At 54.8% G+C, this 135,101-nt stretch overlaps 10 protein-coding genes across 35 annotated transcripts; 6 read left to right on the top strand and 4 right to left on the bottom strand.

Moving 5' to 3' along the window:
• Positions 1-30,774: 30,774 nt before the first annotated feature.
• CSF3R (colony stimulating factor 3 receptor) lies at positions 30,775-37,133 on the top strand. Of its 3 annotated transcripts, none has more exons than XM_085081146.1 (16): positions 30,775-30,920; positions 31,735-31,827; positions 32,121-32,420; positions 32,506-32,629; positions 32,717-32,886; positions 33,598-33,752; positions 33,924-34,083; positions 34,194-34,276; positions 34,374-34,587; positions 34,764-34,952; positions 35,167-35,268; positions 35,539-35,685; positions 35,879-36,019; positions 36,133-36,223; positions 36,366-36,447; positions 36,572-37,133. In XM_085081146.1, exons 2-16 carry the CDS (start codon positions 31,761-31,763, stop codon positions 36,956-36,958), a joined length of 2,412 nt encoding a protein of 803 aa, XP_084937272.1. In that variant the 5' UTR covers positions 30,775-30,920; positions 31,735-31,760; the 3' UTR covers positions 36,959-37,133. The 3 variants fall into 3 exon arrangements, with proteins under 3 accessions (XP_084937272.1, XP_084937274.1, XP_084937273.1); XM_085081148.1 differs by having other exon boundaries at positions 30,775-30,932; XM_085081147.1 differs by having other exon boundaries at positions 30,776-30,920; positions 31,643-31,827.
• A 409-nt stretch (positions 37,134-37,542) lies between these two features.
• Positions 37,543-44,005, top strand: MRPS15 (mitochondrial ribosomal protein S15). The gene is made up of 8 exons (XM_085081027.1): positions 37,543-37,688; positions 38,549-38,611; positions 39,218-39,293; positions 39,966-40,014; positions 40,560-40,644; positions 41,661-41,719; positions 42,911-43,102; positions 43,822-44,005. The coding sequence occupies exons 1-8, from the start codon at positions 37,613-37,615 to the stop codon at positions 43,960-43,962; spliced, it is 741 nt and encodes a 246-aa protein (XP_084937153.1). The 5' UTR covers positions 37,543-37,612; the 3' UTR covers positions 43,963-44,005.
• A 723-nt stretch (positions 44,006-44,728) lies between these two features.
• Positions 44,729-55,077, top strand: OSCP1 (organic solute carrier partner 1). 4 transcript variants are annotated; one of them, XM_085081023.1, is made up of 12 exons: positions 44,729-44,795; positions 44,833-44,965; positions 46,399-46,428; positions 49,821-49,975; positions 51,041-51,208; positions 51,589-51,669; positions 52,207-52,310; positions 52,677-52,805; positions 53,272-53,341; positions 53,804-53,943; positions 54,521-54,584; positions 54,868-55,077. In XM_085081023.1, the coding sequence occupies exons 2-12, from the start codon at positions 44,854-44,856 to the stop codon at positions 54,982-54,984; spliced, it is 1,170 nt and encodes a 389-aa protein (XP_084937149.1). In that variant the 5' UTR covers positions 44,729-44,795; positions 44,833-44,853; the 3' UTR covers positions 54,985-55,077. The 4 variants fall into 4 exon arrangements, with proteins under 4 accessions (XP_084937149.1, XP_084937151.1, XP_084937150.1 ...); XM_085081025.1 differs by lacking the exon at positions 46,399-46,428 and having other exon boundaries at positions 54,868-55,073; XM_085081024.1 differs by lacking the exon at positions 44,729-44,795.
• LSM10 (LSM10, U7 small nuclear RNA associated) lies at positions 55,054-56,681 on the top strand. 8 transcript variants are annotated; one of them, XM_085081035.1, is made up of 2 exons: positions 55,054-55,183; positions 56,097-56,681. In XM_085081035.1, the coding sequence occupies exon 2, from the start codon at positions 56,102-56,104 to the stop codon at positions 56,471-56,473; it is 372 nt and encodes a 123-aa protein (XP_084937161.1). In that variant the 5' UTR covers positions 55,054-55,183; positions 56,097-56,101; the 3' UTR covers positions 56,474-56,681. The 8 variants fall into 8 exon arrangements, with proteins under 8 accessions (XP_084937161.1, XP_084937160.1, XP_084937159.1 ...); XM_085081034.1 differs by lacking the exon at positions 55,054-55,183 and adding an exon at positions 55,374-55,695 and having other exon boundaries at positions 55,788-56,681; XM_085081033.1 differs by lacking the exon at positions 55,054-55,183 and adding an exon at positions 55,374-55,741 and having other exon boundaries at positions 55,930-56,681.
• A 997-nt stretch (positions 56,682-57,678) lies between these two features.
• STK40 (serine/threonine kinase 40) lies at positions 57,679-78,982 on the top strand. Of its 3 annotated transcripts, none has more exons than XM_085080960.1 (12): positions 57,679-57,818; positions 63,508-63,620; positions 65,573-65,692; positions 66,674-66,759; positions 67,217-67,360; positions 68,535-68,762; positions 69,577-69,629; positions 72,473-72,588; positions 75,173-75,317; positions 75,631-75,750; positions 75,991-76,075; positions 76,759-78,982. In XM_085080960.1, exons 3-12 carry the CDS (start codon positions 65,581-65,583, stop codon positions 76,975-76,977), a joined length of 1,308 nt encoding a protein of 435 aa, XP_084937086.1. In that variant the 5' UTR covers positions 57,679-57,818; positions 63,508-63,620; positions 65,573-65,580; the 3' UTR covers positions 76,978-78,982. The 3 variants fall into 3 exon arrangements, with proteins under 3 accessions (XP_084937086.1, XP_084937088.1, XP_084937087.1); XM_085080962.1 differs by having other exon boundaries at positions 63,508-63,632; XM_085080961.1 differs by lacking the exon at positions 57,679-57,818 and adding an exon at positions 60,777-60,797.
• A 651-nt stretch (positions 78,983-79,633) lies between these two features.
• On the top strand, positions 79,634-82,138 carry EVA1B (eva-1 homolog B). The gene is made up of 3 exons (XM_085080963.1): positions 79,634-79,812; positions 81,114-81,230; positions 81,304-82,138. Exons 2-3 carry the CDS (start codon positions 81,164-81,166, stop codon positions 81,729-81,731), a joined length of 495 nt encoding a protein of 164 aa, XP_084937089.1. The 5' UTR covers positions 79,634-79,812; positions 81,114-81,163; the 3' UTR covers positions 81,732-82,138.
• Positions 82,139-82,749: 611 nt separating this feature from the next.
• LOC146427834 (SH3 domain-containing kinase-binding protein 1-like) lies at positions 82,750-84,922 on the bottom strand. The gene is made up of 5 exons (XM_085080964.1): positions 84,858-84,922; positions 83,817-83,922; positions 83,625-83,686; positions 83,215-83,542; positions 82,750-83,121 (listed from the first exon to the last, which is right to left on the bottom strand). Exons 2-5 carry the CDS (start codon positions 83,906-83,908, stop codon positions 82,947-82,949), a joined length of 657 nt encoding a protein of 218 aa, XP_084937090.1. The 5' UTR covers positions 83,909-83,922; positions 84,858-84,922; the 3' UTR covers positions 82,750-82,946.
• Positions 84,923-85,836: 914 nt separating this feature from the next.
• Positions 85,837-112,252, bottom strand: THRAP3 (thyroid hormone receptor associated protein 3). Of its 8 annotated transcripts, none has more exons than XM_085080958.1 (13): positions 112,122-112,252; positions 106,933-106,991; positions 102,869-102,951; positions 99,160-99,320; positions 95,407-96,312; positions 93,282-94,022; positions 92,545-92,717; positions 91,990-92,101; positions 91,645-91,729; positions 89,130-89,314; positions 88,336-88,528; positions 87,588-87,737; positions 85,837-86,952 (listed from the first exon to the last, which is right to left on the bottom strand). In XM_085080958.1, the coding sequence occupies exons 4-13, from the start codon at positions 99,294-99,296 to the stop codon at positions 86,920-86,922; spliced, it is 2,715 nt and encodes a 904-aa protein (XP_084937084.1). In that variant the 5' UTR covers positions 99,297-99,320; positions 102,869-102,951; positions 106,933-106,991; positions 112,122-112,252; the 3' UTR covers positions 85,837-86,919. The 8 variants fall into 8 exon arrangements, with proteins under 8 accessions (XP_084937084.1, XP_084937083.1, XP_084937079.1 ...); XM_085080957.1 differs by having other exon boundaries at positions 85,837-87,320; positions 87,588-87,734; positions 112,122-112,251; XM_085080953.1 differs by having other exon boundaries at positions 85,837-87,320; positions 102,838-102,951; positions 112,122-112,250.
• Positions 112,253-112,840: 588 nt separating this feature from the next.
• On the bottom strand, positions 112,841-130,369 carry MAP7D1 (MAP7 domain containing 1). Of its 5 annotated transcripts, none has more exons than XM_085080946.1 (18): positions 130,159-130,369; positions 120,921-121,583; positions 120,753-120,821; positions 120,013-120,176; positions 119,561-119,675; positions 117,674-117,784; positions 116,135-116,257; positions 115,862-116,004; positions 115,612-115,741; positions 115,163-115,516; positions 114,922-115,087; positions 114,697-114,856; positions 114,230-114,334; positions 114,054-114,107; positions 113,895-113,952; positions 113,693-113,810; positions 113,430-113,620; positions 112,841-113,356 (listed from the first exon to the last, which is right to left on the bottom strand). In XM_085080946.1, exons 1-18 carry the CDS (start codon positions 130,352-130,354, stop codon positions 113,346-113,348), a joined length of 2,931 nt encoding a protein of 976 aa, XP_084937072.1. In that variant the 5' UTR covers positions 130,355-130,369; the 3' UTR covers positions 112,841-113,345. The 5 variants fall into 5 exon arrangements, with proteins under 5 accessions (XP_084937072.1, XP_084937076.1, XP_084937075.1 ...); XM_085080950.1 differs by lacking the exon at positions 130,159-130,369 and adding an exon at positions 127,929-128,015; XM_085080949.1 differs by lacking the exon at positions 130,159-130,369 and adding an exon at positions 127,782-127,839.
• A 376-nt stretch (positions 130,370-130,745) lies between these two features.
• Positions 130,746-134,719, bottom strand: LOC146427831 (uncharacterized). The gene is made up of 14 exons (XM_085080971.1): positions 134,411-134,719; positions 134,182-134,342; positions 133,918-134,077; positions 133,605-133,775; positions 133,435-133,526; positions 133,186-133,343; positions 132,998-133,101; positions 132,680-132,904; positions 132,487-132,572; positions 132,163-132,299; positions 131,920-132,009; positions 131,598-131,806; positions 131,258-131,464; positions 130,746-131,143 (listed from the first exon to the last, which is right to left on the bottom strand). The coding sequence occupies exons 1-14, from the start codon at positions 134,627-134,629 to the stop codon at positions 130,856-130,858; spliced, it is 2,307 nt and encodes a 768-aa protein (XP_084937097.1). The 5' UTR covers positions 134,630-134,719; the 3' UTR covers positions 130,746-130,855.
• Positions 134,720-135,101: the final 382 nt, after the last annotated feature.

Raw genomic sequence — 135,101 nt, 5'->3', positions numbered from 1 at the left:
GCAGCCTGTTTCTGACTGAGGCTCTTTTCTCCCTCCCTCCCACTCACTACTTATTGTATGGGAAGGAGAAGCCCTCAAGATATGCTGGACAGACTCTTGGAAATAACCTTTTTCATCTCAAAGATCCTGCTGAATTTTAGATTAAAAAGGAAGCTTTTCTTTCAATAATGTATTTCCCCCTTGGCTCTCTGGCTATCAAGTAACTTTCCCTGAACAGAAAGCTCAAAAGATGAAGCTTCCCCAAATTCAGATTCATGAACTGAATCTCTTACCTCCCAGAAGCCTGGCTGGAGAGAGGAAAGGCAATCAGGGCATGAATTTCATATTAAGAAGAATAAATAAAGCAGAACCTCTTTTATTTCATTCCTTCTGCCTGTGCAGGTGAGCAGGGGTTATTAACCTCTGCTTAAATCAGCACATCTGGAAGGAGAGGGTCACCCAGCCCTGGCTCTCCACAGACCCTGAGCAGCTACAGGCACCAACAAAGGGAGAGCTGAGCTCCTGGAATGGAGGTATTGGGCCTTGGAGGAAGCTTAAACACAGCACTGCAGTGTGGAGCCACAAAATAATCTGTGCATTCCTTCCCTGCAGCTCTGACCTCTCCAGATCTTTAACTCTCTGCAGAGCATCAACTGGAGCAATGGCCTGGCAGGGGAGCCTGTGCCAATCCCACCGTTGTGATGTGACACCTCTGCTGTCACCAGGCATGGAGGGGACACAACACTGACAACACACAGAGGATGGAGCACAGGCTCATCCTCAGAGCCCCTCGGCATCTCAGGAAATATGAAACTAGGAAAAAAAATGAAAGTACAGTTTTCCAAACGCTGCTCTTCACAGTCACAGTTTTAGTGAAGGAATGGCAGGTTTTTGGGGCATTGACCCACCTTGTGTGAGCTGAGCTGAGACCCCAGGAAAGGCAGGAGTGAGATGGTGCTTTGGGTCACTTTGACAATGGCAAAAATCCCACCCAAAGGCACTCAGCCCCGTGCTGAGCACTGCAGTTTGTGCAACATCTGCCAGGCTGAGCACTGCAGGAGCACATCCATCCCAACCTCCTGTGCAGCTGCTGGATCCTGCAGCCACATCCCAAACTCTGTGTGCAAACAGTAACTGTGGGTTTGGGCTGAGCTCTGCCTGGGGCTGCACTGAGGGCACAGAATGGCCAAACTCATCCCTCCATGATGTGCTTCACCAGGATTGACTCATTGCTGTAGATTTTGATGCTCCTGGAAACCCCATCCAGGCTGACTCCTCAGCAAGCCTTGTCAGGGTTAATGATGCCAATACATGGCTGAACCGATTCCTGCTGCAATTCCCCCCAGACCAATTGTTTCCCTGCCACTGGAGCTGTATAATGATCACCTGGGAAGCCCAGGCCACCCCACAACCTCTCATTTCCCTGTTGGCAGCACACAGGTAGCAGTGGCAGCATCAGGCAGGCAAAGTATTCCCTCCTTTTGGGCTGAGAAATAATGGGAAACTCCTCGGGAGGTGATCTGACCTGCAATAAGGAGCACAGCAGCAGGTACACCTGGGGAGAATATTGATGGCTGGATCTCATTTCAGGGGCTGCATTCCCACACGTGGGCACAGATAACACAGAGCTGGGATCGATAGATGGATGGGGTTGGTTTTCAGGACACCAGCAGAGGATTCATTCCACGGCTGCAGACCCTGTTACCATGCAAACATGCTGATTGCTTTGTTTGTACAAGCAGCACAAAAAAAAAAAAAAAAAAACAGGTACCAATCTCTGATCTCTGCGAGAGGGACAGGACCCAAGGGAGTGGCTGTGTCAGGGGAGGGTTTAGGTTGGATATTAGGAAAAGGGTCTTTCCCCAGAGGGTGGCTGGGCACTGAACAGGCTCCAGAGCTCCCAGGAGTGTTTTGTGCTCTCAGGCACAGGCTGGGATTGTTGGGGTGTCCTGTGCAGGGCCAGGGCTTGGACTAGATGATCCTTGTGGGTCTCTTCCCCCTCAAGACATGCCATGATTTTATGATATTCTATGCAATTAAATAAAGGATTTTAATTCCTTTTGCTTTTCATCCTGCCTAACCCTAAACCCTTCATTTGCCGAGGGCAGGCAGTCCAGACAACAACCATGATTCATTCCTGGCACAGCCTATTTTTGACACAACAGCAGCAGCCAACAATTTGCAACTCCATAAACTGGATGCACAATTCTAATTTATGTGTGAGCTAATGGATCGTTGCTCCTGTAATAAACTGCTCAGAGTGGGCTGGATTTATCAGCAAGCGGGTTGCCCTTTACACATTTTTATTTAATTTTGTTTTATATCGTGAGGTGCCAAGTCAACAAATGATTAAATATGAGCAAATATTTTTCCACTGGAGTTTTATCAAGTTACCTAATCCAGTTAAGAGATGGAATGTAATTGTTTCTGGAGGCAAAGCTTGTTTTCCACCAGGGTTCTCAATTAAAATAAATAAATAAAAAAATAAAGGGGTTTTCCCTTCTGAGTAGAACAGGAGGTTACAGAGCGTGTTGTGCCTGGAAAATAAATAGGAAACTTGTTGAGATAATGGAGGCTTTGGATGGGATTTTGCACAGCTCTGTTCTCACAGTCTGTGTCCTCAGGAGGTATTTCCTTCCCTTACCCATTCTGGGAAGCTGCCCCTGCCTGTTCCTGCTCTGCAGCCTTCCCCTGTGGGGCACAAATCAGAGTTTCTGGTTCCCAAAGATTCCCTGGTCCCTCTCTGCCCCTTTTTCCTTTCCAAGAAGCACGGGGGAATCAAAAGAACCGTCCCTTCCCTCTCCTCCCAGGTGCCACTCTTGGGGCCATAACGAGGGAAGTGTCACTTAACGAGGCCATCGCCTGCCCAGCTGCTCTTCCTGCCCGGCAGAAGGGCAGCAATTACAGGAGAACATCGCAGAAAGCTGGGGGAAGGGGCAGGGGACCTGCAGAGCAGGGACACGGAGCATTAGGAAGTCTGCTGGCAGCACCAGGCAGTTCATTAAACGCTCCCGGGAGCCGCAGCCGCTCGCTCTTTACGGCGGCGGGGGCAGAGGGTAAAGTGCTTCGCTTGGCAGATCCGTGTGATTTAGGGCTTCAGGTTCCTCAGGTCGAACCGCAAACCGTATTTGAGTTACCGTCAGTCACTATAAATATCGGAGACGCGCGAAGGCTTGGGGAAACCTCGCTGTGAGAGCTTTGCACCCTCCGTGCGGCATTTCCGAGCATCCCCTCACCCAGGGCTGCCTCCGGGCAGGATTTTGGGTGAGAAAACCTCCCTGCGGAAGGTGACAGTGACCCAAACCTCAGGGCAGAGGAGCTGGAGGCTCCCAGGAGGAGCATCCCTTCTCAGCTGCTCCAGCCTAGGAGGGAAGCTCCGCTCCTAGAGGTGCAGCTCCAGCGAGGGAAGTGTTTGCGCTCGGGATTACCTGTGTCACATTTTCTGTTGTTCTGGGGCTGAATTATCGCAGCCGAGCAGCCTCTGGCTCGCCGATGCTGCCACCTATAGCGGCTGTGCGGCAGCGAGCAGCTCCCGGCGCTGGCCCGGAGCAGCAGGCAGGGCACAGAGGAACCTCAGAAGTGCATTTCCAGGGAGGAAATCCAGGAGGAAGGAGGCTTTGCTGCTCTCCTCCTGAGCGCAGAGCTCGCCCTTGCCCAGCCTGCTCCGTGCCAACCCCTGCAGCATCCACAGTGTGGGAAACCTCGGAAGTCAGAACTGCAGAGAGGGTAAAGGACAGAACAGGAAAACTCATCCAAGGAAGGGGAGGACAGCTCTGCAGGCAGCAGATTAGAAGGGAAGCACCAGGAAGGGGAGCAGGTGGGGGTGAGGAGTGCTGAGATACAAAAGGGCAGCAGCAGCTGCTTCCCTGAGCCTTGGATTGGCTCAGCGGTGGAGAGAAGTGCAGGTAGGGCTGTCTGGGCTGCTGTCTGGGCTGCTGTCTGGGCTGCTGCTCCTTCCTCAGTGCCAGCCTGGGCTCTGGGCAGGCTGGGGACATGCTGGTGCACACTCCAGGCCGGCTGAGGGAAGGTGCAGGGCACGGGCAGCTGCCTCTGTCTGTGTCTGTGCCGCCAAGGAGAAAGGCAGAGAAAAATCTCTGAAAATCTGGCTGGCAGGCAGAGACCCTGGGAGTCCTTTTGTCCTTCAGCAGCAAATCTGAGCAGCTCCAGCTCTGCCACCCTGGCAGGGCCAGGCCAGGACTGTCGTGGGTGCAGACAAAGCACAAATGAAATCAGAGAATCACAGAACCACAGAGTGTTTTGAGTTGGAAGGGATCTTAAAGCCCATCCAGTTCCACCCCATGCCATGGGCAGGGACACCTCTCACTATCCCAGGTTGCTCCGAGCCCATCCAAGCTGGCCTTGGACATTTCCAGGGATGGAGCAGCCACAGCTTCTCCGGGCAACCTGTGCCAGAGCCTCACCACCCTCACAGGGAAGAATTGCGTAAATTGCTGTAAATATTCAGGAAATGCTAATTCAGCCATGCCCACACCAGCCTCCTCTGCTGCTGCTCTGCCTTTGAAGCCAAACTCTGGGTGTTTTCAGGTACATTTCTGGTTGTACCTCTGCAACCAGACACGGTGTGTTCCTCTCGGATTTCCAGCACATGCAGAGCAGCCCATAAATATTGCATCCTTTTTTGTTTTAATTCGAAGCTGTCTTGCACACTGAGCTGTCTAATCCACGGAACATCTGCTCGGAGCAGGCAGCAATCTCTTAAATGCCACTGTGCACTTAAGAAGTTCTTGGCGGCTCTGCAGGAGCCCCTGGAAGAATTTAACTGATATAAGGCACCTCCCACAGCTCGAGCTAATGATCACAATACAAACGACATTTGCATGCTATGATATTCCTTTTGTGTGGAAGGCGACCTGCACACCCAGCATCCATTCATCGCTGGCAGATTGTTTGTTCTCCTCCTGAACATTCTGTCCCAACGCAGGTGATGCTGTCCTGTCTCCCCGGGTCTCCTGCTGCCCCTCAGGGTTCTCTCCTGGGTGTTGTGGTGCTTGGGGAAGACTGGGGGGGTTTGGGGACACCTGGAAAGGGGATGCTGCTCAATCACAACCCCCAGGGTAGGGAGGGGGTGCTCTCTGCTGCCTGGTTTTGTGCTGTGCTGTGGCACCAACCAAGAGCTGTTTCCCATTGTGGGATGCCTTTGGGATGCCCAGGATCTATCCTGAGCCTAAAGGCAGCTGCTAATCAGCTCTGGCAGGGCTGAGACGTCAGCACCAAAATCTGGGGGAAGGGAAAAGCGCCAGCACTGCTCCAGAGCTTCCTGCTGTGACCCTCGGTTCACATCACATCAAATCCCTTCAGTTTGTGTCTTTCCGCCTAATATTTTTCCACTCTTAATTTACTTTATTTTAATTGATTGGGCTCTCCTGTGGTGTAGCAGCTTATTGGGAAGAAAGGCAGTTAGAGAGACAAAAAGAGAAACCAGCCCTAATATTTACTCCCTTGCCTTGGGGATTTGCACAGCTCCCCTGCCCCAGCCCTTAATGACACAAACCAATAATGGCTCAGCTACCGCAGCCCAAGGGACTCAAAATCAATGGCGTGATGTTGAAATTACAGAAGATTTGTTGGAAAATGTTGTTTCCTATTGTTTGCTCACTGCAAATCCCAACGGTCCCACCAGAGCCAGTTCATGCACTGAAAGCTCCCAGCTGGCAGCAGTTTGACAGTGGCATCAGCGCTGTAAAATGCACTTTTAGGTCAGTGTCTGCCAGCAGCATGAGCCATGGTGTGGTTCAGAAAGGCAGGAATTGGAGCTCCTGCTTAGAACCAGGCTTGGGGGGAAAGTTTCCTTTTTCTGAGTGGCTGCATTGTATTCCCTCTTCATGTCCTGCTGCTGCCTGGCCCGAGCTGCTGCCCCCCACTCCTGAGCCCCACAAGCCACAGCCAACTCCAGGAAGGACTCTGTGGAGCTCACGTGCCTGGAGGAGCTGTGGCAGAGCATCTCTTGCCTCCCCATGGGTGTGAGGAAGGACTCTCTGAGAAATCTGAGCAGAGCAGGCAGGAGAATGATGGATCTGAGTCACCCAGCACCCCTTTGATGTGTTCATGCAAATCCTCATCTGATTTTACAGGAGGGGCGTGAAGACTAAAAGAAGTAACACTGCTTTAATTTTGCAATCTCTCTGACCTCGGGGCTGTGGCAAGAGCAGGATCTTCCTTTGCCTTTTGTTTACTCAAAGAAATGAAAGAAAATACAACAGGAGCAGCTTAGAAACAGCAACGGGTTAAGTTGCTCTGAGTCAGAACAGACCTTCAGAAGAGAAATACCTGAAATCCCTCTCCCCTGCCTGCCATCCCGGGGCTCGACAAAGCAGCCAACAAGACAGATTTTAATGGGACTTACAGCCAGGAAGACAAAAAGAGGGGAAAATGGAGAAACTGAATTAAAAATGCTTCCAGAGCTGAGATGCCAGAAAAGATAAATAGGGATCATCATTCCTCCACTCGGGGAGGTGCTGCCACAGCGCTGCTCACCTGGGCACGGCAGAGGTAAAATTAATGCCACCACAGGCACGTTAATGCCACTCACCCCTGGCCCATTTGTCTCCTGGGGCTGCCAGGCTCCAGGTCATCCCCAACACCTTTCCTGTGCTACAGGCAGCTGAGCCAGGCAGGGGTTTGGCTTTTCCCCCCTCAGTCTGGTGCTGAATGCACAGGGTGAATGCTGGGAGGGGAATGGTGAGGTCTGACACCCCCAGCTGCCCCCAGATGTAGGGCTGCAGCTGTCCTGGTGCCCAAGGGCAGCACAGGAGGGGAGAGAGCAGAGGAGTTGCAGCAGTGGGATGCACATCCACCCAGGCAGTGGAGATGGGGACCTGGGGGACATGTCCACCAGGCAGTGGAGGTGACACCCTGCACCCTGTGGCATTTTCTGACGTGTCTGGTCCCACAGCTGGCACTGGAGCAGGAGCTGAGCTCCCCTGCAAGCCCCAGGCTGTGTCTTGGCTACCAACCCCTGTCTCTCCTTCCAATGCCAGAGCTTGGGGCTGTCCCCACTGCCAGAGCTCACCAAAGGGGCTCTCTTCTGTCCCCTTGTCCTTCTGCAGAGTCCTCCAGGTGACATTTCGGGAGAACTGGAAGCTGTGAAATTTAAGCATCAGGAGCTCAATCCATTAGCGTCCTGACAAGCCTTTCAGAGATTTACAATGGGTTTTACCACCTGCTGAAGGTGCAGCAATGAATTTCCATCTCTAACTCATTCTTGGGCCAAGATTTACAGCTGCCATCAGCCCCGTGCTGTCACTCAGTCCCCTCTGACCAGGTGGGGAAAGGTCACTTTTTAGAGATACAAATGATGAGGTTGCGACAAAGACACCTGCTCCTGCCCCAGCCAGGCTCCACCTGCACTGAGCCTGTCCCCAAAGCAGTGACTGTCACCTGCTTCAGCAGGGGGAGAATTAACTTCCCTGTGACCCCGAGAGAACCTCAGGAACTCAGGGGATTCACTTCACTGCTCATCTCTTCCAGGGACTTCCTAAATCCATGGAATTTTGAAGCCAAGAGGAAAGAGGGTGTGAAGGAGACAGGGCTCTTCTTGCTCCCAATATTTACTGCAAACGAAACCTCCTGCAATTTGGGATACAAAATCCCTGCCAGCTTCCCACACTCCACAATATTTTCCCAAATATTGCCATCCCAGCATGGCAGCCCTTGCCTTTGGAAGCTCTTCTGTGCCTGAGGGCTCTCCCTGCTCGCACATTTCCCTGCTGTTTAGTGTAAATCCCATCTCTTAATTTCGTTCCCTTCCTCCTTCAGATAAATCTCTCCCCATCCTTGTGCCCAGGATCTGCCAGGAGGGATTTTATCCTCGCTTTACACGCTGCTCTTTTTTTTGGGTGCTCGAACGGAACATGCTTACTGAAAAATAAACCTTTTCATAACTTACAAGAACAGCAATAGAGCACGAGTAGGAGCTTATAAAGGGAGAGAAATAAAAGATTAATTTCCTCCTATTTTACACTGCAGCATTTAATATATGGCCGTGGCTGTTCCTGTTGCCTCCAGAGTTTATCAGCAGCTGTAAAAAGCCCTCCATGCACACAACACAGCGACCTGCCCACACAGGGAGCCAGAGTGGTTGGTAAACTCAGGGGCCACTGAAATTATCTCTAAACAAACACAAAATCACAGCCCTTGAGAAGAGCAGGGCAGAGACAAGACAGGCACAGACACGGGAGTCTTTTCCTCAGCTTGCACCGAGCGGTGTTGCGGCGTGTGAATGCCAGCAAGAGAAATTTCAGCATAAAAATGAAATTAAAATGCCCAGATTACTGGCCTCTGGCAGCTCCCCCTTGGAAAACCCAGGTTGGGGCGTTCCCCCTGTCTGTGTGAGCATGGACCTGGTCACCCCATTTCTGCCCAGAGCAGGGAATCACCATCACTACATGCTGTGGTGCCCTGGCTGCTGCTCACGTTTGAGGCTCATTTCCAAAGGGAATGCAGGAGATGCACAGTTGGATATTAAATGGATATATTCATCTCTGCAGGTGGGCAGCCATTAGTGTGTAGCCTTTGTGTTACAGCAATCCCCAGGTGTGGGGAACCAGAGGGATGGGGGAGAGGAGGCAGCAGGGCAGCTGATCCCCCCGGCTGGAGCTGCCTGTCCTCACCCAGGGTCCCTGCTGCTCTGAACAGGAATCCTGCAGGCACCTGGGAGCTTCTGTCTCGTGGGCAGCCTGCACCCTCCCAGGTGTGGTCACAGGAATGGGGACTCCAGCTTTAGGGCACTCCCCAGGTCACCAACCACCTCACAAGGAGGTGGCAGCCCCTGCCTGGCCCTCACCCCCCATGCTGTGGCTTTGCCCTTTGACAGATTTCTCTGTACTTTCAATTTCCATCTTCAAACCCCTCCTTGAACCCACAGACCCCTGGTGACAGTGCAGTGTCACCGCAGCAGTGGCAGTCAGAGCTGTGACAAGCGTGCTCCTGGACATGGGTGGGACATGACAGAGTCCCCAGCATGGGATCTACCTGAGCACCCTGTTCAGAGCAAAAACCTGGCTGGATAAAGCCCCAGTCTGGAGGGGGCTTTATCCCTCCTCTCCCCTCATCTCTCACACTGCCCTTGGGTTTTTCCTGCTGCTCTTTTGCCAGATCCTTTGCACATGTTTGGCCCTGGATTGCTAAAGAAACTTTTCTCCCTTTCCCAGTGCTGCAGCTCCACCCCAAATAGGGAACATGCAGGGTAGGACAGACACAAGAATCAGGCCTGATTGGTGTCATGGCATCTTCCTATGGGATTTTGGGCTCCTTTTTCTCTAACCCCAACCACCTCAGGGTTACCTGCAGCACCAGGAGGTGAAAAACACTGGGGGAAGGGAGATTTGTTCCTTGGCGTCGTCCTCATAATGCACATGGGGAAATTAACTTAAAGCCTGGGTTATGAAGAGAGCTAATTAGTTAATCCATGTAAAGTGCTTTAAGACTCTGGAATGAGGGGAAAGAATAGCTAATGGGGGAGCTCAGACAGGGCTCTCCTGATGCAAAGTGAATTTCAGACAAGAAATCCTTACTGTACAGAATGGAATTAAATTCAAGGGCTTGTCTAAAAGAAAAACCTCAGAATTGATCACATCCCAGTGAATAAAGACAGTCCATCAGTTCAAGGGCATCTTACACGGATATCCATGCCCGCTAATTATTCTGCTTGAAACCAGCCTTGCTGGCAGATTCCCAGAGTCGATGCATCGAGGACCTCTGTGTCAACATTAGCTTTATACCAGACGGATAATTGGTGGTAAGTACCCAGAGCTGGACTGTGCTGGACAACATAATGGCAAAAATTAAATTCTTCCAACAAAATAGCTCTTTGTGAGCGTGTTCATGCAAACCAGGCTCGGGAGAGAGCTCCTCTGCGAGGCAGCGCAATTACAGAGCAATTAGAGGGGTGAACTTCAGCAGCTCACCTGCACAACACCTATTTTCTCTTCTACAATCATCTGTCAAGGCTTCAAACATTTCCTTTGTTACAAACAACAGTCACTGGCTGAATTACCATCAGCAAAAACACCATGCAGCCACACAGCCAGCAGGAATCTGGGAATGGTGTCTCAAAGCATGTGCCAAAGGCTGCTGCATATTCATTTCTGGCCGAATCCTGCATGTTTTAGAAAAACTGTTCTCCCCATGGGCTCTTCTGGGAGAAGGGATGTGTACCTCTGAGCATTGGTCATTTTGGTACCCAGGAGATGATAGTCCTGTCTCCACTGTCTGCAACACCAGAGTGGCAGTGGAGAGAGCATCCTAACTAGAGTGGGGCTGGATGTCACCTGCCAGACCAGCCCCTGTCCCCACCCGCAGTGGCAGCTCTGGGGCACCAGTGTGTGGCAACAGGAGCAGGAAATCTTTTCTCCCCGCCATCAATAGTGGAGATAAACCATCTGAATGTTTATTTTAACACTTTCCTTCCCTCCCACTGGCTTTTCCATGAGCAGACTTTGGGTGCTGATAGCCAACATGGAGTGGCTGAGCTGTGTCAGGGGAGGTTTAGGTTGGATATCAGGGAAAGCTTCTCCACCTTGAGGGTGGTCAGGTGCTGGACACGCTCTCCAGGGAGATGGTCAAGGAGCATTTGGACAACACTCTCAGGGACACAGTGGGATTGTTGGGATTTGGATGTGATGAGCCTCGTGGATCCCTTCCAGCTGGGAATATTCTGTGATTTTATGATTCTAAGATGCCATTGCTGTGGCTAGGGAAGCCTGACAGCATTCCCATCCTCCCTCTCACCCTGCACTGTGGCTGGGATCCTTGGGGTGCTGGGACATGGGGACCCACTCCTGGAGGTGTCCAAGGAAAGCCTGGAGGTGTCACTCAGTGCTCTGGGCTGGGTGACAAGGTGGGGATCAGTCACAGGTTGGACTCGATGATCTCAGAGGTCATTTCCAACCTAAATGATTCTGTGACTCCCCCAGGATGCTGGAATTTGAAGACTCCCAGGATTCTGGGATACGGGATGCAGCCAGACTCTCCACCCCAGGGTTCACTTGCAGTCAGCAGCCACTTGGCCAGACAGAAAGGCCGAGCTGTGCCAAGTTGTGCCGAGCTGTGCAGAGCTGTACCAAGCTGCACCGAGCTGTACCAAGCTGTTCTGAGCTGTACCAAGCTGTACTGAGCTGTGCCAAGCTGTGCCAAGCTGTACTGGGCTGGGCAGAGCTGTACCAAGTTGTACTGAGCTGTGCAGAGCTGTACCGAGCTATACTGAGCTGTGCAAAGCTCTACCAAGCTGTACTGAGCTGTGCAGAGCTGTGCCGAGTTGTACTGAGCTGTGCCGAGCTCTACCAATCTGTGCAGAGCTGTACTGAGCTGTACTGAGCTGTGCTGAGCTCTACCAAGCTGTACCAAGCTGTACTGATCTATGCTGAGCTCTACCAAGCTGTGCCGAGCTGTGCCGAGCTGTACCAATCTGTTCTGAGCTGTACCGAGCTATACTGAGCTGTGCCGAGCTCTACCAAGCTGTGCCGAGCTGTACCAATCTGTTCTGAGCTGTACCGAGCTATACTGAGCTGTGCCGAGCTCTACCAAGCTGTGCCGAGCTGTGCCGAGCTGTACCAATCTGTTCTGAGCTGTACCGAGCTATACTGAGCTGTGCCGAGCTCTACCAAGCTCCCACTCACCCTGAGTGGCACGAGAGGGAAGCAGAGGTGACAGTGATGCAGACGGCTTGGATCAGTCCGGCTGCTGTGTCTAGCGAACGGCACAAATTGGATTATGTTGTGAAGTTGCCGATGAGGACAGCTCTGCCGTTTGAGTGGCATTTCCATATTCTGTCGAGCAACCCACATGCCCATAAAATCTGATAAGTTTTCTCGGTCATCACTTTGTGTATTTTTATGAGTCTATTAAAATGTGATTTACATTTTTCCAATTTCCCCCCTCCTCCCTTCCCTTCAATATGCCCAAGGGATGGGTGAATTAGATTGGAGGGAGCCCAGGACCATATGGCCAATTGGATTAGGCTCTCCTAAGTGCTCAGCAGAAAGTAATAGGGGTTTTAAACCTGTATCCCAAATTCTGGATGCCTGTCTTGTCTGAATTGCCAAGCAGCTCTGTTTTATAAGCTCTTGTGGAGTGCTGGGGACAGTGGCGTGGTGACAAGGATGCCCAAGGTCTGTCCTGGCAGCTGACCAGTGACAAGGACCTCAGGGCTAGTGCTGGGGTGGCACTTGAGGCACATGGCTACCTCCACCCCCTTCCTCACTCTCTGAAATTAATCACCAGTTAATGGTTGTTCAAAGCGAGTATTTTTAGTCAGAACAACACTTTCTGTTTGAGTCGACAGAAGCGCGAGTTGTGCTTCCTGTGTTTCTGCTTGCTCAGGGCAAACGCTGCGGTGTTCCCGGGACAGGACCACAAAGGAGCTGCTTGTGCTGCTTGGATGGAAATTTCCTTTCAAATTTGAGAGAATATTTGTAGGAATTCCTTTCTCTGCTATTTGCTTAGTTCTGCTAACAACAGGCTGCCAGCCAGGTTCAAGGACAGACGAGCAATGGGCTCCGAGCAGCCACTGTAATTCTCTTTGCTCTGAAGAGACAGAGGGAGATTAATAGAAAAAGCAGCAGCAGGAGGATTTGTCAAGAAAAATAATCATTTTCAGGCCAAGGAGGCTTTGCTATCTTGATAGTGAGCAAACGGCAGGAGCAAAAGGAATCCTGAGCCTGCCCCTTGTTACTGAAGGAAGCAAATTAAGGCAATTGCGGTTGAACAGAAAACTAACATTTGGCTTTTTGCCCCTCTCTGCTGCTCTCGTTATCCCTGAGACCCTCTCAGCCCCCTGCCCAGGGCCAGGAGACATTTTCCAGCCCGTGTTTTCATCCACAGGGCGATGGGCAGCTTTTGCTCCGAGTGTCACCGAGCGGCGCTGAGGCACCGCGGGCAGCTCCTGCCACCTACAGCGAGAGTCCGGCAGGAGCAGGGACAGCCGGGACAGCGGGGACAGCAGGGACAGCGGGGACAGCAGGGACCGGGGGGTACAGGAGGGACCAGGCAGGGACAGTGGGGACCAGGGAGGGGCGGAGGTCCCAGGCAGGGACAGCGGGGAACAAGTAAGGGATAGTGGGGACCAGGAATGGACAGTGGAGACCAGGCAGCAATAGTGGGGACGAGGCAGGGGCAGAGGGGACAAAGGAGGGACTGTAGGGACCAGTTCGGGACAGAACAGTTAGGGACAGACAGTTAGGGACAGAATCGGGGGGAGCAGGAGGTCCAGGGAAGGGCAGGAGAGACGAGGCAGGGACAGCAGGGAGCAGGGAAGGGCAGTGTGGACCAGGAAGGGGCAGTGCTGGACAGTGCTAGCAGTGCGGCCCTGGGAGAAACGGCAGGGACCAGGCAGGGCCAGAGGATGGGGAGAGCAGGGTGACACCGAGCTGACACCTTCCAGCCCCAAATACCGGCTGGAGCATCCAGGAGCCTCTCCACATCATCCCCCATGGGATGTGACACGATCCCCCCGGTGTGACATGGCTCAGCTCCCCCTGCAAAGGGACAGCGACGGGGAGAAAGGCACAGTGGAGGTTTTCCTACCCCGTTCCCTTTGTCTCCATAGGCAAGGGACCAATTTACACTGATTAACAGCCAAAAATAATCCAGGTTCACTTTCCACCTCCACTGGCGGAACATGCGGCTGCGGTTTGTTTGTTTTCATTCTCCGACAGCCTCTCTATCCCCTGACATTTTTTCTGCTTGTAAATAGTCGAGTATCACATTCCCCCTGTGGAAACTGTGGAAACCAGGGTCGACAAAAACCTGAAATCCACCTTTTTTTTTTTTTTCCCCTCTTTTTGCAGCTGTGCTGCAATTTCAATTACCATATGCCTTGTTTTGCCCCCGGGGAATGGTGGTGAGATGAGGAATAGGGGAAGTGTGGCAGGTAATGAAAGACACGTTCTCATTTCTGCTCCAGCAGATAGTGCAAGTGCCCATTAAATGCTGAAATTAATTGTTTAAATTGTTCTGAGCAGCATTTACGGCGAGCTCCTTGTCGGTGCAGCTGGGCATTGGCTTTCAAAAGCTTTCCCTGCGCTATCTGCAGACGAACATTCCAGCGGCGACTGTCTCACCACAAACTAATTTGTTCTACACACATTTATTGCACAACACTCACAAAAATACGTGGCAAAAATGCAGATTTCCTCCCCCCCCACCACCACCCTCTTGTTTTCATGCTGTTCCAGGGACAAAACGCTGCAGCACTCGGTGGTGTTTTGTGATAAGGTTTCATGGGCACAGAGGTGTTTGGTTAAGGGTTGGGTTTGAAGATCTTGGAGGGCTTTTCCAGTCTTAATGATTCCATGATTCCATAACAGGAGCATCCCAAGGCGCCTGCTTCGCACTGCTCCCACCAGCAGCCAGACCAGCTGGAAAACCACCAAAAATCCCACTGCAGCCATCTGAGGGCACAGGCAGCTCCTGTAGAGGGCAAAGAGAGCCTGAATGAGTGAGCAGGGAAGAGCTCCCAGTGCCTCCAGCCTGCCCAGTGCTGCCCTGCCGAGCTCCTTTCCATCCTGCTCGGGCTGCAGAGGGAAACACCCAGGCTGGAAGTGGGATAAACTCCCTACTCCAGCCCATTCCAGAGGCTGGATGATTGGATAAACCCTTGGCTGAGTGCTGGAAGGTTAAACAGTCGCTGGCTGCTCCCAGAGGCTGCTCCCACCAAGGACCTGTCCCCTGGGTCTGGGATTGTTGTCACCGAGATTCCAGAGCCAGGGGCAGGGACTGGAACCCCCACAGGCAGGAAAACATCCTGTCAGGGCAAGGGACAGCTCGAGGTCGAGCCCTGCCAATACCGAGGGAGGCAACAGCTGTCAAGTGATATAAAATTCCAGCGTCTAATAATTCCTTCTGCTTTTCCAAAGCCTGGGTGCCAGCAGGGCTGACAGGGACTGTTCTGGGGACCAGCCCAGGGAGGCTTTAACAGACATGTGGCTGTGGCACTTGGGGACATGGGCTCGTGGAGGATGGGCAGTGCTGGGGGAATGGTTGGGCTCCATAATGGTCTTTTCCAACCCAAATTATTCTGATTTATCCTGTCAGATGAAACCTCCTGTCCAGGAAGGGCTGTGCAGCCCTTCCCTCATCCAGCTGAATTTCTGGTTACCCACAGTCATCTCAAGGCTGAGACAAGGAATCACTTCTGTGGCTGTGAATATTGTATGGCTGCTTAGAAATTAAAATGAATTTTGAGTTGTGTAGCATTTATCTGCACTCCTAATTTATATTTGAACAGGAGAGGAACTATTTTCTGTCTTGAAATCCAAGCTTAATTTTTATCTTTATTATCTTAAGAGCTTAGTGAATAATTAATTCTTTTTTCTTGCAAGTTTTTTTTTAGATTTGAAGTAAAATTAATTCAACCAAGGCCCCGGCTTTGTTGTCATTGATTTTGCAGGAGGCTGTGGAAGTCCCAGAACAGCTGAAGGTCTTCCTGGGGCCACAAAATAAGGCAGTTTGGGGATAAAGAGACTCTTCCTCTGAGCAGAAGAGCCAGGGGAGCAGGGCTGGGATGGAAATCATGACAACGACTGGGATGGACAGAAATCAGGACAGAATGCACATGGGTGTGAGGTAGTGGGTTGGGCACGTGGTTTCTTGGATTTGGTGTCTCTTCAAGGATGGACACTTGCTTCTGATGGGGTTTTTATTACTTTGTGTCATTGTAAAATTGTATTTATCTTTAATTAGAGATTAAAACCAATTAGAGATGAAAACCTGGAGCAAAGGAGGATGTGGAAAACACCAACCCTGGGATGAACCAGGGGCTGAATACTGGGTACCCACACCCCTAGGGCACCACATCAGAAGGACCAGATTGGGGCAATAATCTATTTTCACAGACAAAAAAATTGTCACAAATGAGGCTGAGAAAGAGAAAGGGCAGGGGGGGGTTGCCCCCCTGGAGCCTCCACAGCCCCCCAGGCACTTCTGCCACAGCCAATTCCCACTCACAACCTGATTTTTGCTAACAGCTTAAGGTGTGGATCCACAGAAATTAATTCCAAACTCTCTGAATATGGATTTTATTATTAGTGGGAGGAAGAGCCTGTTATTCTGACAGCATCCCTTTATGTAGAAAAATTAATAAACTCAGTGTAAATGCTCTGTTTCCATCAGCTCTGGGCTGTCAGTGCTGGCAGCCAGGAGTCAGTGCTGGTTTGGTGTGAGTGAGTCCAACACCTTCCACATTTAACCCTTTCCGTGCCGTGTGCTGCCTCAGTATCCATTTTCTTCTAATCAATTGCTTGTTTCTAGGTGTTTTCCAGCATTTCTTGTTCTCTCCATGCCCAAAACATTCACCTGCTGATAACCTGGGTGTTATCAGCACCCTGGACCTGACTCTGCCACCAGCCTATGGAGCCCCTGAGTCCCTCTGTCCCTCTCCTGGTCCCACCTGGCTGCAGGTGTTTTGAGGGGCATTTGCAGATAATGAAGGGGAGCTGAGGGAGCACTTGGGGAGCTTCTTCTTCCACAGACATTGCTGTTGAAAAGGTTTCATTTGCACTGGCAGGAGCTGGGACCCTGCTGTGATTGGCATCTTCATCAATCAAAATACTCAGCTCGTGGCTCACCCTCCCCCTGCAGAGCCCTCTCTCACTCCAACCTGGATGTATTTATGAAACAACGCCTGTGTTTTGATAAGATTATTGTTTCTACCCAGCTGATGTTTTTGCTCCTGTGAAACACAGGCCAAAATTCCACTACCAGCACTGCCATCTCCCTTGGGTTTACTCCAAGTGGTGCAGGTTTTGTGGATTTTTTTGTGTCTCAGAGCTTGGGGAGAAGGACAACACTGGATTCTCCTGTGTTTAGGATGAACTAATACACAGATCAGAGAAATGCCAGAGGAGGTTCCATTACTGGGACAAAACCACTCAAAAAGGGAAATTTTCAGCACTATTATACTGTGTAGTTAATTTTCAGCAGTATTACATGGTGTAGTTAATTTTCAGCAGTATTGGGCTGTGTACTTGACCTCCCTGACCTTAAATAATTGCATCTTAAAACAGTCTTAAAGGAGCTAGTTAAGGCAGGGAGTATAGCTGGCCATATTTCAGCATTGATCTTCTGCCAGCTCGCTGTACTTTCGATAACATGAACTCCACAGATCCCTCAGTGAGCTCTCCCCGCCTGGGATGGGGCTGTCCCCATTTCGGGGGGGACAGAGGGACAGGATGGGATGGGCAGCTTGTGTTTCACCTGTCCCACACCTCTCAGGGTTGAGATCCCCCCAGATGATGCTTAAACCCGGGAGAAGGGTTATGTGTAAACAGAATTTCCAAGTTTTGCTAAGAGCTTCGGAATGTTTTGAAACAACTTTATCTCTTAATTCAAAAGTCTGTTTGAATAACCCAAAATGAGATCAGTGTGGAAGGGCTGGAAGATCATCTAACAAAGAGCAGCAATTCCTTTCCATTCAACTCAATTATCCCTGGCTCAGTCTTGGGGAAACAGCCCGATTGCTTTCCTGCCAGCTCCTGGCTGCCGAGTTAATAACATCGCACGCTGCGTGTGATGCACCAGAGGATTTTGCAATTACTCCTGAAGAATTTCCCTGGAAGGGGCTGGGAGGGGTGCAGGGGCCGGGGGCGAGTCGGGAGGTGCCTCGTGCCGGTGAATGTCACCCTGTCCTCGCTCTGGTTGAGTGTCACCCTGTCCTCGCTCCGGTCGAGTGTCACCCTGTCCTCGCTCCTCCTTTCGGGGCTCTGCGGGGCTCCAGCACTGTCAGACCCCGCGCTGGGGCTGCTCTGGCCCCTGGCAGTGCATCGCTCCGGGCTGGGCGAGGCACGGATGGTCCATGCCGGACAGATCTCCTTTGCTCCATCCCCGCCGGAGCCGGACGGGCGACGAGCAGCAGAACGCGACAATCGTGCTCCCTGGCTGCCGCACCGAGCCCTGCAGCTGCCGGGGATGGGGAGCTCGGGTTCGCACCCGTGCCAGCCCAGGGACAGCTGCCAGGGGCTGCCAGGGGCTGCCAGGGGCTGCCAGGGGCTAGGGCTGCCCATTGCGGCTTTGCAGACCAGTCGAGGGGCACGGCCGGAGCTGGACACTTTGGGGGCTGAGGATGCTCCCGATGGACACCCCCGGCCGGGAGGATGGAGCAGGGCTCGTCCCCAGCGCCCTCGGGCAGGACACAAGGTGTGACCAGCAGGAGCTGTGTGACCTGGGGGACACGGGCAGAGCAGTCCCACACACCTGAGCTGGGCCTTGGGCGGTGCCAGGCAGGGAGAGCCCCGGGCGGTGAGTGGCAGAGGTGTGGCTGTCCCTTCCCCTGGAGGTGATGTTGGAGGCTTGGCTGTCACCGTCGGACTGTCCCAGCCCTCTGGCAGCGCTGATGGCACCGCGGCTTCACTGGAAATCCTGACCTCGGCTCCTTTATTTCCAGTGCCGGGCTGTGACCCTTCCAGGCTGCACAATCCCCTTCGCCAGCGCAAGGGTGGCACACGGTGCTGGCAGCCGGACCTGGCGGCACGGAGAACCCTCTAGGGGTGGGGAAAACGGGACTCCCCAGCCGCTGCCACACCGACAGGAACCCACCGCAAGCCCAACGCTGTAACCCCTCCCTAAACACCTCGGCAATGAGAGGATTAACCAGGGATCTGCCATGGCCACGTGCCACGGCTGAGCCTGAGAAATCCCGACGGGAATCGCCGTGCTCTGCCTCATCTCCCTCTCACCAAGGGGTTTTGCTCATCCTCCCGTCCCACACAAGGATGCTCCTGTGCTCCCTGCTGTGCTCCAGCCCCAAAGCCGGAGCCCCTGTTAATGAGCAGCCCCCGTTTTCCAGCCCTCACTGAGCCCCGTGGGGAGGTGATGGATGGGGCAGCACCTGTGGCCAGGTCACCGTGGCTCAGCACTTTTCCAGGACACCTGCAAACACGTGGAGGCTCCAAAACGTAAAGCCATGGACTTTCCCCCCTTCCTGCTAGGAACTATCACCCCTCAGGCGCAGCCCCCTGGCCCCTGGTCCCCAGCAGGATGTCGCTGGGACATGTCACCAGCCAGTGCCAGTGGCACGGTCATGCTTCTTCCAGCATCCCTATTCCCTCTGTCTCTGCTCCATCCCCTCCGCCCCAGCCCTGCAGTGGCACGGCATCCTCTCACAACCCCAGATCTACCTCCAGCTCCCCACACTCAGCCCAGACATTATTTTTAATGATGTTCAAATTGGTTTAGGGCACGGCGATCAATCAGGGGCTCAACACCTCGGTGAGGGGACCCGGTGGCTCTTTGTTCGGGGGCAGCAGCTGCGGAGGAGGGAGAAAGGCTGCAGCCTGGCTGAGCTCTGCCCACGCTCCAGACACGCAGGAATTGATTTGGGATTGTTTCTGTGCAGCAGGCGATCCAACAATCAGATATATTTCTCTTGCAGGTCTGAGTGCCGAGCTCTATTATTCATACTCTGGCTTTAAGTTATAGCCAGTGTCGTGTCAAATGTACCAATTCCAGCAGCTTTAATGGAGTTGGCCTCTGCACCCCTCGCCAAGTGGCAGCTGATATTTTCTGCCCACATCAGCTGTATCTACAAGGGAAAAATATCGAATGCTCCCTGTGGCTGTTGTTCCAGTGCGTGCGAAGGGGAGGGGAGGTTTGGTGGCCGTGGTGACACCGCGTGTGCCACGTGTGCCGGTGTGCACATGGCTGGGCACGTGTGGCTCCTGGCACAGCCAAAGCCTGGCACTGCCACACGGCTGCACTCCAGGGCCACCACAGCCACCTCGTGCTGCTGTGACAAACTGGGCTGTGCCCTGCTGGTGGATCTCGGGGGCTGAGAGGGCTCAGGGCGTGTTCCCATATTTCCTGGTGGGTAAAATCCTATCCATGCTCCAACACTCCCACTGTAGCTGGAGCAGAGACCCTACAGATATTTGTTTCATGTCCTGCTGCTGCTCAGAGCTCGGCCTTTGGTCCAGCATTGAATCAAATGTTTCAAAACAAGCTTTGATCCCTTGGAAAAGGCAATTCTCCTGGCTGACCCCATCACCATGGCACCTGTAAACAGCTGGCAATCTGCCCACCTCCTAATTTTAGTAACTAATTACCTCTCCTTATCTTCCATCAGGCCAGTAGCCAGCATGTCACTAAGTGATTAATACAGCTCACACAGCAACGTGAAGCTGCATCCTTCATTCACCAGCAGAGTTAGCCTCTTTGCCCTCTTGTTTACCTTAATAAAGCAGTTCGAAAGGCAGGAAATACAAAGAATCAGTATTTGTTGTTGGATGAGCAACTGGGAAGGCAGAGGAGCAATCAGACTGGGCCAGGATCTTCTGGAGGTAGTAGAAGTGGCCTTGAGGAATTTGTATTCACAATTTAACACAGGAGACTCTAATGGGCTTGTAAATCCTGTGCCCCTCTGTGTGACCAGTGCAGCCTGTGGCCTGCTGCCACCCTGCTGAAGGAATTTTAAACCTAAAGGTCTTGAACCACAGAGGAATTTCTCTTTATTTGCTTTGCACAGTTTTTTTCCCCCCACAGCTTCTCCCATGAGGCCAGGAAGGACTCACTTCCACCATGTCCCATCGCTGAGCCATCGGCTCCTGCACGTGGCTGGTCATGGGATTGTGCACTGAGCCAATAAATTAAATTGTGGTGGCTTCATCAATATCAATTCTGATGATACCCAAAAGAGCCTGACCAGAGGCACCAACCCTGCTCTCAAAATTAAAACAGACCAGTTTTTTACCCCTGAATTTGTCCCATTCCATCAGCCCACAGCAGGAGCATCACTCAGTCACCTTGGGATAATGGGTGTGTGGGTGTTGAGGAGCTGGGTGGGCTTGGTAGGAGGAAACACTGGGTGAGTGGTCTGGGGCTGGTGGGCAGCTGAGGGGGGCAGGAAAGCAGGTTTGGGGTGTTTGGGGCTCAAACCTGCCAAGGGCTCAGTGCTCTCCTCACCCCAGCTCCTCCCAGCAGCAAGGGCAGGCGAACACTTACAATAATGAGGTATTCAGCACTGACACCTTTTAATTCCCCAAATGATTAACTTGCAGCAGATTAGAGCTGGGATGGCTATTTAATTAACAGACACGTCAAGCTTGCTTATGAGTCATTAAAAAAACCCACCCTAATGATTGACTTGTTAATACGGAAGAAATCAATTAGATTTTTTTTTTTATTCCTCCTCTGAAGTTTTTGGATCCAGCCAAAAGGATGGAGGAAGAAAGAATGCTGGGATTCAGCAGAGCTTTGTTCTTTACAGAGGAGGTTGCAGAAACAGCTTGAGGCAGGGATTTGGAGGGTTTTTGGGAGGCAGGGACTGAACCCTGTCCCAGGATGCAGAGGAGGATGGGATCAGCCCCTCAATATCAGCCTGGTTGTGCAGGAAAGCTGCCCTATCTTCCCTCAATCCCCCATTCTCTCCTCCAGGGCCAAATTCCAGGTGTTCCACTGGCCCTTCCCAAAGCCTCCTACCCCAAACTGCCTGGCTCCCACTGTGGCTTTGCCTCCCAGAGAGCCTGGAAGTGTGGGTGGGAATGGCTGGAGTGGGATGGGAGACACAGGGTGGCTGCCTTGGGGCGACTGCCAAGCTGGGGTGACTCTGGTGCTGCTGGGGCAGCTGGATTGTGGTTAGGGTCACAGACAGATCCTGCAGGTGCTGAATTAATGATGCATCCAGGGAAAACACAGCGAGGCTCGGGCAGGAAAGGCCAGACCTGAGCAGGAGTCATCTGCTCGGGAACAGCGGCTGAAGTTCAAGGGCAAAGAGGATTTGGCAGGATTTGGGAGCTGCAGCCAGTGTGGCCCGCAGAGCCCTGAGCTCAGCAGGGTCAGGGCTGGGGAGATCTAAAGATCTTCCATGCACCATGTTGGTGTCAGCACAGGGGAGAGCCAGCTCAGCCCTCCTGCTCCCTGGGGAAAGCCCACGAGGGGTTAAATGCCTTTCTTACACACAATTATGTATTGCTGTCTTCGGAGTCTGACTTAATGCACAGAAACTCTGATTGCTCAAGTCGTAGATTGCCTCTTGACATTAATTACTATGTAAATCCAGCAGATTAACATTGTCAGATGATGAGTGGCAAGTCTCACTCGCAGTCAGTCTCCCAGGAGCGCCGCGGTTGCAGAAGTTGCCATAGCGATTTTTTCCTCTTGGAAAAAAAAAAAAAGGCAATAGAATAAACTCAAAACAAGCCAACACATCCTTTTGCTCCCACCAGGTGCTGCTGCTCTCCCTACTGATCCCAGGGACTCAGTTGGACCCTGCTGGGGCAAGAGCTGAAGTTGCATTTTGACCCATCAGTGGGTTTAATGCTCTTCAAGTGCCTGTCTGGCTCCTCTTAGTGCTTCATGCCTAAATGACCGTGATGGGGAGCTCATCACCACTCCACAGGAGCTGCCTGGCTCCTTGTCACCTGGCTTTGGTCACTCTGTGCCCCCCTCACACCTCTGGCAATGGCCCTGACAGGCAATGCAGTCCTTTTGTGGGAACAGAAAGCCCCTCTGGGTCTGCTTGAGGAGGAGATTTGATGTTGTTATCCCAGTCTCTAAAGCCAAATAGTGAAAAGAAAAGGAAAAAAAAAAAAACCAACTCGTTTTTCACTCAAGATTAAAGATGCATGAGCAGAATGAGCAGGGCTGCTCACCAAGGAGTCAGGGGCTTTGAAGGTGAGCTGAAAGCTCACTACATAAATTGATAAACTGCCTCAGATCTCTGGTCAGGAGAGCACAGGCAGCCAGCTTCAAACCTCGCTGTGTCTGGGAGCTTTGGGCTAACCCCCAGCCCTGTGCCCTGGCACTGCCAGGGGGATGCCTGAACCCCGAGAAGCTGCTGGGGCTGCTCTGCTCCAAAATATCCTTGCCAGGGCCCTGCTGTACCCTCCTGCAGGTCACCCAGCTCCCAGAGACTGAAACAGGGGTCCCCAGGGCCCCCCAGACCTCCCCAAACCCCACTCCTCCCCAGCACTGAGGTCTGGGGTCAGCCTCCCCTCCCCAGGGACACACCGCGGGGCTCTGCAGCACTGTCACCTCCGTGTCCCCCGAGGGACAGAGGTTGTTTATTGCCTTTGAAAGGCAAGAATATGTTTCTCATCCATGTCATACTTCTAAAAATACCAGACGTGTTGCCCCGACTCTCCTCTCTCGTGCGCTAATGACAGCTGAGGAGCGACGTCTGTATCATAATGGATGAGAAACAAGTGCCTCTGTACCCGGGAGAAGGCTGATTATTTTACTGGCAAGATACATTAAAAAATGCCTTGTGACACAAAGTAACATTAATGTCAGCAAGCGGCAGCGCGTCGCCTCCGGGGAGCCCCGCTGCTGTCACCCTGATTAAATTAGCGCCTTCCCCGCATCCAGAAGCCATCAATATTCATGTCGGGGTGTGCCCGAGCCTGGGCTGCTACTGATGGCCCGCAGGAGATGAAGCAGCCTCAGCCGGGGGGATATGAGAGCAAATTTTGGGGTCGTTGCCCTCCAGGCAGTGCTGGAGCATCCTTTTCTCCAGCCCCAGGCTTGAAGAGGAGCAGGGATGCTGCCAGACCTGCATCCCGGAGGGATGATGCTCCACAGGGAATTCCTGCTCGGTCCATGGGATATTCCCTCAACAAAAGACAATTTTCAGGGTGGAATGAAAACCTGCCAAACTCGGTGTTTCTCACTTCCAGAAGCCCCAGCCTGTGGGAATTCACGGGGCTCCTGGCTGGAATGCTGCCTGGAGTTGCTGCCCGGATCTCCTTCCTCCCCTCAGAAGGAAATTATGCCCTACTGGGATCTGCAAAATTCATGGCTATAAATGTCTCCACGCGAGGAAAGTGCTGTAACTCATGAAGAATCAAATGCCAAAATGCCACTGAGGAAAGGCCGGAAAGAGCTTTAATTGCCCCCATGAATCAGTGTCATCCCAGGCTTTCACCACATCACCACTCCACCCGCTGCACATCAGCTCCATTAGCAGCCTGGGGTGGAGATATGTTCCCAAAAGTGATGCTAAACTGGTGGTTGTGGATCCCCTCCCAGTTCCCAGCTCTGGGAGTGCAGCCCCAGTCCTGTGCAGGGTCAGCCCTGGCTCCCCAGCTTGCCCCCATAAGTTCTGCTGGAGCCAAGAGCAGCATCTCCATATCTTCAGGAAGAAAAATGCAGGATCAGCAGGGCCTGGGGAGCTGCAGGTACACCAGTGGCATTGCTGGCTGTGAGGAGCACTGCTAAAGTGGGACAACTATTCCTTAACTCTCCTGCTGCACTTTCCACTATCCCAAATTGCTCCAAGCCCTGTCCAGCCTGGCCTTGGACACTTCCAGGGATCCAGGAGCAGCCACAGCTTCTCTGGGCAGCTGTTCCAGTGCCTCACAAGAAATAATTTTTCCCCAGTATCTAGTCTAAACCTACTCTCCTTCAGTTTAAAGCCATATTTCAGGTGACCCCAGCTCCATCCTCAGCTCAGGGCTGGCTTGCCAAGGGATCCAAGCACAGCTGCTGGCACTGACAGGCGCTGGCACTGCTCCTGCTGCCATCACCCAGCGTGGTGTCCTGTGGGCTCCCAGAGCCCAGTGGTCAGTGTAGTTAACAACCTCTTTAAAATTTAACGCCCTGGGAACTTGTTATTCCAGGATTCTGGCCGTTAAGGGCTTGTTAATATTTATGAAATAATTAATAGATGCACCTCTGTTCTTTAATAACTCATGTGAAGTTGTGCTGAGGAAGGCGGTGCCAGGCGTTCTGCTCAGAGCAGCTCCGAGCAGGAGGAGCCCTTAATTATGTATTAAACACACACAGATTTATTACACAAAGTTATGAAAAAATAAAGGCATTTAATTTCAGAAATAACGAGGCAGGATCTGCTACCTGGAGAGCCGTGTTAACGAGGCAACTGGCTGTGAAGCTCTGCTCCATGGGAAAACACTTAGAGGGCACTGGCTCTGTTGTGGGGAGGTCCTTGTTTTTTGGGAGATTCGGTGCTCACCAGGGTGGGTGTCAGGGGAGGCAGGGTTACCCCAGTGCCAGCTGTGCATGCACACAGTGTGCATAATCACACACAAAGATTTTTTGGGAGCTTTCCCACTGCCAGCTCCTCTCCACGAGCACAGGATGCTCCTTTGCTCCAGAGACCCCCATGCAGCTCCCCCCACATGGGCTGAGGGTCTCTGGAGCAGCACTGGAAGCCCCAGTGGCAGCACACGCACAGATTCCTATCCAAACAATGATCTGTATTTTCAATTTTCCGAAAGATTATGTTTTCATCTTAAAAGATGTTGTCTCCTGCTTTTTGACCTGAATAAAGTGAAAGATAATAGAATCCAGATGAAGTATATATCTACATTAATCTTACACAGCCTGCACTGTTTCCAGGTGCTGCAGCAGGAGCAGATCCAGTTGCAATCAGATGCCCACCTGGGTCTGAGTGATTTCCACTCTGATTTAACAGGATTAAGTGCTGCTGTGGGATGCAGCTGATGCCAGGGCAGGGAGCACAGCTTCCCCCAGGGAGGGTAGTGGAAAAGCTCAGGGGTGCATTTTCCCCCTAGGTACATCCATGGTGGGGGAGGTGTGTGGCCTTGTCACCTCCAGACATCAGAAGGTGACACTGGGGGTGTCATGGAAGATCTGCTCCAGGTTGGGCCACACAGCTGCTGCCAGCTGGGCACAATGGTGCTGTGCCCAGCGGGATCATGCTGTGCCAAGTAGGATGATGCTGTGTCCAGCAGGATAATGCTGTGTCCAGCAGGATAATGCTGTGTCCAGCAGGATGATGCTGTGCTGGGCAGGATTGTGCTGTGCCAAGTAGGATGATGCTGTGTCAAGCAGGATGATGCTGTGATGAGGAAGATGATGGCATGCAGGGCAGGATGATGCTGTGTCCAGCAGGATGATGCTGTGCAGAGCAGGATGATGCTGTGATGAGGAAGATGATGGTGTGCAGGGCAGGATGATGCTGAGCCCAGAGGGACGATGCTGTGCCCAATGCTGTGCCGGGTAGGATGATGCTGTGCCTCCTGGATCATTCAGTGCCCAGCAGGACAGTGCTGTACAGAGCAGGATGATGCTGTGCGCAATAGGATGATGCTGTGATGAGGAGGATGGTGTTGTGCCCAGCAGGATGATGCTGTGCTGAGCAGGATTAATGCAATCTCAGCATTTGGACAGGCACTTTCACCCAGATTTTGGCAGCAGGGGCAGCTGCCAGGAGCTTACAGGGGCAGCCAGGCTGGGTTGGCTGTGAGCTGCCACCTCAGCCAGCAGAGAGAATTCACTTTGCTTTGCATCTCCTCAGCTTCCTCCTGCAATTTGCATTTCAAAGCTTCTCCTGTCCTACCTGTGTCCCCAGACAGGCCCTGTGCAGCCACAGGTGCTCGAGGTCAAGGTGAGGGACATTCACAGCCCTCGCAGGCACTGATCCTTGCCACAGACAGGGATGTAAATCCTAAATTTGGATCCCAGAGCCAGGCATGGTGGGGGCTCCAGCTGTAGCAGGGGGGTACTGGGGGAAGGAGAGGGAGAAATTGGATTTAGAGACAGCAAATGCAGCTACCCAGAATGGATGTACATTTTCATTATACACTGAGTAATTGGTGGTAATACAAGAGATATGGGCAGTATCATTATAGACCAGGCTGTGCTGGAGATGGATTATCATCATCTGTCATTATCTGGGCTTCCTTGTGGCTGCTAAAATTGTAGAACATGATTTTAATAACCCTGGAAGGCAAGAATCATTTTTCTTTTGTCACTTAACAACTTGGCCTCATTCACTGATACCTTTAAATAAGAAGGGGGGATTAATTTCTAGTGGGATAAATGCAGACCTAGTTGTTTCCTCCTCTCTTCATTTGCAAAGGGGCCCCGTCGATGCCTGACAGCTTTCAAGGAAATTGCAGATAATGGGGACAGGATGTCAGTGTGGAGCTGGGGCACAGGATCACCCGGAGATGGGTGGTGCTGACACGCTGCCAGCCCTGGGGCACTCACCCTGTGTCCCCCAGGCAGGGCACTGCTGGCCCTGGGGAGTCTTGGCCAGGAGATTTGGGCAGTTTCAGAGCCATCAGGGTGGTCCAGGCACCCCAACCTTCAGTCCCCTGTCACAGCACACAGACACTGCTGTTTGCTGGGAGCTGGGAGAGCTGCATCACTCCTGACCCCCCTGGACACTGTCAGGCCTCATTCGAGGGCGTTTCATTTGTCACTCCTCTTGGCCATGGAAAAAGCCAGCAGCAGGAGAGGGACAAATCAAATTACAAGGCAGCTAATGAAAATAACGGGGAATAAAGCACTTTTGGAGGCTGCTTGGTTGGATTCCTATTTCCCTGTGTCACTGGGTTTAAACAAGGATGTTTATAACCTCGCGAAGATATTTCATTGCCTTTGTGATTAGCTCAATTGACCGTGGATTTTTTGCTCTCACAGACCTGAGCCCTTGGAAGAGGAGAGCTGCCACCTCTGAGTCACATTCCCGCCCCACATCTCGAGCACCCAGAGCTCCCCTGTGCCATCCAGGGGCCTGGCTGTGGCAGTGTGTCCTGGAGTGACATGGATGGGGGTGAGCAGGGTGTCCCTGGGCAGCACAGCCGAGATGGGGGAGCAGCTGGGAGGGTTTGCCCCTTTTCCATGCAATACTCCAGCCACTCGAAGCTGCCAGCACCTGCCCAGGCTGTTGGCCCCCACCTGCGACTATTGACTCTGAGTAAATAATTCCCAGGTATCCTTTTCTCCCGATAAAAGCTGATTTTTTTCTATTATTGTCAGAGGTGTTTATTAGAGCAGAAAAATAATAGTGCTTTTCTCACAGCCTGATTGCCGGGAAGTGTCGGGAGTGGCCGTGCTGCCCCAGCAGCTGGGATCAGACTCTGCCTGGCACTGCAGGCACAGCAGGGTGAGGGGGTGAAAAGGGGGGTGAAAAGCCCCTGCCCAGGTGGTTTGATGAAAGGGAAATTTCTTTTCAGCACTGGCAGAGGGAGAAGATGCTCCATAAGTTTGAAGTCTAGAGGGACTAAGCAGGAAACAGCAGGAATTTCCGGGAATATGAGGGGTGAGAGGCTGGCAGGGTTTGGCCAAAGGATGTGGGGAGGTTCCTCTGCCACAGACACCTGTGCAACAGAGGCAGGAATTTGGGGACAGGCAAATTCTATGTGTTCCCATGGAAGATCTCTCCCTCTTGCCCATCCACCCTGTTGAAACCACCCTGCCAAGCCGGAGCTGCTGCCCCTTGGCACCACTTTGGCATCTAGCAGAGTAGAGATGAATAATGGCAGCACATCCCCTCCTCCCCTCCAAGGGCCTCCCCAGATCTGCCACGCTGAAATTAATCTTCCTGCCCCATTAATTGCAGGAATGTGTCGGGAGCTGTTCAAGGTCAGCCTCTCAGACCCCTGCCATCAATCCGCCCCAGTTTGCAGCCACCTCACTGGGGAGGAGCTGGCAGTGGCCCGGCAGGGACAAGCACTAGGAGCATCCCTGGTGTTTAGGTGACCAGAGCCTGAGGACAAAGGAGGGTCCTGGATGGGCTCCTGACCCCAGAGTGGCTCCAGGCTGGCAGGCTGCCCATGTCCCCCTGTCCCCCAGTGATGCCATCCTGAGCCAAAGGTCCTCTCCTGACCACCTCTGCCCACCCACAGAGTGACTGGATGGGGAGCCCCCTGCTCTCTCCTCATTGCTGATGGCTGAGCAAGGGGGTTGTTTGAATTAATTGCATTGGGCAGCAATTAACCAGCTCTCCTCACCCATTAGAGACTTGCAGAAGCTTTTGCACTTAGATCTTGTACCTTACATGACTGGCAATATTCTACCTTTTTAGGGAACGAAAAGAAGAAAGGGAAAATCCCTTTAGAGGAGATGGGGTTTGCTGCCTTCAGAGCTGATACACGCCAGGAATGTATTTTATACTGCTTAATAGTAATGATCCACCCAGCAGGGATGGAATCAGAGGCACTGGAAAAACAGAGACAGGTGAGAGTTCCTGGGCACTGAATGTGGGGCTGCTGCCTGTGGATGGTGACCAGAGCTGCCCCCGGGGTCTGGCCATGCCCATGGGTGGCTTTTCTGTGCCATCAGTCCCCATCCCACGCACTGCAACCAGGGAAAACCCCACATGCACTTCCCCTTTCCGCCTTCCCCCTTGCCTGATGGCCTCAGGCTTGGGAGGTTCTTCTGTCACCAACTGGGAGCCACTGCCCCACCACTCACCCCAAAACCTGCTTCGTGAGCATCCACCCTCCCTCCAAACTGTGCTTCCCTTTTTGTCCTGCACCACGACCCGTGTCACCACCTGCCTCTGGACCGTGTCACCCTCTGTCACCCAGCAGGCTCTTGCACTCCAGCAGCCCCCTCCCCATGCACCCGCCAGCCCTCTGCCAGGCTGGGTGGCACCCACTGCTCAGGAGCTCTGCAGGGATGACACCCTGCGCCCTGCCGCTCATTCCTGCCCCATCCCAGCGATCTGTGAGCTTGTGAGCGTGACTCAGAGCCGAAGGGGAACCGAGAGCGCTGTCAGGAGGCACATCTGCTCCATCCCCGCTCGCAGGGAGCTCCCAGCAGACTGGCACGCTCGGAGCCTACTGGGACAAGCCCTTTCCCTGCCGAGGTGAGCCCGAGGGCAGGCGTGCCCTGGTGTGGGACAGGATTCCCTCCTCACGCTGCATCCCACCCCGCGCCGGGGCCCCATCGGCAGCGGGCGCTTGCCGGTGTCCAGCTGGGTGTTTGCAGCGCTACGCCCTCGGTTCCCACGGAGATGCCCACGTCGCCATGGCTACCCATGGATATTCCTGTAATAAACAGCCTGTGCGACACCAGCTTCCGTCCCGAAGTGCTGGGCGTTGCTACACCCCAGGGAAATGTTGCGAGGGCAGCTCCCCCGGCCCGGGCCGGCAGTGGGCATCGGCCCCGTGCCCCAGCCCAGGGTGCTGAGCCCCCAGCACACCCCTGCCAGCAGCCTGGCCCCTTACAGCAGGGCAGCTCTAGGGTGAAATGTCTGTGCTTGGACTGTCAGGGCTGTGAGGTTGGTGATGACAGCCCCAGGCCATCCCCTTCGGCCAGCACCCGGCTCTGCTGGGGGGGATGCCAGATCTCCCCAGGCTGGTCTCCCACCATCCCAGGACACCCTGCTCCCAGGATCTGGACTCTGGCCCCCAGATTTTGGCAGCGTGGGGCTGTGTGAGAACTGCAGCATGCCGTGGAGATGAAACACTGCCCCAACCCCGGAGTAAACAGCTGTTTGCACAACTGCCGCCGTGGTTGCAAAGGCTGTGAGTGTGTGGAGGGTTGAGCAACCCTCTGTTTACCCCCCACGCCAGCCCCGTCCCACCAGACACGGGATTCCCCGCCGGGGCTGTGCTCCAGACTGACATGGGTGTGCACAGCAGCTTAGCACGGCCCTGGGCAAGGAGCTGCTGAAATAGCACAGGTTGATGGTCAGCACAGGGAGATACTGGTGGGAGCATCATGTCATGGGCTGACCTTGGGCACTTTGCATGTCCCCTCACTCTGGGGCAAACTGGACCTGGTGGACTTGGGCACAGACACAGGCCTGGGGATGTGAGCTGCCCCCAGGCAGCATCACACCACAGCTGGGTTTGCCTCCTGCCCCTTGAGTTGCTCACTCCCCAGAGCATGGCCCTCTGCCACGTTCCTCTGCCGTGTCCCCCAGCCCAGCCCGCTGGCCCCAGGGCAGTTGCAGAGAGGCACCGGCTGTGCCACATCCCGGCGGTGCCAGCTGGAGCGGGCAGGGTGGAGGCCGGACGCCACTCGGGGTGTCTGCGTGCTCTGGGCTTTCCTGCCTGCGGCGAGCGAGGGGGTCGCAGCCTCCAGGGAAGTGTTTTGCAATCACCTTCTTCAGAGCGTCACAGCAACTAACGGCCCTGGTTTTGAGGAACTAACGGGAAAAGCAGCATGTTAGCAAACAGGCTGAGCACGGACAGCCGCCGGCAGCCGGAGCCCCGCGCTCCGAGCGGGCAGTGAGCGGCGGCCGGACACGGAGGAGAGGCAGGGATGGAGGCGAGGTAGGGATGGAGGTGAGGTAGGGGTGGGTGTGCGGTGCTCTGAGCACCTTGTGTGTGGCTACTCTACTCAGTCCCCTGGCTGGGACAGCCGCACGTGCCCAGCGCTCAGGGGTGGCCTCAGTCCCACTTCCCACACTCGAGTCCTTTGTCTCCCTCTGGATGTTGGCTTGGGGGCTGAGGAGCTGTGGGCACCGGGAGCTGGGCACAATGTGGGCAGCCTCTCCTGGGCCACGAGGGACCCATCGGGAGCAGAGGATGCAGGCTGGGGCGGCCGGGCAGGGGCGGAGGCAGCCAGCGCTCCCAGGGCCATTCCCAGCAGCAGGCAGGGGGTGAAGCTGGCGGGGGCAGCCGGGGGGCGTGGGCAGGACCCCGCAGCTTTGGCCAGTCCCGCTGTGCTGCTGTCGGTCATTCGCTTCCCTCTCCCGGCTTATCGCCCTCCGCCTCCCCAGCGCTCACCTGCCCTCAAACCGCAAATCTCTGCCCGGCCGCGGCTGGAGATAGTGGAGATAAAATCAGCCCGTGCCTGCGGCCGGGCACAGGGTGCTGTGTCCGGGATGGAGTGCGGGGCCGGGCCGGGTGTGGAGAGACCTGCGTTCCGGGGTCTCTCCCCTGCGCTTCCCACGCCGGCGGCTGTGGCAGTGCGGGCGCCGAGCCGGGGGCGGAGGTGTCAGAAGGGCTGCGGGAAGGGCTGACGCTGACAGCGAAAAGACATTCTGCTCCAGGAAGCGCCGGTGACAATGGAGCCCGGATCCTTCGTCCCTCCTCGTCCCCAGCCCTTGCCGACCTTCAGGACAAGCCGCTTTCCCCATTCCAGGTGATGCCAAAGCCACCGAGGAGACCATGGCCAGGCGCTGTGGGACACCCTTCCTGCTGCAGCTCTCCCTGCTCCTGCTCCTCCACCTGGGCGGTGAGTGGGGTCCATCCTGTCCTGTCCCACAGCCACACCATCCCCAGCACCCTGCGCCCATCCAGGCTGGCCGGGGACACGGGGCAGGCAGAACGGTGGCAGAACAGCAGGCACGGGAAGGATGGGGCCCGGCACGTGCCGGTGGCTTGCCCAACGCTCGGCTCTTCCTCTCCAGGGCTGGGGGGCCCATCTAAGGGAACAGGCTCATCCCTCTGTCCTGCCTGGGCGCTGAGGAGCTGAGATGGCTTTGTCACAGCTATGCCCAGGATGTGACATGCTTTTCCTGCCTGCAGGGACACTGGGCTGCGCCTCGGTGGCTGTGGGCTCACCCATTGTGCCCCTGGGCTCGGCTGTCACAGCCTCCTGCACCATCCAGAGAGAGCTCTGCCGCGGCTTGGAGCAGGGAAAGGTCCGGATCAGCTGGATGCTGGACAACAAGTTCGTAGCCGGGAGCCAGCGCCAGGGTCCAGGGGGCACGGAGGTGTCCAACCTCACCCTGCCCCGGTTCAACCGCACGCACGCCAGGCTGTGGTGCTGTGTGGAGTGGAATGGGACCAAGCAGCGCGTTGGCATGGCCGAGATCAAGGCGGGCTGTAAGTCTGCTGGCAGCAAGGGTCACCCTCCTCCCCAGAAGGCACAGTCACTTGCTCAGACTTTTCCTCGGCTGCTCTCCCCCAGACCCTCCTGCGAAGCCCCTCAACCTCAGCTGCGTCCTGAATCTCAGTGACTACGGGCTGACGTGCCAGTGGGAGCAGGGAACCGACAGCCACCTCCCCACCAGCGTCGCGCTGAAGTGTGCTGGGTAAGTCCCAGGACCACCATCCCCTGCCAAATCCCACGGCAAGCCTCTGCCAGAGGGATCCCGAGCCCACTGCTCTGGCTGCCGCAGGACCAAAGCCCCAGCTGTGACGGGCTGCACCCCGCAAGGGAGACACAGCCACTGCACCGTGCCACGCCGGCTGCTCCAGCTGTACCGGCAAATGGAGATCTGGGTGTCTGCCACCAACGCCCTGGGCACGGCCGAATCAGAGCATCTCTACATCGACCCCATGGACGTCGGTGAGTGACGGCGCAGAGGTCAGGGGCCAGGGAAGCTCATCAGCGGTGACAGGGGTATTAAAGTGCCATTAAAGCACGTCGGGCTTGGAGGTCACATTTTACGGGCAGGTTCCGTGATGAATGTCCTGCCGGGATGAATCGGTGCCAGAGCTGCGTTACCGACTGAGCAGCACACGCGGCGGGTTATGAGCTGCCAGTTGACCTGCTGCACTCAACAGCTCCTCCAGCAATTGATTACCCATTTATTCAGGAGGTCTATTAATAATGGATCCAGTGCCTATAAACTATTTATAAAAGGAGCCTTCCCAGATGGAGAGGCTTATCGTCCCTGACCTGGGGTTGGGAAAGGGCTGCCCAGGAACCAGCTGAGCCCTGCCATGGCTGTGCCACTCTCTCACCCCCTGGCTCACCCAAATGTGGGGTGTTCCAGACACCAAGCCCCATGAAATCTGCTTTCTCTGCATAGGTATTAATGCAGAGCAGTGCTGGTGTTGCACTCCTGAGCATCACCCCATCCCAAGCACAGGCACACACGTGTTTCTGTCCCCTGCCACCAGCTGTTCTCCCAAATATTTTGGGGTGGTTTCTCCCCATTTCTTGCTGCAGCACCCTGGCTGCAGCTCCTGGCATTAACAATAGGCACATGTGAGGTCGTGGCTCCGGGCACTGCCCACCGCACACCTCTCCAGCTCTCCCCTGCTCTTCCTCCAGCCAAGCTGGACCCCCCAACCCTGCAGAGCATCCAGTCCATCCCCTTCCAGACCGATTGCATCGCCCTGGCCTGGGACGTGGCGCAGGGCACGGGGCACATGGAGCTGCAGTGTGAGCTGCGCTACAGGGCACCTGAGGACTCTGCCTGGGCCCTGGTGAGTGCTGCTTGGGCAGAGGGACCGGGCAGGAGCTGGGACCCTCTCTCTGCTCCGAGCAGTGGGATGCTCGTGCGGGAGGGGGACGGCAAGGTGCCTCCTGCACCCACACCAGGGCTAGCCCCTGCCCGAGGCAGGAGCCAGCACAGCCCTCGTTCCGGCTGCCACCAGGTCACCGGGATCATCGGCCGGGCCGGCACCGCGCAGCGCTGCGGCTTCCTCTTCGGCACGCAGTACCACTTCCAGATGCGGTGCCGGCGGAGATCAGCATCGGCATTGGCCTACTGGAGCGAGTGGAGCCCGGGCAGGAACTACACCACCCACGAGAAAGGTGAGTACGGAGTCACCCGGAGGGTCCCCTCTGCCCAGGGACACGGCACAGCGCTGGGGGCACGGCCACGCTGGCCCCTCTCAGCTCCTCCCACCCTCCTCCCATTGCAGCCCCCACAGGGAAGCTGGACGCGTGGTGGGGGGCTCAGCCGGCCGGGGCAGGGGGGCGGCTGGAGGTGCAACTGCGCTGGAAGGTGAGCAGGGCGGTCGGGGGCTCAGGAGCTGCCGGGGCATTGCCCTGCAGCCCGAGATCCCGCAGGGACTGACACCAGCACCCCCTGCCCGCATCAGGCCCCACGGCAGCGGGAGGCCAACGGGAGAGTGCTGGGGTACCGCGTCACCCTGAGCCCCCGGAGGAGGGGCAGGGACCCCCCCACCATCTGCAACACCACCCACACCCAGTGCAACTTCTCGGTGCCCGCGGGGACCAGGAGGGTCTATCTCTCAGCCTACAACGCCGCTGGCGAGTCGGCACCGACTGAGGTCGTCCTCCTGGAGAGGAAAGGTGAGGGCAGTGCCCGAAACTTCTGCGTGCCCCCCGGGCTCTGCTGGCCCCGAGCAGGCTGCCATGGGGTCCATAGCCTGGGTGAGGAGCAGGGCAGGCTCCGGGCTGGGGGACACAGGGGGTGATGCGGGAGAGGTGCTCCCCTCTCCCATCGTCCCGGCTGCTTGTCCCTGCAGGTCAGCCCCTGGCCGGGCTCCGGGCCGTGCCTGCGGGCGAGGACAGCCTCTGGGTGCACTGGGAGTCACCGCTGACCCCAGTGGTCGCCTACGTCCTGGAGTGGCAGCGGGTGACAGCACAGCCGGGGCACTGCAGCTCGTGCTGGCAGATGGAGCGTGATGGGGCAGCCACCTCAGCCCTTATCCAGGGTAAGAGGGGCTGCCGGAGGGCTCTGAACCTCTGGTCAGCTGTCCCAGAGAGAGCTGACACCCATCCTGGCCAAACCACGACCAAGCCCTGCCCCCAGCCCACTCCCCACCCTCCCTCCTTCCTCTGGATCCACCCCTAGGGCAGGTGGGCTGGCGGGGCGGGGCGGAGGTGACAAAGTCCCAAACCCCCTGCCCCCTCCGCTCTTCATTGCAGGCGGGATCGAGCCTTTCCAGCGCTACAACATCTCGCTGTACCCCCTCTACAAGGGCACGGTCGGGGTGCCCGTCCACACCGCAGCCTACTCCCAGCAGAAGGGTATGTGTGCCCCCAGCAGCCCCCACAGCCAAGGCCTTGCCCTTCCAAGAGGAGGGACAGCCTCTCTCCAAGGCACCCCCAATCCAGGGGCTGTAACAAAGAGCTCAGTCTGCAGGGCTGGATTTGGCTCGTCTCTGAAGGTGCTCCCAGCTGCCCCACAGCATGGGCAGTGTCTGACAGCCATACCTCGGAAATAGGACCCCCCCAGCCTGCTCCCGCCCGAGGTAGTGGCTCTGCTCAGCGCCTGGTCCCTTGTCCTGCTCTTTTCAGCACCATCCCATGCCCCGAAGCTCCATCTGAAGAGGATCAGCAAGTCAGAGGCAGAGCTGTGCTGGGAGCCACTGCCAGTGGAGATGCAGAACGGTTTCATCACCAGCTACACCATCTTCTGGGCCAACACCAGTGCCGACGTGGCCAGTGAGTCCTGCCCACAGCACCACTGACCTTGCCCTCCATCCCACCTCGATGTGCTGGGTGGGGACATCGGCAGACCCTGTGTCCTCCTCAGAGAGGGTCGGGGGGTGTATGGGTCTCTCATAGGGCCCCTTCCAGTGGAGGGGCTGTGCAGGTGAGGGGATTCCACCACACCAACAGCTCCGTGTGTCCCCAGGTGCCACCGTGAATCCTTCTCTCAGCTCCTTTGTCATCCAGGGGCTGAAGCCATCGACCCTCTACAAAGTGCACATCATGGCATCCACGGCCGCTGGCAGCACCAACGGCACCAGCCTGACCCTGGTGACCACAGTGCTGGGTGAGGGCTGCAGCCACCCGGGGGGCTGTGGGAGGGGACTTTTCCGAACCTGGTGGCACAGCACAGCTGGCGGTGCTCACTGCAGTCCCCTGTGACCCTGTCCTGCTTCCCAGATGACACCGAGATCCAGTTCCTCTTCCTGACCCTGGGGCTGGTCTTTGTCCTGCTCATGGTGCTGCTGATCTGCTTCCAGAAGAACGAGCGGTGAGTATGGGAGCCCCGCCCCAGTCTGGGCTGCCGGTGGGACAGGATGACATCCCGCCAGGAGCTTGGTGTGAGCCAGTTCAGCCCCGAGGCCACCCACTGCAGCCCCCCTTGCTGAGTCCCCTCGTCTCGTGGTCCCCAGGATGAAGGAGCAGCTCTGGCCCAGTGTCCCCGACCCTGCCAACAGCAGCCTGGGCAAGTGGGTGCCGGCAGCGGTGCCGCAGGTGAGACCGGGCCGGCTGCTCCCCGGCACCCCAATCCCCCCCAGAACATGGCCTTGAGGCGCGGAGCCACCCTGAGGGGCAGCAGGGGCAGATGGCACCGGCTGTGACCTCCCGCTGTCCCCAGGAGCCGCTCCAGGTCGTCGCCTCGAGGGAGCCCGGCCCGGCTGCCATCTCCACGGTCACCGTGCTGGAAGGGGTACCGGGGAAGCAGCCAGGGAAGGAGCCCCCCGCCCTGCCCGCCGCGCTCCCGGCGCTGCCCCGGCCCTACGTGCGGCAGGAGGGTCCCGGGGAGCCCGTGCAGTACGCGCGGGTGGGCGGCGCGGGGTACCGGGGGCAGCGGCTGCTCCCCGAGCCTGCTCCCCGCTTCTACGAGAACCTGCGGGGCCGTGGGGACGGCGGCGGCGGTACGGGGGATTGGGGGTTCCCTGAGGAGCCCCCCGCCACCTTCCCGCTGCTGCAGGGGCTCCGCATCGGCGGGGCCGAGGAGCTGCACGAGTGCCGGGCGGACTAGCGCGGGATGGAGCCGGGCGGCCACACCGGGTCCGCCAGCGGGAGTCCCGGGATGCGGGGCACACCGGCGGGGTTCCAGCCGCTCCCCGGGGCGCTGCCTGGCTCCACCCCGCGCTGTGTGTTTGTCCCCTCCTGACCCTCTCCTTCCGAAATAAACGGGGACCTGCTGAGAACAACCGGGGCGCCTCTGTGGGATTGGGATGGGGATGGGGATGGGGACGGAACCGAGACGGGGAAGGAGAGGGGGAAGGGGCCGGGACGAAGACGGGGACAGGGAGGGGTCCGGGACCAGGACGGGGACCAAGAACGAGACCGAGACGGGGATGGGGATCGGGAACGGGACCAGGAGCGGGACAGGTAGGGGACGAAACCGAGACAGGGACGGAGATGGGGATGGGGACGGGACCGGGACGGAGACAAGAGAGAGACCGGGATTAGGACGGGGACAGAGAGGGGTCCGGGACGGGGACGAAGACAAGGACAGGGAAGGGTCAGGGACCGGGACGGGGACAGGGACAGGGACGGGGAGGGGACCGAGATCCGCGACGGCCATCGACGTGCTCGGCGCTCGCTGCCTCCGCCCTGTCTCGGCGCTCGCCGGTCGCGCCTGGGCAAGATGGCGGCGCCCATGGCGGCGCGCCGCTGAACGCGGGCCATGCTGGCGCTGCTGGGCCGCGGCCTGGCGGGGCAGGCCCGAGCTGGGGCCGCCGTGCTGGGCACGGCAGAGCCCGGTGAGGGGCGCGGGGGGCTCGGGAGGCCCCAGGGAGGGAGGGAGGGGAAGCGGCCATGCTGATGGAACTGGGGAGCGGGCAGGGCCGGGCTGGGAGCTGAGGATGTGGGGCAAGGAGCGGTCTGGGGTGGCCGGGGGTCACTCAGGGGGTCACACACCTTCCCAATGGTCTGTCCCCCCTGAAACGAGACAGGGGCTGGGTGACCTTGGGGGTCCCCGGGGTGCGGCTGGGGAGGGGGGCTCGGGTGGGATCCCGGGGGTCTCTCGGAGCACCGTGGGCGAGCGGGGATGGCCGAGCGGGGCATGGGGAATGGCCTGGAGCAGGTCCTGATTCCAGCAACAGGTCCTGAAAGAGACCTGGAAATGTTTGTTCTTGAAAGGTCAAAGAATGACAAAGTCCTGGGTGGTGATGATTTCACATCTGTACCGAGCTGTGTCAGACAAAGATTGTCCCCAGGCTGTCCCCAGGTGTCACTGCCCCTGAGCTCTGACACTGGGTTGGTCCAGAGCAGCCCCTCCACCTCACTCATGAGATTGAGTTGATTCATCAGTTAATTCACCACTTCAAACCCTCTAAATGAACACATTTGCACAGGGGAGCTCTCACACTCTGCTCAGAGTCTGTTCTGCTGCTCCAGCCTCAGCATTTGCTCATGTCAAGCAGCACAGCTTGGTTTGTTTCAGCACCATGTGAGAACCACACTGAACCTTCCCACACTCCTCTGGGACTAAAGATCTGTCTGGTCTCTGATCACCTCAGAGTCTCAGTGCCCTGACCTCATACAGACTGAGCAGAGTTTGACATGTACAGAGCTGGAAAAGTGCACACAAGTCTGATATCTCTTTGTTTCTCCCACCCAGCCTGCAGTCCCATTCTCCAGGCAGCCAGGGGTTATGCCAGACCTGTGACAAGGAAGAGGAAAGGTATGTCAGGACCCTCAGGACCAAATGTTTTACTGTTGACGTGCTCAGAGTTGTACCTTCATGGCACAGAAATCATTCCAGAAATAATTCCTTGCAAGCTGAAAAGTTACTCAGAAGATTCAGCAGCTCCTAAATGTGGGGAAATGAACAACTGTCATTTGCAGGAGATCTATGAGGATGGTGAGGCTCTGGCACAGGGTGCCTAGAGAAGCTGTGGCTTCCTGGAAGTGTCCAAGGCCAGGCTGGACAGGGCTTGGAGCAACCTGGGATAGTGGAAAATGTCCCTGCTTATGGCAGGGGGTGGAATGAGATGGGCTTTAAAGGCCTTTCCAGCACAAACTGTTCTGGTAGTCTGTGATCTCTGTGCTCAGTGATTGTTGTAAATATATGAACACCATGCTGTAAGTCTAGAGTGCTGAAGGGAAGAGATTGAACCTATTTTTCTCACTCAGCTCCTGCCATCTTGGCTGGATCTGCTCAGTTCTTCCTTCTTGTTTGGAGCACGCAGTCAGTTTCCTTCAGAACATGTTTCCTCTGATCTGCTGTGCAAGGTCAGGGGTCTGACTTTGTCCTGCTCCTGCTCAAATATTCATCTCCTCTTTGCAGACATCCCCAGCCATCTGGATGACCTTCCTCCTGCCATGCTGAAGAAGGATTATGCCAATCTCCCAGTAATGAACAGGTATGAACAGGGAGAGGGGAGGTCTGGAATCTCCAGGGGTTTCTATCTTACATGGGACATGGAAGCTGTCACCTGCTCACTGATTAATTATTGATGCTCTGCAGGCACAAAAATTGCAAAATCAGTTGGAAAGTCAAATTTACAGACACAGTCAGTGATCAGAGCCTGATTGTTCTGGTTACCCACATGCTCTGTGGGCTTTATAGTCCATTAGAAAAAAAAAGGAAATAATATTGAAATACTAGAAATAATCACCTTGCAAATAATCTGTGCCTGTTTTGAACTCAGGTGATGGAAAGTGTTGTTAAACAACTCAACCTGAATTTGGCTGCTGCTGAATTTGGGGTCTGGGGCTCAGCACTGTTGTGCTCTGATGCAGAGCTGCTCGTGTGTGATGCAGGGAGGGCCCCCAGTGGCCCGACTGTGACTTTCACTGATCTCTGAAGGAACCAGTCTGAAAATGAAATATTCTTGTAGCAAAACTGCTTGATGCTCCTGTAATCTGAGCCATGATTTTGCTTAGGAATGTGAGCACCAGTTTATGGCTGCCAGGTTTGGGAGGGGAGGAGAGTCCCTGTAAATTTGTAGAGCATGTTCTGAGAACCTGAGCTCATTGCTGTTGTTAAATAGACTTGTTTCTGGTTTATAAGCTATTTTTCCATCTCCTTGCAGCGTGGATGATGTAGTGAAAAGGATGTTGTCCCTGGAAATGGCAAGTCAGGTCAGTCTCATTCTGCTTCCTTGAAAAATACAGATTTAATGAGCACCTTCATGAGAGACTGTGTTGCTAAATATCTTCCACTTACTGTATTTTTAAGTGACCATAAATCTGGGGTGATAAAATACATTACAGTGATAAGTCTGGTTTGCTCTTAAAATTTATCACACAGTCTTCTTTATGGTAACAATTGCATATTAGAATGAGAGAAGAAAGTATTCAGGGGTCACAGGGCAATGAGCTGTTCTGTTGCTGCTCTTGGCTGACCCCCTGTGTTCTAGAAACCACTGCACTGGGCAGCAGATGTCCTTCAAGTTATTTTTACTTTCCATATGCCCAGAAAATGAAGTAAATAGGTAATAAAGTGGCACAAAGATCTCTATGCCATTCCTCTATGCTTGCCAGTTCATCTTAAAAAAAAAAAAGTAAGAGCACTGAATAAAGGTCTGAATTACAAAGCCTGTATCTGGGTGTTTGGGAAGAGAGCTGAGTGTCTCTGACCTCTAGTGTTCCTGAGACAGTGACAACCTCTTTTCTGTGACCCACAGAGGGAGAAGATGAAGGTAAAGATACAGCAGCTGGTGGAGAAGGTCAGGAGGTCTCCAAATGACAATGGCTCCTTTGAGGTGCAAGGCAAGTTAAAAAAGGGAAAGATATTGTCGGCAGATGAAACATCTCTGCTTTTGTTCAGCTGTTCCCACCCCAGCACTTCCAGTTTGCTGTATAATTCAGGAGAATCTCCTCCAGGAGAGCCCCTGAGAGGCAGGTAGCCTGCAGGATGCCCTGCAGGACTGCTCCAGGTCTAGAAGCATTGCAGAGGCTGCTGTGGTGCTTCCAAATTCCTGCTCCACATCCACCCTCCAAAGGCAGTGTGTGCATTATTCTGCTTGGAGTGCTTTGTGACATGAAGCACTGAGCTGCAGCTGTTACCAAAATAAACAAATTTAGCCATGGAACCCAAATTTCCCTCTGCATCAGAGAGCTGTGTCTGAAGCACAGTGGGGACAGTGCAGGGACAAAGGCCATGGTGCACTGACCAACACTGACCACTGCTTTGACATCAGTAAAACCCTTCAGTTCCTCAGCCCCTCCCTCCAGAGCCCAAAATCCCAAAGACCTGGCTGCTGCCCTTGGAAAAAAAACCCTTTATTGGTGACTACTCCCCCAGAGCTTAAATCCTCTGAGGTAAAATGAATGTCAGATCAATGGGAATTGAATGAGTGCAAGAGGAATAAATTCACAGATGAATTCAAAGGATGTGTTGTTAAAATTTTGCCTTCTAATTAAGCAGCCTAGTAACAATCACAGCTCTGCAGGTTGCATGTTGTGGTTTGTTGTGCTCTGTCCATTGGGCTGTGGACAGTGTTTTGCCATGGGCGGTGTTTATTGTGCTGCTGTGGGCAGTGTTTGTTGTGGGCAATGCTTACTGTGGGCAGTGTTTTGTCACGGGCAGTGTTTGCTCTGGGCAGTGTTTGTTCTACTGCTGTGGGCAGTGTTTGTTGTGGACACTGCTGTGGGCAGTGCCTGCTGTGTGCTGTGGGTACCTGCAGGAGCAGCAGAGCTCAGATGACAGCTTCAAGCAGGGCAGATGATCTCAGATCACCTGGGAAAGCTGCTGCTCTCACAGTTTCTCTCTCTGTTCCTTACAGTTGCTATTTTGACTGCCAGGATTCGCACGCTCGAGGAGCACCTCCAGAGGCATCCCAAGGTAACTCGGGCGTCTGAGCCCACATGCAGCAGCTGCTCAGGTGGTTTTCTCAGTTTAGAACAAAAGGATTTTAATCCTGGGGATTATGGCTTTCCTGAGGAGGTTTATAAAATTGTTCTGGCTGTTCCCTGGTGCCAGTGTGGGGAGCTGCTGGCTCAGGCACAGCTGGATTCTCGCCGATTCTGGTCCATGTTCTGGTTTGTTGCTGTAGTGGAGGAAATGGCTGAGCAGATCCCTTTAGGCAGAGTTGAGCTCCATTTCTCCTCGCTGCAGATGTGGCTTCACCACTTAGTTTTCACTAATTAATGAATGCAGCTGCAGTTACAAACAAAGAGCAAAGTCTGTGCTTGTTCTGCTCATGGAAATGTTTGGTGGACAAGACTGTGTGAATGTCCCACTTCCCTGTGTGCATCCACCTGGGTTCAGGCCCAAATTTGAGACATCTCAACTGAATTTATGAACAAGAGATATTAAAGAGAGGGCAGAAGGTGGGAAATGGATTGATAATTGCATTTGAAAGAAGTGAATAATTGTTACTCATGAAAACTTGAAGGGTAAAAGAGAACAGAATTCAGCTTTTTATTAGAGCCAGAAGCTGTACCAAGTGTTGCAGCTAAAAGACCTTTTGGAATTCGTTGGCTGAAGCCTGTTCTTTACACAAATCACTCGTACAGAACAGGGAGATGTCTCCCATGAGGGATTGCCCTGACTGGTGTGGCTCAGGCTATGCTTGTGCCCTTCCAAAGAACAGCCAGACAGTCACGGAGCCAAGTCACAGATTATTTTCGTATTTAATTTCTGTCAAAACAAAGATAAATGCAAAAGGTAAAAACAAAATAAAATAAAAAGGTGTTATTCTGGAGCAGCACACTTCAAGGGAAGCAAGTTTTAGCCAGAAGACCTTCCCTGCAGCTTTGGCACAGCCTGAAACTTTACACAAGCTGAACAGTCTTCAGGGAAGGTGAAGGTGCAGCCACGAAGTGGAGAAAGCACTTCCAGTGCAAAGTAAATTATATCTCCTTGGATCAGCTTGTGCTGACCTGATGTACTCTCAGTATCTGCCAACAGAAATTGTTCTGAGCCTCTGTCCTTAACCTGATCACTCCCTATCAGCCAAAATCTGTTCTCAGTAATTGATTGGCATGGCAGGACAATCTGTCTGCAGTGGAGTGAGCATTGGGTGCTTTGCAGGACAAAAGCAACCGCCGGTGCATGCTGATGGAGCTGGACCGGCGCAGGAAGATGCTGGGCTACCTGCGGCGGGTGAACTACAGCACCTTTGAGAACACCTGCAAACAGCTGGACATCCAGTACACTCCCCCCCAGCCCTACACCCGCCGCATCACCAAGCGCTGGCTGGTCAAGAAGGCTTTGTGCATCAAGGTATGGAGCAGGCTGGACAGGGAGAAACGCCTTTGTAGAAGTTAGAAATGATTGATAGCCAAGTGGTCCTAAGCCAGGTTTTGACTTTGATCGTGTAAAGATCTGTAAAGTTCTGTAAAGGACTGCCTGAGCTCAGCCAAAAGCTCCACAGATAACAGTTACATTGTGGGCACTGGCGACACAATGTTGTCAGGCACTTCAGGTTGTGCTACTGGTTTGCTCAAAAATGTGCAATTCTAACTGGCTTTTTTTCTCAAAGCCTGGTATGGGAACTGATATGTGAGATAATTTGATGGCAGTTTGGAACAGAAACATGGGTGCACCCACTGTCTGCCCTGATTTGCTCAGAATATATGGGTGTAACTGCTGGATGTAGTAGATCTTGGTATAACTGAGCAGAACTAAAAGCTGGACGTACCTTCGGTTAGTAAATGCCAAATTTCAGTGCAGTGGAATTATAACCAAAGGACTGGACCAAAGGTGTCCAAGGAATGACTGGATGTGGCACTCAGTGCTCTGGTCTGGTTGATTGGTCACAGGCTGGACTCAGAGGTGTTTTCTAGCCTCAGGGATTCTGTGCCTGGGTGGTTTGTAATGGAATAATCCTGGATGGTTCCCTGGAGCAAAGAAGGCACAGAGAGAGGAGTGGATCTGAGCTGTGGTGGAGCAACTGCAGGCATCTCCATCTCTCACTTTCCCACCTCCTTTTGCTCCTGCAGGTGTTCCAGGAGAAGCAGAAGCTGAAAGCAGCAGAGAGACTGAAGCAGAGGAGAGAGCGGCAGGCGAGGCCAAGGGCTGCACGGGAACAGCAGGAGCAGCAGGCACAGAAGAAGCAAGCAGAGGAGGGAACACCAGTATAATGGCACAGCCAGGCTGACAATAAACACCTGCCCAAAGACCTCAGGCCTCTTTGTTCATGTGGTGTGGTCTGTGCCATTTTGGGCACCTGGGAAGGGCAGCGAGTGGTTTAAGTGGTTTAGAAGTTTAATTTCAGGCCAGGTGCTGGGCAGGTCGTTATGTGAAAGGAGCTGGGGACTCCAGCAATACCCCACAGGTCTGTAAGTGGGAGCAGCTCACGGGCTGCCTGTGTCCTGGGACAGCCCAGAGGATTGTGCTGTCACATTTCGATATTTTCAAACCAAAACTCATACCTTTGAGATTGGACATGATGAATAAATTCTTCCCTGTGAGGATGGTGAGACCCTGGCACAAGCTGCCCAGGGAATCTCTGGCTGCCCCATCCCTTCAAGTGTCCAAGGCCAGGTTGAACAGGGCTTGGAGCACCCTGGTCTAGCAGAAGATGTCCCTACCCAGGGCAGGGTGTGGAACGAGATGGGCTTTAAGGTCCTTTCCAACCCAAACCATTCTGCACACGCACTGGGGTCACGCTCGTGCGCCGGGATGATCCGCATGTGGACTGGGGCGATGCGCACACCGCGGGCGATGCGCACACGGACTGGGATAACGAGCGCACACGCACCGCGGATGACGCGCGCACTCAGCCCGTGACGCGCGCACACGCAGCGGGATGACGAGAACGCGCACCGGGGACCATGCGCAGGCGCGGCCCGGCCGGCCAAGACGGCGCGCTCCGATTGGCCCCGCGGCTGCCCGGCAACAGCGGTGGCGCTCCGGGCCGTGCCGTGCCGTGCCGTGCCGTGGCCGTGCCGTGCCCGTGCCCGTACCCGTGCCAGTGCCAGTGCCAGTGCCAGTGCCAGTGCCAGTGCCAGTGCCGGTGCCGTGCCGAGGCCATGTCGGCGCGCACGCTGCCGCTGCTGTTCCTCAACCTGGGCGGGGAGATGCTCTACATCCTGGACCAGCGGCTGCGCGCCCAGAGCATCCCCGGAGATAAGGCGCGCAAAGGTGAGCGGTGAGCGGCGGGCGGGCACGGGTCTCTCCGCTCCCGGTGTCCCAGTGTCCCCGGGCAGGGCTCTCCCCCTGCTCCCCCTCCCCGGTACGGTCTCGGGCTGCTCCTCCCGGGATGCCGCAGCGGGACACGCTGTGCTGTCACCGGAGGATGCTGCCAGCTAACTCCGGTCCGGGACAGGAGTTTCCTTGCCCCGATTTAGGGGCTCTGTCGCAGTAATTACCGCAGTAATTATCACAGTGATCAACCCTCGGTGTTGTCTGGTCTCCAGCTGGAAGCGCAGCCCGTTGGGTTGGTCAGCTCTGTGGATTTCTGCGGTAAGAACAGCCCGGAGGTGTTGCTGAGGCTGATTTGGGAGATTCTGACACAGAACGATAAACTGGAGTCCCTATCGGTGTTCCTGTGTTCAATTCGGGGCTTAAAGCTTCAGAAATGCACTTTTGGACTCACAATAACTCAGGATTTGGTTAGTCAGCCCAGGTTCTGGGCTGTTTTGGGCAGACCAGGTTGCTCTGCAGTGGGAAGAAGTTTCCAGGGATAAATTTGCAAACCCCGTGCAGACACAGCACGTGCAGTCGTGTGAAATTGAAACAACACGAATTCGGCTGCTGAAACCTTGTCTGGCTTTTGCATAATCGCATTTGGCCAAAATCCTTGGCCAAGCAGAGCCTTGTGCTTTCACATGGGGCATGAAACTGCAGCTCACAGCCCAGCACCTCTGCATTTACCACTTTAAATTCACACAGCCTTGCTTTACAAGTCCTCACAGCTCTGTCATGGGATGGGGAATATGCCTTGGGATGTTTGAATAAAAAATCAGCTTGATGTGAGCTTGGTGTTGTTATCCCTTCTGCCTGTCCTTTATGAAGTGCTGAACAACAAAGGGTTCACTGTGTAATTGTTGTGTTGTTTGTGAGGGGGCAATTTGTAATCGTTCATGTGTGTCCTGAGAGAATGATCTGACAGAAGTTTACTGCTGTTCATACTGGGATGAGTTTAGAATTTTAGCTAAATTAAATCTTGGAGTATCTCAGCGGGAGAATTGGACTGTTTTGGTTTATCCACACATGGATTTTTTTTTTTTCTTCCAAAAAAGTTGTGTGTTAATTTCACTGAGATGTGGTTCATCCACACTGGGGTGTTTGTCACTCAAATATTGGTCACTTGTAGGTGCAAAATACAGCTGAAAACTGCCCAAGCTCAGTGCAAAGGGTAAAACTGGTTGTGCATTGAAGCAGCAGGATTTTATCCAAGGGGAGGGTGAGGTTCTTGTTCAGTGCTGAATGCTGATGAGAAGAGACAAAATCCATTCATTAGCATTTAATTTTTTTATTATTTTTTCTTTTTTTTTAGTTTATTTCTTTTCTTCTCCTTGCAACTCTTGTTCTTACATCTTGAACTGCTGTTTTGTTTTATATGCTTCGTGTAGATGAATGGACAGATGTGGACAGGAAACGAGGTACAGTAACTGCTGGCTGCATGCACCAGTCCAACCCCACGTGCACACCTGGGGCTCATCGTGCCTGAACACCTGAGGCTGTTCCTGCAGCCTTCAGTCAGTGTCACAAATGAATAATAATAATAATAATAATGAATTTAATACTCCTTAAATGCACTTCTGATTGTAAATCGGTGAAAAACCAGACCATAAATCAAATCATATGGCTTCAAAAATCAGCTATTAATTTAACCAAGACTATAAATGGATCAAAACTTCTTATCCCAGCGGTCTTGCCTGCAAAAATGATGTTTGTGTTTCTCTACTGTTGTTTTAATGCAAGCATGTAAATGTGTGAGCATTGTGCAGGTTGTTTTTCTGCTTAAATGCAGGAATATTGGGTATACTCCATTTTTCCAAGGTTTCATCTAATTCATTGCTCAGGGTTTGGACAGGTGATCTCCAGGGATGATCGAAGGCATTCCCATCCCAGCTGCTTTACCCACCTGTGCTGGTGGTCACACCTGGCAGAGTGATCCCAAAGGAGCAGATGTCACCCCTCAGCCCAGCTCCTCCTGACTGGAGTCACCCTGAGGGTGGAACTGAGCCCTCAGGTGTTGCAGGGGAGCAGCCAAGGTGTGAACATTTCCCTCTGGAATCTGCCCTGGGACAGAAGCCTCCAGTAAGAGTAGTGCTGTGCTAAGGAGTGAGGAAATGAATCTCTTGAATCTCAAGTAGTTGCTGGTTGAGCACAAGCAGAACTCCCAGGGTCCTTCTGAGCAGCCCTTTTTAAAGAGAGATCAGGGTTATGATTTGTGTTTTGCAAAATAAGCATCATCAGTAGGTTTTAATATTTGCTGAAGGTAGACTCTGATATCCTGCAGTTTGCCCAGCTTTTTTGCTACTATTACATCCTGTTTCCAAGCACACCCTTTTCCAGCCTTTAACATCTCAGAAGTCTAGGAACAGATTCCATCCCATCCAAAACCATGAGGAGCTGCCCAGAGCTGTCATGCAGTGAGATGGGGTAGTGGATGGATGTAGTGAGACCTCAGGGCAGGTCCCAGGCTGACCCATCAGTTCTCTGGTGAGAGGGAACACTTTTCCTGTGCTGAGTGCTCCAGGGGATCTCAGGAGAGTCCTGGAGTCACCACCCAGGGCTGTCACTGCTGGAGCCATGACGAGGCTGTGACTGTCCCAAACTCAGAATGTTCTTCTGCTGCCCCAAATGTCCTCCAGGCAGCACCAGCATAACCCAGGTGCAGCTCCAGTCTCATGTCATACATCCCAGCCATGCGAGTGACACGTGCTGTCTGTCACCAGTGACTTGGCACGGGGAGGCCAAAGCCACCATCACCCCCAGCTTCAGTCCTGTCCATCACACTGGCTATACTGGTTTCCCTCCTCTCATCCCAGTTGATGACCCTTCTCTCTGCTCAGTTGCTTTTTCTGTGTTGCTTGTGCCATGTCCCCAGGCTCCTGTGTCACCTGCCATGGCCACCCTGGTGTGAGCAGCTCCCCAGGGCTCCTCTGAGGCCTTTGCTGTGTCATTATCAAACATGGGAGAGATTTATTATCAATTTGCCCTTTACGGTGATTTTTTTTTTTATGTCTTTCTCGGTTCTTTTTATAGCCCACACAAGAGGTTTTAATTTAACAAGATAATTTATGTCTCTGGTTCGCACAGACCTTTGATTCTGTTGAAAAATCACTGTACTGGGAGGTGTCTGACTCCTGGTAGTTTGGGTTGTTTGTGACTCTCCAAAGATTAAAAATATTTTCCTTAATAGCAGTATAAAGCAGAAGTTCTTATTGTCATAATTGATTCCTGCAAAATTAACTAGATAGTAATATCGACTAGAACTATTTTCTAGTATATTTTATTTTCTCCACTAAAAAATAGGGGATTTCTGCCTCACATTGCATTTTATGGCCAGTTTATTTGAAAGGAAGGGAGGAAGGAGGGGATTTTTTTTTTCCCCATTTGTAATTAGGTGTTTTTGTAATCCAAGCTGCTCAGGAGCTGAGATCTGTCTGAGTTTTTGGGGTGTTTAAACCAGGATTAGCTCAGCCCCTGCTGAGCTGTGTGTGACCAGTGCAGGAGGAACCTGTAACCAGCAGGTTTGGGGAGGGGAGAGAATCACCTCACCCCTGCCCTTGGCAACACAGGCTCCAGTCTCCTCCAGCCTCCCTGCCCAGGCTGCCAGCAGTCCCCAGGGAGTTAATCCTCTAGGAAGAGCTGAAGTGACACGGAAATTATCTTTGTTTTGTCTGTTGGTATAGGACAGGGGTGAAAAGCCAGGTGTCTGAGCCCCCAGGGAATCATTAGGGCAATAATTCAAACCATTGGTCACTACTGCTATATGTATGTTCACTTCTTCTCCTTTTCTTTTTTTTTTTTTTAAATTTATCCTGAGATTTTTCTAATCCACAAGAATTGTCTGGCATTATGAGCTTCCTAACAGTCATCTGCTTAGGAAAATCCACACTTGTACAGTAATCTGTGACCTGACATATTCCTTTACCTTTTATTTGATAGAGGAAATAAATGTTTATTGATGATAACTCCGTAGAGTGTATCAGGGAGATAATAAAAGCAGCAGATCGAGCAAAAAAGCTCAGATGCTGCATCTGCTTGAACCACTGCACAGTGTTTCCCATCTTGTTTGCATTAAAAGCTCAATAATCAGAGCACAGCCCTCACAATCAGCACTCCTGAGTAAGTCACATAACAGTTCCATGGCTAAATTTACACATTAAAAAAAAGAACCACACGTAAGGAAGTTTGAAGTTCTGCATTTGAGCTGCTCTAGGGCCTGCAGATGTTGCAGCTGTGAGAGCCCTGAATGGCTTGATAGAGATCCCAGGGATATAAATGCTTTATTAAATACCTGCCAGTGTTAATCCGTTTGGAATGAAGATTACAGAAAGCCCTGCAGGAGCTTCTGTTGGGAAGTTAAAAAATAGCCTGATAGTGTTAGAGAGTGTCGAGGAACAAGCACAGCCAGGTAGCTGCAATCTGCAAAGATCTACCACAATGCAAAACAGTCTCCTTAGGAAGCAGAACTGGAGCTTTTTCAGATAACACATCAGAGCAGCCTATAAACAACGTTATTTTTAAAAGCGAAAAGTGCCAACCGTAGCTGTAAAACCAGGGAACAAAGCCAGCCTTATTCCCACTGGGAAACAGGGACTGCTGCCTTCAGCTCAGGTGGCATTTGTGCCCTGGGGGACATCAGCTGGCTTAGCCCAGGTGGGACTGAGGAAGTGTTGGATCCGGAGGTGCTGTCCCCCCTGTCCTGCTGTGCTCTGTCCCCTCTCTGCACAGGTGACCCTGGTGTGAACCTCGCAGCTGGGATGGACCAGGAGCGCCCCGTTCTGGAGCAAACCACACAGCCTCTTTGTCTTTGCAGTTATGAACGACATCATCGCCACCATGTTCAACAAAAAGTTCATGGAGGAGCTGTTCAAGCCGCAGGATCTCTACTCCAAGAAAGCCCTGCGCACTGTGTACGACCGGCTGGCTCACGCCTCCATCATGAGACTGAACCAGGCCAGCATGGACAAGGTAACACCAACCTGGTGCTGCTGCACTTCCCTGCTGCCCTTCACCAGTTTCTGTTGGAATAATTAACCTGTGGGTTTACCATTTTGAAGCATTTTGTAACAGCTTTTTTGTAAAAATGGTTCTCGGCCAAGAAAATCCGTGGTGGCATCAGCTACTTCAGAACTGAGTATTTCTGCTTGAACAGAAATCTTTGATTTTAACAAGCTCACTAGGCGTTTCTGAAGTTTATCAGATGTTTTCATACATGTTAAAAATACACACATCTGTGGGTGTGGATAAATGTCTGTGTTTCTGGACTGACACCCACAGTCTTGCAGCTGCAGGTGTTAGAATTATTACCTACAAACAGTGTATCCACAGCCAAGTTAGGAAAAAATAGTAGGAATGGGATTACCAGAGAATCCTCCACCTGGGTGTCAGGGCTGCTGAAATTCGTAGAATCACTGAGGTTGGAAAAGCTCTCCAAGAGCATCAGGTCCAACCTGTGACCAATCCCCACCTTGTCACCCAGCCCAGAGCACTGAGTGCCACATCTGGTCATTCTTTGGACACCTCCAGGGATGGGGATTCCACCACCTCCCTAGGCAGCCCCTTTCAATGTTTAATTAAGCTTTCCATGGAGAAATTCCTCCTGGTGTCCAACCTGACCCTGCCCTGCCACAGCCTGAGGCTGTTCCCTCTCCTCCTGTCCCTGTTCCCTGGGAGCACAGCCTGACCCCCCCGGCTGTCCCCTTCTGTCAGGGAGTTGTGCAGAACCACAAGGTCCTTTTCTCCAGGCTGAGCTCCTCCAGCTCCTTCCCCAGCTCCATTCCATTCTCTGCACACACTCCAGCCCCTTGGCGTCTCTCTTGCACTGAGGGGCCCAGAACTGGACCCAGCACTCGAGATGTGACCTCACCAGAGCACTGGTGACATGGGAGACCCAGCAGGAGGGCTGGCACTGCAGAGGTCTTGTTTTCTTAGGAAATTAAGCTAAAATAATTCCTTGTGCCACAGGCAGGCACTGGCCTGAATCCCTCTCTCCATCCCTGTGTGACAAGACCAACATTCTGTTTTCCTTTGCAGCTCTACGACCTCATGACTATGGCCTTCAAATACCAAGTGCTGCTGTGCCCTCGGCCCAGGGACATTCTGCTGGTCACGTTCAACCACCTGGATGCCATCAAGGATTTCATCTCCAACGCCCCTGGCATTCTGAACCAGGTGGATGAGACCTTCCGGCAGCTGATCGAAGTAAGGATCCTCAGAAAAAGGGTGGGACAAACTGTGGTTTGATTTTATGGTTTTTTACCCCTTTCAAGTTCATCTTAGGATTAATTACTACATTGGAGAAGGCTGTGAGTTAAGTGGTATTTTTCTACTGGCCCAGTTTTAATCAGTATGTTGGTTATTCAGCTTGATTTCAGCAGAAATTAAATCAGGCTATCAGTCACAGATAATAATTACTGATAATAACCAGCAGCCCCCTTAAAGCATCTCTGCTCCCCCTGCAAGTGGATCAGAATATGCTGTATATACTCTGTGTCAGAATATTCAGATGTAATTGTTCCCCCTTTCCCTGGGTGGGACATGGAACACCTGCAAACCCTTATGTGATGCTTTTCCTTTTCCAGACTTACAACTGTCTCTCTGATGGTGAATTCCAGCTCATCAGGCAAACACTCCTCATTTTCTTCCAGGACATGCACATCAGGGTAAGAGCCCAATACAGCAAGGCAGGGAGAATGACAGGGAGTTTGGAGCTGGAAAACAAAGGGATCTGCTTGTAAACACTGCAGGTTTGGGTTTGTTACTTGTGCTTTCCAGTCCTCTTGATGTGCTTGTAATTGCACTCAAATTTCACAAATTAACACATAGTGCTGAATAATTCTATGATATTATGAAAAAAAGAATCTCTACCAGGATGATTTGCTGACTGATCAATCTGTTTTTCCTTTTATAAGAAACTTAATATGAAACCTGAGGGTGAAGTCTTGATATTCTCTAAATAGATCATGCTCTCGTGCACAAACAGGATGTAGTTTTTAATATATTTTTTTTAATGTCAGATCAATCCTCTCAACCACAATACCACATCACTGGCTTTGTAAACACATCCCTGTACACACATCAAAATCTCTAAGAAACCTCCCCCAGTGTAGGCAGGGAGGCTCAAGCTCAAGTCTCAGGGAATTTGGATGGGAAAATCTGTGATTTCCCCAAGGTGTGACATTTGTCATGTTCCTTTGCAGGTCTCCATCTTTCTGAAGGACAAAGTGCAAAACTCCAACGGGCGCTTCGTGCTGCCAATCTCAGGGCCTGTCCCGTGGGGCACAGAGGTTCCAGGGCTCATCAGGTGAGCTGTGCCATGTGTGGGGCTGCTCAGGGAGGAGCATTTCATTGCAGAGGGCTCAGCAATCCAGCTCAAACTGCCGTTCCTGTTGCATGGATAGCTGAACTTCCAGTAAATACTATTTAAAGAGCAGGATTTGGGACTAAGTCACCCAGCAAAGACATGCTGAGCTGCTTCTGGAATTTTCTATCCCAGTAAATTAGCTATTAGTAATTTATCCTATAGAAGAGGCATTTGCCTCCCATTTATCCTATAAAAGAGCCATGTATGAAATAGAATTTTATTCCCCTTGTGCAGGAAGCAGAGGAAGTAGGTACTGAAAATTTGACCTAAAACTACTAAATGTTTCAATAATGCCTTGTTTTTAAGGATATTCAATCACAAAGGAGTGGAAGTTAAAAGGGCTGAGTTCACCACTGCTGGGAATTATGTTACTCCACAGAGAGAAGGATCTTTTGAGCTTTATGGAGACAGAGTCCTCAAACTTGGAACAAATATGTAAGTAATTTTTGTTCTGTGTAGACACCTGAACTGAATATTGATTGTTCAGAAGCACATCTTTAGCGTGGTGTGGTTTTGGCCTCTTTTACTATTAATTAATTATCAAGGTTGACTGTTTTACAAGATGCTGTCCTGCACCAGGACATGTGTGGACAGTGTATAAAGAGCTCTGGAAAACACCAAAACTTTGATTTATGTCCACAGAGGAGCTCCTTGAAGAAAGAGTGTTCTCACCTGGTGCTGCATATTATGTGAAATGTGATTTAATTCAACAACATCAAGGAATTTTCTCTGTTCTCCATGTTTGCCTTAATGTATATTTTCCATCCAAAGAGATCTGTGTTCTTCTTGCAGCTTTGTCCCTCACACACCTTAATGTCTCAATACTGCACCATGCTGAGCTGTAACTTCTCATTGCAATTGTTCAGTCTTCAGAAAAATATCCATCTGTTTTCCCCTCTAGGTATAGCGTGACCCGGCCAGTGGAGACACACGTGTCAGGATCATCCAAAAACCAGCCATCCCAGGCAAAGGTCAGTGTTGTCCTGTTCCTGTCACTGCCTAAACAGGCTAAATCCTTAGTCCCTAGGTGTGGGATAAGCTCAGGGAAGTTTTCCTGTTGTCCTCAGAGCTTCATCCAATCCTCCCCAGTCCTTTGAAGCCAGGGGAAGGGCACATTTTCCCAAAAATCCACACACAAGGATGTGTTTGGTTCCATTTTAATCCCCTCAGAAAACAGAAAGTTGGCTCTACAGATTTCTCATCTGTCCAGTTTAACTGGAAAAGTATCTTGTGCTGAGCCTATCAATTCAAGCAACCATTTCCAATACTGAGCTGGTGATTACTAGTTATCTGCACCATCTGTCCCAGGAACAACAGGGAAATGTGTTTATATCCCTCTGAAGGACATGTATGGAGTATCAGAAAACACAAAGCTCCTTGCATCCCCCACCTCCCTGGTATTTGCCCAAGGGGTCTGTTGCTGTTTCCTGCAGGAGAACATAGTTCCCAACCCTCTGGCTAAAGAAGAGCTGAAATTCCTGGCCAGGCTGCTGGGAGGTTTGGACATCCAGAAACCTGCTGGTGGCGAGACAGGATTTCGGCTGAACTTGTTCACGACAGATGAGGAGGAAGAGTATGCTGGAGTCCTTCTTGGTTTGGGTTTGGAGTGCCCTGTGGGGAGCCCTGGAGACCAAAGCATGGTCTCCAGGGTCAGACCAGCATGTTGTTGTCCTGCTCCAGATGTCCCCTGGGATGCAGCTTTGCTCCCAATGCCACTGGCTGGCATGTGTCTGGAGGGACAGAAACATCCCTTCAGCCCCTTTAGCAGGATATTTTTACCTGCTTTTAATCTCAGCTGGAGAAATATTCTTGCTCTTCTACACATAACAAAAAAATCGAGGACAGAGAGAAGCCTCCAAACTGGGGTGAATACATTAATTTGCCAAGTAGAAATGGAGGCATTGTCCAGACTTCATAGAATGCCAGAATAGTTTGGGTTAGAAGGGATTTCAAGGGTTGTCTAATTCCACCCCTGCCATGGGAAGGGACACCTTCCACTAGACCAGGTTGCTCCAAGCCCCATCCATATTGGCCCTGTGAGCATCCTCTGAGCATCCCTTGTGCCTAGAGGATCCTCATGAAGCCTAATTTTTATCATTTCCATTTACATCTTCATGTGATTAACGACTCTTTTCATGTTTTTATTCAAGACACGCTGCACAGACCAGACCAGAGGAGTTATCCTACAAGGTTATCAACATTGAAGCCACGCAGGTAGGTAACATATTTCACATCACTCTTTCTCACCATCCCTGCCTTGCTAAGGACCACGTTTCACCCAGAGCAGTGACTTAAAAATACATTTTTTCCCATTTCACTTAAGCTCATAACTAAATAATGGCCAATTTTCTGCCAAGCCAGTGGAACTGGTGATTATTTACCAAGAAAACTTGCATCCTGACAAACACCACAGCAAGTTTTTAGCCGAGCTGGGTGTAGAAGGGGCACGTCCCAGCCCGTAGCGCGGGCGGTGCTGAGCGCGGTGTGTGTCCCGCAGGAGCCGGGGCGGCGGGCGGAGCTGTCCCGCATCCTCGGCGAGATGGAGGTGGCGGAGCCGCGCCCGGGCAGCGCCGAGAAGGGCGAGGATCTGCTGGCGCTGATGGACGGGCTCTGAGCGGGACAGGCGGACAGACACCGGGACAGACACGCGGACGGACAGCGGGACTTGGGGACAGCGGGACTTGGGGACAGCGCGACACGTGGGCACCGCTCGGGGGGCGGGGCGAGCACGCAGGACGCTCCGCCCCTTCCAGCCGCGGGGCGGGGCCGCGCATGCGCGTGGGGCAGGGCGAGCGCGCGGGAGGCGGCGGCGCGTGAGTGCGCGGGGGGAGCGCGCGGGGCGCCCCGGTGTGCGGCGGGGGGGACACGGGGACATCGGGGACCTGGGAGAGCGCGAGGGGCACGGAGCACCCCGGCATGCGAGGGGGGGCACGTGGGACAGGGGGAGGTGTGCCAGGGGGGTGGGAGAGGAGAATGGGGGTGACTGGGGAGAGCGGCGGCGTGCGGTGAGTGTGCGGATGAGTGCAGGGAATGGTATGAGTGCAGGTGGATGTGCGGGTCAGTGTGAACGGGATAGTACGTGTGCAGGTGAGCGTGCGATAGGTGAAACGTGCAGGTGAGAGTGCTAGGAGTGATGTGTGTGTGTAGATGAGTGTGTGAGGTTTGGTACATGTGCAGGGCTTGGTCTGTGTGCAGGGGAGTGTTTAAGAGTTGCTCCACGTGCAGGTGGGCGTGCAGGGCTTGGTCTGTGTGCGGGTGGATGTGCAGGGGCTGGTCCATGTGCAGGGGATGGTCCATGTGCAAGAATTAGTCTGTGTACAGGTGTGTGTGCAGCGGATGGTCCATGTACAGGAATTAGTCTGTGTACAGCTGTGTGTGCAGGGGATGGTCCATGTACAGGAATTAGCCCGTGTACAGGTTTGCGTGCACGGGATGGTCCATGTACAAGGATTAGTTTATGTACAGGTGTGTGTGCAGGGGATGGTCCATGTGCAGGAATCAGTCTGTACAGGTGTGTGTGCAGGGGATGGTCCATGTACAGGAATTAGTCCATGTACAGGTGTGTGCAGGGGATGGTCCCTGTACAGGAATCAGTCTGTACAGGTGTGTGTGCAGGGGATGGTCCATGTACAGGAATTAGTCCATGTACAGGTGTGTGCAGGGGCTGGTCCATGTGAGGCACAGCAGGCACGTGTCCCCAGCCCTGCACGCCGTGTCCTGCCAGAGCCGCCATGGAGGTGAGCCACTCGGTGAAGGAGCGCACCATCGCCGAGAACAGCCTGGTCATCCTGCTGCAGGGCCTGCGTGGCCGTGTCACCACCGTGGAGCTGCGTGACGAGAGCGCGGCCGCGGGGCGCGTCACCAGCGTGGACGCCTTCATGAACGTGCGCCTGGCCGAGGTGACCTTCACGGACAGGCAGGGCGCCGTGTCTCACCTGGATGAGCTCTTTGTGACCGGCAGGAACATCCGCTACGTGCACATCCCCGACGAGGTGGACATCAGGGCCACCATCGAGGAGCAGCTGCAGGCCATCCACAGGGTGCGGTACTTCGGGGGCCGCGACAAGGGCCGCAGGGAGTTCCCTCGTGCCAAGCACAAGTGAGCGCCTGGTGCTGCCCACAAGAGCCAGGATGGACCCAGGATGGGCCTGGGATGGACATGCTACTTTGGTGGACTGCCCACCCCCTCCATGCCAGACATCCCACCCAGGAACATTCTTCCCCAGGGACTTGGTGCTCTGCTGCTCCCCTGGCCGGTGCCTGCGGAGGATCAGGGCTGTTTTTTCTAATGAATAACACCACTAAAAAGGCTCTGTGGTCTCTCCGCTCATTTCCTGTTCCATTGGCAGCTGCTTGTGTCTCTCCTCCAATGGCCAAAGGATGCTTGGCCAGAGCTGCCATCCACTACCCCCAACTCAACCTTTCCCTGCCCACAGAGCACAGGACCTGCTGTCACCAGCATGGCTACCCCAGGAGCTGGAGCCGCTGGTGCTGAGCTGGGCAGGGGCTGGTTCTGGGCTGTGCTCAGCTCCCTGCTGAGCTGCCGTTCTGGAAGTGTTCAGCAAGAAGAGTTAGATGAGCAAGTGAACATGCAGGGGAAGGGACAGCACCGTCTGCCTCAAAAAGCAGGAATGTGCTTCACCCAGGACACGGGGAATGTTGGCACTGCCGGCTCCTCTGCTTCCTGCCCCTCTGTCACCACAAACACTGCGATGCTACCAGAGTCTGCAGCCCACCACAGCCTGTGTCCACAGGGACCCCGCAGGACACAGAGCTTCTGCAAGCAGAGCTGGGGGTTTTGCTCTGGGAATGCTTGTTTGCACGGGGCTGGGGCTGGGTAGCAGCACGGAGGGTTCCAATCCAGCAGGTGCCCGGCTGGGGCTCAGAGCTTGGGGGTTCTGTGCTGGGGGTCCTAACCCAGAGTGTCCCAGCCCGGGGTGTCCCAACCCAGAGTTTCCCAGTCCGGGGGTCCCAGCTCAGGGTGTCCCAGCTCGGGGGTGTCCCAGCCCGGGGGTCCCGGTACAGCCGAGCGAGCCCCGCGGGTCTCTGTGGGCGGGGCCAGCGGGACAGGCCCCGCCCCTCCGCCAATCACGGCGCGTTCGAATCTCCCGCGTGCTCACCCAGCCTCCGGGCTCCCAGCTCCAGCCCGAGCCAATCAGCGACGCGCTCGTCCCACCGCAGCCAATCGGCCTTCGCTGCTTGCCTTCCTCGCCGCCGCGCTCCCAAACCAATCAGAGCCCGCCGCAAAACCCTGTCCAGCCGCCGCGCTCTCCTCCAATCACCGCTCGCGCCGCCGCCGTCACCCAATCAGCGCCGTCGCTTCCCCGTCCCGGCGGCGGCCGGCAGGGGGCGGGCTGGCGGCGGGGGGCGGTGGCTGCGCGTCACTTCCGGTGCCAGGCGGCCGCCGGAGCGGAGCGAGGCCGGGCCGGGCCGGGCCCGGGGCCATGGGTGAGTGAGGGCTGAGAGAGAGCGGGGCGAGCCGGGGCCGAGCTGAGGGTGGGTGAGGGACGAGAGAGAGCGGGCCGAGCCGGGACCGGGCCGTGGGTGAGTGAGGAGTGAGAGAGAGCGGGGCGAACCGGGGCCGGGGCCGTGACTGAGTGAGGGGGATGAGAGAGAGCGGGGGGAACCGGGATCGGGGCCATTGTCCTGTGTGGGAGAGGAGGGAACGGGGGCCATCGGCGAATGAGGGATGAGACCGGGCTCAGGCTGGAGCGGTGGGGCATGACCGCGGGACCCGTCACCATCCCGGTCCCGCTGTGCGAGGGCCGGCCGGGCACCGTGTCCGGGAGGCTCCTCCGCAGCCCCGCGTTGGGCCAGGCCGGGCGCTGCGGGGAGGCGTGCCGGTGTCACCGATTCTCCGCCGGGCCTCGGCGGGACCGGGCCTGGGGAGCCCCCCAGCTGCTGGCGGCTCAGGGAGCCCCGGCCGCCCGGCTGGGCTCGGTGCTGCCGGTGCACGGGTGCTCTCCGGCGCGGGGGGCTCGGGCACCGGCTGGGCTTGGAAAGGCTCCTTGCTAAATCGCTCGTCTGTCCCTTTCTGCCCGGCAGCAGCTCGGGGGGCTGGGGCGCTGCTGCCAGCAAGGGGACAGGTCAGGGGGCCGAGGGAGGCACAGCCCGTGGTTGGGGCTGGTTTTGCCTCCAGTCTGGGTAGGAACCTCTGAATTTAGTCTCTTGGGACCTCAGTGCCGAGGAGGAGCCTCGTGTGCCTCAGCAGTGAGTAGGTGAGGGCTGCGCCTCTGAGTGAGGGTGAGTAACATTAGCAGGTGTCAGAGTCAGGGACGGACCCTGCCCTGCGCTCCTGAGGGAGCTCCTAGAGCCAGGTGCTGTCCCTCTCTGGCCGTGGCCTTTGGGAGCCAGATCTGCTGACTGTGCAGTACTGAGGGTGTAAAAGATCTTACTGCTGGGGGGGACCTCGTGGGACAGCACCTCCCCTCCCTGATATGGGGGGTTTGGGGTTCCTCGTGTCCCCAGCCAGCTGCTCCCTCCTGCCCAGGCTGTGGTGGGATGTGCTGCACTGGTGCTGGGGATTCAGATCTCTGCTAGTTTAGAGTGAGCAGTAATGTATGGGTGTAACATATCCTGGTATGTACAGGTGTGCTGGGGGTCTCAGGCTGCAATCCCATGTCCGGAGGGAGCTGGAGAAGTCGGAGCAGAGGCCAGTGCCCAGTGTGGTGGGGCTGAGCCACCACTCCTCTGCCACGTTCTGCAGGACAGCCAGCTCCCTGTGAGGCAGCAGGGACACAATGGGGCACAGGTGAGGCGTGACCTGAGGGACAGCACAGGAACACTCACCTGCTGGCAGGGAGCCCCAGGCTGGCAGCCGTCAGGATTCAGGACATATTTCCCCATTGCTGGAGGGCTCGTGCTGCATCCTTTGATTGTTTCTCTGTCGTGTCCATGCTGAGGGTTCGATGATATAATTGTGTTCCTTAAAACCAAAGTTCAGCTGGGCTGTGACCCTCAGAATGTTGTAGGGCTTGGAAGAGGCAAGGGAAGCCTCACAGGCACCAAGCTATGCTGTGATTCAGCATAGGAAGGACATCGACCTGTTGGAGTGAATCCAGAGGAGGCACCAAGTTGATCAGAGGGCTGGAGTACTTCTGCTGTAAGAGAATTGGGGTTGTTCAGCCTGCAGAAGAGAAACTTTGGGGTGTTGTAGCTGCCCCTTCCAGTACCTGAATGGGCTACAAGAAAGATGGACAGAGACTATTTACAAGAATCTCAAGTGACAGGACAAGGGGGATTGACTTTACACTGACAGAGGGCAGGGTTAGATGGGACATTAAAAAAAAATCTTCCCTGTGAGGGTGGGGAGGCCCTGGCACAGGCTGCCCAGAAAAGTTGTGGCTGCCCCATCTCTGCAAGTGTCCAAGGCCAGGTCAGACAGGGCTTGGAGTGACCTGGTCTAGTGAAAAATCTTCTTGCCTATGGCAGGAGGGTGGCAGGGTCTTTAAAGTCCCTCCCAACCCAAACTATTCTGTGACTCTATGAATAGGGACAACCCTGGGCATTGCCCACTGAGCAGCTGCCCACTGCCACCTGTGCAGGGTGCTCAGGGTAGGTACAGTGTGTGCCTCCGTCCTGCCTGGGAGTCCCAGCTGGGCACTGTTGCTGGACAGAGCAGGCTCTATGTGCTCACAGTCATTTTCTGTGTGAAACAGGCTTTTTGAGTTAATCCTTTTTGGTGAGTGTGCAGTACCTGTTAGTGTGTTGTCATACTGCAAACCCTGGTAGTGTTGGCCTGGCAGTGTGTTCAGGTAACTTCAACACGTTTGTCTCCAGGTAGGGCCAGGTGAGTCACTGCTGTGAGAAACTGCAGCCACACCTCGCTGGGAAGTGTCAGCATGTGTGCAGGTCACGCTGTGTTCTGTGTGCACAGAGGTCCTGCTGCAGGGGGGTTATGGCATGACAGTAACGTCATCAGCAATAAATGAGAAATAAAACCCTGTAATACAACCCTCCCCTCGCCCCTGGTGGAGTTTGGAAGGTGAGCACAGCCTGACCACAGGCACAGACTGGGTCAGGGACTCTCATGCTGGGGCAGTGGTGCAGCCTCAGGTGCTGCAGCTGCATTTCCAGGCTCCTGCTGTGAGGGTGTTGGGCTGGAGTGGGGATTTTTCCTGGTGGCTGTGGCCTGTGGTTCAGCACGAAAGGGTTAAGCTGAGGTTGGTGTTTATGTAACCAAAGAGGGAACTCCCAGAGATGAGTCCTTGGCTATCTCATGTGTTGATGCATCAGAAGGGCTTGAAGAAAGCCCGGCTTGTTGCCTGCGCTGTAATTACGCACTGGAACCCTGTGCTTCAGAGTTTCCCCAGCTGCTTTGGGGGAGGCCGGGATAGAATTTGCTTTCCCTGATGTGTGACTTGGCCTGTGGAAGCCTTTTTTGTCCCTGAGGAGCTGGAGACTGGCCACAGCTGGATGTGGGTGGAGGTAAGGTGTGTGGGGCTCCCAGGTGCTGTCTGTGCCTTGTTCTTGTGCCTGGGATTCAGCTGATCCACAGGCTGGGCTGAGGAAGGAGGTTCTCTGGTTGTGGGGGTTCAGCAGGGGCTGCTGGAGGTATTCCTGTCCCCCAGCTTGTAAAGCTCAGCAAATCCATACTTCCCTGGGTGCCTTCTGACAGCACTGGGGTGTCCCAGCCCCTCATGCTGCACCAGTGTCCCAGGATTCTTCCTATTCCTCTGGGCAGCGAAACTCTGCGCCTGGTTTTGAGCGAACTTCTCGCTTAGGGAAGAAGTTGAATGAGTCTCTGCTCGGTTCCAAGAAACCTGTGAGTCAGGGCTCCGTTTCGGGAGCAGGCTTCCCTTCCCGGAAGGGCAGCGCAGCGGAACACAGGCTGTACTGACTCATCCAATGGGCTTTTTTTATATATATATTATTACTTCTCTTAGAGAACGGTTCAGTTTCCAGAGCCTTCGGTAACGTTAGCATTCCTGCATAGGGAATCTCCCCCGTGCTGTGCAGAGGGAGGGGAGCAGAGCCTGCCCTGCTGCCCCCACTTCCTCTCCCCACATGCCTGTGTGGGATGATGAGCAAGGAGCCAGGGAAGGGCTGAGGCTTCCCCTGTGCATTCCACGTTATCTTTGGGGATGAAATTGTTCCTGGCTGATGTCGGGAAGACTGAGCTGGCTGCAGGAGGAGGGACAGTGCAGACAGGATGGGCCTGGTTTGGCGCTGAAGAGCAAAACAAAAGCCCTGTGACTGAAACTTTCAAGGACACTATGTCCAGAAAGTAACTTTTGCCTGATTAAGGGTCATTTAAAATACACATCAGTTTAATGAAGTACATGCTACCACACATCATGACTCTCTTGCTCAATTTCCCCCCTTGATCATGCTGTGTGTGACATGGCAGGAGGAGGACAAGGGTGTGCTGTGGATGAGGAGGGCAGAAATTTCACCTGGTGAGGGGGAAAAGCTAAAAAGCCTTTGGAGACACTTGGTGGGTGACTGTCCTCTGTCTGCATCCAGGGCTGGATGATGCCTTCTTGGTGCACTCCTGGTCTCCAAGGACCATCTGGGACACAAGGGGTGTGTTTTTGACCAAATTTCGTACACTTGATGCAACAGCCTGCTTTCCTTGGGATCTGCCCCACAAACATTCCCTTTAATCCCCCAGCCAGTGACTCCTCTGCAGGGCTGCCTGATCCAAGCTCCGCCTGTTTTCAGTGAAGTTTTTCCAGTGAGAGCCGAGGCTCTGTCCCTGGGAGTGCTGATGACTCGGGTCTGAGCTGTTCCTGGCTGGGTTTGCCTGGGAAGGAGTGAGGCAACACTGGGATCGTCACTCCTTGCAGCGACACCGACTTTTGGTATTCCATGTGGGAAGCTGGGCCGTGCTCCAGTTTTTACCCATTTAATGGTTTGTTCATGGAGGTTTTTAGGTCATGTCCAACACAGCTTCCCATGAGCCAGGCTTAAATGTGAACTTGGATTAACCCTCACTGGTAAATACTGCCCACTGTGGTATTTGGGTGGGAAAAGGTGCAGCCTGATGCTGCTCTTGTGATTCCATTTCTTAGCTTCATTTTTGCAAATGCAAAGGCTGCACAGAGAAGGACAAGAACCTGTGAAGCAGGTCTCCAGCTTCATCCCAGATGCTGAAGCTTTTGGCTCCCAGGAGAGAACACAAGACAGGAATGCTGCTGCCTAGGGTGGCAGGATGTCTTCTGTCTGTGGGCTCCAGAAGCAGGTCCCTGGGATGGTGTGAGCTCCTTGAAGGAGCTTCTTGGCAGTCCTGAACTTCCAACAGGTGCTCTTGGGCTCTATGGCCTGCTGCTGGTTTCCAGCTCATCTACTGCTTTATTCACCATGATCAGCTCCTCACAGCAGCAGGGTCGAGGACTTCTGGGGTTCCCAGTCCTCACACAAGAAGTATAACCACCACTGAGCTCATGCTGTGCACGTGGTGTGAGATGAACTCCCCCCAAAAAGTGCAGTGGGGGCTGGATCAGCTGCTCTGGAGCAGTGAGTGGATTCTGTGCTGCTGAGTAATCCTGCTCATGCCCCAGAGGTACTTTTTCCATCTCCAGCTCTGAGCTGTGCCTGCTGGACTGCAGGACCTGCTTGTTCCTCATTCTGGGGTGAAAAGGGCAGTTTCCTCCTCTCATGTTTTCCATCGTTGTTACACTAGGCACTGGGACATGCAGTAATTCAGTAATTAGACAATTTCCTTAAGCTACATAATTAAAAGACATTACATTTAGGTCTCTGAATTAATTGATTAATAATTTTATTAAAGTCATAGCTAGCACAGTGAGAGGCTTTGAACACTTCTCCAGTGAGATGTTTGATATATCATCAAACGTGTCACATCAAAACTAAGAATGAATTTTTGTGCTGGACTTGTAACTTTGTGTGAGGGACCATTTTTGTTTCCCTGGGTGGATAAGGGAGCAGGCTGCTTTGGGCAGTTTGGATTTGGTCTGAAAGGGAAGCCTCTGTGCACAGACAGCTGTCCTACAGTGTAGGGACTGAACTTCCAGAGCCCTTTTTATTCTCTCACATGTTACCAGGAGCATCAGTCCTTTTCCAAGCCCAAACAAACACAGATGTTTGGGGCCGTAAAGGTTCAGTGCATCCCATGTTATCCTAAGCAGAATAATCCAGAACTGCAGTGTCAAGTGTATGTCATTTCATGTTACAGAGTCCTCGACATTTTGCCCATCCAGCCTTCTCCAAGGTGATGACTCCTGTCTCCTGAGACGTTGGAAAACCTAGTTTGGAAGAAGAGTAACGATACAGTTGATGCTGAACTACGTGAGTCTCCAGGTTGTTTTGTTTACAGTAACACTGTTTGCACCAGTGAGCTGATGCAGCCCGGATTGCACAATGGGCTTTTCCCAGAATTCCTGTGCAGGGGGTTTCTCCAGTGGAAATGTTACTCACATGTTTCCAGCAGAGATGATGATGTACAAGGAGTGGAGGAGTTCATAAGAATGTTGGGTCAGGGATGTGGAATGAACAAAGCAAGGAGCACGTGGGGCTCAGAACCGTGTTTTGTTCAGCTCATTGGGATGGTGACACTGCACTGTGGAGGTGTGAGGGTGCTGGGAGGTGGGAGTGCAGGGATGCAAAGTCTGCTGCAAGACTCCTCCCTTTATCTCCTGGCTATCGCTGGTCCTGGGCAGGTGCTGCTGGATGAATCAATGCAGTGAGATCAGCCTCTGTCCACAGAAAGGGCGGGACTGCCAGAGGGTGAACTTCACTCAGAGGGAGGTGATTTATCAGTCTCTTACGTGGTGAAACACTGGGGCTCTTCTAAAACAAATATGTACAATGCAAAAACTATTTTCGAAGTCTGTTGCAGTAACCTCTTAGGAAAGAACTCCCAGGACTGGGTTTGAGTTAGGAATGGAGCTGTGCTTGGTTCCTCTTCTCACCTGCTCCCCAAAGTATCTTTAAACAGTGAGAGCGCAGACATTGAATGTGTAGATGTTTGTGAAAGTCTTTGAAGTTATTTTCCAAGAGCTAGAGGTGAAGAGGAGGTGTACTGGGAACAAAGCTTCCATTGGCTGGAGCTGATGGATGTGGAGAGCTCACAGCACACCAGGGCCAGCCCAGCAGTTCACCCAAGAGGTGCTTTTCCAGCTAAACTGAAACAAGACTTTACTTTAGGGAAGGAAGTGTTTTAGTCATAAACCTTTAATTTATTTGGCCCTTTAAGTCTTGGTTCTGTAATACTGACCCAAATTCTCTTTATATTTCTGAGCAGCAGAAAATGCACATTGCAAATCAGACTTTGCACTAGCTGAGTAAGAAGGAGGTAGTTGAATTTTTAGTTGTTGGTGCTGAATAGTGGTGGTGTGTGGACCTTGAATGAATTCCTGGATGCAAATAGATCAAGTGGGTTTTTTGCCCAGAGTGGTTGTGCAGGAGAATATACATGTTGTCACCACTGTTGCCTTTCAGTGGAATGTCCATTGGAGCATTTAATGGTGTGTTAATTTTAAACACAGCATTGATTCCTGCACATGGAGGCTGAGATGACAGGGTTTTATGTGCTAGACTCCAAATTCTAACTGCATTGGATGCAGGTAGATGGAGATGTAATAAGGTCAGAGCTTAGTGAGGTACAAAGAGAGAGGAGCTTTTTTTCAAAGCTAAAAATACATTTTTGAAAAATCATTTTGAACTGAACAGAATCTCACAATAACTGTCATGCTTGTTTTCTATGCCCTTGTAGGGAAAGGTGAAAAATACTAATTTTTATTGTTAGTTTTGTGCATCCTTGCCTGTTTGAGGAACAGACTCAATCCTCTGAGGGACTTAGTGGGCAGCTGTGATACCTCATGGGGATCCTCTGGGGAGGAACCCCCAAAAGCCCCCAGCCTGCAGCAGCAGCAGCAGACACCCATGCACAGGGCTAACTTGGGCATCTTTTTTCAGAGCATTTTGGAATATGTTAATTTGCAAACTTGTTTTTGCTGTAAAACAAGCTTTAATTATCTTGGCTTGTTCCCACTATGTCTCTCAAACAACTGTTGTAGGAAATGTTGCTCTGAATAACGAGGCTGATTTATGCCTCGCGAACTTCTCCGAGCCTGCAGCCCACCCCTGGTCTGTCAGCAGGCAGCCAGGGCTGTGTGTAGACACACAAGTAGGCAGAGCCACCAGTGCATCCGTAGGTGAGAGCCTTCCAGTGCAAATCAGGGATAGCAGGAGAAAATAACTTGGTGGCTCATCAGATGTGATCTCTCTTCTCTTTCAAGAGCTGAGGATGAAGCGGCGAGCATCGGACAGAGGAGCCGGGGAAACATCCGCTAAGGCAAAGGCTCTGTGCGCGGGGATTTCTGGGAATAACGCCAAGAGAGCAGGTCCTTTCATCCTGGGTAAGCAGGGAGGGGGCTCTGCAGTTGGTAAGGTGGCTGCTGGTGGCAAAGCTGAAAACAAAAGGCGCTGTGGAATGAGGGGAAGGTGTGTAACTCAGTGATTAACCTGAGAGAGCAGGTCACTGGATGTGCAGAGCAGCAACCTGGCAGTTCCTGCAGCTAGGCAAGCTGAGGAGATGTGGGATGCCAATGCAGCAAGGCAGGCACGGCTTGGGAGAGAATATAAACCCTTGATTTTACCCCCTTGGGGTTTTGTTTTGTTTTTTTGTATTTTTTTAACTCCATTCTTAAACTTTGTTAAAGAGCAAATTTTTTGGGAACTTTTTTATTAGAGCTGTGGGGAGATGTTTGACCCTGCAGAGCTGGAATGTGCTGTCACATCAGTGTTGGGACAACTTAATAGTGGTCACTCAAAGTGGTATGTGGCAAGGCAAGGCCACTCTGCCAGCTCTGAAGAGTTGCAAGAATAGTTGTTGGTTCAGAACTGGTTATATAAACTGTCAAAAACCATAGACTTTACATTGGAAACCAATTGATAATCAATTGGAGCTGACTGATTTAAACTGAGGAGTGGAGACTGTATGTTAACTTAAAACCTGGGCTAATTTGGACACCCTGAGCTGTCCCTGCAGAGGTGGCAGCTGTGTTCCCAGGTGTGGCAGTAACAGTTGCCATGGGTGTTGCTGTGAATGTAAGAGCAGTGTGGTTCAGGCATGCACAAATTAGGATTTCTGCAAACAGCTGGACCATGTGTGGGCTTTGATAAATGTTTCTCCAGGGAACAAATGAAACATTGTCCCAAAAGGTTTCAGAGTTCAAGACTTTTTTTTTTTTTTTGGCTTTAGATTTATGAAAATGCACTCAAGCTCCTGCAAAAAAGGGAACTTGGTGTAAGCAAACGTAACTGGTGACAGCTGATGTAACCCGGGTTAGTCACTACTGCTGGAGGGAAAACAAGTCTGTTTCTGCTTTCTGCTGTAGGTCCACGTTTAGGTAACTCCCCTGTGCCAAGTATTGTTCAGTGTTTGGCAAGAAAGGACGGGACAGATGACTTTTATCAGCTGAAGGTAAGCAAACTGCAGGCTCCCAGGCCTTCAGGGCTCTCCAGCTTTTGTGCAGAAGCACTTGGGCAGGGAGTGAGTGGTGTGGGCTGAACCAGTGCAGTCGGACACTGCCGGAGCTTCCCCTTGGCAGGGCAGTGCTGGCAGGCACAGACCTGTGTCCATATCAGCCTCTGCTGCTGTGCTCCTCTCCCAGAGCCCTTGGATCTGTGCCTGAATGGGGCACCTCCAGGAGAGAAAAATTACTTGGGATATTTGCAAATAGCCACCTTTCCATGTTAATGAAGCTGCTGCTGTGCATTCTGCATGGTTGGTGCTGAGTTCAGACAGGCCTGTGGCAGGGACACAACCATCAGAGCAATTACACAGGCTGTTAAACACGTGGGAATGCCAAAAGTGAGAGAGGGCTGGAGGCATCTGGGTGTCTCTGGGAGCTGTAAAGGTCTTTTCCCTTTTCCTGAAGATTCTCACCTTAGAAGAAAGGGGTGATAAAGGAATAGAAACCCAGGAGGAGCGACAGGGCAAGATGCTGCTGCACACGGAGTATTCTCTTCTTTCCCTGCTCCACAACCAGGAAGGAGTGGTCCATCATCACGGGCTCTTCCAGGTACACTTGGTCACCATCCAGGCTGGGGCAATGCCAGGGATTGCTAATGGATTGAGCTGCTTTTGTTTAACGTACAGTTCGTGCTGACCCTGTTCTTGTGTGCCCAAGTTCCACTGCTCTGAGGTCAACCACTGCTGCTTCAAACAGGGGTTCTGGAGAGTAAACTGGGATTTTGGGAAATAGGAGAACGTTCATGGATAGGACAGGCACTCAGCACTCCCCCCTTCAAACAGAGCAACAGCTGTTTCACAGGCAAATTAATTAGCACCTTTTAGAATTAAATTTGTGCTTACTGGTCTCTGTACTGTTTATAACTTGTAAGAGAGGACAAATTGCCAAGAAACTCTTTCAGCAGGTTAAACCATTGACTGTGCTGGTCAGTTTTTGTGTGAGTGGATTGTGTTGCTGTTGGTGCCTTTAGGGCTGTTCACTGATGTGAGGGGCTGATGGAAATTACTGCTTTGGGTGTTGATATTGCCTGACTTGCTGGTTACATTTTGTCAACACACTTTTCACTTGAGACCATCTGGACTAAGCCTTAAATAAGCCAAATGTCCAATTCAGCTGTGTCTTGTTTAATATCATGGAAGAACTGCTAATTGTGCCGTGAGATTTCTGCTCTTCTCGTAAATGGTGTGTTGGATCCCTGCTGTTCCCAGAGGCTGCACCACTGCAGAGCTGTCCTGGCTTCAGCTTAAGGTGTCTGTGTGTATAAACAGCATCAGTATTGATGTGCACAGAGAACCACGCAGCAGAGACTTCCTCTGCCTTCTGCACTCCTCCTCCTCCTAGGAAAAGTTCTTCCCAGTGAGGGTGGGGAGGCCCTGGCACAGGCTGCACAGAAAAGCTGTGGCTGCCCCATCCCTGCAAGTGTCCAAGGCCAGGTTGGATGAGGCTGGGAGCAACCTGGGATAGTGGAAGGTGTCCCTGCCCATGGCAGGAGGTGGAATGAGATGAACTCCAAGTTCTCTCCAACTCAAACCAGTCTGGGACTCTGTGATTCATTAAGTAGAGCTCCTGTATCTTTTTAAAACCCTCCCTCGGGGCAAAGACCAAGCATGGTGATTGCATTTGCTTATTTTGAGATCACCCCCCAGCTACTTATTCTGCCAGGCTCTGTCCATGTGCCCTGAAGCTTCCCTGAGGCATTGCTCTTGTGTTTGCCTCCCCACAGGACCGAGCTTGTGAAATCATAGAAGACCTCGAGGCCAACAGGATGGTCAGAAAGATGAAGAAGCGCATTTGCCTAGTGTTGGACTGTCTCTGTGCTCATGATTTCAGTGACAAAACAGCAGATCTGATCAATCTGCAGCATTATGTCATTAAAGAGAAGAGACTCAGCGAGCGGGAGACTGTGGTGATATTTTATGACGTGGTACGAGTGGTAGAAGCATTACACAAGGTAAGAGCTTGGTTCTCCCTTCCAGTGCTGGGAGGCAGAGTTGTCCCACTTTAGCATAGTAAATGCTTCAAAACTTCCTGGGGCAGGCAGTGGCCAGGTTACAGGGCATGGATGTTAACAGTGGTCTGCATAAGACCTCATGCTCCAAGCCCTAAAGAACATTCCCTTCCCCTTTCCTCTCTGCTCCTCACATTTCTGGGTGATAATGTGGTGTTTGTGGGCTGTGGAGAGGAGCCAGCTGGGCTGAGGGTGGGTCAGGTGAACCACAGTGTGGTAACCTCAGACAGGGGCAGTCAAAGAGGAGAGCAGAGCCTCATCAAACACAGGAAACAGAAGCTGTTTCCTTGTGAAGCAGAATAAATCACCTTGTGAGAATTTATTTGAGATCAGAACCTCAAGCTACAAGTTTGAGATCAATGAACTAGAAACTGCTGTAACAAAAATTGATTCTGCTGATGTTTGACTTGTTCCTCCATGACACAAGACATTTGTCCTGCCTTGGCAGGGCAGTGCAGCATGGGTCTGTTAAAGGAATGCTCCTCACATTGCTCAAACCAAGCCTGGACATTTCTGTTTCAGTTCTCTTAGGTACACAAAGTCTGTATTCAAAGTAGCAAATTTGCTTGCTCTGTCCTGATCAGAATCAAAAGTGAAGGGCATAAAGTACCAAGGATGAAATCTGAAACCTTGACCTAGCTTATTTCAGAGAATGCAGATGCTATGATTTCTTTCTAGTGCTCTTGTCCAAGTATGAAATTTATACTTCTATAACAAATAGACTTTTGCTCATGTAATCCTCTTACATTTTTTTCAGAAAAATATTGTGCACAGAGACTTGAAACTAGGAAACATGGTGCTAAACAAAAGGTAAGTGTGCTGGAGAGCTGCTGGCCTAGCAATGGTCTTGTTTCTTCCCTGAAGCAGATTTCTAATAGAAACACAGCCAAAGGCAGCACTTGTTGAGAGCCCTTGGGCAGGAGGGTGAGGGAAAAGGAAGCAGGCTATGCAAAAACACAAATCCAGCTCAAAGTTATGTAAGTTAATCTCCAAAAATTAATTTAGTCCCACCTAGGTAGTTCACTTTTCCCACCCAGTTTAGTGGCCCCTTGTCAGGACTTCTTTTTGGATTTCAACTGCTGAAAACTGAACTTTATAGTAATTCAGTAACCTGCAAGTGAAGTACTGATTTTATATATATTAAAAGAAAAAAAAAAAAGAAATGTGGTGGTTGGTTCTGTTCCCATCATTCACCCTCCATCGTGCCGAAGGCATTCCTAGCCCTGCCGGCTGCTCTACAATCACAGCAGTGTTAGATCTGACTGCTGCACTGCTGTGTTTTTGCTAGCAGTGAAATATTGACTTATCTAAACAAAAGCACTTCTGTCCAGCGTGTGTTTGTGTATCAAATGGCTCCCTTGTTCCATTTGCTGGTTTGATGGGAGCCTCCAGAGCCCGGCGGGTGCTGGATGCTGGTGCAGACCTGGAGGGAGCAGCCTGGAGAAGGGCAGGAGCTCAGGGCACTGGGTGGTGGCCTGGCTCTGCTTGGTGCCTCCTTGGAGCTGCTCAGTGCCTTGGGGTCTGTGTTATTTAGCTGGCAGCCTAGTGCAGCTCAGATCCTCTGCTCTCTCCTCCAGGATTACATTACTGACTAAATATTTTGCACTAACTTGAAGAATGAGTGGAATTCATCCTTTTCACACTGTCTGGGTTTCTGCGGAATGAATAAAAAGCGGGAAGGCTGGAGTTCTGCAGGCTTTGAGTCTGTACAAAGCTTGCAGGTTTGCTGGGCTCACAGTTTGCTGTTTTCTCCTCCCTAACACTGAAAGGAAACAGGTTTTATCTAGAGAGCTTGAACTTCTTGGTTCCCCACACACACACACACGCAGCAGCTGCTGCTTCTCAGGGCCACCTCTAAGTTGTTTCAAGTTGTTTCTGCAGAGCTGCTGTAAGATAAATCTCTTCTGCTTGCTGCTTTGATTCTCCTTCTTGCTGGAAGAGGCAGACAAAGGTTGATGCTTTAAAGGATCCACACAGAACTTCCCTTTTTTCTGGGCACAGAGTGCAGGGGAGCACCCCGCAGATGGGGTGGCACCCAGGGCCCCACTAGCAGGGGGAGGTATTTGAAGCTTTGAACACACTTGCCAGAGTCATTCTTTGTGTTACATCTCTGGTTTTGCTTTTTACTAACAAGCCCATCAGCGTTGGTGAGGGAAAGCTGCAGCCTGTGCAGCAGTGAGTCATGGGGAAGGGTGGGAGAGGCGTAAGAACGATCTCCATGGAGAGGAGCAGCCGGTGGGGCTGAGCAGAGACGTTTGTTCTGCTCCAGCCATGCTCACAAAGAGCCAGGTCCCTTCTCATGGCAGGTAATAATGTGCCACTGTGAGGACATGGCAAGCATGTCCCACCTGGGGCTCCCTCAAACCTAGTCCCCCACAGAATTTAAAGTGTCTCAGGCTTCCCCATTAGCCAGTGCAGGAGTTGGGTGATTACAGATTAGATCAGATTTCAGGGGCTAAATAGAACCAAGCATCCCTGAATATTTTAGTGTCCTATAGAACACTTAGTCTTTTAAATCCTTAACAAATCCTGCAGCTTGTTATTCAGCCAAGGAAGTCTCCTGACAGTTGGAGCTAACACTTCTTAAACACAAGTCTTTCTGTTTTAATAACCAGCTCTCCGTGGCCAACCCACACTTAGTTCTGTTTCATTTGTCTGTGAGACTGGCTGGAAATGTTCCCTGGTTATTGTGACTGACTTAATCCATTCTCTCAGGCTCTAGTTGTGGAACACTTTTTAAGAAATCTTCCAGACAGTGTTTTTGTACTCACACCTTTACATTGTAAGTTAAAATCCAAATTATCTGAGTGACAGGGAAGATTAATGGGACAATAGTTCTGTAATTAGCTCACTTTCACTGGAAAAAATCACTAATGGGAGCTGGCAGTACCATAGGGAAGTAGGGATGAAATTTTGTGTACCTGCAGCTCTCCCTTTTCTGTGGGAGGTTTTTGGATGTTGATCAGGCTTTGTGTTGTACACACTTGTGTGTGGAGAGCAGACCTGTGGATCAGGTGGAACTGCTACCAGGCTCCTGTGTGAGATCTTGGGTGACACAAAAGTGGTTGTGCTGAGTCTGATCACATCTCCTACAGCTCCTCTGGTGACTGTAAACACACAGTGCTCAGGGGCCAGGCATGGGGCAGCTTCCACAGGGTGTTTTCCCTTGGCTCCCAGATAATGCTGTGTGGAGAAGATGCTCTAGAGGTGGCAGCTGGGAAGTACAGGGCAGGATCAGCAGCTAAAATAAACCTCAGCTTTGTTGATGCTCATGGCCTGCAGTGGTCAGGCAGCACCTGGGGCAGATCCTGCAGCTCTGGTGCCAGCAGCTGAGATGCTCCTGGGAGATTGGCCAAGGTACCTGTGTGGCTGCAAGGTGAGCCAGGTACACCCTTACAGCCACGCTGACACAGACCACCCAGACATTGTCACAGCTGTCACACACTCTCTTAATGCCCTTGTGAGCACCTTGCAAGCCTTGCTGGCAGGCATGGAATCTCTGCCCTTTGGGATGGAGTTCATTTTACAGCTCTCTGTGTCTTCTCCCAGCACTTCCAGCTCCCCAGAAAGCCCCACAGGCACAGTCCCTGTTCTGGACTGCATGGCATGTGCAGGATGGTCTGTGTTCCCTGACACCTTGTGCTTCTCCCCAGGACTCACCGGATCACCATCACCAACTTCTGCCTGGGGAAGCACCTGGTGAGCGAGGATGACCTGCTGAAGGACCAGCGCGGGAGCCCTGCCTACATCAGCCCGGACGTGCTCAGCGGTAGGAATTCCCCCCAGCCCCACCTCAGCACTCATTTGTGCCTCCTGACAATAAATAAAACCACCTCTTGTGTTCCCATATGTACCTGCTTTCGTGAGAGCCTCTTAATTAGGGTCCAGTTAGGAGACTTGGTCTGCTTTTCCAGCTGGGAAAGTTGGAGGGAAGGAGCGAGCCTGACTTTTTTCTTGAGGCTTGTCTGAACTTCAAATCTGGCTGTTTTGAAAAGGGTCTGACTGCAGACAGCATGTTCTGTGTTCAGTGTTGGAATTCAGATCCTGAGGCTTCCCTTAAGCTGCAGGTAAATCCCTGGGCCTGAGGGGCAGCCAGTCCAGATCCCACCAGGATGTCAGTGTATTCCAGCTGTGCACTAAGAGGAGCAGTTCCTCCAGCTGCTGCTCACTTCCAGGAGGGAACTAGTGACCCTCTGGGCAGCTGCTGGACCAACAGAGAGGAGTTACTTAAAAATAAAGGAATGATGACAGCAGGCCAGAGCAGTCTGGGCTGGAGCCCCTCTCCAGCAGCCTGGCTTGTGCCTTGTCTCCAGCAGAGGCTTTGAGCAGAGTCTGGCTCTGGCACACAGCAGCTTTCCTTGGTGTCATCCTGCCTTTAACTGTTTCCAGTGCTTGGGACCGTTGGGAGCAACTGTGGTTTCTGACAAGTTGCTTCAGGAGGTTTCTCTCTGTGAGCTCTCATCTCTGCTCCTCTACCAGCCTTTGAACAGGCAGTGGCAGTCCTGGTTGTCAGTGTGGTGACCCAGACATCATTTTGGGGAGTTTTTCTTCTCATGCAGATGAGCTAGACTAGTGTTGAAGGGTGCACATACAGGTGGGACTGTATACAAAGCGTCTCCCTCTTGTAGATCCAGATATCAGGCATTAATGCATGAGTTACTTGTTCCTGGTGTCCCAAGCAACTGTATTGCAGAAATGCCCTCAGAGGGAGCCAGTCCTGGAACATTCAGCCCCACTGGACTCCCCTCAGGAGGTTTTTTGTCAGGTTTGCAGGCAGCAGCAGTAAATGTAGCCAAGCTCTTCCATTGTGATGTGCCAGGCAGGTTTGAGGTGCTTCCCTTCCAGCCAGGAAGGGAGCAGAGGCAGGCAAGGAGGTGGATCCTGGGATTTTTGCAAGCCTTTCCTGTTCTGCAGGATATCCTGAGGCCCTTGTGACCACATGGATGAGAGAAGCCAACTGCTCTACAGGAGCTTGAAGCAGTTGTGGCTCAAGTGGCTGGAGGAGGATACAGGGAGCTGCTCCTGCCTGCTTTGGGGTGCTGACCTGTCCAGGCCTCCAGCTACCTTCTCATGTTTCTTCTATGGGCTCTCTTGTGGTATAACTGGCCACAGAGCACTGAACAGGCTGTATTGCATGATCTCTGACAGCTGAGGCTGTTTGAGATCCTGCAAGGCATAGCCTTAGCTCAGGACTCATCCTGCTCTGCACAGCCTGGGTGTCTCTGCCATTGTGTTGCACCCCAGCTCCAGAGCCTGCCAACAGCCCTTGCTGTTGGAGAGCATCCTGTGCTCTCCAAAATGCTCTCCCAAAATGGCTCAATCTGCAGTTCCCCTCCAAGTATCAAGGGAGAAGTTACTTGAGGATATTCCAGACGTCACCACCACCTTCAGGCTTGGAGCATCCCTCTGTATTGCCGGTGCTCCTGTGCAGGGGGAAGCTGGAACGCCTGAGGAATTAATCATTGTTGTGTGTCTCCAGGAGAAGCTGTCTCTGCTGAGGGATGGCTGCTGAAATGTCATAGCAGGAAAAGTTGGAGGAGGAGGGAGAGGTGCCTTTTTCTGAGCATATAAAGCAAAGAATAATTAGTACAAATACCAAATGCTGCAGCCGTGACTCACTGTGTGAGTCAGAGGAAGTTGCTCCCTAGGTCCTGTGCTGTGCTGCAGCACTGGGGTTCAATTTTGTGACCCTGTCCATGCTGCTCTGTGCTGAAGGGGCTTAGAAGCAGCATTTCCATCAGGTGAATCCTGGGGCTAGAGCAGCCTCAGGAGTGTCTTTGTGCAGGTAAGCACCTTCCTGCTCACTCTGGCTTTACATCCAGCTTCACTGGCTGTGGGCTAGATCCATCCCACAGTCAGAGTCCCATCTCCATGAGTTCAGTCTTATATTTCCTGGGCTTCTTTCCTGCCTCCCTGTGCTCTGTGCCTTGTGCTCCCTGGCCCTTGAATTCCCTCTCCCTTGGCCCAGACTTGCAGCCACATGGCTCTGTGGAGCCTGCCAGGCCTGGGGCTGCAGGGATGCTGAGGGCCACTGGCCTGAGAACTTCAGCACAGGTCGCAGTGGTTCCAACTGCCTGATGCCCTTGGATCACATCAAGGCCTTTCAGCAGGGATATTCCTGCTCTGTAGGGAACAGGAAGGCTCTTGTGTAGAGATGGACAATTTGCTTAGTCACGGAGGATGCACCTTGGAGAGAGTTTTGGTGTCATGATGGGAAGCCTTCAGCATTTTGGTTAATGCTTAAAATAAAGGTCCCATGTGGGCATTGCTCAGCACTTCTGCTATGGGAGATGAGTGGGGCTGCCAAGGCTGTGCTTTCCACGATTTTCAGGCTGTGTGTCCTCTCCCCACAGGCCGGCCATACCGTGGGAAGCCCAGCGACATGTGGGCGTTGGGGGTGGTGCTCTTCACCATGCTCTACGGCCAGTTCCCCTTCTACGACAGCATACCTCAGGAGCTCTTCCGCAAAATCAAGGCTGCCGAGTACACCATCCCCGAGTGAGTACAGCCTGCCCTTCCTGCCTGGCCAGAGGGGGCTTACTGGGGCAGCTGGAGCTGGAAGGGCTCCCCTCAGCACCCTGAGGGTCACAGCAGTACTGACAGCAGGCTGTGTGCAATACCAGGAGTGGGGCTGGGACAGCTTGTGGGAAAGTGAGGCAGGCCCAGAGCTCAGGGACAGGACCCCCTGCTTAATTTGGGGGTCCCTGGGTCAGAGCAGGGGTGTCTCCTGTAGCTCCTGGCTGTGCTCCCAGCGTGTCCATCCTGCCACCACTCTGCCCACCCCAGGCTCACCAGGTGTTGTCTCTCCCAGGGATGGTCGGGTCTCGGAAAACACTGTGTGCTTGATCCGGAAACTGCTGGTCCTGGATCCGCAGCAGCGGCTGACGGCTTCTGAAGTGCTGGATTCCCTCAGCTCCATCATAGCATCCTGGTATGTGCAAGGGGAGGGACAAGACACTGCTGTCTCTGGCCACAGGCTGTGTTGTTCCAGCTGTGGCCGGCTCAGCTCACGAGAGGAGGGTCTGGGAACTGCAGTAAGCTTTTAAATCCTGTGTCTCCACCACTGTGTGCTGATGGGTGCAGCTGGAGAGGCCTGTGCAAATGCTGGGGCTGGGTGAGGGTGGGTGAGCCAGTGCCATGCTCTGGATCCCAGTGCTGTGCTCTCCTCCAGGCAGTCCATGTCCTCGCTGAGCGGCCCTTTGCAAGTGGTGCCGGACATAGATGACCAAGTGGCTAACCCTGAAAACCCCCAGGAGGTAGGTTTCCCTGCTTTCTGCAGAACTGCTTTCCCGTACCACTGTGCCAATCTGTCTGTAATGGGAATGGATGGCACACACTCTGTCCCCAAGTTGGGAAGGGGAGGGTGGGGAGGACACAGCTGAGTCCCTCATGTTGTGCAGCGGAAGGAAAGGCTGATGCTGCTGGGAGCAGGAGGCACATCCAGCTGGCTGAGCTGCCAGGAAGTGAGCTCGGCCCTGGAGCTGATGAGAGCAGCTCACTCCACTCCCAGCAGCGCTCACTCCCTCACACACAGCTGGGAATGCTGGGAGGAGGCAGCAGTGTTGGCTCTGGCTCCCAGTGAGCTCTGCCATGGGAGCAAACATCCTGTTTTCCTGCCGGCTTGTTTCATGCTAGAAGTGCTGGCCGTGGCCTGGCTGCCTGGGGACAGCCGTGCAGGATCTGTGGCCATGCCACAGGGACAAGGGTCAGGCAGCTGCAGCCTCAGTGCTGGCAGGGTTGGGACGAGCCACGTCAGGACAGAGCTGCTGCAGTGACCAGAGCTGTGTCCTGGTGCCACTGCTGGCTCATGGGGAGTCCTGCCTGTGTGCCCAGCAGCAGGTCCTGCTCCGTTAGGACTCTGGTTATCCTGTGGTAGCTCTGGCTCATCAGAGGAGCCATGGGGCTGCCAGCTGTGGCTCTGACAGGTCGGTCTCTGCAGGTGAAGGTGACAGAGGAGTGCTCCCAGTACGAGTTCGAGAACTACATGAGGCAGCAGCTGCTCTTGGCTGAGGAGAAGAACACCTTGCATGAGGCCAAGAGCTTCCTGCAGAAGCGGCAGTTCGGGAACATCCCGCCGGTGCGGCGCCTGGGCCACGACGCGCAGCCCATGAACCCTTTGGACGCGGCCATCCTGGCCCAGAGGTACCTCCGGAAGTAGCTTCCCACACCCCGAGAGCACGAGCACCACCCTGCAGTCTGCCCTCACCTCGCCTGCTCCAGCCTACAGCAATACCGGTGTCCCACGACGGGGAATAATGTAGCAATCCCAAGCTCTGTCCAGGGACACGCACTCACACCCGCTCCGGAGGGAGAAGACTTTTGGAAAAGCTAGTTTTGGAAGCAGCAACCTCTTGGCATCTTCTGGAATCTGTTTTTTTTTTAAAATCGAAGCCTAGATGACTAATCTGCTTTTAATCATGACTGTAATCTACCTCTCTTGTCTTTTTAACCATGCTGTTCTCTGGATCGAGCAAAGCCCGTGGGAAAGGAGGAGACTTCCAACGGTGAAGCTGCTGGCACAGAGCCGTGGCCCGTGGCGCCCGCTCCGTGTGGTTTGAATAAGCTTGGATTTACCAGGGTTTCTCGAAAGGAAGAATTTCTTGAAACCTCCCACTTCCCTTCATCTGCATCAAATCTGTTTCTGTCCTTATGTGCCACTTGGTCTGGCCATGCTGGCCAGTCCTGTGTGGCCACCGCTGTGACCGGAGAGCCCAGCCACCACCTCGGGCAGGAGTTGAGGAGTCATCCAGGCAGCACTGGCTGCAGGGATCGGATCCTGTCCCCAGTTCAAAGGTTTCACAGGACTTGGCCCACCAGGGCCCCTGCCCCCTCTCCCACCTCTCACTGATTCCTTTAGTTTATAAGGATCTATGATTTAATCTTATTTTTCAGTAGCATATCCCAGGTGCAGTTACAGTTGCATTAATTCTGATTTAGCGTTTTTCCCCCCTCAGTTGTGGTACAGATGTAATATATGAGTTATAATGTGAAAAGCTTCCCAAAATAATCTGCCTAGAGGTAGGAGGGGGCTGGCTGAAGTCTCTACTGTATTTGTTCCCAGCTTTTCTTGCCATCCCGGCCCAAACTTAGGGCTGCCTCTGCCCTCATGCCAAGGCAGGGGAAGGACGTCCTGGTTTGTCACCTGGTGCCACTGGAAGAGCTTTGGCCTGTGCTGAGAACAGGAACGATTGTTTCTGAGCCTCATTTATGAACTGGATGCCTGTCTTGCCAGATGTACTGTTCTCACACAGAGCTCCCAGGACTCCCAGTGCCCCAACCAGGGCTCCTGCTCGAGGCAGCAGCTTCTCCAGCTGCCTCCTTCCCTGCTCCCAGCTGCATCACCCTCCTGCCAGCCCTGTGAGCAGGGAGGGTTGGAGCTGGGTGGGCTGCTCTGCTTTTTGGGGCTGCCCTGCTCTCTGCCCAGCTCTTGCAGCACAGTGGGCATGAGCAGGGAGCGAGTAGCAGATGTTTGTAGCGTGTTGTTGCCTTCTCTTGCCCCGGGCTGGGGAAGGGAATGGGGTCTAAGCTGGGCCACCCCAGCAATGGCTTTGTGGGGACAGGGGGCTGGACCTGAACCTCCCTGGCCACGTTGGGCATTACGTCCTGCCTGTGCCTCGCCAAGGCTCTGTGGCCAGGCAGGGCCTCATGAACACTAACAAAGACCAGCTCCCTGCACCACCCCAGCTGAGCCTGTAGCCCCAACTCTTTCGCCTTATTTATTTTGAAAATGGTAGGTCTGTCCCGGCACCCTCCGGTGACGACCTATCACCCCCTGTGCCACCAGCAGCAGGGCAGGGACCCCCTGAGCACCCCACCAGGGCCCCGCTCTCTCCTTCTGGTTCTCTCCTGCCTCGTTCCCACCTCTTTATTTTTACTGTTTTTCCCCAAAGTTAAAGAAAAAAGCAATATTCTGGGACTCCCTGAGGCTGTATCACACCAGGATCCTGCAGTGGCAGCGCCGGTCAATCCACTTGTGCTAAGGCAAACTGGAAGGGGGTGGTGCAGGGGGCACGGGGGGGCCAAAGGGCCGTGGCGGGACAGAGCCTGTTGTAAGGAAAAAAACAAAAAGAAAAAAAAAAAAGGAAAAAAATTTGTATAAAGACGTTATTTTTGTACTACATCGGAACTACTCCTGCATGTCGGCAATAAAACTTCATACGACAGCCCGGCGACCCCACGGGGATGGGGGGAGAGGGATGGGTGGGGTGGGGGATTTCTGGGGACTGATGTGCTCCAGGAGATGTGTGTGAGTTTGGGGGGATCAGGCTTATGGAACAGTGACCCTGTATGGCTCCGTGGGACCCCCAGCCCTGTCCTGAGGCAGCCACTGAGCCTGTCCCTCCCAGCGCAGCCTGGAGTGACCACTGGGGACGGTGGTGGAATGCAGAGCCTCGTGTACCCAAGGTCCTCACCAGCCTTGGGAACACTGGTGGCATGTGGAGCCTCGTGTCCCCGAGGTCCTGCCCCAGCAGCCCAGGTGTGTCCCACGCCTCGGCCAGTGGGGCTGAGCCAGGGTCAGGCACTGCCAGTGGCCAGGGCTGCTTTGGGGCCATCAGGGCAGGACCCTGCGTGTCCCCCAGCTGCGTGGGGCTGGGACCAACCCCCACAGTCTGCAAACACTCAGCCTGAGCTGAGGTAGAGCCCCCCCAGTCCGGGGAGCTTGCCTGGGGTCCAGCTGGGCACAGCCAGGCCTGGCCTGGCTGGATGGGCGCTGGACGAGGCTGGGATGGGGCCTGGAGCCGCCCATGGCTCTGCTCCGGGGCGGCTCCACTGCAGGGCCGAGCGTGGCGTCCCGGGGGAGCGGGACGAGCCCCGGCCCCGCGCCCCGCTCAGCACCGGCCGGGGCTGCCATTGGCTCCGGCGGGAGCGCTGACCGCCAGCCGCCTCCGAACTATTTCCTGTTGCTGCAGCGTTAATGCTAAACAGACCTTGCTCTCTCTTCCCTCGCTCCAGCCAAAGTGCAGCGGCTCTGCCGCCGCCGCCTTCCCACCCGGTGAGTACCAACCCGGGCACCGCGCGGGGCTCAGCGCTGGGCGCCCGGAGGAACCTCAACACCCGCGGCCACCCAGCCCCGATGGCCACAGCGGCTGTCGCGGCTCGGTCCCGTCCCGCCTCAGGTGCTCTGGCGCTGGGGGACGCGGGGCAGTGCAGGGACACGGGACTGAGGGCGCAGGGCTCGGCGGTACAGAGCTCGGGCTGTGGGGACGTAGCGGGTGAGGATGCGGAGCAGGGTTGGGGACACAGTGCAGTGCTCGGGGACGCAGCGCTGAGCGACTCAGGGCTCGGCTGTTGGGGCCGCTTGGGGACCCGCAGGGCCCTATAGACCACCCAGCCCTCATCAGCACCCTGCCACCGGCGGGGGTCCCTGGGGTCCCATGGTGGGCCTGTGCCCCTCCAGCCCCACAGCAGCCCTTTGCCGGGGCAGCGGCTGGCCGTCCAGCTGCTCCACAGGGAGAGCACCAACCCCTGCTAGGGACCCTGCTGGCCTTATTTTGGGGTGTCCCACTAGAGGGGCTGCTCAGTCCCGGGACGTGCTGCGGCCCCTCAGCTCTGGACCGTCCGGGATGGTTTTGCTGATGTGTCACATTTTCTGCATTTCTTTCCTCATTCCTCCCTCCCTGGAGCCGTTTCTGGGAATGAGCTCGTCCCCTGCCAGGGCCAAATTGCCTCCCGCCCTGCCCGCTGCCCTGCCTCCCATCCTTCCTACTGTCCCGCTGTCCATCCTTCCCGCTGCCCTGCCTCTCATCCTGACCACTGTCCTGTCCTAGTGGCCTTTGCACTGTGCCTGGCCTTGTCCCTGCACCGCAGGACCCGGTGGCAAAGAGCCAAGGTTGGAGTGGTGTGGGGGACAGGGACTGGGACAGGGACACTGCCCCAAGAGTGTGTGTGGAACACACGTGTGTGCACATGAGCACCAGCAGCGCTGTGCTGGGACCCTGCTCTGCCCCTGTCCCTGTCCCTGCTCTGCCCCGTGACCCATCCCACGGCCGGGCAGGGGACAGAAAGCCTGGCGCGATGCCACAGGTCCGCCTGATGCCGTGTCCAGGAGGAGCCGTATCCGTCCCGGTTCCTCAGGAAGGACGGAGGGCGGTGGGAGTGGTACGGCTCCACCTCGACATCTGTGGGGTTCTAGCCCTGGATGGAGCAGCCCAGCCCAGGCAGGAACCCCTGCTCAGCTGGAGCTCAGCGAGGAGCCCCTGGGTGCACCCAGGCACGGCCTTGAAAGGGACAGGGACCTTGGGTTGGGGTGAGTTCCAGCCCCCTGTAGAGCCCTGCTCAGCCCGTGTCCCGCAGATGCCAAGCATGTGCCATCCCTGGAGCCGCTGAGAAGCGCCAGGCACAGGATGGAGAGTCGCCGGAGGGGCATGGAGCTGCTCAGCAACAGCATGGCCGCGTACGCCCACATCCGAGGTGAGCCAGGAAGCGCCCGGGGGGCTCCCGGCAGGAGCGGGCAGCTCCCTCACCCCCTCTGTTCCCCCCGCAGCCAACCCCGAGAGCTTCGGGCTCTACTTCGTGCTGGGCGTGTGCTTCGGGCTGGTGCTCACCCTGTGCCTGCTGGTGCTGCGCTTGTCCTGCCGGCCCAACCCGCGGCCCCCGGCGCGCCCCGGAGACCTCAGCGAGGACGACGACGATGACGACGACGAGGACGAAGAGGACACCGTCGACCGCGCGGCGTCTGAGTCGCTGCTGCCGGTGACCGAGATCCCGCTGGAGAGCCACGGCCCCGGGGATGGGGCGCTGGCCGTGAATGTGTTCGCGTCGGCCGAGGAGCTGGAGCGAGCGCAGCGGCTGGAGGAGCGGGAGCGCATCATCCGCGAGATCTGGCGCAACGGGCAGCCCGACATCCTGGGCTCTGGCACCATCGGCACCATCGGCTCCATCGGCACCCTGGGCCGCGTCCACTACTACTGAGCCCGCCAGCTGCCCTGGCACGGTGTGTGCTTCCCCACAGCTGATTCCACACCGTGCCAGGCGGGACCAGGAGGACAGCGGGGCTGCTCACTGCCCCTGGGCTGGCGGAGCTGCGCTGGACTGTCCCTGCACCACGGACGGCCAGACCCCACTGTCAGGGGCACTCCCGGGGCTGGACTCGCCCCCGCCGCTGTGGGACAACGATGCACTTTGAGCCATTGGTACGACGGCTAGCACCAGCCGAGCAGCCCCGGGACACGCGGGGATGGGGACAAGGACAGGACAGCCCTTGCTGCCCGGCTCAGCCGGGATCTGGCGGGGGTTCCACCGGGTGGGGCAGGGCCGGGCTGTACGTCCGTGTGAACCGTGGGGTCCTGCCCCACAAACATGGTGCTGTTGTACACGAACTAGAGCCCGGCGTGGCGGGTCCGGCGTTTTGGGGGTCCCTGGACACAGCGACGGCCGCTGCCCCTCCCCGCGCCAATTCCCTTCCCGGCCCCACTAAAATTAGCCGGGTTTTTTCCGGCACCGCCCGCCGTGACCCAGCGCCCTCCCGGCCGGACCAGGGCGGATGTTCCCGCTGGACTCTGGGCTGGCCGCTGCTCCCCAGGGATGCCGCAGCTCCCGCCGGGCTGAGCCGCATCCTGCTCCGCTCCCAGCCCCGCGGGGTGCGGGGCCCCGCTGCCCCCTCCCCAGCAGCTTTATAAAAATAGCTCCTTCCCAGGCTGGTCCCCCCTGCCGCCAGCGCCGGCGGGATCCAGATGTTTTCCAGATGTTCTCCAGTGGCTGGAGGCCAGGATGTGCTGGGGCTGGGACTGGGGCTGGCCTGGGAAACTGTGCGGGGGTGGAGGAGGAGGAGGGGGAGGAGGAGGAGGCCCTGCCCCAGCCCTGCCGCGGGCCCTGGTGGGACCCCCGGTGCCATGGTGGGACTCTTTGTGCCCGGCAGGACCAGCCCAGCCCTGCGGGGACATGGCAGCCAACAGCAGAGCCCTGAGCAGCCCCCACACATCACTCTGTACCAAAATAGTTTATTTTAAACCATTTCTACAGGTCCAGGGGCTGTTGTGCCTCAAGGAGTGATGCCTGGGCGCAGGGTGGGCATTTCTACCCGATGGGTGCAGAGCAGGGCTGGGGGCAGCGAGGTCGGGGAGGCACAGACCACCATGTGCCACCCACCTGCCCCCTGCCCCGGGTGGGCACCACAGACCCCCCCTGCTAACAGGGCAGCCCCTTCCTCACCCGCTCGATCTCTGCCTGTGGGGAATAGCTGTGAGTGTTGGGGGCACAGGGGACCCCGGGATGGGGCAACCCCTGCCAGGGACTCACCTGCAGCGCCTGGCGCTGGCTCCGCTCCTGGCACAACTCCTGCCGCAGGTCCTGCAGGTCCCTCCTGCAACACACCAGCATGGCTCAGACGGGGCAGACCCAGCAGCAAATGGCTGGGAGCCACTGGGGACCCCCTGGCACCCCAATCCCCACTCACAGGTGCTGGACTCGCATCAGGTCCACCAGGATGTGCAGGGTGCGAACCTCAGCCTTCAGGTCCTCCAGGGCCAGCAGCCTCCCCTCTGACCCCTCTGACCTCTCCAGCCCTTCTGTGCTCCATGGTGGGACAGGCGCCTGCGCCGTGCTGGGGATGGGGGCACAGAGCCCAGCACGGGGAAGCCCCCGGGGCTGCTCCCCCATGCAGGGACTCCCCGTGGTCCCCAGGACAATGCTGGGTGGCCGCTGGCCAGGTACCCGTGGCCGTGTGGCTGTGGGGTGGCTCAGCCTGGCTGTGGTAACTGACACCGTGTTGAAGCTGTCAGCATCTGCCAAAGAACAGGAGTTGGCACCTGGTGCTGGGCAGAGCCCGGCCAGCCTGCAGCCTCCTGAGTGACCCCTGGACCCTACCTGGGTCACTGCCTCTGCCCCACTCCATGTCAGCCGAAGTGCTGGGCTGGGGGTCACAGGGCCTGGAGACAGCAGAGGTGTGAAGCCAGGGAGCTGCCAGCCCCACGCCAGGGCCAGCCATGGCCATGAGCATGGTCCCGGCCCTGGGACATTGCAGTGGCCCTGACACCTCAGCACAGCCATGTTTCTTACTTGCTGGCCAGCATGGGGGCTGGTTTGGTCTTGGCAGGAACAGGGGGAGCAGGAGCCATCCTCTTGGTGAGTGGGAGCTTGGCTGGCTCCATTTTCACTGGGAGCTCTGCAGAGAGAGGCAGGAGCAGGGCTGGGGCTGGCACTGTCCCGCAAGAGTGGGGCAGGAAGTGTTTCCTGCTGGGGACATGCTCTGGCCCAGGGGGCCTGTCCCAGTCACATCCCTCTCATTCCCTCTCCTCCAGCCCAGGACTCACCCAGAGGCTCCACGTCCTCACCCTCCTTGTCCTCCGCTGTGGTTCCAGGAAGCAAAGGGGTTCATCAGGCACTGGGAAGGACCTCTCATGACAGCCTCTCCCAGCCCCACACCCATCCCTGCACCAGCCCCGCATCAGCCCCGCTGTGGTTGGCGCTTCCTCTGTGTGTGGTGGAGCAGGCAGCTGCAAAGCTCCCCGGAGCGCCAGCACTGCGGCATGGGCAGGATGTCATCCCACCACCATCCACGGCACAGCAGCATCCCTGAACTGCTGAACCCTGGGGTCACACCAGGACGAGCCCACTGGCATGGTGGGATGCAGGATACCAGGGTGATGTGACCCTGTTGTCATGGCAGGATGCCCTGTCCCCATGGCAGGCCTCCCTGTCACCGTGGTTGGCCATGCTGTCCCTGTGGTGGCCCACGTTGTTCCCATGGTGGGCCAGCAGCCCTGCTGCTGCCTGGTCCCTGCTGCGGCCACCAGGCCATGTCACAGAGGCCTTGCAGACACCGAAAATGGTGCTGGTTTTTACCCACCCAAGGACAGTCTGCAGCCCCAAGGGCTGTGGGGATGAGGACACCTCTACCCAAGGCCCCAGAGCTCCTTCACTCCAACTGGCACAGGGGTGATGGTGCCCAGAGGTGCCCAGCATCCCCACCAGCCCCTCACTGGCAGCTCTCCCAGACCCCAGGGCACAGCCCAGCCCTGGAGCAGTGTGAGCACACACAGGTGGTCATCGGTTGGGATGACCCCCGTGTACAGGACCCTCGGAGCTGCTCCCTCCTACCTGCCCCCGAGGCCGAGCGGTGCCGTGCTGTGCCAAGCTCCCCACACGGCACACGTGATGCTGGAGGAAATCGGCACTGCGCCGGGAAGGAAGTCGAAGCAGAGAGCACCTCGGTGCTGCTCCACACCACATCCCCGTGCCCCACAGGGAACTCCTGCTCCCCAGCCCTGCTGGTTCCCCAGCTGCCCCAATCCACCTTGCACCCAGCCACCCGGCCATCCTGATGGGACACCAGGGCCAGGCTCAGTGGACTTTGTGTGCTGGGATGGCATCACCAGCTTCAGCTGTGGGAGAGCGTCTGAGTAAGGATGGGACCAGAGGGCACCAGGCACAGGAACCGCAGGCAGGGACTGCTGGCACAGCACAACCCCAGAGCCCTGTGTCCCCCTGGCCACTCCCAGCTTGGAGCCACCACCCACCTTCTCCAGCCCTGGGCAGGGCTGGGCCATCTGTGCCACTGCAGGGTCTCAGCGCTGGCATTGGGGAAGAGCTCGGGGTGTGGGGGGCAGCCAGGGCTGGTGCAGTGCAGAGCAAGGTGGCCCGAGGTGACAGCTCACATCACACAGGTCTCACAGCGGTTGTCACCCTCGGCTGGAGGGGAAGTGAAAGCCAAACCACAGAGGGGCCAAAACCCACAGACTGAGTGCAGGGGGTGGTGTGGCCGCACCACTGCTGTCCCCCCGCAGGGCCTGAAGGGTCAGTGTGACACCAGCGATCCTGGCTGGTGCCTGGTCCAGGAGATTGGATATTCCTTTTGGCCAAATGCATCTGACCCAGCAATACTGAACTGGGAGCAGGGAAGGAGTTGGGCATCAGCCCTGGGGCAGAGGAGGATGGTGAAACAGGTTGCATTGCAGACCAGGGGCTGAAAAAATCTACTAATACATCAACCCCAACACAGAGTTGCTCCCCTGTTGCTCCAGGCACTTGTTGGTCCTTTCAGGCTCCCCCAGCAACTCAGGACACAAACCAAGCAGAGTTACACCTACGACTTATTTTATTGTATTTTATTTGCATAAACAAACTTCGGGGCTTTGCTAAACAGGAACTGTTCAAGTCAAAACAAACCAAACTCTAGCTGGTGTGTGGGGAACAGCACAGCAATCCTGGGGAGAGGGACAGGGGGAGCGCGGGCACGGCTGTGCCTCCCCGCCCAGGCTCACGACCCGGCCGGGAACCCTCCACAAACTGCTCCAGAATATCTTTGAAAGTAGAAGATAAAAAGAAATGCATCCTAAGGGCCGTCCTCAACCAGCTCAGGAGGAATCTGCCTTTTGGTTTTATAAAAAGATTAATAAAAAATATTGAAAAATTCTCATCTCTGTTTATATTTTTCCCCAAGAAGAATTCGGAAGTTCCTTAGAAAACTGTGTCACTTTGGAAAGGGCACTCGGGTCACAACCAGCTGCAGGGAGGAGACAAATGCTACAAGCAGTTTGGGGTCCAGCACACACCAGGCCTAATAGTGAACACAAACAGTGGCCAGAAGTAGGGTGTAATCTTTTTTTTCCTCTTTTAAACCATGCTAATTTTGTTAAACCTCCAACATAAAAGGAAAACAATATTTTTTAAAAGGCCCTAAACTCAACTGTTACATAAAAAAAGTTAAAAAAAAAAAAGTCATAGCAGTTTGGTCCCAACAAGTGAACATTTAGATGTTTACTCACATGCTTCATTGTTTTCTTATAAGAACCAAAAATAGTTTCCAAAATTATCTCTGAATTGATGTTGCTACGTATGTAAAGGCCTAAAATAAGCAGAGTATGAATTTAGAAAATTGAATACACAATAGGGGAGGAAAATTTGAGCGGGCGAGTGAACCCCGACTGTTACTGGGTCAAATTATAAAAGAGAAACAAAATGTCAGGACTGGTGGGGTCAGGTGGGCACAAACTGAAACCACATCGTCCTCAAAGCCTGTTACCAAAAAATAACCGACCATCCGTAAGGTCACAGAGAAGGGAAAATCTGGGGTCTCACCCAGTGCTTGACCGTATCCAGTCCAGAAGGGAAGTCTTTGGGAAGAGAAACTCCAGGAGTGGATCCGAGCGTAAATGAAGGATCAGTCCCAGTCCGTGCTTGGGAAGGCTGAACTCTGGAAATGCAGTTAAATAACGTCGGGATCGTTTCCGAGCTGCTCTCCAGGGCTCTGCTCAGCATGTGGGGATCACCCTGACACCCCAGCACCAGCCTGACCCCTCCCCTCCTGCCAGGGCTCCCGGAACCGCGCGGACCCCGCGGCTACTCGGCCGTCGTCTGCAGGGCGTCCTTTTCCTCCCGATTTTCCGTTCCGCTTTCGTCGTCTTCGATTTCTCCCTCTTCCCCACTGAACTTGTCATGAGCCCACTTGGGGCTGGTGCTGGACTTGCGGAACATGAAGCGGCCTCTTCCCCGGGGGAAGGCGCCGCGGCCGCGGCCCCTGTTCACCCACTTGTCCGTGCCCTCGCCCTCGCGGTCGTCGTGCTGCACGGGAAGCCAAGGACAGCAGGTGAGACAGGCTGGCACTGCCCTGCACCGCGCCTCTGCGACCGCCCTTGGGGATCCACTTAATGGGAACCACTCTACAGGGAGCAGGAACAAGCTGTCTTTAGGCACGAGCCAGCAGCTTCCTGTGAAGCGTCACCCGAAGCCTTACCTGGTGTGTCAGTGACAGACGGTGCTTTCACCTCTAAAGCACCCCAGACCAGACACACCTGGAGCACATGGGTGTCCCAGCACCCAGCTACGTACCAAGTAGTACTTCTTGCTCTTAGGCGTGTATTCAGGATCCCACTCCTCCTCTCTGCTCCGCTTCTGGAAGTCGTTGTTGCCGCCGCTGTTGCTGTTGTTGTTGCCTGAAAAGTTGCCTCTGCCCCATCCTCTCCCTCGAGCTCTGAACTGCTGCAATGGGAACACAAAGGAGAAAAATTGAACAAAGTAGAACAGCTGCAGAGGCAGCGCCCTCCCACCTCAGCCAGTTTCTAGAGCTTCCAAGAGAGCCAACATCCCTTCTCTGACCATCTGAAACACCTTTAACCTATCACTAAAGCAAAAGGACAGTGCATTTTCAGGTTTTTAGTTCATCTGATCACACAGCACATCACAGTTCCTGCAAAGCTGCTGAAGATCATGTAGAGGCATTTCCAGGGCAACCCCAAGCAGGTGAGATCCCTCTGTACACAGACTGCAAACAGCGTGGCCAAGTCCCAAAGGAAGCACAGCATGTGCCAATCAGGCTGCTCAGCATCACTAATGCACAGAAGCTTCCAGGCTTTGATCTGCTCCTCCCATCTGGAATTTACTGCCCACAGCACATCCCCAGCAGCCTGGTTTGTGTCCTAGACCTGGAGAGATCCCACTGGGGCTCAACACATACAACCAGGCATTGCCTGAGGGCTTCTTCTCCAGGGCAGCTTTAACCAAAGGAGCAACACCCAACGGCCACTTCCTGCCCACTTTGGGAATCAACACTTGAGGCAGGGGTGGAGAAAACACTTACAAAGGTCCCTCTCGCTCTTCCTCTCTCATTTGGACCAGTGAATTCCTTGGTCCCAAGCCGGGACTTGTCGAAGCCTGTGGAGCTCTCCTCCCTCTCCTCAGTCTCCTCAGGATACTCCTCTGCTTTGACTGAATGAGAGGACCACGAAGATGAGGAACTGGATCTGGATCTCTCACGCACCCGTCGGTGTTTCCTGTTTCAGTGATGGGAATGGAGGGGAATGGGACATAACAGCATTAGGAACTCAGTTGTGACCCATCTGATAAAAAAAACTATTTTGTTACCACTCCCTTATCAATGCCATGCTCTCCTTTTCCCATTGTAAGAGGAAAAGCCATAGTAAGAGCTCAGGCTGTAACACAGGAACCAAGATCTCTCCAGAAGGAACTTGTTGCTCCTTCCTAAGGTGTTTACACCATCTGCTCTCAGCTTAGCATGCATCCATGAAGTTTTAGTCAAATGGGAAATTAAGCTAATAGTAAAGGATTAAACGAACATCAAAGCCAAGTCATTCTAACATGGCTGTTTCTCTCTGACACAAGAGGAACAAGAAGGTAAAGCGACTCACCCATCCTGACACATGGAGCCTTCCCATTTACCTTTTACAATTATTTAGTGTTTCTGAGAGATACAATCATAGCGAGATGACAGGCAGAGGGGTAGCTCAGGCCACTGGAGCAGTTATGTCACAGGTGCACAACTCTGTGTGCAACTGTTGTAGTCGGTATCATCCCCAGCCTGAGCAGCAGAGACACGAGAGGCACAAGGAAATGGCTACTGGGTTTCCTACATACTTTTTCTTTGAGCCTTTGTGACTTTTCTCCGTTTTCTCAGTTGATCTTTCCCTTGAGTGACTTGAATCTCTCGAGTCCACCGACTCCCTGGATTTATCACGTTTAAGATCTCTTTCCTTATGTTTTTTACGGCGTTCAATATCAAGGCGCAGATCAACAGGGTCGTCCTTATATTTCCCTTCAGCCTACAAACGCAGGGGAGAGGGAGGGCAGAGTTGAACACAAGGTCTGCAGTGCCCCAGCTCAGCACCATTTACTTTGCTATTGACTGCACAGACTTCTGGAGAACTGGAGTTTAACTGAGCACTAATCAATATTCCACTTTAAGATGTCAAACAATGCACTACTAAAGTAAGTTTGCCTTTGTCAGAATTCAATTTTCCTACACTTAATATCACTGCTTTTTAAACTTTTAATCTCTTTAAACAGCATTAAAATCAACAGTCTGGAAGAGGGGAGGGAGACACAGAAGCTGACACTTATTGTACACCCCAGCCAGCGAGGGATGTGAACAGCTTGGGAATTCCATTCCCATCCCCACAACTTGGGAATCCCATCCAGGTGATTATGGATCACAACTACAGCAGGGCAGAGCTGTCTGACACCTATGGGTGCTTGGTCCTGCCCAGCAGCACCTGACATCCTGCTGACAAGGCCTCACCTGGCAGGGGCCAGAGGGATTTTAATCCCCAGGTCTGGAAGTGACAGTCTGGGAGAAGCAAAAGCTCTTTGCTGCTTGGAGATCCCCAAGATTAGTAATCCAAGGGGCAGGAGGACACTACTGAAAGGGGTCTCCAAGGGGTCTGGGAGGAGGCCAACATCCCATGGACAGGGAGGCATGACTACGTCTGTCAGGAAGATTTACTTGGTGCAGACGTCACCTACAGCTCCTTCCCCTGGGCTGGAGGGCTGGTGTGACAGATGCCACAAAGCCCCACAGACACACTGTGTGTGTCTCCCACAGTCCTGCCAAGTCTGCTAAAGCAAGCTGGTGTCTCACAGAGCAAAAACCCACCAGCTGCTTGAAAAATTAAAACTAAATTTACATTGCTAATTAAAAACAAACATAAAAGACACCTGGTAATGCTTGCTTTGAGCTGTATTTAAATTGGTAATTCAAGAAGGGATTGGGAGTTTCTTTGGGAAAGGAGCAGTTGTGTTCACTCCCTTTGAGCCCTGGGGCACCTGGGTGAGATTCTGCTGCCTGCCCAAAGTGACAGTGGCTGTGGTTTGACAAACAGGGCAGCAGGAGGGCTGCAGGAAGCCTTACACCATGTTGGTACCAACACCCAGCCTCAGCCATTGCTACTGCATCTACACAACACCCATCCTGGGAACTGTACGACTTGATATGCAACATACATCAAATTAATCGTCTTCAATTAAATACAAAAGGATTAGTAATTCTCTAGCTGTTAAATTTTTTACTTACATGAGTTTCTAACCACTTTTTTGTTTAAATAAATATGTCAAATAACGCAGGAGTGAGAGCAGGCATTTTGTTTTGGTATTTTGCTCTTCTACTTTCCCCAGGCAAAGAGCTTTAATTTCTACTCTGAGAATAAAACTGCTCCCAACACGATGGATGACAGATAAGTGACAAAATCGGCAGCAGCTCCCTTATGTGGCACAGCAAACACCTATTTGGGTTTGGGAGGGCACGTCTGTTTTCACGGAAGGCTGGCGAGCTGTTTGGAAACCACGTTTATAACACACTCTGCGCCAAGCTGATGCTCAGAGTTCAGGCCCATCAAATCCATCTCACCATCGTCCATGTCAAGCCACAAGTGTGTTTGGGAAAAAATCGAAAACAAATATGAAACAAGTAAGGTTTCAGCAGGACTGGTTAAAATCTCTTCAATGTAAATATGTATGAAGGTGAATAAACAAAGGTTAAAATCTCAAACATTTTACGTTAAGCCTTTTTTATGATTGTTTACAGTGAGTGCAATGGCTTAACATTTATCTACTCAGCAAAGCTAAAACACTCAATCCCAAATGCTCTGGATCTAAGACAAGTGCTGAATGTTAAAGTAACAGCAATCAACAGAAATGGCACAGTCAGTTGTTAGAACAAAATTTATCATCTGCTTAATAGTGTATCTGCTTTAGCTCAGCATTTAGTTTTACTTTCCTCTTTTTGACATGCATGTCTTTGAAAACATGGTTGGCAATATTGCACGTAACAATGGAGTTAATCATACTTACAAGCAGAAAAATATCACAAAAAGTCTCTTCTCTCATCATGGGCACTTGTTCCAAAAATCCTCTCTTTTTTCTCAAGCTCACCTCAATTGACTTTGGGGTCATTTACCATAGTCTAACCACTTCACAAAGGTTGTTGATACATTTTTAATAAAAATTAACCCTTTGTAGTTCATTTTTAGAATTATGCCCATCCTTAAAAGAAAAACACAAACTTAAGTAGAGAGTAATTTAAACAAAAACATCACTGTTAAGTTCATGCCCAATGCACTCATTTTGTTGAATTAAACTAATCAGAGAAACAGTTCACCTTGAAGCCAGGATCTCTGGAGCTTTTCGATTCCTCTTGAGAGAATCCATGTTTTCTAAAAGTACTGGGAGATATATCTATCCTCCTAAAGCAAAGAAAATACACAGTTATAACCTTGCTTATAAGAAGAATCTGAAGTTTTAAGATCAAATGCCATTTAAAGCAGATCAGTATTTCCAAAGGTATTCAAAATTTGTCATTTTTTTGGGGTTTTTTGTTCAGTTTTTTTTTTTTTTTTGGTTGAAGCTAGTTATATACTTGAATTATTCTGGAGTTATTCCAGAGTTTAAGAAATGAAATCTGGAATACCTCTGCAACATTAAGACAGTGTATAATGGCACCCACCTGTGGATTTCAGGGCTCTTTTTGTTTTTAGCTGCATCTTGTTCCATTCCTTTCTTTAGATATTTGGTAAAACGTTCATTCAGTGTCATTGCTGAGGATCCAAAGTGATGCTCTGTTGGGGGATTGAACAAACAATGCCAAAATTTTAGTGCCAGTTTTTTTTAAAAAGACAAAGCCCACCAATCCCACAGCTTGTTAAAACCCAGCTGCAGCACAGTGAAGCACCGTGGTGATGAGCTTTAATGCTGCTGACAAATTCCAGTTTCAATCTTTCATGTTTCAGTGAAATGAACAATTTCTTTGAGTGAGTCACACCTTCACCAGAACACACAATTCTAAGTCCCAGACTGAATATTTCTCAGGTAAAAACAAAAACACCTTCTGCCTGTGCAGAAGAGCATTTACGTAAATAAAGATGATCATCATCAGGCTGCTGGTCTCATCTCTGGAATATCTGCTGGAAAACAACTCTGAGCATTTGGAGTGCACAAACCCCACTTATTTGATCAACAGAGGAGTGAACCTTTCCTGAGGACACACGGACTCCTGACCCACCTCTTACATGATGGACTATAGTCACTATGTGCTGAGCAAACAGTTCAGAAGGGCTTCGCTGCGACTGAGCCGACTGGATATGATGGAAAATGGAACGGAATTCCTGCTCTTTCTTGTTGCTGTGCACAAGATCCCGGCAGAGCTTGCGCTCCTGAGCCAAAATGCCACTGGGACTGGAAAAAGAAGAGCTCATGAAATAGAAGAATGGGGTGAAGGGGGGCAGTTTAAGTTGATTAATTCTGCAGGAGCTGGGAGCTCACTGATGTTTATGTTGTATAAGGGAGGCACCCATGAACACTCAACAGCATGAGCAAGGAGCTCCTTTAAATATCCCCAAACACACTGTTCCAGGTTACTGAGATAAATCAGGTCACCAGTCTAATGCAGCATGGAGAGTAAGAGTAGTAAAACACACTGCAGAGAATCAAATGGATTTAAATAGCACAGTAAATCCCCTGCCCAACTCAGCCCAACTACCTCCCTCAGTCAAGAGTACCTGACTCCGTCTGGGACTCTTCCCAGAGCCTGGTGCACCCTAAACTAATCTTACATCCAGTCATAGCAAAGGTCAGGAAAAAGTTCTAGCTTTTAAAAGTCCTCTAGCTCCCAAAACCACAAACTGTGTGATGCAATATTGCTTAGCCTCCCTCACACTTGGCAAGCACATGGGGATGTCAGGAAGAGAAACAGGAAAAAACATCACTACTGAGACTGCTCCAAAGCTGGCAGATCCTTACCGTGCAAGATCCTCATCAAAGGAATCCATTCGAATATTGACCTGGGCCTCACGAGTAATGGAAAAGGAGGATTTGCCAGGAGTTAGCCCCTCCACTTTGGTGCCTGGCTTCTCCTTCACCTCAGAAGCCTTCCTTGGTGGGGGGGAAGAGCTTTTTTCCTGGCTTGACTTGTAAGTGGTCACTCTAAAATTCTTTTCAGGTACAAAACCCCTGTGACCAGGTTCAGCTCTCTTGGATCCTGATCTCTCTTCTTTTTTGGATCTTTCAGAATAGCTTTCCTCCTCCATTTCATCAGATTTCCTTTGCTTCTCTTTCCCAGGTGGCAGGAAGACCACACCTTCCCATTTTCCTGACCTATCCTCTTCTTGATTTTTACTTGAAGTCGCTACGACTTTAGACATAAATTTGGGCTCATCATCAAATTCCGAATCTTTCCGGCCCTTTGCCTTGTCTTTCTTGTCCTGCTCATCTGTTTCATCTTTCCCATAATGACCTTCCTTGTGGAACTCTGGGACCTTGAGCTTGTCAAAGTCATCCCTGAACTTGTAGCGCTTGGGCGACTGGCTGCCGCGGTATCCCTTCTCCAAGTCAGTTTTTGATCCATACGAGTCAGATTTTGCCTTTCCATCTGTTGATCCCAACTCAGAGAAATTCCCTTTTTCTTTACTTTTTTCTTTCTCAGCATTTGTTACTTTCTGGTCTTTGTCTTTCCCATTCTCAGTCTTCTGCTCTTCCAGATACCTGGTCATAAACAGACATTACAGGAAGTTTCTTATTAGAGCTCAATGAGGTCAATGCTTCAGTTTAAAAGAGTCAAACTTCAGAGAACACCAAGCTATGCATATATAGAAAGCTGCCTCTAGGCCCTAAAATAATTAAAATGTCTAGCAGATTACTCAGCCTGGATTTAGACTTCTGTTCTCACTAAATTCAGCAAACGTACAAAGAAATGGATATGCAGAACTGATGGAATGAGGCTCAATAACAAATCAAACCCAGCTGACCCACAGATGCATTGGAAGGAAAAGAGGAACATCTTACCCACTCCGTTTATTTACTTACAAACCTGGTTCAGGAGAACAACACATCAAACCTTTCAAATTGGGCTGTTCTGCTTTAAACAACACACTGGAAATAAAAGCCTCAAAAGCTACTTCAAATTTGGGATGCAAGTTTCATAGGTAAGCTAAATATTTCATGACAGACTGCAAATACAAATAAAAGCAAACAGGTTAACAGAGGAGAATACACTGCTGGGAGAGATAAAACACTTCTGGTGAGAACAATTCAGCTGGTTTATAGCATCTGAACGTTTTTAAAGCATTCACAAATCAAAACCCTGGCTCTGTGGGACAGCAGAAAAGCCCACAGACACCAGCTCAGTGCTTTGGAAAGCCCAAACAGTCACAGGGTCTTTTTTCCCTTTTCATTTTAAATTTTAGACATCCTTGATATAGAATCAGATCAAAACATCTTTAAAAGCAATAAAGACTTGAAAGCACTTGTGAATGGTGCTATATCTTTTAAAACAAAGTGTCACCTTTGGGCACAATCTGCAGCAGACTATTCAAGAGAATGATGGAAGCAGATGCCTTCTGCATGGAAAGCTGTCCCCATTTTAGAGAGGTATTTGGCGCTTTAGTTTCTCATCCTACCCACATACACAGGCACAAGCACTGCAGCTGCACCTGCCTCGGGCTGCTTGCAGCAGGATATGCAGTAGGATTTAATTAATTTCTTCTAATTTACAGTACCTAACACAATTCCAGAAGGCAACACTAAAAATGTCTATAACCAACATGTAAATAACTGGGAAATGTGAGCTTCCAGCTGCCAAGAAATCTCCTTGGGCAATCTTCAAGTGTTCATGGGCTATGAACATTTTTGCAGAGAACATATACAATCTTTATCCAAGTTGGGAAACCAGTTTCAACTTTGTACAACTCTGGGCTGTCTATATTTTTTCCGTAATTCAGACAGGACCAGGCCTAGAGCTGGCAATGCGCTGGCACAGCTTCCCAGCTGGAGCCTTCCCCAGCCCCTCTCCCTGCGCATGGGGAGCACCCACATGTGCAGCTGGCTCCTCAAAAACATCCCAAAAAATAACACAAAACACATCACTTGCCTCTTGGAGAAGGCTCCTCCTCCAGGAGCTGTGCCCTCCTCCTTCGGAGTGGCACCATACAGCGAACTGACAGGTGTGGGGCTTTTGCACACCGGGCTCTTCCTCGTGGGGCTCATCCCTGCCGAGCCATGCTCGAAGGGGCTCTGGTGGGATCCCCCCTGGAAGGAGGTGGAGCCGCTCTGGGCGGCAGAGCCCATCGGGGACGGGCTGGAGCGCGGCGGGCTCTGCTTCTGCACGGGGCTGGGCCGGGGTGAGCGCCGCCGCACCACCACCGACTGCAGAGGGCTCTTGAGAGCAGGGCTGCGCTCCCGGGGGCTCAGCTCTGACACTGACCCTCTGGACGCTGACCCCGTGCCGTAGCTGCTCACATCTTGCCATGCTTTTGATCCCTCGGATGCCTTGGCGTCTTGAGCCCCCGTTCCTGAAAACTGCTGCTCCTTAGACTCGTCTCCTTGGTTATCTCCCGAAGCCTGGGATGCCCGGGCATCCTTGGAGGATGATTTCTTCTCCTTTCCAGATTTACGCTTGGAAGACTCAACCCGACTGTGATTCGAGGATGAGCGGGAAGAAGAAGACCTCCTTGACCGGTCAGAAGATGATTTATCAGAATTCCTGGAATGGCTTCTGGACCGTGGGGAAGGAGACCTTCTCTTGGGTGAGCGAGAGCGCGACCTCCCCCTGCGAGGGCTGTAGGCCTGGCGGTAGTTTTGCCAGTTGGACCTGTAATTCCCATATCCTCCTCGGTTGTATTGGCCCCAGGGATAAAACCCTCGGTTTCGGCCGCGGAAATAATATGGTCTCCGGTATCCTCTGTTATGACCTCTGAAATCCCGGTTCTGATAGACTCTAGGATGGTTCCTTTCTCTGTTATGAGATGGAGAATAGGATCTTGAACGAGACCTAGAACTGATAAAAGAAAAAAAAAATTACGCCAATATATTATAGTTTATTTTTATAATTTATGTTTAGTCTATTCTTCTACCACACCTCTTTATTTGAAGCCTTATTAAAAAAAAAAAAAGAATTTGAAAAACTAATTTCTAAGATTTCAGAAGAAATTTCTTTGGTCTACCCTTACCTGACTGAAGTATTACACTTTGCCATGAATAAACTGCAGTGAAAATAACTTGTAGCTGTGATACTGTCAAATATTTGATTTCAGGATCATTGCAGAGACCATGACAAGCACACATTGCTCTCCATTTTGCTGGGATGAACATGGCTGCTATCCAGCTTCAGAAAAAGTGACAGACCTCAAGCATCCAGCCTTTAACAGCTCAAGGTCAGGGTTACACCTCATCCACTAAGAAGTATTTTTTATGCAAATCATGCTAGTGTTATTGGAACAAATCCCGAATCCTCCTCTTGCGTCCCAACTTCTCGAGTACTTTAAAATTCTGATAATCCAGATAAACGGCTGCACTTCAAGAGGTGAAGAGCACTCTGTGGTTTTAAGCTCCCAAAGGTGCATCACAGGCACAATCCCATGGAATTCCCGGGCAGGGACAGCGCCGGGACACCGCCAGGTGGCGCTGGGGGTGCCGCTGCCTGCATCCACCAAACCTGAATCCAGGAAAGCACAAACCCTGGAAAAACGCAAATTCCAGGGGCTATTTGTCCCAACAGTGTCTCCCATTCAATTGCTGCGGTTGTGTAACTGTTTAAAGGTCCCACTGGAGCTCGGATACCAGAGCTACGGGAAGGACTGTCCAAACTAGGAAGTTGAAAGAGAAAAGAGATTTTTTTCCGAATGGAATTTTATTAAGTAACATTCATTGGAACAGTTTGCACAGCCCTTCCTTGCATTCCGAGCTCTGGCTCTGACACACACGTTGGTCGTACTCCAATGGACATGAACTTCCTCACACAGATCTCAGTGCTGCTCCTCACCCCTCACACCCCAAACCCCTAGAACTAAGGGAGAACCACCTGCTGGTGGGATTCCTACACAATTAGCACATATGTGCACTCAGAGATGAACTTCAGTTCCAATTCTTCCTCCTACCAAAAAAGTTACAGTTTAGCCGGAAACTCTTATTCATACTCCAATCATTGCTAACAAACAGCTTAATGGTTTTAACAGATTTTTCAATCCTTCAAACAACCAAGAAACTTATCTGAGACACTTCTTCATTCAAACAGCGATCAGAAGGAAAAGCAGAGAGGCAGGAGGCAAGGACCAGTTATAACAAGCTCTAGTCCAAGGCATGAGGAACACAGACGCTCAATTTTCAGACAACTGCTGCATCTGTGATCAATTATCAGCAAGGACCTGTCGTATGCCGCTTCCAAAATCTGTTCTATTGCTTTAGAGAGGCTGCAGCAGGAAGATTTCGCTTCAAAAGTTGCAGAGACTATTTACCAGAAATATTTTTAGAAAAATACAGTAAAAGTTATACAGTAAAGGAAGCACCAAAAGTTATAATTCCCCCAACTCTGCCAGCCCCAGAGCTGTTGGCACTGCACTGCTCCAGGGCTAAATCCCCAGCATTTACAAGAAGTGAGAAATAAAGTCATAAAGAAAGCAGGAGATATTAAGCAGACTCCAACATGGCGCTGTAATTTAGAAAAAACAGCAAACCTACCAAAGGAAGAGTAAAACAATTTCTGGTGCATCCTGAAGCACACAGCAATGGCCTTTTATGCCGAGATCCCACCAGACCTACCTTGGAGCACATCCCAAGGCCAGGCAGAGGGGCTGGGCTGGGCTGACCCCCTCCATTCCAACTCTTTTTTTTTAAAAAAAAGGAGTTATTTACAAAGCAAAAGTAGCTTCAGCAGCAGCACAAAGGAAACAATCATGTTTGCACAGGGTGCCTTTTTTTCAACTGCCAAAGGTCCTTCACAGCTAGGAGATATTCCCAGATGAGCACAGATCTTCCAGCATTCCAGCTTTCTTCTGCAAAGGGCTCGGCTGGACTCAAGTCTCCGCCTCTAGTTTAGTTTTGTCATGTCCTCTCTCAAACTGTACATTCATTAGAGTGCCTGTATTTTAAAAATCTCTAACTGTTAACACTTGCATGTGCTCAGAGCCCAGTGGTTTTCAGAATACGTGTTATTCATTTGAGTGAAAAGGCAGGAGAACACCATTACAATCCATCCAGCTGGAATGGCTTTGCCAGATGCAGAATGCTTAGCCAAGAGAAAAGGAAAAAACAGACATCCAGGGAAGACACAAGCCTGTAACTGGCCTGCTCAGAAGCAATTCAGGGAGACAAAAACAACTATTATGCACATTAATGACTTCTCAATAGTAACTGCAGCAAAATTATCTTTATCCACTTTAGCCCTCCAGAAGGATCTTTCCTGTCACCTGGTTCCTGCATATTGAGGGGAGGGGCAAGGGAATAACAAGAATTGCCCCTACCTTTCACAGCACTGTCTTAAATTGATATTAAAACTTGCTTGAACTCACTTCTCGAGAGGGGAAAAGCACACGACATCTGCAAAGGCCCCTGGAGCCTGTGATTAATCACATTAAAGCCTTAAAAAAGCCTAAGTCTCAAAAGAAAGATCTTGACTTTGCTGACAAACACCTCACTCTCCTAATTTATTTATTTATTCACAATTTATTCTCATAAGTCATTGAAAACACCCAAACAGCATCGGTTGGCAGGAAACAGCCAACACAAGACATTATCTGTTCTGGGATCTAATCAAAGCCTTTCCCTGGAAAAGAGTTAAGTGACAAACCACCTGCAAGGGAGGAAAAGCCCTGCTCCACCCTTTGGCTCCAGGGCTGCACATACTCACCTCAGCCTGCGTTTCCTTGACCGTGAGATGGAGCGGGATCGGGAGCGGGATTTGGAGAAGGAACGGGAGCGTGACCGCGATCCAGACCTCGAGCGGGAGGAACGGGACCCAGACTTGGATTTGTTCGTTTTAGACATCTTTGCAAGCACCTGTCAGTGCACCTGAGGGAAACAGGGAAATAGAGGTATTTGAGAAATGAAGCATGTGGTTGATAGGAGGAAAAAGAGGCAGCACCTGGCAGGCTGACAGACTCCAGGGACATGGAGCTTGATAAGGCTGGAAATAGGAATGTTTGAAGTGCCTGCTAGGAACAGATGAATGGTGCTGGGCTCAGAATAGAAGGGTTATTTTGGTCTGAGGGGGAAAACTGCAAAAAGAATAAAAGGCTCTAAATCCAGAGTAAGCACAAACGGGAGTGTGACAGTTCAGTTTGCACCAAGTTAATTCAAACCTGGGAAGAAGTAGAGCTACACTGCTGGCTGAGACAAGGACACTTCTAGTGACAAACCAGCCCATGGAAGTGAAAATTCCATGTAACTGCAGCCCACATCCCTCTCTGTGCAGCCAGCTGCCACTGCTTTAAAACACAGGGAAGAAATAAAAAAGCTTACCGTCAAAAAACCCACCCCACAGACTTTTATCTAAACTTTCAGAGGGAATCACAAAAAAGTTGATACTCCCAAGACACAGGAATGTGACCCTATTTGCACAGCTCTGCTCAGGTTCAATCCTGTCCTCTCTGCTTGTGCAGTTCGTGCAGTTGCTGTGATCAGTCACCAGAGTGGATCACCCAGCCAGGAGTTCTGTTGCAGCCAAAATAAATCAGATGTCCTTCCAAATATTCAGAGACAGAAGAGATTACACTGTAGCACGAAATTACTCAAAATAGCCATAATTATGAATTACCTGGGCTATTTTCAGGCATGTATACAGGTAAAGGTTAGAGAGTCCCTTAGAAGATGATTCAGGGAATAATGTGACCACACAAATCTTTCAGTTACACCCTCCCTGATCTGTTCTCTTGTACCAGTGAGCAAAATTTGCATTAAATGAGTATTCCATAAGTTATCAACAAACTTCTCAGCTAAAATGACTAATGAAAAAGAGCCAGAAATAAAAAGGAACTATGTTAGTACAAACTTAATATTTTTTTTACCCACTGATTAAAAATAGAGACATTCAGGTACATAAACACAACTGATCAAGTACTGCTGCTGTTATATCCATTTTAAGGAAATTCCAGAGGACTGACTTGCAATGCCTTCACTTTCAGTCACTCTCCAAAATTACATATATGGTTAGCAAAGGCTTCAACTTCTACCAGAGCACTTCAAGGAAGAACACAATGCCCAGCACAGGAGCAACTGCTGGGAGAGTGGGTGGTGGTTCATAACAAGAGCTGGGACTTTCTAGAAATGGGAAGTTGGCTTTTATTTTAAAAAATCGTGTAGCATGTTCCTGTTCTTCCCTTTCGCTATGCTACAGATGTTAGATTGATTCAACTAAAGTATTTGAATATATTCCACATCAGAAAGCATGCCAAAAAAAAAAAAAAAAAAGTAAAATTAATGCTTCCTGTTCTATTAGGAACCAATAAGTTGCCCCAGGGATGAAAATCAAAAGTCACCACCAAAAAAGTCACTGAGAATCAAAGTTTGTTCTTGTTCATTTTTCAGGGAAAGAATGTGTGAAAGGATAATCTTTAAGTATTTACTTTTAATTTACCGAATATGTCTGTTGAACCAGCAACACTTCCTACTCTGTTGGCCAAAATAATCCAATGCTGAGCACTGGAAACCAAAACACGGAAGAGGAGCAGAAGAAATGGTAACAGGAACTACTGCAAGATACAGAAGATGTGGCACTAATGCTCAGGAAATCCCAAGAAGACCCCAAAATAGATTTTAAAAGTATTACTTTGACCTGTTTAAGCATTTTTGTCTTTCACTTTGATCCACAGCACTTCCCAGCCAAACACCACCCTGGTGTGTGTGATGTGTGCCAAATGCTCACGTCTGGTTTCAGAAGGATTCTTTATCTTTGCCAACGTTTATAAAGTTGATTCATTCCTAACACATGAGGTAACTCCTACTAGGATAGAAACAGAGTTGCTATGTTCTATCAGCACTCAAAAGGTTAAAAAAACGGCACACTGGAGTCATGTCAGCTCCCTGAGTTAACTGCAGCTGTAAACTTACTGTGATACACATTTAGTTTTAACAATGACTGACTCATAAAGTATGTTCAGCAAAATACCCTGCTCTGACAGAATCTGTTCTTACTAACAGGGTTTAATAAATACATTTTTTAAATAAAGAGGTTCCTGTAAGCGAAGCAAAGGAAAACTCTGGGAACATCACTGGCTGCTGACCTCCCATTCCCATTTTCCCCTGCCCACGGAGCTGTGCCCAGGGCACACAGCTCCTGGAGATGCTGTGGCTGGCCCTGAGCAGGGACTGCAGCAGAAGCATTTGCAGTGCTATGTGGATTTGTCCTTAACAATCTGCCCTGCCAGAGTCCTACAGTTTCCTATTTCCTTCTACAGCTACAGAAGCCCCTGACACCAGCTCCACCTGCACCAGGGAAGGGACAAGGCTGATCCTAATGCCTGACCCAGATCTCTCCCAGCAGACAATCGTGACTGCACACATCTGGAGGGCACGTCCTGCTGGAAGCACTGCCAGCGATTTTCAACTTTTGTTTTTTTGGTTTGTCTCTTCTGCAGGCCCAGTTCTAAGCTGTCCAACAGATCTTCCCAAGGACTGCAGTCTCCCTTCCAAAAACATCCACTGTTTTTTGGATGTGATGTGTGCTGAGTTTAGAAGCTCTAGTGAGGCAATACCTCCTGAGAAACAGATACCTGACAGCTTGTTCATCTGTCATAAAACCACACATAAAGCAAACTTTGCCTTCTCCATTCCTGAATCCTCAGGGCAATCCAGCACACCACTGATGGAAACAATAGAGGAGCAAATGCTCCCACTAAAGCACCACGATGGACTTTGCCCAGAAGGCAAACTATTGTCAGGAAACAGGGGCAGGAAAGTTAATGTTTTACCTCCTGACAGAACTCAAAATAGCAGCTCAGCTCTGCTCTGCAGCAATGAAAAAAGGTCACCATTGAGAGTCTCTCACTGCTATGCACTTCCATGATCTTCCACAGCTTTGGAATTTAAATGTTCACAATAGTTAAGGAAAATTTTTTAAGGCCACTGACTGAAATCAATGCAATGTTCAAGCAAAGAACAAAAGCTGGAGGAGGGCACATGGCAGAATATGGGATTTAACACATAAATCAGTGTGACATTGAATAATCTGGCCAGTTAAGGTATTTGGGGGAAGCAATGCTCTTCTCCCAAAAATCACCAATGCGTAAATCCAAAGATTAGTCAATATAGAATTAAACAAACAAAAGTAGGTACTACTTCTTCCAGGACATCCAAGATTATTTCACCAAATTGTTATACTTTACCCTTATATTTTGCAGTTACTTGAGAAGACAAGCCCAAACACTCCAAGACACAATGCTGAGTTGTTTCTTCTAAACCTGCTCCATACTTTTTGCACAGCAACATCATCAATGAAAGCAGAATTCTACCATCAGTTTAACTTGTAGCATGCCCAGAAGAAAAGGGACATAAGAAGGTCTATTCCAAATCCCAAGACAGTCAGTTTTACCTCTTGTGAAGACTTTATTTTCTGCGCCTACCTGCTTGAGCAGGCTCACACTTTGCACCCTTCAGTCAGATTTCACTGTCTCAGCTTTGCCAATTATGAAACCAGGAAGAAAACCTGTAATGAGAAGAAAATACACCTTTGTAAATGCATTTTCAGATGATGAACTGGCTGCTCTAAGCTCCTGCTGCACCCAAAACATTCATCAGATCCTCAGTATTTCACAGAGCACATACACTGCAGTTGACCAGGAATTTTTTCATGGACTTTTTGCATGAAAAATGTTTTCTTCCTTCCTTGTTCCACCTCCCTGGCCCCATCCCACCTCCTGTGACACACATCTGTCAGTGCACCTGTAGAGCTGTGCTGGAGTCATTTCTCTCAGCCCATTTGAATGGTCTTACTGGGCTCAGGACTAAGAATTTTCCCATATTGTTAAAGGAATCCACAAGCGAACAGAAACAATTGTTTTCCTGACAATTCATCCATCAGCATATCACTGATATCCAAGGGAGCCACCAGTCCACCAGGAGCTTTTCTGACAGGTCTACAGTTATATTTCAGAATCCTTCCATGCATTGCTGGAGGGGTGGAGGTTTTAGAAGAGAAAACAACAGTCAACACAACCTCAGAAATTACTCTGTATTATTAAACCTCTAATGCAACAACAAGAATGTAATTTACTCTGTGTTCAGCCATAAAATAGACTTGCTTAAAGCTATTAATTCTTGCCCTTACTTCACTGAAAAAGCACAATTTTCAAGAAGCCTTGAAACCTTTCTCTGAACTGGTGATTAAGTCCTGCTGTCATCCAAGAGGGAAGGTTGTATTGCAAAGTTTTGTGATTTTTATATCCTGCTTATCAATCTTGGGAAAAAGCCACAAAGAACAGCATGCCACAGACCTTCTTTTATTATTTTTACTGTTGTCCATCTGTCTAAATGTCCATAAAGAGAAATCTCAACTTATATCTTACAAGCCTTTCACAGTGCCAGAAAGAGTTTGCCATAACCATTACTTCCTGCCTTGTGACAGAACACTTGGGCTTTGGTTTTTTTGCCTATTTCCCACTTTTACCACCAAGTTTTGGTACAATTCCACACACAGAGGTGTCATCCAGCGCAAAACCTGGATTCTCCTTTGGAGAAAAATACTGTGCTTGTGTTTAGAGCACAGAAAAAGGAACCAAGTTACAACAGGCAGGAGCAGCAAACAGACACACAACAGGCAGGAGCAGCAAACTTTTCTTCCAGATAGGGACAGGAAACTGGGAAACGTGCTCAACACTCTCTGCTGAAGTAGAAATCATAGTCCAGGAGTTTCTTATTCTAGAACACTGTAAAGAACATTTCCATGTGCCAAGTCATGGGTCAAATGAAGAACATTACTGGTTGTCACAATGCCTTTTTCCAGGAATTTGTTCCCTGTGTCCAACTGGCCTATATTACTTTATGACTCTTTCCATCTTCCACTCCTTTTGTTCGAGGTCTTTCAGGCAGCACACATCGGGATTTCAGCCCTTTCCCAGCTGCTGCAGAACAGCCCTGCCCAGAGCAGCCAGCTGGCACAAGTTCCAGCTGAGCCCACTCCATCCCAAGGTGTCAGTGAGGAGCACCACAGCTGCCCAGCACACACCTCCCTGCCAAGGCAGCTGTTTGTGTTCATATCTGAGCATAAACCCCAAAACACCTGCAAACAAGTGACAGGGCTTGAGTACATGAGCACAGTGTGGTGAAATTCCTTACAGTGGTTTCCATTTATCATACGGTGTTTGCAAACACTCAGCTTATAAATATTAAATGTTTTGTAAAAGCATTTGTAGAAAGCTCTGTAGAAGTGTGGTAGGAAAGCAAAAATTTGGGTTTTTTTCTGGCCATCATTTGAGTGAAGCTGTTGTGGTTTATTTTGCTATGAGGCCCAAGGCAAATGAGGTGGCACCTCATTAGAGAGCACATTTCTGCCCGAGCCTCTTGGCATCCATTTGGTGTCACCAGCACAGACATTCAGCTTGGGAGGAACAGCTGAACTTCTTCATTTGCTCAACACCCTTCATTATCAGGGAAGAAAAAAAATTAATTCTCCTTCAGCCAGCTCTACAATTCCTAATCCCAAGCCCCAAAACCCAAACAAGATTAGTTCATTCTGAAAAAAAGGAATAATCCCACAAAACACCTTACAAAGTGCGCTCTGTACAATGAGGCAACAACAATCACTGCAAAAATAAGCTTATAAAGAGTTGCAGCTCTCTCCACATCCCTGAAGGGCAGCAGCAAGTGCAGAGAGCAGACTCATCTTTGTTAGCTTGGAACTCAACTCTACATTCTACTGGATTCTTCCTTTTTAAAGATAACTTTTGGTCAAAGACCAAACTTTAAATATGTTCTTGATATCAATAAAACACTTGAGAGGAATTGAAGAGCCACCTGCACAGCTCCTACAGCCACCAGCCAGAGAGGAGCAAATTAAAATGTTATTTATAATCAAATTTCATTGGGGGAACAAAAAGCAGAATGATTTCTCTTCCCAGATCCAGTCTATGTTTTCAGAAGGTTTATGACCCACGTTAACTAAAGCAACAACTACACCTACCGACCTCCTCAGTGAAAATGTCCCAGACAACACTGCTAAAAAAAAATGACCAAAAACCCAACCACAAAACAGTGTTCTACTCTAAAATGTGCCAAACATGCTTGGGGGTAAACCTCCAGAATTATTCTGCCACAGCAAGAGAAACACAAATTTGTCAGCAGCAGTTTCAATTTCTCTCTAGTCTATGTGCCTTCAAAATTAAGATTTTCCTTCAAGCACATTTGGGTTTTCACACCATTAAACTAATCCCTAAAGAAGTTTAATCCTGAGCTCCAGCCTTGGATTCAGATAATTAGAAGCAGGTTCTATGGAATGGCTGGAAGAATATTTACAGGTTCTTCTGGAAAGGACTGACTCTGCAGATTGCAGTGCTGAACAATCCCTTTCCAAATAATTTCATCAGCTACTAACCCCAATCAGTGACTTTTCTGAAACTGGCTCCTTGAGAGAAACTATTTTGTATATATTTGAGCTTAAAAAGTCATATATGTTGTTAGACAGTTTAGTGACAGGGAGCTCAAGGAAACAATCCAAGAAAAAGCTGATTAGAAATCTGGGTGGTTTTATTACAGAAGTCGGGCAGCTAGAATTTCTATTAAACACAGAAGAAAACACCCATAATTTCAAAAAAGGGGGGGAAATCTATTTAATCAGCTTTTTCCTTCCAAATTTACACATCTTGGGAAAAGCTGAAAAATCAGGTCTTTCCCCAAACTGATGGCATTCTCACAGTATAGCCCAACTTTTCTGAGCAGCTTTAGATGTGAACTAAAGCACTGACAACACTGCTGGGGGTCTGGGAATCCCTGGGGGGCTGGAAATCCCTGCCTGGAGTTCTGGAACCCCCACAAGAAGCAAGAAATGGTCCAATTTACTTTCCTTAAGAAAACCATTCACAAATTAATTAACTCAACGAATTCAAAGTTGTGTGTAAGTGAAGTTCTCAGCAAAGGGAGGATGAACTGCACCCACCAAGAGATTTCCATCCTCTCAGGTGTTTGCCAGCTGGAGCCCAGCAGGCTCCATACACACTTAAAAAATGTGGAAGTTCTGCTTCCAAATGAACAGCAAGTAATAGAAAAACTGTTTGACTGGGAGCTCTTTAGAATTTCTTCTGCAACACACAAATCAGAACCTCCTGAGGGATTACACCTCTCCACACGGTTGACCTATGAAAATACAAACTCCAGCAAATTTCATTTAGAAGTTGAAAAAAAGCAAAACTACTCACATATTCTCAAGCCAGCGCTTTTATCTCTACCTTAACTGGAATCAGAACTTAACTACCTCAGCAGAAAACAAGCAAAAGGATTTCCATAACCCAGTATAACATTTAAAGTTCTTTTTAAAAAAAAAGAAATTTAATTGTGGCATTATTGTAAGCACAAGGCACCAGACTATGCCATCCCTACACTGCCAGGTTTTGAAACAGGAAAATGCCTGTCCACAGGAATCCTGTACATATAGAATAAGCTTATTTGAACAATTTTCCATGCTGTGTTCACATACCTTGTACAAGCGTCCCATCAATTCTGGATCTAAACACTGCCTTTTTAGAAGCAATTGACCTAAGTAAAAAAGGGGAAATCATATTGAAACCAAACCAGACACTGGCAAATCATCCCATTTTAGCAGCACAAGAAAGGATTCTCGTTTAAGCCATTCATCCCAGCAGTGTTTCCCAGTAAAAAAAGGCCACCAAAATAATCTCATTTTATCAGATAGTGCATACACAGGTCTCAACTTGGGAAACCAACCTCACCCACAGCCCCACAGGAGCAACAACCATAATTATTTCAGGTGTAAATTACAGCGCACACGATGCCACCTGGTATCACATGTCCAGCCCCCTGTTAAGGCATAGGTTAGTTAACATCATTAATGCTAAGCCTCACTCCCTGGAGGACAGAATTCCAGCCTGACACCCCACGCTGCCCCATCACCTTCAGTGCTCCCAGAGCTGACACTCCCGGGGGGCTCCCTGCCCCGCTCTCCTCTGCAGCTTTCACTCAGCTGAAGGCAGGAGTGACCCAAGGCAGCAGCAGGAGCAGTGGCTGGCTGAGCCAGCTCAGCACCCCGCGGTCCCAGCAGGGGCTCTTTGGGGTTTGTGCACCCACCTCACCCTGTAAATCACGGCAGGCTAAAAATGGCCGGGTGACGAATGTGGAGGTGAAATGGTGAGCAGGGCACTTGCTCTGGGATCACTGGAGCTGCAAGGCTGAGCTGTGCACAGGCCTCACTCTCGCACACTGGACAGGTACAAACTGTGCTCATGTGTGACAGGAGAACGGGCATGGACAGAAAACCCCTCCTTGGCTGGGAAACAACCCCCAGTGCAGCCGGATGCCATCTCTGTGTGCCATTAGATCCACTTTTTCTTATGGCCCGGCAGCTTCCGGTTACCATGGAGTGAGGCAGCGCAAACACCATTCCCAGCTGGCATGAAATGTGATCCCGTGATTTCACTATTCATAGCTCTGACATGATAAAGCTAAATTAAGCAGGAGCTCTTTAACTTCTCCAATCTCCCAGCAGTGACTCCCTCAACGCTGAGGCTCTGCTAACACAGTTTCTCTGTGAGGAGGGGAAGGATGTTTCCTTTAGGGTAGGAGACTCCAGACCCACACACCCAGCCTGTTATCCGGAAACAAAATGGCACTGACTCCTTCCCAGGCACCACTTCGGCCTGGCTCCAGCGGGAACAAAGACCTGAGGAGCTGCTAGGGCCAAATTTAACAACTTACTCATCTTGGGATCCACTACAGAACCCCAGAGAGCAGTTTAAGCCTTGTTCCCAGACCCATCCAGCACAGGCAACACTGTGTCAAGGAACAGGGGCAGCTCAAGGGGCACCAGCACAGCCCCGCTGCCACCAGAAGCTGTCACACAGCGTGGCACCATCACCTGGCACAAGCCTCCTGGGGAACCTGAGCAGCTGCTGCAACCACCACCACCACCATTCCTCCCTCTTCCAGTGACACCCTGAAATTCCTGCCCCACCAAAGAACACCCTGTACTGCCACAGTTCCGAGGAAACCACACGACCCAAACCCCACGTTCCTGCCGTGGCACATGCAGCCATGAAACACAGCTCAGGATACTGTAAACTTTTCCAGAAATGGAGAAAAAGTTCAAGGGCTCCGTGGCTGCTTAAACAATTAACAAGTTCCACCACGACAAACTGTCGTTTCACAAAGACAAAGCCAAGTGAGCTGAAAAATACTCAAACTTCTGGCAAAACCATTCTATTCCTTCAGGGATACAACTAGGGAACATCATAGCCTTACAATGAAAAGCATCCTCAGTCCAGTCCAGTTTAGCGCACCCTAGGCCTCCCAAAGCAAAATTTCTTTAACAGCAGAAACAGTGGGAGCAGGTAAACCAAATTTAGATCTGCTGATGTGTATGAATTGTTATTTATTCTATATCCTGGTGTTTTATAACCATAACGTTTTTGTTTTCTAATAGCAACACCCATGTCTGAAAGCATTCACCAGCTCTCCTGCAGCCTCAAACACCTCACTGTGAGCACACAGGCCCGGCCTGACCCAAATGACTGTTTTCTTTAATATTTTACACGACCTCCATTCTTAGATGAGCTGGAGAAACAGCAGACAGCTAAAGTATATTATCATAACCCCAACAGCAGAATACCCATTTTATTTACAATACACAGTTACTTCCATGAGAAAGAATTAGAAGTGAAGCTAAGGTCAGGGCACACAGCTGCTCCAAAACCCTAGTGTCCAGGGAAGCCTCTTCCCAGACAGCACTTGCTGAAGCACTGACAGCAGAACTGTTTTCCAGAGACACAGAGCTCACAGAGAGGCAGGGAATTAGGAAGGATGGACAACAGCAGGAAGCCACCAGTGTGTAACTCAGCAGAAACACAGGCAGGACTCCTGCAGACAAAGAACATGAGCACGGATCTATCACCACTTGCACCTGCTGCTGCCAAGACAGTCTGGGCAGACACGTGGCTGCAGCCAGAGCTGTCACTGCTCCCAGGCTTTACAGCACCTTGGAAAGGCAACTCCTTCCCAGGGCCAGGTCATTTCTTTCCAGAATCACTGAGGTTGGAAAAGACTTCCAAGCTCATTGAGTCCAGCCTGTGACCAATCCCTACCTTGTCACCCAGCCCAGAGCACTGAGTGCCACATCCAGGTGTTCCTTGAACCCTTCCAGGGATGGGGACTCCAAACCTCCCTGGGCAGCCCCTTCCAGTGCCTGTCTATCCTTTACAATAAACTGGCAGGTAAAAGTCTTCCCCTTTGGATCTCTGGACAAAATGGATGTGAAAATGGGATAAGAGGCAGCAAGGCCTTGGCTGTCCTGTGTCTCCCTCATCCCATGGACAGGACCCCCAGCTGGAGGGGAAGGGGGTTCAGATCCCAGAACTCTGCAACCTCCTGTGACCAGATTGTAGCATTTCCAAATCACACATTCTCATATGGAACAGACACCACAGCCCACCCACTGGAGCACTGCCTCAGGAGCAGCATTCCCAACCTTCTGCTTCCTAAGGACTTTGGAGGTAACTGTTCAAATTGAGTTCTTACTTGTCCTCCCTGTTCCTGCTGAAGTAGGGACAATAATTCCCAGAAGGAATGATGCAGATCAAAAATATGCAGCAGCACCCAAAGAAATGTTAGACAAAAATCACAAGGCCATGGACCCTCCAGAGGATCCTATGACACAAAAATGTACATTTGCAAAAGCTTTCTACAGTAACTGCCTTGTTTTGTCCTCTCATCTGCTGCGAGATTGTGCAACTCACAAGAGAGGTCACCAGGCCAACTATTTCCTCACTCCGTGCTGGGCACCTGTGAAATTCCAGAGCAGGACACAGAGGAGCCATGGAAGACTCCAGGAGAAGTCACTGCTGTGTCCTAGCACGTGCTTTCTTGTGCCTACAACTGACTCCCTTTGAGGGAACCTGAGAGGTAAAGCCTTGAAACACCTTTTGAGTGGAGCCAAGGTTATGACACCCAACACCTGGGAGCAGCACTCCCAGCCTGGCACCCAGCAAGGGCACAGTAAAGCCCACCCAAAATGTCACACGCCATCAGCACTGACACAGCATCTGCCCTCACTCCCTGTGAGAGGGAATTCTCAGGAGACCTTCCAGAGAGTAACTGGATGATTCAATTGTGCTCTCAGGAAAAGTAGTCTGAAAACATCCATTTGCTGCTGTGACCCTGCAGCCTCTGCGCTGCTGCTGTAATAAAGGCTCTTCTCTTCCACCACCAGCTACAAGACAACCCAGAACATCCTCCAAACGGTTTTAAATTGCTTATTTCAAGGAACAGACCTCTTCTTGTGCCACAGCACCTGGCACATCGCTGTACACATAAAAATCAAGCAGTCCCCCACCTCTGACAGGTCCTGAGAGGATGCTGTTGCATTCACACTACACACACAAGTTCACCTGCACCTCTCAATGCAGGACACGGGGAACAGCTTCACACTGAAGCTGTTTATATCTGAATGGTTTATATCAGAGATTAGGGAGAAATTCCTCCCTATGAGGGTAGTGAGGCCCTGGCACAGGTTGCCCAGAGCAGCTGTGGCTGCTTCATCCCTGGAAGTGTCCAAGGTCAGGCTGGATGGGGCTCGGAACAACCTGGTCTAGTGGAAGGTGTCCCTACCCGTGACAGGGGAGGGACTGAATGAGCTTTATAGTCTCTTCCAACCCAAACCATTCTGTGATTCTATGGAGCACTGTTAATTTCAGACTTATCGTGTCACTTTCCACGCAAACACCCAGAAACTTATCCAGCAGGGAATACAGTGACAGTCACTTTGGGTAGGCTTTGAAATGCATTTGTAGAAACCCCAAACACGTTCATCTCCCCAACACAACACGAACTAGCGGGAAAAGCCCTTATCAGGCCGAGTACAATGAACACTCAGGCTTCACACGTGTGTCTGAGCCACTGCAACACTCCTTCCGTCACATCGCCTTAAAGTCAGCCAAACCTCACGTTTAAGCAAGATGCAGAGCAGGCGATGGGAGAGCACAAATCCTTCCTGCTGCACCGTGAAGCGGCCGGTGCTGAGCGCCGGTGCGGGACCCAGACACCCGCGGGAGCTGGGACGCGGGGTCACGGCTGCGGCCTCCCCGAGCTGCCGCTCCCGCTGCCCCGGCCCCGCCCGCCTCCCCCGGTGGCCCCTGCAGCGCCTCCCGAGCCGCAGCAGCACGCGGAGCCCCCGGCACCGGGATGGGACCTACGGGACACACCGGCGCGGGCGGGAACCTGCGGTGGCGCGGCCCAGAGGCGCGGGCGGAGGACGGGGATCTCCGGGAATAGGACAGAGCAACAGTCTGCGAAGACCACAGCGGAACACGAGCGGCACCGGGAAAGGCCCGGGCGGGCCCAACCGGCCCCGGGGCCGCTAGGAAGCGCCAAGGCCTGGCCGGGCCCGGGCCCACCACGAGGCGCACTGGGGCCGGGCCGGAGCGGTCTCGGGAGCCGCGAATGAGCCTCGCCCGGGGACACGCGGGGCCACGACACTGGGGAGGGGGGGTGCAGCGCCGCGGGAAGGCCCAGGATGAACGGGAGGGGGGAGTGGGCAGAGCCGGGGCGAGGCGGCCGCGGAAGGCCCGGTGGGGAGGGAGGGGTAAGGGAAGCTCCCGGTGGCGGCGGGCGGGGCGGAGCAGGGACCCCGCGGACCATTCCCCGCGCCCCTGCACTCACCGGCGCCGCTTCGCCGCGGCCCCTCCGCACCAAGCGCCCCCTCCGCCTCCGCCTCACGCACTTCCGGCCCGCGCGCGCTCTCTGCCCGCCCGCGGGGGCCGCCGGGAGCTGTAGTCCAGGCGGCAGAGCTCGCACCCTGCCTGGCGGGGCCACCGCACTACGGCTCCCGACACGCGGTGCGGGCATGGTTCCGTCACTTCCTGCTCCGCCCATGGCGCGGCGGTGCGCGCAGCCCTTCCGGCGGGGAGCGGCACCGCGGGCGGGAAATGGCGGCGGGGGCGGTGACGGGGCGCGGCCGCCCAGCTCGGCCCGGGCCGGCCTCCTCCTGCGCCGAGCGGGCAGCCAGCGTGCGGCGCGGCCCTCGCCGAAGGGGCCTTGCGGGGCAGAATCCCCCATCCAGCCCTGACAGTGCAGCCCCGCGCTCCCGGTTTGTCCCACGTGCTGCTCCCGTGGGCCCGGGAGGGAAGTGGCAGCTCTGGGGCAGGGCCCTGCTGCGGGGTGGGACCGCCAGGCCTCCCCCATCCCCGGGACGGAGCTGATGGAGTGGGCAGCGCTGGGGGCTCCGGGGGCGAGCCCGGGTACGGGGGCGAACCTGCCCCGCTGTCGTTGGAGCCGGGAGAGCGCCGTGCCGTGCCCTGCCGTGCCCTGCCCCGCGGAGCACCGAGGCACGGGCACGGACCCGCCCAGTCCCCTCCCCGCACACAGAGAGGCACGCCGAGGGCATTGTCCACTTTTAATTGTTGTCAAAGGTTGTCTGGATGCATAACACTGTCACAAGGGCACAGAGCAGCGTGATGCCAGCCGGGCCCGGGGACACCGGACACACGGACATGCGGGGGGACGTGGGGACAGGGAGCTGTGACCCCCCCCCAGCCCCCCAGAGCATCCCCACGCCCGGCCGGCTCTATTTACAGTATTCACAGACGTTGTACCCAGCGAGTTAAATAACTACATCATTACACCACACGTCTGGGGCGGCTCCAGCGGGCTGCGAGGGTGGGCTGTCAGTCTGATAAGGTGCATGTTTAAAATAAAAAAAAAAAACCAACAAAACGAAATAAAAACGAGAACAAAGAGAGGAGCCAGGCACTCCCGCCGGGGTCCCCCAGCCCCCGGGAGCCCGGGAGGAGCAGCGAGGGTCGTGTTCTGACGACAGCTACAGGTCTGCGTGGGCCGCCGGGGTCAGGGCGCGGGCAGTTGCCCCCGGGAACATCAGCCAAGCCCTCACAGCACCTCTGCAGGCAGGGAGAGCAGGGTGAGCCTGAGGTGGGCACAGCGCTGTCCCCTCACACCCTTCCTGCTACTCACCTGTCACCTGCGGGGGCTTCACCACGGCCTGCTTGAGGAAGGGCTCCTTGTCACCGAAGGGGATGATGCTGCCGGGGCTGCCACCGTGGTGGGAGAGATCCCGCAGCTCCGTGGAGCCCTCAGTGCCCGAGAAGCCGTTCTCGTGCTTGCTGGGCTGCACGCCGTTCACCAGGGCCGCCGCCTCCTTGGAGCTGCGGGATGGGAGGGCTGGGCTCAGCCCCGGCCCCGCCATCCCCCGGCCCCCCCAGTGTCCCCGCGCTCACCTCGGCTGCAGCCCCTCGCCCACCAAACCCTTCGTTCCCCCCGGCGTCCCTGCGCTCGGGGTCTCCATCTCCGGGAGCTCCTCTGCCTTCGGGATTGGCCCCAGGTGCTTCTCACGGCCTGAGGACACGGCAGGACCTGACTCAGCCATGGCCCGGGCCAGACCACGGCTGGGGGAAGCAGGACCCCGGGGTGCCCACACACCTGGGACACCTTCCTGCTCGGCTGCTTTCCCGTTCACCACCTTCTTGTCCTCCTTCTTCTGCAGGGACAGGAAAGCTGTGAGGGTCTAGGGCAGGGGCAGGAGGGCTCTGTAGAGTCCCCCAAGTCCCCAGTGCCCTGGGACAGAGGACAGGTTCCCACCTTGGTGTCCGCCGCGTCCGACTTGCGCGTCCTCTTCATGATCTCCTCCAGGCGCTGCAGGCACAGAGGGGCTCACACACTGCCCTGGCCACCCAGACCTACCCCTGGTGCCAGGCAGGACCCCTTCCAGGGAAAACTTGCCACACCCCATGCCCAGAGATGCCCCCCACCCTCACCTTCTTCCTCTCCAGCCGCTCCTGCTCCTCACGCTGGAAGTGCTTCTCCCGCTCCAGGCGCTGCCGCTCGGCCTCTTCACGCGCCCTGGCCTCAGCCTCTTCCTTCTGTGTCACAGCAGGGCAGGAATGGATGAGACACAGCAGGGAGGGATGGGATGGGATGGGATGGGATGGGATGGGATGGGATGGGATGGGATGGGATGGGATGGGATGGGATGGGATGGAATGGATGGGGCAGGGACCAGGGAAGGGGACATGCTGCCAGAACAGCTCAGCACAACCCTGCCCCATGTTCCCTCCTGCCACCCTGGGCCTTGAGGGGCTGGGCTGGTTCTCACTCCTCCATCCCGCTGGAGAGGGAATCACAGAACATCTCTGCCTTCCCCCTCCATCCCTGCCTCTGTCCCCCATCCCACGTCTTCCTCCCCATCCCCTGCAGCCCCTTTCCCCCACACCATCACCCCAACCTGTCTCTGCAGCCGCTCCATCTCCTCTCGCTCAGCCCTGGCTCTGTCCTGGGCCTCTCGTTCCTCCTGCAGCCGCCGCTCCTCCTCTCGCTGCCGTGCCAGGGCTTCCCGCCGGCTCTGCTCCTCGGCTGCCCGCTGTGCCCGCTCCTCCTGCGCCCGCCTGCGGGGAGGAGGACCTTAGCATGGCGGGAGGCTGGGGCTGGGGGCCGGGGGGACAACACCCACCTCTCCTGCTCCTCCTGCTCCCGGCGCTCCCGCTCCTCCCGCTCCCGCTGCTCCCGAGCCTGGCGTCGCTTCTCCGCCAGCAGCCGGGCAGCCTCCTCCCGGTCTGTGGTGCCAGCGGGGGGTCTGGCTGGGGGGCTGGCCGGCACAGGGCCGGGGGCTGCAGAGGCTGGGGGGACAAGCAGTGTCAGGGCTGCTCCGGCTTCTCCCAGCCCTGCGGCTCCTCCAGCCACACTGCACCCACCTGCTGTCGGCTCTGCGGGCACCTTGGGGGGCTCGGGAAGGGCCACGGGTGCTGGACCCCGCTCCTCCTCCTTCCTCTCCCGCGCCTTCGCTTGGACCTCCTGCTCCCCCCGCTCCTCCCGGGCCCTGGCCCGCACCTTGGGGGAGGAATGGGTGCTTCGAGGCAGGGGAGGCTTGTGGGGAGAGCTGAGGGCCAGGCTGGGGGACGCCGGGCGGGCCTTGGGGGTGGCAGGGGATGAGGGACGGTTCTTGGGGGTGGCGGGAGATGAGGGACGGTTCTTGGGGGTGGCAGGGGATGAGGGACGGTTCTTGGGGGCAGCAGGGGATGAGGGACGGTTCTTGGGGCCGGGGCTGCAAACAGAGCAAGAGACCATGTTAGTGGGGCTGGGACAGCCCCCGGGAGGGGTCAGGGGCTGGGAAGCCTCAGGGTGGGTTGTCCCGACCTGCTGCTGTCAGCCGCAGGCAGGAGCCGGGGCTGCGCCGCCGGCAGCGTCTGCCGCTTCTTGAGGCTGCGCTCACGGGACAGGGCGCTGCGCTCCTTGGCATTCTCCCGATCCTTCTCCTTCTTCTCCTTCTTCTTCTGCTCCGGCCAGGGACAGACAAAGGTGGCATCAGCACTAGGTGCTGGGCTTGGCCAGAAGCCACGCCGTGACCCTCAGTTGCCCTGGCACCCAAGGTCCCTGCGGGAGGTGGCACTCACGGGCGAGGGCTCGGTCCTGCGGCGCGGCGTCACATCAGGGCTGGCAGCGGCCGCCTTCCGGCGCTCCCAGCAGCGGTGCGGCAGGCGGTGGTTGTGGCAGGGGCTGAGGGGGCTGGCAGAGGCTGAGCGGGGGCACACGGGCACTGGGGGAGGAGTGACCACGGTAAGGACCGAGCTGGCACCGACGCCAGCTGCCCATTGACTCCAGGCTACCTCATCCCGGCTCCCTGCCTGTGCCAGGAGCCATGTGTCCCTGACCCCCTGAGGGCTCACCCTGCTCCTTGCCATTCCCAGCCAGCGTCACGGCGCTCCGGCTGCGCGCGAGGAAGGACAGGGTGGGCGTCATCAGCCGGTCCACAATGCTGCTCTCCCACGGGCTCAGCTGCAAGCTCCGGTCTGGGGAGGGAGAGGGGCCATTAGTGCACCACAAACCTCTAGACCCCAGTCCCGGCCCCAGAGCTGCCGCTGGGAGGGAGTAGCCGTGTGTCTGCAGCGATACCGTGGCACATGCACAGTTCCAGGAGTGCCCAGAGCTTGGCCGTGCTGGGGAGGGGTCCCCATGGCCACAGGTGGATGGAAGGGTCCCCTCTGCCCCACACAGCTGAGCAGGATGAGGGGCCATGCAGGCCCAGGTATGGGTGGGCGGCGCTGTGGCATGACGACGATGGTGTCCCTGTGTCCTGTGGACACCGCAGTCACCATGTATCAGCAGTGCTGGGTGCCACCCTCGTGACAGCAGCCCCTCCACTCTGCCCTCTCCTTGTGCCCGATGCTGGCACCCCTCTGTGCCCCTGCTCTGTGTGACCAAGGCCCTGGCATGTGCCAGCTGCCACAGGGATACCACAGTGTGCCCTCATCCTGCAGGATCTGTGCTGAAACACTGAGAGTGCCCCAGGAGCCAGGCCAGGCTCACAGCACCCACAGAACGGTGATGCCTGGCCACACAGCTGGCTCACCTGGGCATGGGCCTGCCACTGGCTGCCCTGCAATAAACACACCACGGCGCATGGGAAGCACTCATGGAGACAGGGCACCTCTGCCCTCTCCACTGGGCATCAGACCATGGGCAGCACCAGCTGCCAGAAGGGGAGAGCACAGAGCCATGGGTGCTGCAGGGGACAGGGTGGCAGGTCTGGCACAGGCCCAGGGAGATGCTGCTCCCATCCAGGCAGTGCTGACAGCCCCTCGGTGCCTCTCCCTGGGCTGAGCCCCTGTGCTGGGACCTGCCTGCGTCACCACAGCCGCCGGCATCAGCTGCTCTGGCTATTTATACCCGGCCGGGAAGGCGCCCATTGCCAGGCAACCCCGAAACACAACAGCGGCCCCGGCGCTGGACACATCCCTCTTCTGGACACATCCCTCCAGCATGGCTGCAGCCCTGGGCAGTGCTCCCAGGGCCAGGATGACCTTGCAGCACCACGGCCACAGTGCTCCTGGCACCCAGCGCCAGGAGCCTGTGTGGACACCAGCAGGGTGCCCAGCCCCAGGAGGGTTGGCAACAAGCAGCTCCTCTGTGGCTGCACCAGCACCCACTGGAGCTGCCCCGGGGCAGGGAGCCAGGCTCCCATCCCCGTCCTGGCGCCCCATGGGGCTGCCACCACCCAGCCATTCCTCCTCCTCTTCCTTCTCCTCCCAGCCCACACAGCCTCAAAGAGCCACCGGCCGGTTCCAGCCTCCTCCCGCAAACAGCAAACGGCTTCTCCTCTCTCCGCGGGCACCTGGGGATGGGGGACCCTGGCCTCGGGGGTCCCCAGCGCTGGGCGGGGCCCGGGCTGTGCCCCCTGCGCTGGGGCAAACGCAAAGGGCTCTTACTTCTACTGGGAGAGTTCCAGAGGGTGGCGGAGGATTTGGAGAGCCGCTTGTTGATAATAGAGTCGACGTGTTTGGGGAGGTTTACAGCGGACACCGAGCACCGGCTCGCACCTGGAGGAGGGAAAAGACACAAGGGCATTAAGGTCCCGGGGCCAGGGCCAGGCCCCCCACATGCAGCATGCACGGTCGTGCCGGGGCACTGGGGCAGGAGTGGGAGGACCAGGGGAGATGCTGGAGTCCGGGGACACAGCACAGATTGGGGCAGGAGATGCTGGAGTCCAGGGACATGACATCGAGTGGAACAGGAGATGCTGGAGTCTGGGGACACGGCACAGAGTGGGGCAGGAGATGTTCGAATCGAGTGACATGGCACAGAGTGGGACAGGAGATGCTGGAATCCGGGGACACATCACAGAGTGGGGCCAGAGGAGATACTGGTGTCTGGGGACACGGCACAGAGGAGATACTGGTGTCTGGGGACACGATACACAACACTGGCATTCAGCACAACAGTGTCTGAACCCCACAGGGTCATGCTGGGATCATGCAGGGATTTCATCCTCAGAGAGCCAGGGTGGCTCCCAAGCCCCGCTACAAGAGTTTTCCCAAACACAGTCATGGGAATCAGGAGCGGGGTGGCCAGGGACCTCAGCAGCACCAGGCGAGCAGCCACCCTGGGGGAGCAGGGTGAGGGCAGCAGGTCCAGACAGACACGAGACAACATCACACTGGTGCTGGGTCACTACGGCACTGCTGCAACAACGCTGGTGGCTGGCAGCACCTCCACAGGTAGCTGGGATCTCCCCACCCTGGCTGGGCTCCTCTGGACAAAATAGCCAGGGAAGCTCGGGGCTGGTGGAGGTGCGACATTAGTGAGTGAGAGCTGGCAGCAGCTCCAGCAGCACATCCCAATGGAAGGTGGCAGGGAAAGGTGTACCCTTGCCAGACCCTGGCAGGTGCTGTACCACGGATATGTGGGGCTGTCCCCGAGCGTGCCATGAGCCACAGTGGCACACGTGGCACCCAGGCAGGTGTACCCAGAACACAGTGCCTGTACACACAGCCCAGCCAGGTACAGCCGGGCACGCAACACCGGTACGCACATGGCACCGGGCACAGGGTGCCAGTATGCACAGCCTGGCACACACCACCTGTACACAGCCCAGTCAGGTACAGCCAGGAACACAACACCTGTACACAGCCTGGCCAGGTACAGCCAGGGCCACCATAGCCGCCCCACGGCACGTGAAGGTCAGACAGCTCCAAGGGACACAGTGCTCTTTTCTATGTCACCATCCATGCCAGCCGTGCTGGCACCTGCGAGCGCAGCACAGCAGTCAGGGGACAGTGGAGATTTCCACATGCCCAAGTGCTGAATCGTGTAGGGTGTCCCTGAGAAGTCCCCAGTGAGCAGGACCAGCTTCTGCAGCCGCACAAACAACCATGGTTACCCCCATACAGGCCCTGGAGGGGCCAAGCACTGCCCCCATCCAGATGGGGGACAAGGGGACACGCCGCAACACAGACCCCAGCCAGAGCCCACAGAGGCCTCGTGCAGCTCCACAGCCCCTGCCTGGCTTTTCACAACTGCTGGAGACCTGGCAGCATGGCCATGGCACCCCAGGGCAGTCAGAGCTGTCCCTAGGCAGGTCCAGGAGTGGAACAGGAACTGTGATGCACAGCCTCCGGCTTCCACCCAGCTCCACAGGAGAAGGAAACAGCCATGGGACTGCATCAGTCTCCAGCACAGCCCAGAGTGATGGCAGCATGACCCCACCAAGTGGGGCTTGAGGGTTGGGTTTGAGGGTTGGCAGAGCGATGCCCAGCTGCCCCCACTACCGTCAGAGCCACAGGGTTCCAGGTGCCTGTGTCCAGCCCAGCACTCACCGTCCTTGTGTGCAGGGGAGCCATGGTGCAGGGCCCCGGCCCAGGACCACCGCTGCTGCCGGATCTCTGCCCACGTCTTCTTGACTGACCGCTGGATTGCTGCCTCATAGCGCTCCTGCCCAAGGGAGAGGGACAGGCTGAGCCCAGCAGCTCTGGAACTGGGGCTGGGGCCAGCCAGAGCCTCCCAGCATGAGGCCATCGCAGCAATGGCAATGCTTGGAGGCAGATGGGACAGTGATGCCTGCCCTGGCCAGGGCACATGTGCCAAGGAGCTGGGCACAGCGCAGGCTCTGCACCAGGAAGGAGGGGCAGCAAAGGATAGGCACAGTGGGCAGCTCATGAAGCATCTCCTAAAGGACTGCTGAAGCCATGAGGACCCCGTAGGGACTGCATCCCATGTGCCACCCCAGCCCTCTGCCCACTGCACCCGTGATACCCATCCCCATCCCCACCTTATTCTTCTCCAGCTTCTGCCTCTGCCGCTCCTCCAGGACTGCCCGGCGCTTCTCCGCCCGCAGCCGCTGCTCCTCCAACCGCTTGCGCCGCTCCTCCAGCTGCTTCTCCCGCAGCAGCCGGGCCTTCTCCTCCTTCTCCAGCCACAGCACCCGCTTGGCAGCTGTGGGGGGCAGTGGGGTCTCACCAGAGGCACAGCCCTGGGCAGCCCCGTGCTGGGGCCGTGTGTCCATGCTGGCGGTGTGGGGCCACAGGCTGGCCGTGGCCGGGGCACAAGGCCGGGCTTGCGGGGCAGGCAGCATCGCGGCCGGCTGGCCGGCGAGGGAGGGGTTTGGGCCAGGACAAAAGGGAGGCCGGGAGCCCGCCGGGAGCCCGCCGAGCCGCGCGGTGAACAATGGGGGAATGAGGGTGGAAAGAGCGCGGGGACAAGGAGGCCCCATGCGCGGCGCAGGGGCCCTGCTCGCCCGCTACCCCGAGCCACTGTGGGGCTGCCTGGGGCTGTCTGCACCCAGCAGAGCTGGGCACCAGGCTGGTGGCACCTGCCCAGACCCAGCGAGTATCCAGAACAGGGAGCAGCAGTGTGCCTGGGGAATCAGTGGTGTGCCTGGTGGGCAGAGCTGCCAGCACCGCAGTTCCCGCCTGGGGCTCAGCTCATCGCAGCTAATGGGATTGCCCATGACCCAGCAAAGCTCCTTAGCCCCTGCCTCCCTCCCATCCACTTTCCCTCCCCGCCTCATACCCAGGTACTTGGCCCGTTCCTCGCGCCGTTCCTTTGCCTGTTTGTGCCTTGCCTGCGCTTTCTGGGCATCTGCAGAGGGGAAACACCATTAGGGTAGCACCCACCAGGCATCAAGTGGTGCCCACAGGGTGCAGCATCACGGAAGCACCCTAACCCACTGGCACTCACCTTGCTTGGGCCGGGGGCTGGCAGCAGGAGATGGTGAGGGGCGGCTGCTCCGGGGGCTCACATCCTTTGAGGGCCCGGCTGTGGCACCCAGGGAGCTCTTGGCATCAGGAGGGGCCACTTCAGCAGCAGCTGGGGCTGGGGGCTGGCTCTGGCTCCCGTGGGGCAGCGTCTCCGCTGGGCAAGGGGCGGCAGCGTGGATGGGGACAGGCTGGCCAGTGGCATGGGGCAATGCCTCTTCTTTGGGGTGCTCTGTCCCAGAGGGCTTTGGGGGTCCAGGGGGGGAACGGTTGCACTGGAGGGGTGACTGTGCTGAGGGGGCCACAGCCGCAGGGCTAGGGGACACAGGCTGTCCTGACAGTGCTATGGCTGGAGGGACGGGTCGGTCATGCTGCGGGAGGCTGCTCTCAGAGGGGGGCATCATGGCCGGGGGGCAGACAGGCTGTCGGGAGGGGGCCACAGCTGAAGGGACAGGCGAGATGGTCTTTTCAGAGAGGGTGAGAGCTGCAGGGACGGATGGGACGGTCTTTTCCGAGGGGATGACATCTGGAGGGCCAGGTCGGTCACGCTGGGGGAGGCTGCGCTCTCCCTGCAGGGCATCCCCAGGCGAAGGGGGTGGCGCAGAGGGTGGGGGGATGCTGTCTCCCATCGGGGATGGTGGCTTCCCTGCAAGAGGGACAGAGCAGAACACATGGTCACTCAGCTGGGGAAGCCTGTGACAGCCCTGTTCCCACCAAACAGAGCCCTTGGGGGCCACAGCCCTGTCCCCCCAAACACAGCCCTCAGGAGCAGGCCAGTGGGACCCCACCTCAGCCCTGCTGCTGCTCCCCAATCCTGGGGGGCACCAGGCACTGGTGCCAGGCGCTGGGCACACAATGCACAGAGGGACAGCCGGGCTCCACCAGGCACTGCCACCACAAAGCTGCCCTTCATCCCTCGGCAGCTGCCGTCTGGCTCTGCCATGGGGGGACACGGTGCCAGAGACCCCTCAGGGGCACAGGGACCCACATGTTCCCCTGCTGCTCTCCCCAGGGACACAAGGACGTCGAGCGCTTCCGCGGCACCATCGGCTCAGCCGGAGGCAGGATGGGCGCGGGCCGTGGCCTGACGTCACCGTGACAGCCCATGGCCCCCATCGCGCCACGGACCCGCAGCCATGAACTCATGGCCCAGGAATGCACACGAGGCCGCCAGACGCAGCCCCCTCCCCGCGTGGGGCCAGCCATGGGGCAGCCTGGGGGATCACCCCCATTCTGGCCAGCCCCCAGACACCCCGAGAGAGCCGTGAGCACACCACAACGTGGTGCCAGCACCTGGCAAGGCCACGGCACGTGCCCTCTGTAGAAGTGGTGTCAGGAGCGTCCACGGTGGTAACAGTGGTGGTGACTCCCCCGGCCCGCATTATCAGCCCTTTGCAAACAAACCCTTCAGTACTTGCCAGGATCCAAACCCTGACCCCCACGCAGCAGCAGCACCATCGCTCCTGCCCGGAGTAATGCCAGACCCGTCCCAGGACGCACAGCTCCAGCCCCATGGGCACCACTGCAGAGTGAGCCCCAGCTCCAGGGGGGATGACAGAACCCCAGTGACCAGCGCCCACCGCCAGCTGATGTCACACGCCGGCTCACTCGTGTTTGCAGAGCTCTCCACAGCCCTCAGCGAGGGGCAAAGTGTGGGCTCTGCAAACATGGCCGGCGCCGCTCCTCACCCACCCCATGGCTTATCACCCTCCTCATGCTGGAGCCCTCCAAGCCAGGGTCAGCCCAGGCGAACGGGAGAGACATCGCCAGCCCCCTGCACCGACAGCATGGGCACACCCCAGGTCCCTTGGTTCCCAGGGAGGGGCGGGGGGTGCTGCTGCAGCCCCCCAGGCCGGGGCTGTGCCAACAGGGTTCCCCTACCCTGGACTCTGCGGGGACACAGCCAGGCCCAACCCCCCCGCAGACCTTCCGGGTATTTTCTGCTGCAGGAAGCCGGCCCATCCCCTGGCCCCGATCCTGCACATCCCATGTCCTCAGCCAGGCAGCCATCAGTCTGATGATGGGCTGGGACTGGGGGTCCCCTGCTCTGTCTCCCCAAGGGCTGCCCCAGATGGGCACCCACAGGCAGCAGGTCTTGGCAGTCCCCAAGAGCCAGATCCCAGGGTGGCACCTGTGGTGTCAGCACCAGCTGGGAGGGGTGACCCTAGGACCACTGTGGTGGCACAGCCAAGTGCTGCCCACAGAGCCGTGCAAAAGCATCAAGGCCAGGCTGATCCCCCGAGCAGATAGAAACACCTCACAGAGCCCTGGATGTGTGGGGAGACCTGGCAGGGGATAGTGGGTGCCTCCTGCCACCCAGGCACAGAGCCTTGGGCAAGATCTGCCCTGCCCCACTGGCCGGAGAGACAACAGCACCTGTGGCCAGGGCAGGGCTGTGGTCACGGCCAAGACCCCCAACGTGGGGCAGGGCCAGCCCTGCCGCCATCTGTCCCTGTCGCTGCTCCAGCACGGCAGCTGCCCTGAAACCCAACGCTGCCTGCACCCAGGCGGCGCGGGCGTCCCCTCTCCCCCGGCCAGGGCATTCCGCACGGATTAGCTCCCGTCCCCCCAGACACGCAGGCACGGCTGCCCCGCGGCACCCAGCCCGGGTGAGCCTGCATGGCATCAGCCCCACCGCTGGCACCGGGACGGCGCCGTGCCCAGCCCAGGGCGAGGTGCTGCCCTCGACGCCGCATCACCCAGCCCATCCTGCTCCTCCTGTGGGTCCCTTTGGCATCGGTGCCTGTGCCACCAAGCACCAGCGGCACCTCGAGCCCAGCAGTGCCCTGCGCAGCGCGGTTCCTTGGCCGGCACATGGCTGGGGATGCTCAGCCAGGCGGAGGCAGATCCCCGGTGCCGTGAAGCGAGAGCACATCGAGGCCCGCGGGCGCCGCTCAGACCAGCGGCCCTCGTTAACTGTCCGCCGAACACCCCTGCAGGGCACTGCCCATAAGGACGGGGGGGCACCCGCCTGATGTCACCTCAGCTCCCCCCAGCTCCGTATCCTCGTGTTCCCGCTTTGCGACACAGCCGGTGCCACCACGGGCTGCTCCGCGTGCAGTGCCCAGCGGGGCAGGGGTCATCAGCCAAGGACCACCCCTGCTCTGGGGGGTGAAGAGAGCAGGGCTGATAGTGCAGTGGAGGTCATCGGTGACTGCTGCAAAGCCACCCAAAGGTGCTGGTGTCACAGTGCCCAGCCACCCTGACCATTGCACCAGTCCCTGCTGGGTCAAGAGCAAGACTCTGAGACCAGCCTCAAGAGCCACTGCTGGCCCTGCAGGACTGCTCCCCACAGCCTGTGGGGACACCCAAGTGCCCAGTACACCCTCGGGCTCTCCATGGTGCAGCTGTTGCCAGCTTCCTCCCCCACTTCAATGGCAGCTCCGTGGGGAGGATGGGTCCCTGGGTCTCCTGTTGCCAGCAGGCCCTGGTGCAGAGCAGGAAGGTAGCCATGGCCCCAGGAGAGAGATTGCTCTGTGGATACTGGCGTCCACTCTACCTGAGGCCACCGAGCACTGTGGGATGCACCGGGATGCTCCAAGCCCCGGGGGTGCTCCAAGCCCCGGTGCCGACCCTGATCCTACCCCGCCTCAACACAACTCAGATGAGCCTTGGGGCTGAGCCCTGCCCTGTCCCACCCAGCTCCTGGGATTCCCCTGCACTGCAGTACCCTTCACACCTGGATGACAGGGACAGCGAGCAAGTGTTCCTGACACATCCCTGGCACGTCCACACCGCATTCCCAACACGTCCCTTCTATGTCCTGTCTGCAGGCACAGCACTGACATGGCTCACATGCCTGGGCAGGGAGACATGGGCAGTGCCAGCAGCCCCCACCTCAGGGGTAGCCAGAGCCACCCTGGCAGCTGCCATCAGCAATGACACCCTGTCCCCAATGGAGACAGCCACTTGCAGCCTGTCCCCAGGCACACGAGCACTATCACCCATGACTGGCTCTTCTCCCCGCCAGCTTGGAGCCAGTGAAACACAGCTGGCAGCGCTGGGGCAGGCTGGGCATCAGCCCATGGTGCCCCACCACTGCCCACAGCTCCGCTTCAGGGAACAGGCCCCTGGGAACAGGCTGGAGCAGGGCAGGAGGGCACAGGCAGCAAGGCCACTGGGAGGGCACAATCAGGTGCCAGGCAGGAGGAAGAGGCATATACAGCTCCCTTTCCCAGGGCCTGTGTCCTGTCAAGTCTCTGTGATAGGGATTTGGGGGCAGCCATTGGGGAACTGCACTAGCCCCTGGGCCAGGACAGAGGTCACTGAGCTCCTGCAGCACTCCCGAGCTCGTGGTGACATGCTGAGCTGGAGAGCAACAAGGGGAACCTGGGATCTTGTGGCGAGAGTGAGGCCAGAGCCAGGGGGTTTCCAGGGCTTAAAACACATGTGGAGGAAAGAGCTGGAACTGCTGCTGCCCCGAGCACCCCCTCAGCAAGCTGTGGCTGTGGTCACAGCACAACCCCAAACAGCCCGAGGGCAGGAGCAGGAACACCTGCCCACCATCCATCTGGGCATGCTGGCAGTGGTGACAGGAGGTGCCCTCGTCCTTGGGGTGACCCATGTGGTGCCACCAGTGCCCAGGGCAGCCAGCCCAGCCGTGCTCCCAAAAACCTGTCTGCTAGCATCACGCTGGGAAACAGAAACCTGGCTGAAAGGCAGAGCATAGGGCTCTGAGCCTGATGGCATCCACTCCCTTGGGGAACAGGTCAGTACCCCCAAAAAACAGTTCCTGTGCCTCACAACACAAATGCAGCACCTACCAGGGCTGGGGCAGTGCAGGATCCAGCTCCGGTCCCAGCAGGCTGCCTGTGGGGCTGCCCGACCCTGCTCACAGCTCTCCAAGGAGCGAGAGCTGTGCTAACTATTTTGGACATGGCACCACGGGACTGTCACATCACCACTCTGCACGTCGCATCACGTTGCTGTGACGGTTTCGCAGCAGCGGCTCCCGCGCTGGGAGAGCTCCCGAGCTGCTGCTCCCAAACACAGGCACTGGCGAGCAACCAGCTTGCCCTCCCTCTCCGCTGTGCCAAGGGAAAAAGGCTAGAGAAGCTGGGGGAAACCCGGAGAAGAACAGATCTTTCCTGCTCCCTGCCTCAGTCCTCATCCCTCTGCCCACTGCGTCCCTCTGTCCACCTGGGCAGCTCTGCACGTCACACCCTGCCCTGGCTGCCCTTCACGAGTTCCTGGCCTCCAGTGATACCGGCTGTCCCAAACCATGGTGGGTCCTAATCCCTGGAGGGAAATCCTGTCCCTGCTGGTAGCTCTGACCCACTCTAGGTAGCAAGGCAGGGAGCAGCCCGGGCTGCCCAGTCATGCAGGTCACCCACATGGGACAGGTCAGGGATGGTCCCTGAAGGAGGACATGGTGCAAAACCACCCGTGCTCCTTCAGCACCATCCTGTGCTCACAGCAGAGCAGCCAATGACCCACCCGGGTGTACGGGGGGCTCAGGGCAGCCGGGAGCAGCCAGCCCTGGTCCCCGGGCAGCGACAGCATCGAGCGGGCAGGCCACGGCGGGCGGGAAGGCGGCGGAGGCAGAGAGCGGGACTCAGACAACATGTCTGGCGCAGGACGCGTCGTTCGGGCAGCGATGCCGGGACCCGCCGCCGGCTGGTGCAGAAGCCGCCGGTTTTCAGCATCGCCGGGGGCCGCAGCCATCCCGCTCCTCCCGCCATCCCTTCCTCTCCGCGGGCCCGGGCCGTGGGCGATGGAGCACTGGGGCCGAGGGGGAGAGGAGCCGCCTCTCCTCTTCCTCCCGCGGTGGGAAGCGGCTCCGCCGCGGAGCTCTGCTTAGTCACAGCGAGCGCTGCGCTGGAGCCCAGGGAGGCAGCGCCAAACCCGGCCCCGAGCGCGGCCCCGCCGCCGCCGCCCTCCCCGGTTCATCCCGGGGCAGCGGGACCGGCCCTGCCGGGACGAGCCGCCAGTCCACGCGGCGGGGCGGGGGCGGCCCGGACGGGCGGGGGGCAGCGGGTGCCTCCCACCGGGGGCATCGCCCACCGGCCGGCGGGGACGAGCCGGGGCAGAGCCGGCGCCGCCACCCAGGGCTCCCCAAGGGCAGCCCCGCTGCACCCCGCAAGGCGGCGGGGCCGGGGCCGGTCCGGCCCTCCCCAAGATGGAAGGGCCGTGCCCGGGCTTTGTCCCTCCCGGGAAGCCGCCCCGGCCCCGGCAGCGCGTTTGTCCCCCCCCGCTCCCGGCTCCTCCACCGCCTCCCCGGGCCGCCGCCCCGCTCCGCTCCGCCGCATTCCGCGCACCCGGCATCTCCGCCGGCACCGCGGCTGCATCCCCCGGCAGACCCCGCACCCCCGGGCCGCATCCCGCACCCCCGGGCCGCATCCCGCACCCCCTCGGCCGCATCCCGCACCCCGACTCCGTACGGCCCCGCGGTGCGGGAGGGGGCCCGGGCGCCCCCCCGGAGCCGGTACCGGCGCCGGTGCCGCCGCGGATCCTTACCGAGGGGCTGGGGCTGGGGCTGGGGCCGGGGCTGCGGCTCCCGCCCGGCGCAGCTCCGCTCCATGGCGCGGCAGGCGCAGGGGCTGGCCCAGCCCCGCTCCCCCCGGCCCGCGGGGGAGGACGCTCAGCGCTCCCCGCCCCGGCCCCGCGGCCCCGACCGGGGGGAGCGGCCGGGGGATGCTCCGCCTCGCCCCGGCTCCAGACGCGGCCCCGCAGCCCCGACCCGGCGCGACTCCTTCCGCAGCCGCGACTGGGACCCCGCGCCCGTCACCGCGGCCTCGGGCCTGCCCCGCTGGATGTCCCCGCACTGCTCAGCATCCCCCAGCTTTGCTCGGCCACTCGCCCGCCTGCAGCCCCTGCTCTCCCAGATTTTGGGGCTCGCACACACATTTTACGATGCTCCGGTCACGCGCGAAGCGCTGGCCCCGCATCAAACACGCCCCGCCCCGAGCAGCACCGCGATGCACAGCCAGCGCCACCCGGACCAGCCCCAGGCACCCCAAAAAGACGGCGATTTCCCGTCCCCGGGCCCCACCTCAGCTGTTCGAGAAGCCTTGGAGCTGCCGCTCCCCCGCTCGCCGTCACACGTGAGCCTTAGTCACTGCCAGCAGCCGCCCCCGCTCGCGGGGTTCCCCCCCCGCATCCCACCGTGCCCCGGTAACCGGCAGACAACAGAGGCCTCTGCCGCTCCCCGGGCAGGAGCAGCGGCTCCGGCTCGGCCTCGCTCAGGGCTGAAATCCTTTTCGGCCCTGCAAGGACGGGAATGCAGCGGTACGGCCAGGTTAGGGGACAAATGGGCAGCACCACCAATGGGAGGAACACGGCTTCGGGCTCTGCAGGGGCACCGGGAGCCAGGGACATGTCCTTGTCCACCACGTGGCCAGCCTGCTCCAGGCATCCTGCAGAGTGTCTGGCCCTGGGTGTGTGGATGAACAAAGTCAGTTTTCTGCGGGCAGCACCCATCAGAGATGCCTGTTTTGGGGATGATGTCACCGAAGGCCAGGAGATCCCCTGCCATTCATTCTTCCTCACCTACCAGGCAAACAGGTTTCCCGAAATCCCAGCCCTTTCCCTTGGAAGTGCATTCCCCTGATTCAGGGATGGGGAGCTCCTCAGCAGACAGGGCGGCCCCACTCTGTGATGCTGCAGGGGTAGCCCTACACCCTAAATCACCCCAAAGTCATCACCCTCCTACAGCCTCCAGCTCTGCACCCTCTCACCCGGCTCAGACAGAGCAGAGGCTTCCCGAAACTCCCAGAGCCTCACCCACCAGCTGACTCCCCACCAGGGAATGCTGCATGGGCAAGCCCTGGCTCTAGGAACTGGGCACCCCAGGAGGATGGCAGGGGAGTGCATTGTCCCAACGAACTCATAGAGCCAGGAGATGCTCTGGGGCAGGGAAGGGGAACAGCTTCACTCACACTATTGCATGGTGGAGCACCCAAGGGGCTGCAGCAGCCCCACGGCCCCATATTTCCATGGCACACAAGGGATCTGGTAGAGTGGGACTAGAGCCACTCCACGACATGCTCCAGGGGTGACTGTGGGTGGCTTTCAAAGCCTCTTTGCCTGTAGGTCCCACAGAATCACTTGGAGCAAATGAGCATCCCAAGGCTCTGGGACAGCCTGGCACTGGATCCAGCCATGCCCACGGTCCTTCTCCCAGCAGTGGATCAGTCTGGAGCAGGGGGGTGGTGAGGAAGGGGCAACCATGGGTGTACAGGGCTGTGGCTGTGCTCCAATAGTGCAACACGAGAGGGTTCATGAATGCCCTGCCAGCCCAAGTCGATGGACTTATACAAGCAAGGATTGATCAATCATCCTGCTGCAGGCAGAGCCCTGCTGTGTTGGGGTTCCTGGGTCCAGCCCCCCCATTCCCATGGTGATGGGAACAGCTGCCCTCCCTGAGCTGATGGAAAATCCGATGAGCTCATGATGAGCACGGCGCCCAGCCCTGGCTGCTGCATGCCCCAGCATTCCCCGTGCTCCTCAGCCCTGCAGCACTGGGTGCAACACTGCCATGGCTCCCTTGGGCCAGCCTGGGCAGGGGGCTGCACCCTGAGGTAAAGCACCTGGTCCCGGCATTGACTGTAGAGACCCAAAGGGATCAGCACCTCAAAGTCAAAGGGCAACTACAGCCACAGCTCAGCCCTGCCAGTGTGAGCCAATGCTGTGGGAGTCTGGGAGCAAACAGAGATGAGGATGGCAAACAAACCCTGCCGGCACCTCTGGGCAAAGTACCATCTGGGACACCCCATCCCACCCGTTCCCACCTGTTACCTATCCCTCTGCCCCCACCTCTCTCCTCAGCCCCTGGCCCCAGGCTGCTCCCACCCTGCTGCTCTGTGACAGTGGCCACAAGAGATGATCTGAAACTCTGTCCCCAAAACACTCCAGCTGATTCCCACTAGCCATGGGGCAGTGACCCAACAGGACCTGAGGGATGACTGTCCTGTGTCCTGTCCTGGGGTGGATGGATGCAATAGGAGCTCATCACTGGCAGCATGTCAGGGCAACAACGAGTCCCCCAGCATCTTGCCATGGGGCTACACCACAGCCCATGGCAAATCCCGACTGCTGCAGGACAATCCCCTGTGGGTGTCAGTGACAAATGGGCCAGCAATGGGCTGAGCCACAGCGGGCTGTGCCCTGCCCTGCCACAGCCCGCGCCTGCTCTGTAATTATCCCAAGCCGCATCTGTAATTAGTGTCCTGATGTCATGGGGTCAGGCCTGGGCAGCCCCACGCGCTCCCCGCCACCCCCACCTTGGCCTCCGGCCCCAGGGCTGGAGGAGATCACAGTCTTCCAACACCATCCGGAGGAGTTCCTGCCTGGCTCCGGCTCCCCGCCAGCATTGCTGCCAGAATCACGTCCCAGCCCTGCTCCACAGCCCCCGAGCTGCTGCAGGGTTGGATCTGTCCCTCGGGCCAGTGCGGGGCTTGGTCGCTCCAACCACTGCATCTCTGCCCCCTTCCCTGCAGCATCCTGCTGGGAAAGGAGATCCTGTCTGGGAAGGAGAAGCGCCAGCCCCTGCCCTCCCAAGCCTCCTAGGGCTGCCAGTCACCCGCTCCCTCGGTCCCTCAGCAGAGGGAATGTGCTGGAGCAGCCCGGCAGCTATAAATAGAACGGGAGGCGCAGGCACATGTGGCCGCAGCACGCGCGGGTCTGGGCGGCCGCTGCCCCATGGCCGGTGTGGGGTACAGGCAGGGTGTGGGGCTGTAACAGCTCCTCGAGGTGGGACAGTGACAGGAGCAGGGTGAAAACACTGGGCAGGGTCAGAGCAATGCGGTCCTGCTTCAGGGAGATCCCAGCTCTGTGCCAGGAGGATGGAGGGGAGACCCCACACAGCTGCCACAGAGCACCAGCACTTTATTGCAGGGCAGAGAACCACCACGCTGCCCGCGGCACACAGGGTACCTCGCACCCCTTCCTCCTGCCAGCACCGTGTGGCCACCACCACCGCTAACACCCGCTCAGGGGCTGGGCTGCACCGGTGACACTGAATTGAGCACTCAGAACCTTGGAGGGAGCCTGCATCTTCTGGCCGGGCTGCTGCCCACCAGCAAAGAGGGTGAAGGTGCCGGGCTCCAGGCGCCAGTCCTGCGCCCAGACTGCACGCTGCTCGGCCAGCACCTGGAAGAACAGCTTGGTCTCCCGGCCGGCCAGCACGGCCACCCGGCGGAAAGCCACCAGCTGCCAGCGGGGAACCGGCACGGATGACTGCTCCCAGCGCAGGTACAGCTGCACCACCTGCATGGAAGGATGGGTCAGCACAATGGGACCCTGCAGCAGCCCCCTGGCAGGGGGAGCTCGGGGACATCTGTGCCTTGTACAGCCGGCTCAGTGCAGAGCAGCTGTGCCCACCTCCTCGCTGTCCCGCAGCCCCGTGTTCTCCAGCACCACGGACACAGAGAGGTTGGCACACACGGGCAGCACTGGGGGACTCAGCACCAGGTCCCGGTAGCGGAAGGTGGTGTAGGACAGCCCGTATCCAAAGGGGTAGAGCGGGGCCTCCTGTCCATAGTACCGGTACGTCCGTCCCTCCATGGTGTAATTCTCCATCGGTGGCACCTGCAGGACAAGGAGCCAGTGGAACAGGGCAGGTCTGGATGGGCACAGGCAAGCACCAGCCCTGCATCCCCCAGCTGCTGCAGCCACCGAGGCAGGGAAGGGCTATGGGTGCCACCAGCAGCCCTAGCCTTACCTGGTGCATGCCTGCAGGCCAAGTGGCTGGCAGTCGGCCAGCCGGGCTGGCTCCCGCCTCACCCAGCAGGGCCCTGGCTATGGCCAAGCCGGTGGCCTGGGCAGGGAAGAAGCAGGCCAGGATGGCCCCCACACCGTCGTGTGCCTGCGCCCAGCTCACGTCCAGGGGACCCGCATTGAAGAGCAGCAAGATGACAGGGTGCCCAGCGGCTGCAGGGAGGTGGCTGTCACCAAGAGCCCTGTAGTGGCACTGCCGGGATGGCCCCAGGATGTCCCATGGATGGGGAACACCTGGGCGGGTTGTGGTCCCACAGAGCCCCTACCTGCCTGCACAGCATCCTGCAGCAGCTCCAGCTGATGCCCCGGCAGGGACAGGTCACTCCGGTCCTTTGCCTCTGTCTCCACATCTACTCCTGGGTGGGGACAGCCAAGGGACAGCCCCTTACACCCCTGTGGGCAGACAGGGCACTGACCACTTCAGAGGGGGTTCATGGGCACCCTCCCTCTCCCAGAGCACTGCCCTTTCCCAGGCAGTGCCCAACCAGTGCCCTACCATTTCCACCTACCTGTCCCCAGGCAGACCAGCACCACATCGGCTGCCCCCACCACCCTCACCAGCTCTGCCCGTGAATACCGCTGGCACCGTGGCTCCCTGCAGCCTGGCGCAAAACTGACATTGGCTCCCAGCATCTCCAGCCCCCTCCTGCACCAGGGAAGAGCAGAGGACACGGGGGCAGCTGTGCGGCAGGGTCGGGGCACAATGGGGACACACCCCTTGCCCTGGCCACCAGCCAAGGGCCAAGCAGCTTCAGCAGCAGCCCTGGGCAGTGCCCAAAAGAGGGGGACAGTGACCAAGAGAGGGGGACATGAGGTGGCACACACTGTCTCACCGGGGAGTGTAGATGTACTGAGGCTCTGGCACTGGTGCATAGTCCCCAAACAGTACCCGGGGATTGTCAGCAAAGGGTCCTACAACCTGCAGAGGGCAGAAGGGCGAGGATGAGCACCCGCAGCCGTGTGACACCTGCGTGCCCAGGGCGTGCAGCCAGCATGTTCCCCTGCCTGCTCTTTGCAGGAGCTCACCGCAAGGCGCTGGCCAGACAGGTCCCGGGCCTGCAGGGGCAGAGTCCCCCGCATGTTCTTCAGCAGCACAAAGCTCTTGACAGCAGCTTCCAGTGAGAGGTTGCGGTGCTCAGGGCTCTGCACAACACTCAGGTCCAGGGAGCTATAGGGGTTCATGGCTGGGGGGTCGAACTCCCCCAGCCGCATCCGTGTGTAGAAGAGGGGCCGGACCCGGTCACGCAGCATCTGTGGAGACCCCGACCCCAAAACCTCAGTTATGCTTGGCAGGGACAGCCCCTGCTCTCTGCCCATGCCCTGGTCCTGCTCCCCTCGGCTCACCTGCAGTGTGATGTTGCCCATGGCCAGAGCCTGAGGGATGTGCATGAAGACATTGTTCCTCATGCCATAGGAGAGCTCCAGATTGCAGCCAGCATTCACAGAGGCTGCCATGCCGGGGAGAAGGGAGAACTCCCGTCATGGCTGCGTGATGTCTGGGGACCAACCCCACACCCAGCCTGCAAGCTCACCGACTGCCGTCTCCAGGAAGCTGTGTGTGTAGTGGTGCCCCAGCATGATGAGCTCCACGGCCCCCTCGTCGCTCACCACGTACCCATCAAACCCCCACTCGCCACGCAGAATGTCCGTCAGCAGCTTCTTGTTGGCACAGGCGGGAACGCCATTGATCCTGTTGGAGAGGGGATGGGGCAGCCCGGAGAGCCAGGCGCTGGCCATGCCAACGGCAGCCCAGCCCACGTGGCCCCCAGCACGCTCCACACCTGTTGTAGCTGCACATGAAGCTGTAGGAGCCAGCACGCACACACGCCTGGAACTGGGGCAGGAAGGTCATCCGCCAGTCCCGCTCCAGCACCTGCAGGTGCCATGGAAGAGTGGGGTCAGCACCTGGAGTGCCCCCTGCCCTCCTAACACCCCTGGCTGCTGCGCTCACCTTGGCGTCGAAGCTGAGCCTGGAGACAGGGATGTTCTCAGGGCCCCCGTGCACACTGAAGTGTTTGCAGCCAGCACTGGCCTTGACATAACGGGGGTGCTGGCCCTGCAGCCCCTGCACGAAGCTGCGGGCCAGCTCCCCACTCAGGAACGGGTCCTCCCCATAGGTCTCCTGTCCGAGGCACAGGTGGGTCACCATTGGGACCCCCTGCCCCACACCCCCACAGCCCAGTGAGCCACGGCCACATCTGACTGGTCTGCCACTGTCCTGTGTGGCCCAATCCCAGCCAGGGGTCACTTTCTCAAGCTGGCACCTGGTTCCTGCCCCACAGTGGATGCCTCATGATGTTCAGGACGGGGCTGAAGCAGCTGAGCCCAGTGTGGTCACTGTAGCGGCCAGCAGCGGTGAAGCTGTTGTGCTTGGCTCTCACCTCGGTGGCCGTGGCATTGGCCACACGGTAGATGAGCTCGGGGCTGTGGGGACAGTACACGGGTGTCAGGGTGGCATAGGCAAGGGGGGACCTGTCTCACAAGGTCACATCCCACACCCTCGGGTGCCCAGTCCCCGGTGCCGGTACCTGAAGGCGGCAGCGAGCCCTAGCGCCTGTGGGAAAGCCGTGGCCCATCCGGGCGCCTCGGCGTCGCCCCGCAGACACTCCGTGTTCCAGTTGAAGGGCGCGATGCCCAACCGCGGGATGGGGGGCGCGGGGCCGTTCCCCATCGCTCCCCCCCTCGCCACCTGCGGGGCAGCGGCGCTGAGCTGGAGGTCCCGCGGGGGTCCCCGGGGGGGTCCCGCTGCCCCCTCACCTGCAGCACCAGCTCGGCGGGGCTCAGCCGGCCCAGCAGGTCATCGAGGCGGCGGTGCCAGGGCAGCGAGGGGTCCCAGAAAGGGAAGGGGGGCGGCTGAACTCGGACCGCCCCCGCGCTCAGCGCCGCGCTCAGCACCAGGACCCGAAGCCCCAGCGCCGCTCCCGGGGGGGCCCCACGCGGCATGGCACGGCTCGGTCCCCGCGATCCGCACGGCATGGCCCGGCCCGGCTCTCGGGATCCGCAAGGAATGGCCCGGTCCGGCCCGCCCCCAGCCCCGGCGCTCCGAGGCCCCGCCGACGGGGGCGGAGCGTGCTGCAGCCCGTCCTGCGCTCACCGGACGGGGCGGAGCGCGGCGGGACGGGATGGGACGGGCGACCCGGAGTTTAGCCAGGTCCTCAGCCGGCCCCAGGGCCGATTTGCCAGATGCCCCTTCTGCTTCGGGGTCTGTATTTGGGGAACGGCGAGCCCCGAGTCCCGCGCAGCCGGGCCCGCCGCGGGGACAGGTTGCGGCGTTTCGGTTCCGCCCGTTCCCCGGAGCATCTCCCGTCTGTGGGCGGGAACCGGCAGAGCCGCCCGGCGCCGTCAGACCGGCTCTCGGTGCCCTCGGCTGCAGCGGGGCGGGCTCAGCCCGTGCCCGGAGCCGGGGAGCAATAACTGTTCCACCTGGGAAGGGTCTCTATGTGCGCAC

The sequence above is a fragment of the Lichenostomus cassidix genome, chromosome 23 (assembly GCF_008360975.1).
Source record: "Lichenostomus cassidix isolate B80296 chromosome 23, HeHo_3.0, whole genome shotgun sequence".
NCBI classification, from domain to species: Eukaryota; Metazoa; Chordata; class Aves; order Passeriformes; family Meliphagidae; genus Lichenostomus; species Lichenostomus cassidix.
This window is presented reverse-complemented; position numbering and strand designations above follow the sequence as displayed.

Bases quoted from the DNA above. Each gene is read 5' to 3' on its own strand.
- CSF3R (XM_085081146.1), top strand. From the start codon at position 31,761: ATGGCCAGGCGCTGTGGGACACCCTTCCTGCTGCAGCTCTCCCTGCTC. The intron at 36,020-36,132 runs GTGAGGGCTGCA...CCTGCTTCCCAG, and splicing joins CCTGGTGACCACAGTGCTGG to ATGACACCGAGATCCAGTTC. The intron at 36,448-36,571 runs GTGAGACCGGGC...CGCTGTCCCCAG, and splicing joins TGCCGGCAGCGGTGCCGCAG to GAGCCGCTCCAGGTCGTCGC.
- MRPS15 (XM_085081027.1), top strand. From the start codon at position 37,613: ATGCTGGCGCTGCTGGGCCGCGGCCTGGCGGGGCAGGCCCGAGCTGGG. The intron at 39,294-39,965 runs GTATGAACAGGG...ATCTCCTTGCAG, and splicing joins AATCTCCCAGTAATGAACAG to CGTGGATGATGTAGTGAAAA. The intron at 40,645-41,660 runs GCAAGTTAAAAA...TGTTCCTTACAG, and splicing joins TGGCTCCTTTGAGGTGCAAG to TTGCTATTTTGACTGCCAGG.
- OSCP1 (XM_085081023.1), top strand. From the start codon at position 44,854: ATGTCGGCGCGCACGCTGCCGCTGCTGTTCCTCAACCTGGGCGGGGAG. The intron at 51,209-51,588 runs GTAAGGATCCTC...TTCCTTTTCCAG, and splicing joins CCTTCCGGCAGCTGATCGAA to ACTTACAACTGTCTCTCTGA. The intron at 52,806-53,271 runs GTAAGTAATTTT...TTTCCCCTCTAG, and splicing joins CTCAAACTTGGAACAAATAT to GTATAGCGTGACCCGGCCAG.
- LSM10 (XM_085081035.1), top strand. From the start codon at position 56,102: ATGGAGGTGAGCCACTCGGTGAAGGAGCGCACCATCGCCGAGAACAGC.
- STK40 (XM_085080960.1), top strand. From the start codon at position 65,581: ATGAAGCGGCGAGCATCGGACAGAGGAGCCGGGGAAACATCCGCTAAG. The intron at 67,361-68,534 runs GTACACTTGGTC...GCCTCCCCACAG, and splicing joins ATCATCACGGGCTCTTCCAG to GACCGAGCTTGTGAAATCAT. The intron at 75,751-75,990 runs GTATGTGCAAGG...GCTCTCCTCCAG, and splicing joins AGCTCCATCATAGCATCCTG to GCAGTCCATGTCCTCGCTGA.
- EVA1B (XM_085080963.1), top strand. From the start codon at position 81,164: ATGGAGAGTCGCCGGAGGGGCATGGAGCTGCTCAGCAACAGCATGGCC. The intron at 81,231-81,303 runs GTGAGCCAGGAA...TTCCCCCCGCAG, and splicing joins CGCGTACGCCCACATCCGAG to CCAACCCCGAGAGCTTCGGG.
- LOC146427834 (XM_085080964.1), bottom strand. From the start codon at position 83,908: ATGGAGCCAGCCAAGCTCCCACTCACCAAGAGGATGGCTCCTGCTCCC. The intron at 83,687-83,816 runs GTAAGAAACATG...TGCTGTCTCCAG, and splicing joins GCCCCCATGCTGGCCAGCAA to GCCCTGTGACCCCCAGCCCA. The intron at 83,122-83,214 runs GTGAGTGGGGAT...GGTGTGTTGCAG, and splicing joins CTGATGCGAGTCCAGCACCT to GAGGGACCTGCAGGACCTGC.
- THRAP3 (XM_085080953.1), bottom strand. From the start codon at position 99,296: ATGTCTAAAACGAACAAATCCAAGTCTGGGTCCCGTTCCTCCCGCTCG. The intron at 96,313-99,159 runs GTGAGTATGTGC...TTCTTTTATCAG, and splicing joins TCAAGGAAACGCAGGCTGAG to TTCTAGGTCTCGTTCAAGAT. The intron at 94,023-95,406 runs GCAAGTGATGTG...GTTTATGACCAG, and splicing joins GGAGGAGCCTTCTCCAAGAG to GTATCTGGAAGAGCAGAAGA.
- MAP7D1 (XM_085080946.1), bottom strand. From the start codon at position 130,354: ATGCAGTGGTTGGAGCGACCAAGCCCCGCACTGGCCCGAGGGACAGAT. The intron at 116,258-117,673 runs GTAAGAGCCCTT...CTCCCTCCCCAG, and splicing joins CTGGAACTCTCCCAGTAGAA to ACCGGAGCTTGCAGCTGAGC. The intron at 115,088-115,162 runs GTGGGTGCAGTG...TTGTCCCCCCAG, and splicing joins GCCCGCAGAGCCGACAGCAG to CCTCTGCAGCCCCCGGCCCT.
- LOC146427831 (XM_085080971.1), bottom strand. From the start codon at position 134,629: ATGCCGTGCGGATCGCGGGGACCGAGCCGTGCCATGCCGCGTGGGGCC. The intron at 133,527-133,604 runs GTGAGCGCAGCA...TGGCACCTGCAG, and splicing joins GGCTCAGCTTCGACGCCAAG to GTGCTGGAGCGGGACTGGCG. The intron at 133,344-133,434 runs GTGTGGAGCGTG...CCTCTCCAACAG, and splicing joins TTCATGTGCAGCTACAACAG to GATCAATGGCGTTCCCGCCT.